Source organism: Oryctolagus cuniculus, chromosome 4 (assembly GCF_964237555.1).
Source record: "Oryctolagus cuniculus chromosome 4, mOryCun1.1, whole genome shotgun sequence".
Classification (NCBI taxonomy): domain Eukaryota; kingdom Metazoa; phylum Chordata; class Mammalia; order Lagomorpha; family Leporidae; genus Oryctolagus; species Oryctolagus cuniculus.
Window position 1 is genome coordinate 130472737 of NC_091435.1, and position 134332 is coordinate 130607068.

Below are 134332 nucleotides of genomic sequence, written 5' to 3' on the forward strand. Positions count from 1 at the left end.
GTTTATCTAGATGAGAGGCTACCGCTCAGTTCTGTGTGAGGAAGCATCTGGAAGTAAAAGTGGGCAGGATGGGGCTGGCACTGTGGTGCAGCGGGTTACAGGCCTGGCCTGAAACGCCGGCATCCCATATGGTCGCCGGTTCTAGTCCCGGCTGCTCCTCTTCCAATCCAGCTCTCTGCTATGGCCTGGGATAGCAGTAGAAGATGGCCCAAGTCCTTGGGCCCCTGCATCCATGTGGGAGACCTGGAAGAAGCTCCTGGCTCCTGGCTTCAGACTGGTGCAGCTCCGGCGGTTGTGGCCATCTGGGGAGTGAACCAGCGGATGGAAGACCTCTATCTCTGTCTCTACCTTTCACTGTAACTCTGTCTTTCAAATAAATAAAATAAATCTTAAAAAAAAAAGTGGGCAGGGAACCTCAAGGGTCCGGGTCCTCTGTCCCCAAGGCCAGGTCTGCCCTTTCCCCCACGGCAGTCTCACTTGGCCTCTTTCTCTCCTTCTAACACCAGACTTTCTTCCTGGGAAAACACATCTCTGGTTATGCTCTGTTCAGTTAAGATGGAAAACTCAGAGCAGCCACTGGGAACCTGAGGACCCAGGAGGCAGAACAACAATATTGCCCGGGTGGGAGATGGCAGCGTGGCTAGTGCAGACACCCAGAGGGTCCCTCCACGCGGCTTGTCCCATGGAAGGGAGAAAGACCCTGAGGGTACTCCTGACAGTGCCCCACACTCGGCTCCCTCCCTGTCCTCCCAGGTCCAGTCACTTGGACCTGCAGGGGGCAACCTGACGTCCCTCTATGGGTGGCAGCCGGCACTAGGGGCCTCCTCCTGGCTCTAGGTCGACAGACACTGTGCCTCAATTGCACACTCTGCCTTTCAAATATATAAATCTTAAAAAAAACAGAAACAAGAAACCCATTGCTCTAACAGGCCGCCATAGACAGGCTGCTTCAAGACAAGTCCCAAGCTACCTGCTCTGTTTTTCAACCTTCTGGCCACCCCTGGTCACTTTTATTTAGATATCCTGGGGCCTGTGCTATTTCAGTGCTCAGTGTTTGATCCACTGATGCCCCCAACCTCAACCCCCTTCTGCGTTGCACTGGCTCACAGCTCAGGGCTGGTGCTGGATGAACCATCTCTGCCAAACGACAAGGGACAGAGGGACAGATCAAAGATTGCATAGGCCTGGAGCTAGTTCCTGGCTCAAAGACCCCTTGAAGAAGCACTCTTGCTTACAAAACACAGATGTAAACTGAACAGAATCATGATGTAAGTTACAGACTTGGTGACTGTTCCTCCCTTAGGTGTCATAGTCTTGGGCTGGGATTTGTAGCTCAACTGGAAAGCCTGAAGACCCAGGTCCTTGGTCTTGCAGGTCTCCCCCGCTGGTCCTCTTGGTCAGCACCAGACACTGGCTGCAGGGAGCGTGGGGTGGGGCGGGGGAAGCATTGTGCTTGGAAACCACCCACAGGGAAAGGCAAGGGCCCAGGTACACTGTGTTCTGTGGCAGTCTTGGTCCAAGAGATTCTGATGCCCTCTGAAAACAGAGACAGATGAGTTGCGAGGAGGGGGTGTCACTCACTCAGCAGACATCGGAACCCAGCAATGGAGGAGGGTAAGACTCCCAACAGCCTTTGCCCCTCCTGTGTGGGTCCAGTTTGTAGGAGGGTGCACGCAGGAGAAGACTGGGAGGAGCCCTCCGGCATCAAGCCAGTGCCCCACCAGCATCCTGCAGCCTCAGTGCACACAGCAGCTCCCCCTGTCCATGCAGTGTGGTCAGGTGCCAGTTCATCGTGGACTTCACCTATGCAAAAAAGTATGCTGTCTGTAATTCAGAGACGCAGCTGCCCGGATGTCCCAGCTGATCAATTTACACATCAGCTTGCCCATTGCGTTCAGCCAAGGGTACCGCAAAGAGTGCAGTGTGCCTTACCATCTACGGTCCAGCCCAAGCCAGAGGCCCCAGGGGAACTCGAGTATGGACCTGACCTTGCTGCTTGCAGCTGCTCCCCATGTCCTGCTCCTCTGCCATCGCCCTTTCCCCATCGGACACTCTGGCCCACACACTGGGATGTGTTCTCCACCAAGTCTCCTCTTCTCTGGCTCAAAGCTAAACTCCACTTCCCTGCCTCCTTGGGAGTTGGGGCCACAGGAGCAAGGCTACAGCAACAGGATGTAGATCGAAATAGCAGAGACCACTTTGGAGGCCTGGCCCTGAGAAAATCCCATGCAACCCTCCACCCCCCCCCCCAACCCCAGCCTGTGCTGCTACAGCTTAGAAAGCTATGAAACCCACATGGCACTTTCTCTGTTCAGCCCCTGAGTTTTGGAGGTTCTTACTCTAACTTCACCTAGCTGAGCCAGCCAAAGGGCCCTATCCTCCTGCAGGGCTCTCTGGCTTGATGCCAGTGAGACACTGCTCTCGGACGCTCCAGGAAGAATCTGAAGCCAGGTGCACCTGCTACTACTCCCACGCAGCTGTGTCTGTGCCCACTGTCCTTGCTGGTCCTTGGGCCACATTACCCACCACCCCCAGAAATGAAGACCAGAGATCAGGTCTCCTGCAAAAACATTTCAAGAACAAATAAATACTTTTGCTGCTGCTCATATCCTTTGAGATTCTTCCACAGTGCATTAATAAACCCCTTTGCATCATTCAAAACCTTTATCTTGCATCCACTACTATGTGTGAGGCACTGAATTTTGGGGAGATGCTACTGCAAAAGAGTCAGAAAATTCTTTCTTGATCTTTAGCTGAGAATGGAGAAAGTCCTTCAAGACCTTATTTGCTTTCTAAAGCTCCAACTTGTTATTGGAAGGTTTTCAAGTCTGCCAATAACTAAATGAAATTCCTTAACTACACAAATCATTCTCACAAATCAACAGTCATCCTAGGGTTCCAATTTTCACAAAATGCTGTGGGAATTGTGCTATTTAAATAAACCATACTAAGGAGGTATTTACAAAATGGATGCAACTGGCAAACATACTTAGTGAAATAAGCCAGTCCCCAAAGGACAAATACTGTATGTTCTCCTTGATCTCTGGTAACTAATAGAGCACCTAAAATGTAATCTACAGAAGTGAAATTGATGCTTTGAGATGTGATGACTTTAAACAGCCTGTATCTCGAATGTTGAGGAAGTTTTTTTTTTTTTCATACTATTTGTTGAACTCTGTACTTAGTATAGGGTTAACCTTATGTGAATAAAGTTAACTGAGGGGCTGGAGTAGTGGGTAAAGCTGCTGCCTGAAGTGCTGGCATCTCATATGGGCACTGGTTCGAATCCTGGTTGCTCCACTTCCAATCTAACTCTCTGTTATGGTCTGGGAAAGCAGAGGACAAAGGCCCAAGTCTTTGGGCCCCTGCACCCATATGGGAGATCTGGAAGAAGTTCCTGGCTCCTGGCTTTGGATTTGCTCAGCTGCAGCCATTGAGGCCATTTGGGGAGTGAACCAGCGGATATAAGACCTCTCTCTCTGCCTCTCTAACTCTGCCTTTCAAATAAATAAATCTTTTAAAAAAATAAAGTTAATTGAAAATAGATCTTACTAAAAAAAAAAATAAGAATGGGGAAAGGAGAGGGCGGAGGAAGAAGGGTGGGAGTTTGGGCAGGAGAGAAGGCGGGAAGGGTGGGAAGAAGCACCATGTTCCTAAATTTGTTTTATGAAATGCATGAAGTTTGTATACCTTAAATAGAAGGTTTCTGGGAAAACAAAATAAAACAAAACCTGTATCTAAAAGAGATGCTGAGAGGCCAGGGGAGGGCTGGCCCCCACTGTCCAGAACCGGGGGTTTTGCTTGGTCCCTGCTAGGAGGGAGGGCACTGGGACAGGAGATTGTTCTGAGTCAGACCATGTCCTGGCACACAGAGAAGCGCCCTCTACAGGCTGGTGCCTGAAGGAGCTGCACGCTGTGGCCACTTCCTCTTTCCTGGACAGCAGTGGGAAGGAACTGGGCACTCACTGCGCTCCTCCAGCGCTCTCTAGACAGCTCTTGGCCCACAGAGATTCCAGGTTTGTTCCAGGAGGGCTTCCTGTTCCCTCCTGCTCACGCCCAGGCCTTGGGATTCTCTAGTTTGGAGGTGAAAATGAGCTCACTCTCCAAGAACATCAGTGATTTTGTTTTCCACCTAAGCCAGCGACTACTGAACTTGGAAAACCACACTGGTTGTCTGGCCCTGCAGTTACTCCAGACTGGGCAGACGCTCCTGCGGCGCAGTGAAGTGAAAAGAGCATGGGGGTGGGGGGAGCCGAGCGACCCGTGCGACGGAGCCAGGGGAGCTGCACCTTCCGCACAGCAGCTCTGCCTGCAAACCTTCCTTCCCTTTTACCATTTTTTTTTTTTTGACAGGCAGAGTGGACAGTGAGAGAGAGAGACAGAGAGAAAGGTCTTCCTTTGCCGTTGGTTCACCCTCCAATGGCCGCCGCGGCCAGCGCGCTGTGGCCAGCGCACCGCGCTGATCCGATGGCAGGAGCCAGGAGCCAGGTGCTTTTCCTGGTCTCCCATGGGGTGCAGGGCCCAGACACTTGGGCCATCCTCCACTGCACTCCCTGGTCACAGCAGAGAGCTGGCCTGGAAGAGGGGCAACCGGGACAGAATCCGGCGCCCCAACCGGGACTAGAACCCGGTTCATCCGTGCCCTCCAAGAAATAATGACGGCCATTTCCTTTCTGTAACCTGTAAATATGAAGGATATGTGTGTGTATATACATACATACATATATATATATATATATATAGAGAGAGAGAGAGAGAGAGAGAGAGATAGAGATAGAGATAGAGATAATGGATATGCTGGCCTTATCTGTTACCTCACTCTCCTGTGCATCAAAGGAAAGAACACCTTCCAGCACAGGGAGGCTTCCTGGGAGAAACAAAAGCCCACTTCAACTCCCCTAAGTGAAGAGACAGTGAGAGTCACAGACCCAGTGGTCGGACACGGTGGCCTCTCCATGGCACAGGGGGCTAGTGCAGCCAGTGAGTGCATCCAGACTCCGTGAAGGCATGGCCCCGCGACTTGCAAAGCCAGTAGGAGCAAAGGTTCCCTTCCCTTCAGCTTCTCCGCTGACTATAATGCCACAGTACAGTGTGTGTGTGTGTGTGTGTGTGTGTGTGTCTAAGGCCACGCACCTCTGGTCTCTGAATAATTCCCATCTCTCTCTTTGCATACCAGCCTTCTTTGTTTTTCCAAAGCATTAGGGAAAAAGCCTCTCCAGCGTAGGATCTACATTATCCCCTAGCTCGGCACCAGCCACGAATGCCTCAATCCTTTCTCTGCTGCCTATGTTCGAATTCCAGAGGGAGACAGAGAGAGCATCAGAATGGTGCATTCCAGCTTCTGGATCTGTTTCCCTTGGTCAGATGTCCATCCTTGCCCCACACAGCCAAAGGAAGAGAGGGACTTGACACAGCCAGGTTCGTGAGAGTGCGTGCACGTGTGTGTGTGTGTGTGTGTGTGTGTGTGTGTGTGTAGGAAGAAATTCTCAGACAAAAGAATGTAGGTTGGGCAGAGACCTCAAAACTGCCCATCATGGTTGGTTAAAAATGTGATTCTGCATCCTATACATAAAAACCCATTTATTAAAAAAATCCAATTTTAGGGGTCTTTTGGTCCAATTTCTCACCTTATAATGGCCAACCAAATTGTCTTCATTTTTAAACTATTTTATTGTTCTCTAAAATCAGAGAAAGGCATTGAAAAGCTTAACTTTTCTCTATGTATCTCATTCACAAATATCTAAGTTGCCTATATAAAAAAAAACACTCCAGGTGATTTCTACACAGTAGGTAAAGCAGTTTTTGTTGTTGTTGTTTGTTTTATGAGTGGACAGTGAGAGAGAGAGAGAGAGACGGAGAGAAAGGTCTTCCTTTGCCGTTGGTTCACCCTCCAATGGCCGCTGCGGCCGGTGCACTGCGGCCGGCGCACCGCGCTGATTCGAAGGCAGGAGCCAGGTGCTTCTCCTGGTCTCCCATGGGGTGCAGGGCCCAAGCACTTGGGCCATCCTCCACTGCACTCCCGGGCCATAGCAGAGAGCTGGCCTGGAAGAGGGGCAACCGGGACAGAATCCGGCTCCCCGACCGGGACTAGAACCCAGTGTGCGGGCGCTGCTAGGTGGAGGATTAGCCTATTGAGCCGCGGCGCCGGCCCGGCAAAGCAATTTTATTTCCAGTTGCATTCATTCGATTCCAATGTTGCAGAAAGTGGCCGTCCTCTCCTGGTTTTCCCTCATCCCCACCCCAGCACACCTACGGCTAAATCCCCACATATATAAAAGAATGTGGTGTGAACCAATGGGCCTGAGCTGAGACTGTTCCAATCAAGTTTACAAACACATTTCTCTGCCAGACACTACATCAAAGCTTCTTATCTCCCTCCTGCCTTGCATCCAGCTGTGCTGTGAATCATATTAAAGTTCTTTATCTCAATGGTCCCACCTTTCCCTGTGTTTAATGCATTTGCACGTGAAGTTACAGGGACTCACTTACCATGGGCACATGTGCCCCGGGACCCTGCATCAGCTCACAGAGTCTGAGCCCTGAGGTTCAAGGTGACAGCCAGAGCCCTGGAGCACATCAAGAGACATCTCCTTTGGTCTTTGTGTCCAAATTCATTTTATTCCAAAGACCTGTTTCTGGTTTTGTTGGTCCCTTACTGCTTTACTGCGGTTTAGTTACCAGGAAGCCTGGAGCCACGCCTGTGGCTCACTTTCTATAGTGTCTACCAATTTACTGGGATGCTTGGCTTGGCTTGGGTTTCTGATTCTTTTTACTTTTTAATAACATAGTTGTCTATCTTATTTCTGATTTATAATCTTTTCACAAATTTCACACATCACAAATCACACATCATAAGTTGCTTTAAATGTTTTAGAACAAGATGGGAAATACATGTTACAAATCCGAGCCTTGAGTCCTACCCAGGAATAAGGGGAAACCTACCAGGGCTATCCTCAGCCCTTCACGTCCATCCTGCTCTGACCACAGCTGGATTCGGGAACAGCGCCTGGCATGTGGTGAGCATTTGGCAGCTATTTCTTGATGGCCATGGGCCAGTTTCAGCTCTCCTATTCTGCCGCAGAGACCTGCCTGCTTCCAACCCGGCTGAAGTCCCCAGCCTCTGTCACCGTCCTTCCATCTCTCACAGGCCATGTTCCTCCATCCCCATCCAACTCCGAATGTGACAAGGTCTCCCCTCCTTCACTGTGCAGGAGGTAACTATTTTAGGAATCAGACCCAGCACACAGCCATAGCCTCCCAGTTCTGTGTCAGTAATTTCCCCTAATGCTGGAGAGAAGACACCGGTGCTGGTTCTAATGAATGAACCCAGTGACTCATAAGGTATTGCTTATGCTTCAACCATGTGCCCTGCAGGAAAGAGATGTATAGGGCATGGCTCCTGCTCTTAGAACTTCAATCAGTTTCCAAAAGGGACAAAGACCATGCTGCCACCAAGATCACTTTCTTAGTGGTGAATTCAGGTCAGTCAAACCAGCCTCATGAAATGGGAAAGGGGCTGCTTGTGGCCACTCTTCCTGTCATCAGTTTTTTTTTTAATAAAAGATTTCCTAACTTATTTGAAAGGCAGAGTTACAGAGAGAAAAGGAGAGACAGAGAGCGAAAGATCTTCCATCTTCTGGTTCACTCCTCCAAATGGCCACAACAGCTGGAGCTGGGCCAGGCTGAAACCAGGAGCTTCATCCGGGCCTCCTATGTGGGTGCGATGTCCCCAAGCACTTGGGCCATATTCTACTGCTTTCCCAGGCACATTAGCAGCGAACTGAGTTGGAAGAGAAGCACCTGGTCCTAGAACCAGGGTTTACATGGGATGCCAGCATCCCAGGCAGCTGCTTAACTAACAGTGCCACGATGCCAGCCCCTGCCTCTCACCTTTTCTATGATATTGGGGGTATCCTCCAGCTTTTCCTGAGCTGCATTTACTTATATGAAACTAATGTAAACGTCTCTAGGCTTCCCCCAAATGTGAACATAAATAACAATCATACTATGCTGGCCTTAACTTCCAAATCTCAACGACTATTAATAGCCCCTCCAAACAGAACCAGGGCTTCGCTCTCCATTCCTGTCCCCTCCCGCAAGTCCCCTGCATTTCTTTCTGGGAGGTTCTAGGTCCTCCTGGGTCACCAGGAACAAATTTGTCATCCCAGCTTCCTCACACTCCTCTTGCCTGGCCCAGGCACAGGAAATGTTCCCAAGGGATGTGCCACAACCCGGAGGCTCTCGACTGCACTGAGGCCTATGACAGAGGGGGTGGGGTGAACAAGAGCCCCTCCCCAAATCTGTAGCACTTTCTCGCTCACTCCCTAGAGCCCTAACCAGCCTTGTTTGTGTGTGGGATGGCCCACGTCTGCCTGCATCCTCTTTAAAGATTTGTTTATTTATTTGAAAGTCAGAGTTACAGAGAGAAAAAACAGAGAGACAAATCTTCCATCATCTCCTGGTTCACTCCCCAAACGGCCATGTTGGTTTGTGGATTGTCCCTCTAGAACTCAACCACTACTAAGAATCTGTCAGGGTTGGTTCCTGATGGACACAGGGTTATGGTGCTACTTGCCACATCACTATCCCACACTGGAGTACTGGTTTGAGTCCTGGCTATTCCAATTCTGATTCAGCTTTCTGCTATTATTTCTGGAAAGGCAGAAGATGGTCCAAGTATTTGGGCCCCTGCCAACCATATGGGAGACCTGAATGGAGCCCTGAGCTATTCCATTTGTCCTGGCCTGGCCCTGGCCATTGTGTCTAGGGACTGAACCGGCAGATGGAAGATCTGCCTCTCAAATAAAATCAATCTTTTTTTAAAAAAGAAGAATCTGTCACTATCATATGATCCTTGGGTCAAAAGGCCATATTCCCAAAATAAACAATCAAGCCTGTTTGGGGCCAGACTCCACGCATGAACCAATCGGCTGTGGCTGGGGCGGGGTCCTGTGCAGAAACTGGGTTCTCGGGGAGTCCGTGGGAGAGAATGGCAGCTTGCTCAGATTAGGGCACGTCCAGGGCCCACCATGAGCACTTCACCCCTCATATAGCCCAAGCACCTGTGCACCTCTCTCCCCGGATCCTCACAATGGTGCTGCTCTGTGGGGACTTTTCCTGTGATGCAATGACGCCTTCTTCCAGAGGAGCACGGTGAGTTAGTCCCCATCCCCATGGTCCCAGAGAGCCTAAGCGAGGGAGGTAGGACTTACACTCACACCCCCTGAATGGGCAGGAACGCATGAGCAATAGATGAGTGGGTGTCCTAGGACTGAGCAAATGTGGTCACCTGGGCCCCAAACCAAGCTTTGGATGAGAAGGCAGGGAGAAGGAGAGGGAAAGGCAAGAACTAGGCTCAGATAAAGGGGGAGGTTCCTGGAGTCCATGCATTAGCATAGCTACAAGGTGCCTGCAAAGAGGCTGCTGCTCAACAGCTCGTCTGGACTCTCCCCTGGCCATGTCATAATGACACGCTTAGAGGAATGGGTGACTGTCCAGCTAAGGTGACATTTCCAGCCTCTCTCATTGTTCTGGCCTACAGGAAGTGAGAAGTGACATGTGTCAATCTGCATCATGCTCTGCCTTTCCCCTTCCAGTACGTAGGAATGCAGGGTTCCCGGCAGGAGGCGAGAGTCGTATCTGACCAAGAAATGCAAGCTAGGCGTGAGGATGGCAGAGCCACGAACTGGAAGGAGCCTGGGTGCCTGATGAGGAGAGGAGAAGCCGTCATACTGACTACTGCCAGCCCAGACTCATTTCCAAGCCCAAGAAGTAATTTTATAACAGTCATAGTGATCAAATAAGGAAACACTATGGTTCATGAACAGTATCAGAACAAGCACCCTACAAAGGCCAAATGTGGAGGCTGGTGCTGTAGCACAGTGGGCTAAAGCCTTCACCCGTGGCACCAGCATCCCATATAGGCGCCGGTTCGAGTCCCAGCTGCTCCTCTTCTGATCCAGCTCTCTGCTATGGCTTGAGAAAGCAGCGTAAGTTGGCCTGAGTGCTTGGGCTCCTGCATCTATGTGGGAGATCCAGAAGAAGTTCCTGGCTCCTAGCTTCTGATAGGGTCATCTCGGGCCATTGAGGTCATTTGGGGAGTGAACCGGTGGATGGAAGACTTCTTTCTCTCTGTGTGTAACTCTCCTCTCTGTGTGTAACTCTCCTCCTCTCCTCCCAGTAGTGACATTCTCAGACCAGATTCATGGGAGCCTTGGTTTGCAGAGCAAGCTCATGGCTCCTCACCCTGGCTCCCAGGCCTGGGCTGACCCAGAGCAAGAACAGGGCCAGAAATCAGCATCCAGGCCCTTTTCTGGGCCAGACATTTCCCAGCCCTCTCCAGGACTCAGCAGTCATACCCGATTCTCTCTAGGAACAGCCCAGGACTGCTTCATCTGGAATTCCTGCGCCAGGTTGAGAAGGAGCTGAGAAGCAAACTTTGTAAAACAGAGTTACAGGGACCTGTGGGATGATCTAGCTTAGGGGTCGGCGAGTGTTCTTTGTAAAGGGCCAGAGAGTAAATATTTGAAACATGGGGGCCCACTGACTGTCACAATGATTCTACTGCGCTGTGGAGTGCAAAAGCAGTCAGACACAACATGTAAGCAAATAAGTCTGATTGTCTTCCCATAAGATGTCATTTCTGGACATAAATTTAAATTTCACATAGTCTTCATGAAATAGCAGAATATATTGGGACATAGCACAAAATTATATAGTGTTACGTTACCCTATGAAATAGTATAATAATGGTTAACAATTATTCTTCTGATTTGCTTTCAAAAGCATAAAAACCATTCTTAACTTGCAGGCCACGCCTAACCAGAGGGCAGAACAAACCTGGCCTCGTTTGCCAATCCTTGATGCAATCCCACCTTCTTATCTCTCTGATTGAAGACTGAACTGCGTACCAGAGAGGTGAACTGATTCACTCGAAGTCACACAGCAAGTGAATGACAGGCCAAATTTAGAACCCAAGCCTCCACGCCCAAGAATACAGGAAAAGCACTACTGCACCGTGCAAGAGCACACTTGTGAACCCCTGGGAAGGCCAAAGGCAGAGCAGCAGAGCTCTCCCGCCATCTGGATGCAGAATGACAGCCGGGCGCCTCCCTGCAAGGCCCGTTTCCTAGTAACCACAGCGTCTCTGATGGAAGCTCACTCTGACTTGTTATTTATAACTTATGTCCCAACAGGGAGAGTGAGTGATTTGATTATATTTAGTTACAAGAGCCAGGGAAATCCTGATCTACCGTCTCAGGACAGACACAAACCCGACAGCCACCGTGGCAGGAGCTGGGGGAAAACAGAGCGAGCTGCATCCGGCAGGGCTGTCCCTGTGACCGGCAACAAGGGTCATAGCGAGCAATCACCGGGTGCCCGGCACCGGTAGCAGATGGCGCGAGGGGAGCTGGGGAGCAGAGGGCTGGATGCCTGCTGTACCCTGCGGAGCCAGTCATGATGACAAACCTGTCCGCACCTTGTTCATTAGTCACAGCATCTGCTAATGCTGCCTCCTTTCTCGATTTTGTCAGCGTTCCTTCACTTCTGGCTCCTGGAGTTACGTTCCTGGAATGAGTTCTGATGCCTCTGAAGGGGTTTTCTCGGTTCCCTGGAAAAATTAAATGACTTGATATCCAGGGACTGCTTGCAAAGCAAAAGTACAAACTGCCTGTAAGGAGGAGAGGCCTTGTGGGTCTGAGTCGGGAGACTGCACGTGGAGCTAGGAGGCCTTGGGAACATGGGCCAAAACCAGACGTGGTAAGCCGTGAAGGTTACCTGCTGTCACCCAGCCCCACGCTGTGCTTCCTCTGGCCCCGAGAGGGCAGGCCACTTTCAGAAGATCACACCGCACCTCCGGCAAACCCAGGGCCTTCCACTTGCTGCCTCCTAACCTTTCTGCCACCTGAGCAGTCTCAAAAACAAGACAGAAAATATCTCGAAGCCAGCAGGTGGACAGACGTGACACCCAACACAGTGAGTCAATGCCGAGTCCTCACTCCCTTCTGTCCACACATGCTATTTACAATTATTATTGACAGTTACGTATCATTGCAGAATGATGAGAAAGTAGGAAAAGAAGGGCCAGCACTGTGGCACAGTGGGTTGAAGCCCTGGCCTGAAGCGCCGGCATCCCCTATGGGCACTGGTTCTAGTACCAGCTGCTCCTTGTCCGATCCAACTCTCTGCTATGGCCTGGGAAAGCAGTAGAAGATGGCCCAAGTCCTTGGGCCCCTGCACCCACATGGAAGACCCAGAGGAAGCTCTTGGATCCTAGCTTTGGATCGGCACAGCTCTGGCCATTGCGGTCATCTGGGGAGTGAACGAGTGGATGGAAGACCTCTCTCTCTGTAACTCTTTCAAATAAATAATAATAAAAAAAAAAAAAAAAAGGAGAAGAGGCGGCACTCACTCAAAAGGTAAGAAACAAAGAGACCAGAGGGGCTCTCGGGGCTGCATCTCAAATCCATCGCTTGTGGAAAGCAGTTCTGAGGTTTAGCTGCTCAGCTGGGGTTCCAGGAAGGCACTTGTTATCTGCTCTCTGGACAAAAGAAACATACAGTCCCCCAGAAACCTTGTATAGTTTTGTTGTTGTTGTTGTTGTTGTTTTTTTTTTTTTTTTTTTTTTTTTGTCTTTCTTTTGTAAGCCGTAGCTGTCTTTATCCCTTGTCATTCATTCAGGAACAATGCGGTGGGGCTGTATTTTTGTTTTGCAAGTGAGCAGCCACTTATTGATGATAATGCGACAAGTTATTATGATAGGATCAATAGTATGCTACCCTTTCAGTTCCCCACCAAACCCATGGCAGGCAAGATAGGTAACCAGCGCCAAAAGATACTGCGGAATCACAGGCGCAGATGTGCAAATGCAGGGGAACTCAGAGAAGAAAGAGCAGGGGGAGACAAAGCTGCTGACGGTCTCCCAGTGGTCCAAAGCTGACCACCTGCCAGAGACGTGGGGCCCAGAGGGTGGCTCCACGGCTCCAGGGTCCCTGCAGCAGTGGCAGTCTCCGAATCACGTGTATCTTCAGAAGCAGTTCCCACACTGCGAGGGCAGGCCTGGTCTAGTCTGTCGTGCGTCGTAGGAGGACAGTGAGCCTTCTGCACAAGCAAACACCTGTTCCCCATTCTAATGCCAGAGACCCGTGCCTCCTCCCTCACCCTCAGTGCTCGTGGTGCAGGGGTCTCCCGTGATCCTCCAGCCTGGTCAATTGGTACTTCCCGTTGCCCTGGCCACAGAGACTGGGCAAACGATACCATGAGAATCAGTCCTGGAATTTTGCTGCAGCTACAGGAAATAGGAGTATTCTTGCTGGAGTGGCTTAACTGCTACAAGTCAGCCTGGAGCTGTCATTGTACTCATAGGAGAACCTTCCTGAAAGCCAACCCCACATGGACAAAAGCAAGCCCAGCGGTGGAGACAGGCCAGATCCTAACAGGGTGATGGGAACACACGCATTCACTCATATGCACACCGCATTTCACCCGTGACAGTAAACGGGTCACTAAATTCTCTTTCCACTTAAGCAGACTAAACTGAGTTTCTGCTGCTTGCTGTCAAGAGTCCTGGTTAAGCCCGAAAGACAAATGAAATGGAGGCTAAGTCCTCAGATAGCAGTCTACCCTGTGTGTGGCCTTTTCAGCTTGTAGAGACTTTCTCGTCCCCAGAATTTTGTGACCGCTCTAAGAAGTTACCTGGCAGGAAATGTCCCCACTTCAAAGAAAACAGAGAAAAATCATTGCACCCTCACTGTTTGCCACTGTTCTAAATGCTTGTTTGGTGTGCATTTAAGAATCTTCATAGGGGCCGGTGCTGTGGCATAGCAGGTAAACTGCCTCCTGCAGTGCTGGCATCCCATGTGGGCACCGGTTCAAGTCCTGGCTGTACCACTTCCTATCCAGCTCCCCGCTAATGTGCCTGGGAAAGCAGCAGATTACCAAAGTCCTTGAGCCCCTGAACCTAGGTGGGAGACCTGGAAGAAGCTCCTGGCTCCTAGCTTTGGCCTGATCCAACCCGGCCATTGTGGCCATTTGGAGTGTGAACCAATGGATGGAAGACCTCTCTCTCTGTCTTTCAAATAAATAAATCTTTTTTTTTTAAAGGGATCCTGATAATGACCCAATTAAGTAGCTAATATTATCATAACTATGTTACAAGAGTAGAAACACAGGTACACAGAGGTGAAATGATGGGCCCCAGGTCATTTCCAGGAGGTAGACGTAGTGGACACACCCTAGGGTGACCCCCATGAACAAGGTCATGCTTCTGTGCCATCCCCTTTCTTGGGCAGGGCCTATAACTTTCTTCTGATGCCAGAATACGGCAAAGGTGAAATGATGTCACTGCCACAATACCTTACACAGCCAAAGTTAAGGGGTTCTGCAGATGTAAAAGGCCCCACTTCAGATTGTCTTTGAGTTCATCAAAAGGAAGATTACCCTGAGTGGGCCTTCCCAACCGAGTTTGTCCTTTGTGGGGGGTAGGCACTGGGGGTTGAGCCGCTGCTTGGGACAACCACATGTCATAGGTGCCACCAGTTCAAGTCCTGCCTACTCTGCTTCTGATCCGGATTCTTGCTAACACACCTAGGAAGCAGAAGGTGCTAGCCCAAGTGCTTGAGTTCTGTCAGGTCCAGGTCCAGATGGGGTTCCTGGTCCCTGGCTTTAGCCTGGTCCCAGCTGTTGCGTACATTCAGGAAGTGAATTAGTGGATTGGAAGATTGATTCTCTCTCTCTCTCTGCCTTTTTTTTTTTTAAGATTTATTTATTTATTTGAAATTCAGAGTTACACAGAGAGAGGAGAGGCAGAGAGAGAGAGAGAGGTCTTCCATCTGATGGTTCACTCCCCAAATGGCCACAATGGCTGAGCTGATCTGAAGCCAGGATCCAGGAGCTCCTTCTGGGTCTCCTGTGTGGGTGTAGGGGCCCAAGCACTTGGGCCATCTTCTGCTGCTTTCCCAGGCCATAGCAGTCTCTCTGCCTTTCAATATGAGTAAGTCTTTAACAGACAAAAGCTTGCCCTTTATGAACATATAAGCTTTCCCCAGGATCCCAGGCATCAAACAGCAGGCACCCTCTTTCCTGCTGGTCACGAAGAATCAAAATCTATCATCACAAGAGAATGAGTTTCAGCAGCAACCATGTGAGCTTAGAAGAGGATCTGATGTCTAGATGAGAGCTGCAGACTGGCCAACAGCTTGATTGTAGTCTCGTGGGTCCCAAACAGAGGACCCAGCCAAGCTGTGCCCTGACTCGTCACACCCACTGAAACAGGGAGGTAACAAATGAGTGACGTTTCACCTGAAAACAAACACAAAAGAGGAGCAAAGATTCCCACACAGTCTGTCTCCAGGACATGGGCTTTAAATGCTGGTTGTTGGGTTCTCCCTGATACCAAGGCAGTTTTCCCACCACACCGAACAGTTCTCCAATTCCTCAGCACCAAGTACGTTCCTACTGTTCAGTTAGCTTCGGGCACTAAGTATTCAGAGAGAGTGTTGGACTCCACAGGTTCAAGGGCTCAGTGTAACAAGACATTCTTTTTTTTTTTTTAAACAGGCAGAGTGGATAGTGAGAGAGAGAGAGAGACAGAGAGAAAGGTCTTCCTTTTGCTGTTGGTTCACCCTCCAATAGCTGCCGCGGCTGGTGCGCTGCGGCCGGCGCACTGCGCTGATCCGAAGGCAGGAGCCAGGTGCTTCTCCTGGTCTCCCATGGGGTGCAGGGCCCAAGCACTTGGGCCATCCTCCACTGCACTCCCTGGCCACAGCAGAGAGCTGGCCTGGAAGAGGGGCAACCGGGAAAGAATCCGGCGCCCCGACCGGGTCTAGAACCCGGTGTGCCGGTGCCGCTAGGTGGAGGATTAGCCTATTGAGCTGCGGCGCTGGCCAAGACATTCTAACATTCATTCCAGACACCAGTCACAAGTATCACATCACCCACACTTCTGACCCACTGGCTCTTCATCAGGGGTTGTCAGAATAACCTGATCATTTGTCAGAATGGCTCACAGAACTCGGAACATACTTGGCTCATTTTCACCAGTTTAGTTTAAAGGATGCAAATAAACAGCCAGATAGGAAGACAGAGCAAGGTCTGGCAGGGTCCCAAGGGTAGCTGCCTCTGTCACCCGTTGGGACAGGGTATGGGGTACGCCGTTCTCCTGGCACATGGAAGCCAAGTTAGGTGCTCCCTCAATCAGGTTGTTAGGAGGTTTCCATGGAGGTCTTATTATACAGGTATTATTGGTTAAGTCATTGGCCATTGATAGTTAACTGAATCTCCAATCTCCCTTCCACAGGGTCAGGGAGTGAGGCTGAAAGTGCCAAACCTCTGATCACACTTGGCCATTCTGATGACCAGCCCCTATACTGAAGTTGCCTAATACCACCGAGAGTCAACCCAGTAGAATTTCTGATGCTCCTATAACCCTTCTCTCTCGGGCACTTGCAAAGGAGCAAAGGTCACTACAGCGTGCCAGTCTTTAAGGCCCTTCAGATGATGACTGTGACCCACTGCAGTGACTAAGTGACCAGACAGAGGCCAGTGACTGAGAGACTGAGTGAGGACCGAGGCCCATGTCCCCTCACCTCAGGACTTCCAGTTCTAGCTCTGTCCCTGACCCATGCTGCCACCCCCAGAATACATAGAGACAGTTTTTAAAACCTTTCAGGAAGAATCTTCACATATGAGAGGAAAGTAAGCGTTGCTTAAAGGATGGGGGTGTTCACATAAATCGCGATCATTGCAGCAGGGAAGTGCAAGGAGGTGTGGGCAGCGAAGCTCCAAAGACCCAACCACGGCTGTAAGGTTCCAGACTCACGGGAGCGGCTAGGATGTGACCGTGGACCTGACCCTGTCTCGCTCCTCTCACCTGCCAAGGGGCGGAGGAGGACACATCGGCCCTCTTCTGGTTTCCAGTGGACTGGCAGAATTCTTTCAGGAAGGAATGTAATCAGGAAATTTCCATCTCCACAGACAGCAGAACTAAAGCAAATGAATGATAATTAAGTCATAAAGGATTTAACTTAATCTTGAGGAAAAACATTCCAGGGGTAAGGTTAATTAAACACTAACGAGATTTCCTTAAAAAGGAAAAAAAAATCAAAAGCCTCTGAAATTCTGCTTCCGGATTTCTGTTTAGGAAGCATCACAAGAAAACAGCAAGAAGAAAGGCTGTGGATACTCTGGCAAGCTAGTCAACATGTTTGTGAGCCCAGGGTTTTCAACCGGGACACCATGGCAAAATGCAGTAAAAGATTACAAAGATCAGCCACAGCTTCCAGGGAGACTAGAGCCAGCGTCGACACCAGGAAATCTCTACGTACCAGCTCCTAGCTTTGGAACACATCCGTGCTTTCCTCGTGAGACCATTGGTGCGACCTTTTTGGGAATAATCAGCAAATAAAGCAAGCAATCAGGCTCAGGCACAGTTTTCTGCACTTGTGTAGTGCAATGCCTGTCAGGTGAATAATCCTGGCCCCACCCATGCCCCAGGCCTTCCCCTCTGTCCTTGCTCTTCCCTTCTGCAGCTGCCTGGGACCCTGTATGCAGCCCCAGCTCTCTGCTTCATCAAGGGCAGTCTCTGGAAAGGATCTGCTGGTGACTGTCCTGTGGGGTTGGCGCAACGGCATAACAGTGTAGAAGAGGACAATTCCAGACTTCACATTTGCCTGTCATCTGCTGCCCCCTCTCTCCAGACCTGGCCCAGGACCCCACAATCTCACCTGCCCTTTTGACCCCAGCGTTTGTATCCAGGTCCAAAAGAGACCACGGCTGAGTCACATCCCGAGTCACCGCGTACCCTGGAGACCAGTCTTTTCCATTTGTAGAGCCCTGGGAAGGGGAGAGAAATGTGGGAACTGAACACAGCACTTTCCTTCCTGAAAAGAGTGGACCATGAATTCCAACCTGCGGATAAAAGTAACCAGAGCAGCTTGGCGAGGGATGACCTTGAACAATGCTGAAACTTGCCAATATGCATCAAAAGGCTTTAGAATGATTTTATCGTCTGAATCATACACTCTACCTCTGCAATTAAATCTAAATAAACAATGAAATGATTAAGAAGATCTGAACAAATGGAAGTGTCAAAGCGACCAAGAGATGAAGTTGTCCCCACTTAATAGAGGAGGCAATTGAGGCACAACATGTTCACATGTTCACGGACATACAGCTTGTCAGGGGTGCAGAACACCAGCACGATGAGCCCAGAGGCGATGCTGGTAGCCACTCCTCTTTCCTGCCCATCCCCTGCACGGTCCCTGTTCCTATCAACAATTCCCATTTGCACCACCGTCCCTGAGCCGCGGTTCTCACAGCACTCTTCTCTCTCTGCGTGTCTCTTGCTTCTGCTAGCAAGAGCAGGAAGAGCAGTGTTCTACAGCACAGTCAGGTAACTGCTATGTAGTAGGCAACTAGGATGTATCTCAAAACACCGCCAGGAGTCCAAAAGTTTGCAACTTTCAGGTAAATACATGGAAATGCCAGTTACCTGGATTTTATCATTACATATTGCATACAGGGATCAAATTATCACACCACACCCCCATAAACACGTCCATACAGTATGTGTCAAATGTTAAGAGTAGGAGTGGCATCTTATCCACCTGGGCGTCTGCAAGTGCGTGGCATTGTAGAGAATGCTCAAAATACTCAGTAAACCTATGTTTACCAACCTAACAGAATAGTTCACTGGTCAGTTGTCTACTTAATGGGTTTGTGCTTCTACATTTACAGAGTTCTCTGTAAATTAGGACACGGACGTAGCCAAAAAATACACAGATTGAATGATTCTTTGAAAAACATAATTTTCTTAGCTGTCTGTTTTGAGCATGTTAAATAATTTAAATGGTGGATACAGAAATTATTTTTTAATATGACTTTCTAAATAGGAAGTTCCAGAACACTTCTCATCATTATGTTATTTGAGAGCAAGTATCGTGTAATTGCTTACTTTTTTTTTTACACTAGGCATGCCCAATAAATTTTAAATACTGATGAAAAATATAAAGGGCCAGTGCTGTGGCATAGAAAGTCAAGATTCTGCCTCTAATGTCGGCATCCCATATGGCCGTCAGTTCAAGTCCACATATATCACTTTCGATCCAGCTCTCTGTTAATCCACCTGGGAAAGTAGCGGAAGACAACCTAAGCACTAGGACCCCTACATCCACCTGGGAGACGCAGAGGAAGCTCCCGGCTCCGGGCTTCAGCCTGACCCAGCCCTGGTCACTGCAGCCATTTGGGGAGTAAATAAATGGATAGAAGATTCTCTCTCTCTCTCTCTCTTTCTCTCTCTCTCTCTGTATCTTATATATATAAAAAAAAGGCAATGCCTTTAAAAAAAAAAAAGAAAAAAGGAGGATTTATGGCTGGAGAATGTAAATAAGGATTCATTTATTCTTACGTTTACAACAAAAATAGTATATCTGATCAATATTTATGATACCTTTGAATATGAAATAAACAACCACTAAAATTAGTTTAAGAAACGAGTAGGAGAGCAGTTCCAGGCAAGACTGTGGCTACCTAAATCTGCCTCAGATTTACTTAGTGTCTTACTATGTTTCAAGGCCTTTGCATTATTGCAAATAACCAGTTCCCTCGGTCCTGACCATTCAAGTCAAAACAAATCCAAACGGCCCCTCTGCTGTAACCTCTTAACAGCCCTAGGACTTTATGTAACTCATGATAGAAATGTTTATCAAGAATAATGGCCTCTCGCTGAAGAGGTTCAAATTTGACGTGCATGCAAATCAGAAAAGGCAAGGAAACTAACTGGCAACTAGTACTTGTTTTTGATAAACATCATATTAGCCAGGGTGCTCCAGAGAAACAGAGCCAAAACCAGGGAGAGTGAGAGACCAGCGGGCTGGAGTCCCAGGAAAAACCTGATGCTGTAGGCTCCAGTCCAAAGGCCATCTGGGAGCAGAATTCCTTCCTCCACTGAGGGTATTTGGCTTTTTTTTTTTTTTTTTTTTTTTGACAGGCAGAGTGGACAGTGAGAGAGAGAGACAGAGAGAAAGGTCTTCCTTCTCCGTTGGTTCACCCTCCAATGGCCTCCGCGGCTGGCGCACCGCGCTGATCCGAAGCAGGAGCCAGGTGCTTCTCCCGGTCTCCCATGTGGGTGCAGGGCCCAAGCACTTGGGCCGTCCTCCACTGCACTCCCGGGCCACAGCAGAGAACTGGACTGGAAGAGGGGCAACGGGACAGAATCTGGAGCCCCAGCCAGGACTAGAACCCGGGGTGCCGGCGCCGCAGGCGGGAGGATTAGCCTATTGAGCTGCAGCGCCAGCCGTGGCTTTTCTTCAACTGATTGGATGCGGCCACCTACATTGTGTAGGATGATCTACTTTACTCAGTCTACTGATTTAAATCAGAATCTCATCTGAAAAAAGAGGTTGGCATCCGGTTGGTGCCATGTAGGTGCCATGGCCTAGCTAAATTCACGTGTAAAATTAACCTTTTCCACCACCAATCATCTTTAATATGCCATTCATCACAGCTACAATTCATGCAACCAACAGGGAGAGAGAGGATGTTGAGGTTTCTCCCTGCAATAAATCAGACCAGTCCTCCAACTGTGCAAGATATTGATGTACTAAACTGGACATCAAACACCTGTTGGCTAGTGTCTCCCTCCTTGTTTATTACCCATCCAGCAGCGGTTGAGAGAGTTTTTCAAGTCACAGGATGGCTTTTACCCGCTTCGCTATGAATTTCTGTTCCGCAAACTCTTCCAAGGAAGCATTACAGCACAAGGCACCATCACCTTCCGCCAGCATGATAGCTCCCATCAACTAAATAGTCTCAGTCACTTGGATGCAGATAAGTAATCGCAATCCCTTTGTTTTTAAGTCTGTGTTGTGGATTAAACATTCATGGCACCTCTATGGTGAACAGAAACACACAAAGGGTTTCACTTCTAATGAAAGTTTAATCATGAGCTGATAGCAGGGCCCTGTATGGTGTGGGCCCCTTGCTGGTCCTAAGTGACAGTGCCCCAGCTCACCCAGCCATCCGTGCCAGCCTTCTCTCCTCTCCACAACCAGGCTTCTCGATCCCATCCTAACAATCTCCTTCTTCCAATTTCTCACATTCTCCAAATGGACAGGGAGGTCTCCGGCCAGAAGTCAAGCTCCCCGGAGCTGGATTTAGAGGAAATAACCAGGAAAATTTTATTTCTGGACAAATGGAGAGGCATCTTCAGTTATCACAGGTAAGAGTTTCTCATGTTCTTGTTGCTCCGGAAACAAAGGGCTGTGGAGGTGTTTAAGAAATCAACTTTTATGCTTGCCAGATGAGCCGTTTCCGTTAGAGATCCACGGTTAACATGCGTCGGTGTCAGTACCTGCAGCCAGCGCTGCCCCAGCCAGGCTGCGACATGGGAGGTTTGTGAATGTGAGGTTTGAATAGAGCGAGGCATTTACTTGATGTTTTCTCTTTCATTTATAGGTTGGGAACCAATAACACAACTCCTCAGGTAATTACTTTTCTCAAAGGCAAGGTGTTTTCCTCTAGTTGCTTCTTCAAACAATCCCATTAACAGCATAATCCGAATGTATTCTGTACACATAATGTCACTCAGACAATGGCATTTTATGTGGAAACATGAAACTGGGAAGCCTGTTGAGTTTTTTCTTGTTCTTTCTTTTTCCATAAATTTCTCTTCCTACTTTTAAGAGCTACTTTTCGTCATTAAGGGTACCATATGGTTATTCTTTTAGAAAGGAGTAATATTAGAATCTAGAGTCCCTACGCTTATAAAATAACATTGGATTCTGACAACCAAGTGCTTCAGTGTCCTTGAAGAAAAGTCATTTTGAAAATAGTTATCTCTCCATACAGCTTCCAAATTAGTGTTTCCTGTCACCCATTTTCAAATAAAGGAAAGATGATTGAATTCTGGTCTTTAAAAGGGTATTTTTAAGCTGTTATACAATATTGAAATATATTTGTACCTCATGTAACTTGTAAAGGTTACAAGGTAATGGAAGTTGCATTCTGGGTATTATTTCAATCACTGAACAAAGACTGTACAAAATATTAATGTAATTGTCGTGGTCTAAATGATCAAGCAATTGACTAATATTTTAACTTTAATGCTAAAGCCTCTTGCTCCAAGTAACCTGTTATCAAAAACCTTATTTGTGCAAAAAATTCTCCTAATCATAGTCTAAATTAGAATCAGAGAGATAAATGCTCCCATTTGAGTCCTGACAGTATTAAATGGAGATAGCTACCATTTGGGGCAATAGAACAGTCAAAAGATAAAACAATCTTTGGGAGGAAAAATAAATAAATGTCAAGTTACGCTTTACACAAGGTGGGGAAAGGCATTGGCACAAATGTGAAGATTCCCCATTTGATTTACGAAATGCATCTTATCCCATCAGTCGGCTGTGACTTGAGCGCTGTGTTTCTGAGATAAGAGAGCATCTTTGCCTGCAGGAACACAGAGAAAGCAAGAAGGCAGTTTCCCTCATGCTTCAGCTGCCTATAGGGCAGGCCTATTTTATGACATTAGGGTAGAAGGTAAGTAAATAGGAAGACGGGTTGATGTTAACTTGCGCTGAAATGCCGTAAGAATCAGCAAAGAAAAGTAAAAAAGGGGATTTTTTTTTAAGGAAGACTATTATTCTATTCACTTACTGAAGAATGGAAATCCAGAAGAATTAAAAGGGGAAGTAACCTGATTCATTGACTGACTGCCTAACGCCAGAGAAATACCTTGCACAGACCAGAAAGACTCGTTCAATGTTTATAAAATGTTATTTTCTCAAAACAAGAGACAGTGACATTTACATTCTTCTCTACACATAATTTCAACTCAAGGTCTTGATAGCGTTAATTACGTTTCCATGGTTACATGTCACCTCTTTAAGGCGTGGAAAACTTGCAAGAAACCCCTCTGACACTAACATGGTTTTTCTTTTTTTCCTGCTTCTTTTCTTGCTATTTTTCATGATTTTCAGACATCTTCAAAAGTGAGTCAACATTCTCTGAACACTGGTATCTCAGAGAGAGGGACAGAGAAATTTGCAAACAAGCTCATCCCCGGCTCTGTCTGTTTTGTTTTTCGGGGGTGCTGGCATTTTATGCAGCAGCACGAAGGTGACCGTGTATCTGCGGATGGAGCTGAAAACGGCTCAGGACCACTGCAGCCCAAAAGACGAGCACGTTGGCCATCCAGGAGCCTTTGTTCTGTTCCCAAGCCCTCTATCACCTCTCCAAAATGGAGCGGCCCACCTGTCTCCCTCGCGATGGCCACGGTAAGTAGAGCCTGTCAATTAGACATGAAGCAGAACATGATCCGCCCAAGCATCACGGTTGGGCGTAGAATCTGGGTTAGGTGAGAGTATTACTGTAGATGTGACCACAGCCGGTTGCCATTGGTGAAGAGAGTATATAATTACAATGAATTATTTATGGCATTGTTCAAGGACACTGGAGATAGTACTAACTGAGAGGCGCTCTGAACTTGCTTCCTCAGTCTCATGGTGCAGCTTGCGGGAGTTCGCTTCGAATAATTCACTGTCTAGGCCAGGACGCGACAGAACGTCTGAGTGGCAGACCATGTAGACAGGGAAGTAAGGACTATGGCTGCTGTGTGAGCAGCAGCGAGAGAGGAGGGGGGCCCGCCAGGCCTGATCCTGGGGTAAGGATCCCAGGAAGGAAACATGCAGGTCTGAAAAAAGAACCTGAGATGGGAGACTCCGGGAGGACCTGGGAGCTGCTGGTCCCAGCAACCACCTGTGAAATTCAAGATTCACGCCAGACGGAGCCAGGGGCCAGGGCTGAGGCTGATACTCAGCTGGGAAACAAAACCGGACACATCATTGGGTCACAGAGGCCAGAGCCAGAAGCAAGGCTGTGGCAAACGTCCAAAGGGCCAAGGTCAAAACCGTGTGGCTGCAGAAGATGAGGAAGAGGGTAAGGGGAGGCTCTAGTAGCAGCTAGGGTGAGAGACCCCACTGATTAAATTGCCCTGCAATGCGGTCCTTTAACTCAGAATAAAACCCAGGGCTTTCCCAGGTAATTTCCACAAGCACCCCTCCCCCCCAGGCTGCACACTGCATTCTAGAACCTCAGGCTGAGCCCTCTACTCGGGCCCTAAAACAAGATGTGGAAGAGGTGCTTCCTTCCTGAGGACATGCCCTCTCCCCCTGGGCAGGTTCTCAGAGACAATCCTGCACCAGCTCAGACATTTGAGCAAAGACCCAGTGACATCTGTCCTGCACCCAGGACAGTTGCTCAGCTTGCACACGGCACACAAGGTGCCAGGACTAAAACTCCTCCTGGGGAAGCCACAAAGCCTCCCTCTGCTTTTTGAGCAGAAAGACTGGGTGACCCTGGCTGCTACAACCCTTCCTGGAGCCCTCAGACTGCACACACAAGCAGATGTGAGGAAGCGAGGCCCCCACATCCCACTTTAGCAACTCCCTCCTCTGTGTGTTTGCAGTACAGATGGACTGGGAGGCGTCACTTGCTCTTTCTCGTTGTAAAAACCTATCCACCTCCATCCATCTTCCTTCCCGCTTGATGTCATGGGGAGACAGACAGGTCAGCAGAGAGCTCACAGGACTGCACTAGAGGGAAGGTTACCTGTTACCTGTCTTAGAATGCTTAACAAGGCACAGAAGACACAAGTTAGCTGTATGCAGTCTTGTGTCAGCCCCAAGGCCACAGACAGAAGTTAGAGCGGCTGCAAGTTGAGCATCTCTAACCCAAAGACTTGAACTCAAAAATGCTCCAAAATCCAAAATTTTCCAAGTGCTGATGGCGTGCCACAGGAGAAAAGTCTATACCTGACTTCATGTCACTTCCCAACATTCACGGAAAATGTTTGTAATGAAAAATCACTACTCATGCATCTCAGAATTTTTGTACTGCAATGACTTTGTTTTCTAACACCGTTTTTCAATGAACTTTTGTAAATACCCTCGTAGTAAAATCAGTCTTGTATTTAGACTCAAATCTCATTCCCAAGATAATCTCAAAGGCAAATCCGAGTGTTGCAAAGTCTGAAAAAAATTCAAAATCTGAAAAACCTTTGGTCCTGAGCATTTTACACAGGGGACACTCAACCTGTATCAGCAGTTTACTTGTCAGTAGAATGTTTCTCATGGAAGATCTTTCATAAAAATGTATTGAAGTACAGACGTGTTCATCTGTAATGAGTGTCCGCGGAGAGTATCACTTTACAGGTTACACGTCTCGGGGCCAGGGCTGGGACCTAGAGGCTAAGAAACCAGTTAAGACCCTCTGGTCTCACTTGGGTTGCAGACCTGCTCTGTCTCCTGACTCCAGCTTCTTGCTAATGAAGACGCTGGGAGGCAAAGGTGATGGCTCAAGTATCTGGGTCCCCTTCACCCACGTGGGAAACCTAGATGGAGTTCCCAGCTCTTGGCTGTGGCCCTAGCCCAGCCTTAGCCATTGCAGGCATTGGGGAATGAACTAGCAGAGGGAAGCAGGCTCGCTCACTCTCTCTTGCTCGCCCCCCACACCAGTGCCTAATGAAAATTTTTTAATGATTAAAATATACATATACCTGAAAATCGGTTATCTTGTATGTGAAGAAGAGAAAACTGTAATTCTGTATTGGTGTTTACCTCCAACTAGAGAACCAATTCCAGAAAGCTTCGTACGATGCACCGGTGGGGCGTGAGTGCGTGCAGGGAAGACAGAGAGGGGAAGGCATTTTTGCTTCGTGTGCCTCTGGCACTCACTGAATTTTGAACCATGTGAATGTGCCATTTGGTTTAAATACATAAATTTTACAAACCGAAAACCATTCCCAGACATTTTCAAAGTGCTTCCCTCTCTCTGGGGGAGGCAGGAGTATCTGGGTGTGGATGTCCCCATTTATCTACAAACACCAGCGCGATCCAACTAGAGGGCTCCCCAGTGACTTTTCAAAGGTGATGCTCTCCCCTTGGAAAAGGCCAAGAGACAAAAGACTCAGGCTACTGCAGCCCAAAGCAGAGGCGATGGAGTGTTAAGGAAGTCCCACAAGTGGAGATAATTGATTTTTCTTCAAAAAGAAATGAAGCTGGATTTATTCCCATTATGTGGGCCAGATGAGATGTGTCCTTTAAATAGCAGTAGCATTAATTAAACACACCCTGGGATTCGAAATGACGAGACCTGAGATCTGAATCCAGTTGTTCTGGGGAGGCGGTTTGGAGGCTTGACCAGTTCCAACCTACGATTCAGCCGTGCAGCCTCCTGGCAAATGATGAGGGCCAGCAAGTCCTGAGCCTCGCTCGACAATGCCTTTTGTTGTGGTTCCGCCACTCTTTAAGAATTATTTGAAAGGCAGAGTTACAGAGGCAGAGAGGGAGAGAAGGGTGGGGGAGAAAGAGATCCTCCATCCACTGGTTCACTCCCCAGATGGCCACAATAGCTGGTGCTGCACTGATCCGAAGCCAGGAGCCTCCTCCAGGTCTCCCAAGGACTTGGGTCATCTTCTACTGCTTTCCCAGGCCATAGCAGAGAGCTGGATAGGAAGTGGAGCAGCCGGGACTCGAACCAGCACCCATATGAGATGCCAGCACCACAGGTGGCAGCATTACCAGTTCCGCCACAGTGCCGGCCCCAATCTGCCGCTCTTTTCCTCCTCTCAGAGCATCCCGACGTGTGGTATCCCCTGCCCTAGGCACACGCTGGCTCTTTATGGGAATCTGCTCAGAAAGTGCGGGCTGGGCAAAGCACCTGTGTGGCTTCTCTGGCCGTATTTCTCCCATCTCTCATTGCTTCTTGTCCTCTTTCCACTGCTATGTCTGTTTTCTGTCCCCCAACCTGACATGTTGCAGTGTGTGTGGCAGCATGCCCTCTGGCTGAAGCTGGCCCAGGGGGGATGGTGGAGAAGGCAGGCATTACCTCTGGGGCTCTTTCTCCAGCCCCTCCAGTGGCCATCTACACCTCCACTCCCAGGCTCTGCTCCAGGACCCAGCCTGGGACACGTGCCTGTAGCTTCCCTTACCAGCAGCCAATAAAACAACCCCTGGTGGAGCTGTTTCACCACCGCCCAGCAATATCATCATGAAAACGTAATTCCGAGAGATTCAAAGGAATGAAACCCTAATAGTGGAATAACGGGCAAGGGAGGCTTTGGGGGAGCAGGAGGCACAGCCTGGTGCCTCCGGTCCAAGGTCTAAGCCCAGAGACAGACCTCAATAGAGTGGATTAATCGATGAATTCCCTGCCTGCAGACAGCTAGCAGCGTCTCGGGTTGGGAGAATGGGTTCCAGCCGCGTGCCCTTCCTGAAACACTCTCTCTGCTCTGGCCTGTTCTGGGCCAGGGCACTGGCCTGTAGGGCCTCCACCAGCAGGCTGCTGGTTGACTTCAGCCAACAGGGAGCCCTGACAGGAGACTGGGGGTAGCCAGGGAAGAACATGAGGTCACCCACGGCAGGCTGAGCCCCCTCCTTGCACAGCGGTCCTCGCCCCAGGTCTCTCTCCATCCCAGTTCAAGTTCACCACTCCTTCTCCTGGCCCCTTCGGGTCTAGAGGTCACATGATCACATGACTGCCCACTGTTGCTACCCCTAGGTTACTGCATTAGCCTACATCTTTGTAAACAGATCCTGAATTAAACATTCCTCAAACTAATTATCCAGACTTGAGGGTGCCATCTGTTTCCTGTTGAGACCCTGGCTGGCACAAGTTGAAAGGCTCGCATTTGGGTCCTGGCACTGCAGGAACTTGAACTCTACTACATATGTGACCTTGGTCACGCCATGTAAGTGCTCGGGGCCGTGCGTCCTTTAACTATAAGGTTGAAGGGCTGAATTAATTTTTCTTCTACTGCACAAATACTCCCTGGGAGCCTCGTATGTACCAGGTACTACGCCAGATGCCAAGGAATCAGTTGTGAATATGGGAGAGCTAACAGTCTGTCACTCTGTTAGGTCTTCTTAGGAATCACTGATGCTAGAAGCGCCAATCCCGCGATGGTCCAGGAATTCATGAGGCAAGAGAAATTTAGTAAAGAAACTCCAAAGACAATTATTCTGTCTCATGTTAGGGTACTTGGGAGGGAGAAGGTTGGATGTGGACAGGTGGTCAGAGGGAAATTCTCACTCCAAGGGAAAGGCCAAGGCAATCGGGGTAAGAAAAGTAAGCCTGTTTAATAAGAATGACCCAGGGTCTCTATCTTTGAGTGTGTATGTGTGTGTGTGACCTGTGTACAAGGGTGAACTGTATACAAATGTGAACTGTGTGTGAGACCCATATGAGTCTAAACTATACATATGTAACATGTGCATGAATGTGAACAGTGAGTATGTGACCTATGAGTGTGAACTGTGTACATATAACCTGTGAGTGTGCACTGTGGGTGTGTGACCTGTGTATGAGTGTGCACTGTATGTGTGACCTGTATGTGAATGTGAACTGTGTATATATAACCTGTGAGTGTGCACTGTGGGTGTGTGACTTGTGTATGAGTGTGCACTGTATGTGTGACCTGTGAGTGTGAACTGTGTACATATAACCTGTGAGTATGCACTGTGGGTGTGTGACCTGTGTATGAGTGTGCACTGTGTATATATAACCTGAGTGTGCACTGTATGTGTGACCCATATGTGAGTGTAACTGTGTACATATAACCTGTGAGTGTACACTGTGGGTGTGTGACCTGTGTATGAGTGTGAACTGTGAGTGACCTATGTATGAGTGTGAACCGTGTATTGTGACTTGAGTGTGAACTATGTGTGACCCGTGTATGAGTGTGAATTGTGTTTGTGACCCATGTATGACTGTGAACTGTGGGTGTGTGACCTGTGTATGAGTGTGAACTGTGAATGTCTGAGGGTGAATGATTGTCGCTCCCCCTCTTCGCGGAGGAACGACACAGGACCCTGAGCTGTTCTTTTGTCTGCTCTGCCCTTCCCGGGTTGGCTGCTGGTTCTTCCCAGGTTGGCTGCCGATCCTTCCACCTCCGTGGAAGGGCGGCTCCCCCTGCCACTTTCCCCGCTTCCGCGGGGGAGCGGCACACCGCCGGCCGGCTTTCTCGGGGGCTGCTCAGATGTTATCTGGATGTTCCTTTTAGATGTTCCCCTTAGATGTTCCTGGTGCATGTTGTCTCTCTCCTCCTTTATAGTCCTCTTCCACCAATCCCAACTCTGCTACCCACACGCCGAGTACGCTGTTCTCCTCCAATCAGGAGCAGGATCAGCTCCTGCAGGTTATTGGTCGAACTGGAGGCAGCTGTGTAGAAGTTGTTTACTCCTCTCCCAGTGCCATATTGTGGGAGAGCAGACGCATAGAATAAGTCTTAATTCCAGTAACTTAGTCTAGTCCGAGTTGCTCCCCACAAATGATGGTCATCGTCACTAGAATAATCAAATGGAACCCAATGCCAGGAAAGAGGAATTTGTTACAAATAGTGAAGAACATCATTGTGAAAAGAGAAAAACTAAGCCATACTCAATTGTATAAAGTAATCTTTTCTGCCATTCACTGGGACCATCAGCCTTCTACGTCCAGTTACCAGGCAGCTCAACAACATATGCATATCACTAAAAGATGTGTCAGCTTGCCCTTGGTAAGAACTGTATTTGATGTGAAGGTAAATACAGGTAAGATGAGTCATCTTGGTTTGTCACCCTGGCCCATGGGTGCTTCCGTCCCCAGGCCTCTCCAGGGGCACAGCTAGAGGGTGAAGCTCTTTCATTCTGAAGAGGTGCCTGGCAGCGGAAACAGGGGTTTGGTTTGGCAGGCAGAATTTTTTTCGCTGAACTTGAACTCTAAGCATTCTTCCTCTCGACCATCTCAGTTGTACACATTTGTGTGTGACTTTTCCTCCCGTCTTCCTGCCAGTCTCTGGCCTCTTTCCATCTGTGTTAGGACTTCCTGCCACACAGCACGGGATGTTCCCTGGTTGACTGGCTGTGTTCGCGCTACACGCTTTAGCACATATGGTCCCCAAACCCAGTAGTAGCCAGGGTGAGGAGCAGGCAGGGTGATGCCCATTTCTGGACAAGCGAGTCCACGTGGCGAGTCAGGAGCAGGGCAGGGACTGTCAGCCCCCGCATCAGGAGGCATCAGTCTTTCCTTCGTGCTGGGCCGCCTTGATGTCAGGGGGACAAAACTCTCCTTTCGTTTGTAGGGCGTCTCCTGGAGATGCTCTGGGCTGGAAGCCCTCTCTGGCTGAGCACTCGCTGAGTCGTTTCTCAAGAGCAGCTGTCCTGAGACCCGGTACAGATAGTCTCTCTTCAAGTGCATTACTGGGCCCTTGTTCATGCTGAAATGCACCTGCCACTATTTCTCTGTAAAGACAACCTTTTCTTTTAAGGGCAGGAGCAGAGATGACCAGGAAATTAACTCTAACCTTGAAACCAGACCGCGAGCTGACACGGGGAAGAACATTCTAGATGCATGCTTCTCCTGCCTCTTCCTTTTTTTAGAAATCATCAGGGCCTATTCTGTGCATTGCAGGGCAAAGGTACCACAGCTCTTACCAACAGAGCTCCATGCTCCATTGGTTCACAGTCTCCAGCTGGCTCCAGATGCCTGCATATGATACCCAAAGCCCTCCAGGGTCAAGGTCAAGGTCCTCTCCGGTCTGAGTTTCCACACCACTTCATGCCCTTTGGCCCCCAAGCACACACATTCAACATTCGCACAGCTCCAGTCACAGTGAATATTTACCCCCCAGAACAGGTCACCATGCGCACTGCCGTGTGCGTCTGCAGATCTTCGGCCTCACCACTGTCACTGCTGGAGCTGGAATGGCCTGTCCCAGGGTGAGCGCTGTGCCCCTGCTGGAACATAGCACATTTAGGGCATGGCGGGATGTGACCCCTCCATGTGTCAGAGTGTCACTCGGTGAGAAGCTATCCCGCCGTGCACCAGACAGACTCACTGAAGGCCGGCACCTGTCCGCCCCGCCCTAACACTCACTGCCCGCCCCCTCTTTCCATCATGAAGCCTCTGGGGCTCAGTCACACCCTGCACAGCAAAAGTTCATAGCTGCAACCCATGCAATGCTCTATCTTCATTACAGATGCATTCTGTATTATCATCTACGGCAAGTGATTCTCTTTAAGAAAGCAATTTAAAATTAACGTCCGCTCAGTTGTACGAAGTTGCCCGAGTTAATGAAAAATATCAGCTCAACAATGGTTGGCACACAAACATGAGGGAAATCCTAAGGATGGCACATACGGAACCGTAGTGGGGGACACTTCAGGTGAATACGTGCAAATGGCAGTTGTTTCTACTAGCTGGGTGACATAAGGCAAACACCTTAACCTCTCTGTGCTGTAGTTGCCTTATCTGGATAATAGAAGAATTACTGCTTAGAATTAACTTAATGGAATGAAGGCCAAGTGCTTAGCCCCACACCTGGTGTTCAGGAAAGCACAGTAACTAACTAGTAGCGGCCATTTACCAGGCTGGTTCAAACGCCGCCTCTTCTAGGAAGCTGTCCCGCGTACTTAAATCAGAAGTTCCCTCTCCTGCCTCTGTGTTCTCATGGGACTTTGTCCTGGTCTTGTGAAACTTCCCACAGTGTGTCTTGTACACAGCTGTGGGGTAGCTGCCTTTTTTACATCTCCTGTCTCACACAGGACCTGGCACATCCTAAATGATGACTGAGTCCTTTATCATGCATGGATTCCATTTGTAATGTGTTTGCTTTATAGAGACTTGTTCCATTTTCCTGGGAAACTGTAAAAGCCCTCTGCAGTCTCAATGTGCTGTGGAGTATCCAAACTAACTACCAAGAATCTTCTTTAATATCCCTTTAAATCCCTACAACACCTGGGCTGGAAACACAGCTTCCTGTCTGAGCCTTTTTTTTTCTGGAGCGAGGAAGAATATTCAAAAGCTGTGAGAGGCAGGGCTTACAGAGCCCTAGAGACAGAAGCACCAGGGCAGCAGTCCATGGCAGATTCCCAGGCAGACGGCTGGCCATGGAAGGTGGAAAATTAGGGGCAAAAATCGGGTGTGAGCTTAACACATTCAGCCTTCCAGACAAAATATCTCAAGGAAACCTGCTGTGAATCTTTTGCCCAGGATTTTCTATATTTAAAATTGGGGGGAGGAGAGGCACTGTTCTGGCACAGCAAGTTCAGCTGCCACCTGCAGCATCCTGTATGCGCACCGGTTCGAGTCCCAGCTGCTCCACTTCCGATCCAGCTCCCTGCTAATGCGTCTAGGAAAGCAGCGGAAGATGACGCGAGTGCTTGGACCCCTGCACCTGCATGGGAAACCGGATGGAGTTCCTGGCTCCTGATTTTGGCCTGGTCCAGTCCTATCTATCGCAACCATTTGGGGAGTGAACCAATGAACTGCAGATCTCTTTCTCTCTCTACCTTTCAAATAAATAAAAGAATGAAAATCTTTGTTATAAAAACTGGAGACTCGAGGCATAAGTAAGCTAGAATATGGAAGGGGACGAGAGCCCCTCCTGGCTTCCTTCCACTCTGACGATGACCTAGAAGCATTCTTTGGTTTCCCCTCTTTCAGAAGCTGCAGCAGAGCCTCTTCGGAAGTACGGCCCATGTCTTCAGCGCGGACTGGAGAAAGGCCCGCTTCAGCTTCCGGGATCCTTTTTCCAACCTGGCGTTTGCTTTGGAAGTGGGAAAGGTAACAGCCACTTTGTAATTTAAAAATCCTAACCCATGTTCTTTACCCGAGTTTGCACCCTGACTACATCTATAGCAATGTATATTTTCCTACACATTTATGCTTTCAGATCTAACCTTAAATGACATCACTGTTTTGACAACATAATGCTATCTGGATGGTAACAAAGTCCCAGGGGCCTGCACTGTGGCTCAATGGGTTAAGCCTCTAATTGCAACACCAGCATGCCATATCAGAGCACTGGCTCAAATCCTGGCTACTTCGGCTTAGCATCCAGCTCCCTGCTAATGTGCCTAGGAAGATAGCAGAAGGTGGCCCAAGGGCTAAGGCCCCTTCAACCCACACAGGAGACCAGGATGGAGTTCCTGGCTCCTGGCTTCAGCCTGGCTCAGCTCTGGCCACTGTGGCCATTTGGGGAGTGAATCAGAGGATGGAAGATCTCTCTCTGGCTCTCTGCCAGTCTGCCTTTCAAATAAGTAAATCTTAAAAATAAAAAAAAGTCCCAGACCCCCTTTTCTCCCCACCTGCCTCTGAATGCTGGTTTTCCCTGCCTCTTCTCTCCAAGTCCTGAGAGTCCCTGAGGATTGAGAAGGCAGGAGGAGAGCTAGGGACTTCTTTCCAGCTTGTTTGAAATACTCAGACTTCATGTCACCATCACAGTCCCTCCTAAATTTCAAGGCCCAGTCAACTAGTTCCTCAGCTCCCCCCACCCTAACAAGTCTGGCTGCAGCCTGCAGGGGCTCCGTGCAGGTGGGACCACAGAGGACTTTCTCCTCACATGCCAGCCTACAGGCCTCCACAAAGGAACTGGTCACTGCAGGTTCTAGGCCAGGGACAGTCCCCAGCCCCTAGGGAGAGTGGCTTGTGTATACACACAGCACCTCTTCCTGAGGCCCTGGGATACCAGCAGGGAGAGGGCTGCCAAGGGGAACAGATCCTGGCCTCCATTTCCCAGCATTCCCTGCTGTCACGTTGGCCCACACGCACCCACCATGGTAGGGAAAGCCAGCTCCAGCCCTCACGCCTCACTCCTCCTCCTCCCCGTTTCAGGGTGGAGCCCGGAGCATCCAGATGGCTGTGCAAGCGGCCATCATCAAACACTTGTTGTTTCCCACAGAGGGAAAGGAGGGTCCCTGTGACAGGTAAGAGGACTGCGGGGAGGGCTTGGCAGAGGGGCTGTCTTAGTCTGTCTTCTGTTAGTCCAACACCTGAGGCTGGGCACTTTATAAAGAGAAGCTTCAGTGACTGACAGTGGTGGGAGTTTTAATAGTGTGGCACCAGCCTGGCTCAGCTGTGGTGAGGGTCTCAGGGAAGGGGGGTATCACAGCAGCAAGGGTCCAGGACAACACAGGGAGCCCAGTGGCCAGGGAGGGGCCTCTCCTGCTCTTTTCACACCAACCCACTCTCGTGGGAACTCACCGGGGTCCTGGGATGACTACCTTAGTCCCTTCTGAGCGTGCTGCCCCTGGGACCTGTTCACTTCCCACCTCTCAACACCACGACACTGGGGACCAAGCTTCCCACAGCCTGAACCTCTGGGGGACAAGCAGAGCCAAAGCATGGCTGTGAGACCCACCTCACCAGAACCTTCCTGTGCCAAGCAGTCTCGGCTGAAAACCGCAGGCTGCCTCCTGAGCCAGACACGGCTGTGTCTCCCAGGAGGGCTGGATGTGGGTGCAGCGGAGAGCTCTCCTGGGGTCGCTCTCAGCATTCAGTGGCAGGAGTAATGTTGACAAGCGTTATGCTCAGCTCCAGACCACTCTGTCAGGTAGAGTTGAACACTGGGTCTCTGGTGGGCTCAGCCATCCTTATCTAGATGGGAAGCCCTGGCCTAACAATTCCAGGCAGGAACCAAGGCCTGGTACATGAAGGATCCATCCTCCTTATATAGCCAGATTGACAAGGGCCAATGTTTGGTTGTGGCCTATTTTTAGACTTCGGCTCAAATCTATTCAAACTTGTTTTATTCTTAGACACAGCCAACCCTTGCCATGTGGCAAGCTACATATTAGAGGACATATAACTGAGCAAGAGGTACCCAGCTATGCTTGTACAGGAACTAAGTGCATAACACAGTGCAGGGGCATGCATGGCCACACTGCCTGGAAGCAGAGCCCACAGAGGAAGCTCCTTCTGTGGATGTTATATGACAAGTCATTGGGAGGAGGCAGCGGCAGGGCAGGGAGGGGCAGCAGCTCAGGAAGGGTGTGGGTCCCAGCCATGCCAGCCTGAGGCCCAGCATCATCCCAGAAGGATGCAGGGCTTCCGCACCTCCCACCTGCTAGCCAGCCACTGGCCGCGGGCCATCCTTAGGGAGACGGGCATAACTGCCAGCCCTTGTGGTAAGGTGGCTCCAACCTTCAGGAGGAAGCTGAGAGGCAGGAGACACACACAGAGCAGCTGGAGGTCATGCTTACTGCCTGAGTAAAGGGATCCCAGTGACTCCCAGTGGAGCACACACATTTGCTGTAGAAATGGAAAGCACTGAGCACGTGGCTGGCCTCTGGCAAATGCTACACGCGTGTGACGGAGTCTGCGCTCTTACGGGCCCCTTCCAGGGAGCCTTCCTGAACGCAGCCAGGGGTTCCCGCTCCTTCATCTCGCTGCTCGTTATCTTGTTCTCATTCTACCTCATTGCTGAGTTCATTAATAAGCCTCCATCATGTATTTCTTTATAAAGACCACAGGTGCCAATGCTAAACATTTAGAAGACAAGCAGAGTAAAGGCCACTGTGTAAAGACTGGCTCTTATTTCCTGGGGAAGTTTTTTTTTATTTATTTTTAATTTTTTTTTTATTTTTTGACAGGCAGAGTGGACAGTGAGAGAGAGAGACAGAGAGAAAGGTCTTCCTTTTGCCGTTGGTTCACCCTCCAATGGCCGCCGCGGCTGGCACGCTGCGGCCGGTGCACCGCACCGATCCGATGGCAGGAGCCAGGCACTTCTCCTGGTCTCCCATGGGGTGCAGGGCCCAAGTACTTGGGCCATCCTCCACTGCACTCCCTGGCCACAGCAGAGAGCTGGCCTGGAAGAGGGGCAACAGGGACAGAATCCGGCGCCCCGACCGGGACTAGAGCCCGGTGTGCCAGCGCCGCAAGGCGGATGATTAGCCTAGTGAGCCGCGGCGCCAGTCACCTGGGGAAGTTTGAAGGCACTGAGGGTACTCAGGGCAGGGTGATGGTTAAGAGCAGGAACTTGGGCACCTCATGGCCCAAATTCACATCACTGCCCTCTTTCAAGACGAATTACAGATGGGCAAGTTTCTTAATCTTCCTGCGTCTACTTTCTTCACTCTCAAATGGAGATCATCATAGGATCTGCCTTCCTGGGTTGTCACGGCAGTTAAATGAGCTAATACGTGAAGCAGTGAGGACTGGGTGAGTGTAACTGCAGATCAGCAAGGAAGCCTGCACAGGGTGTGATTAGGCAGAAAGGCCACACGTGGACCCTAAAGGCATGCACGCACGCGCGTGCACACACACACACACAAACACACACACACACACGAGAAAAGCCATGGATGTGATCTGTGGGAAGGTTTACTAAATGGGTATCTAGAAGATAAAATGCAAAGAGTGTGTGGGTGTGAAAAGGCCTGTTTTATCGGGTGATAGCATTGCTATTGATCTGCTGGGCTTCAGGACAGAGGACAGCGTGCCCCGGTGAGGGTTCCGGTGGCGGTGGCAGTCACAAGACCCTCCAGGGACACATTCCCACCTTGTGCGTTGATGAAGGAACACAAAAGATGCCCCTATATACAAAGAGAACATAAAATCGGAGGCTCCAGCCCGTGGCTCGGTGACTGTTCCTTCCAGTGTTTTCCTTTCTCCCTGCCTCCCATGTTACAGTTTATGTGACCTGAGCAAGCAGAAGCAGGAGCAAGCCCTGGCCGCAGCCCTGGCTGGCATCCTGTGGGCCGCAGGTGCAGCTCAGAAAGCCACCGTCTGTCTTGTTACTGAGGACACCTATGTTGCCTCCACTCCTGACCGCCTGGGGGATGATTTCACTGAGCAGGTGAGTGCATCTTATGTGTTCTGCCAGAAAGAGGGCCAATGAAACCTGAGCTTGCACTTGACTTACTATGGAAACCCAAGGTGGGGTGGGGAGTGCCTGATGCGGCCCACAGCACTTCCAAAGAGGCAAGTGATCCAGGCAGCCAACACGACCAGTCCTGATGGGAATTCCTCCTTCCAGAACTCACCGTGGCCAAGAATATTCCACACATGAAGTCAGCAGATTGCATTTGCATATCCACAATCTTAAGGATAGCTACATCCTACCTATGCAGGGGGAACCTGTTTGTGGTTTTAATGCTCAAGATACCACACTGATTTAAAGCTGAGGTCTGTGCAAGTGGTACCAGTGGGCACCCACTTCACCATGTCTGTGTTCCATGGCCTTGTGGAAGCTATGTCAGTTTTTAGCAATGCGATTTTGCCTGGAAACCAAAAGCTCCCTGAAGGTAATAACAGTGAGTTGACATGTCTTGGCTATAACTTTCATCTTCCTGTTCATTTTCATCTTCTGTTCCTGATTTACAGCTCCAGCTGTTTGAATTTTCAGAGAAAGAAGCCACTGAGAAATTCATCTATGATCGTGTACAATGTGTGAGTGTTGAGATAATTCCTTTATGGGGAATACATCTTACAGGGATCTTCTTTCTTTTGTAAAGTGTGTTTCTAATGATGCTTGTTAAGAAAGCCAGGTCATTTTGATGGCTAAGGAAGGGAGGAACAAGAGAAAGAGAAGCCCGTTTCTTCCTCCCTCACAACCTACAGAGAAGCCAGATCACACAGAGGCCCAGTCGCAAATGGCTTTTTCTCCTTGACTGATCAAACTCAGGGAATAATACTTCAGAGGGCTTATGCCAGGGTTTCCTTTATGGAAAGAGGAAATGCTAAAGTGATCTGGCCTCGTGGAAAGGATAAGAAACAAAAATGGTAGAAAGGGAAGGCCTTCATCCAAGCCAAGATGCCATTCACATTGACCTCCAGAAATGACTTCTGGCCAGAGAAGGGTGTCCCCATGCCACCTCTGCTGTCAGCACCTTCCATGCAGGGCTGTCCAGGGCAGAGATCCTTCTCCACCCCAGGGTGAGGCACAGACAAAGCAGGGCCAGTAACAGTGCAAAATGGAACGTTCTTTTCGGAGATTCTGCAGCATGGAATGGAATGCAAGTGGATTTTTTGGAAAAATCAGAAACCTAGGATGTGAAAGAAAAGGACAGTCAGTGGGATAACCCTGAAACCACACAGCTGCAGCACAGACAGCAGGGACATGGGTTGGAAGAAACTCACCACTCCACTTCTTTAAGGCCCTGGGGTGGAGCACTGGGCGTGAGTTTTCAGCCACACACCATCTATACTATCTGGGTCACATCAGTTCCCCGGGAAGGGACCTACCTCTCTGCCTTCTCACAGGGTTGTTGGTAGCCTGTGTGACAGGTAGAATAGTCCCCAACAGGTGTCCATACGCTACCTCCAGAGCCTGTGTGTCTCCTGGGTCACATGGTAAGGGCGAAGTAAGGCTGCTCATCAGCTGATGTTAGAGTATTGTGGAGGACCTGGTGGGGTAGTCCTCTCCTGGATGGAGCCCAATCAAATGTCTCCTGCCCACAGCAGGGTCCCTAACCAGGCTTCTAGCTTTGACATTTATTATTTAAAATCTATCAAGCAGGTTTTCTTAGTTTTGCACAGCTGTGGTAACAAGTGACATTAAATCTAATAACCTACTCACCTAGACAATCAAATTCATTATCTTACAGCTCTGGGGGGCAGGAGCCCAAAGCAGTTCTTGCGGATGCAAATCGAGACATCAGCGGTGCCGCGTCCCTGCCAGACCTCTAGCAGAGACTTGGTTGCCTGTCCTCGTGTCCTCTATAGGCCCTGCCCATGGTGCTTGGCCCACGGCCCCCCTCTATCTTCCAGGCCAACAGTGACCGGCTGCCGTCCTGTGACACCATTCACCTCTCTGCCACTCTTTCAAATAAATCTTTTTTTAAAAAAGATTTTATTTGAGACGTAGAGTTACAGTGAGAGGCAGAGGCAGAGAGAGGGGTCTTCTATCTGCTGGTTCACTCCCCAGATGGCCACAACAGCCTGAGCTATGTCAATCTGAAGCCAGGAGCCAGGAGCCAGGAGCCAGGAGCTTCTTCCAGGTCTCCCACATGGGTGCAGGGGCCCAAGGACTTGGGCCATCTTGTACTGCTTTCCCAGGCCATAGCCGAGAGCTGGATCAGAAGAGGAATAGCTGGGACTAGAGCCAGTGCCCATATGGGATGCTGGTGCCACAGGTGGAGGATTAACCTACTGTGCCCCAGTGCCAGCCCCAAATAAATCTTCTTAAGATTTCTTTATTTATGTATTTATTTATTTGAAAGGTAGAGTTACAGAGAGAGGGAAAGACAGAGGAAAAGGTCTTCCATCTGCTGGTTCACTCCCCAAGTGACAGCAACAGCCAGAGCTGAGCCAATTTGAAGGAGCTTCCTCTGGGTCTCCCATGTGGGTGCAGGGGCCCAACCACTTTGACCATCCTCCACTGCTTTCCCAGGCCACAAGCAGAGAGTTGGATTGGAAGTGGAGCAGCCGGGACTTGAACTGGCACCTGTACAGGATGCTGGCACCACAGGCGGAGGCTTGGCCTACCATGCCAGCCCCTCAAATAAATCCTTAAAAAGATGAGGTCATAATGGACTGGGTTGGAAGGGGTGGCTATTCCAGTAACTGGTAAGAGGGAAAATTTGGATACAGACTCAGACACAGGGGAGACCACCACGTGATAACCAAGGAGACATTAAATGGGATATCGAGAAGCCAAGGATTGCCGGCAACCACCAGTAGCTAGGGAGGTGCAATGAAGGCTGGTGCCTGAGGGCCTTCCCAGAGAGCGGGCCCTGCACAGCTCCCTGCACGGCACACTTGCTCCAGAGCTCTGAGGGAATGGATTCGGGTGACTTCTTCCGGCAGCTCTAGGAAATACACACAACTGTCACACATGATGTGCAGGGTTAGCCCACATAGTGTTGCTGTTCATTTGGTTAGTTTTTTCCTTTGTAAGTGTGAATCCATAAACGTCAAAAGCAATCAGGAATTTCACCACCAACCATCCTCCAGGCAAAAAAAATGCTCGATGTTTGGTTTTTCTCAAAAATACAGAAAATCTGGCCACCAGAAAACTGTATTCTTGCATGTTCTCAAGAGGGTGAGAGAGGAGGCAGTTACTCCAGCTAGACAAGTTGCGACACGCTGGAGGAGGTCTACAACTTAAGCTAGGAAGGCTGCAAATGTGTGCGTGAGCTGGTGGGAGGGACTTTGCAGGTGTGATTGCTGAAGATACTGAGGTGGGGAGATAATCCTGGGCTCAGTTAATCTTGGGTGACTTGGTGAGGGAGAGAGACAGACAGAGGAGTAAAAGAAAAGTATGGGGTGAGAGAAGCAGGGAGGAGAGGTCATGTGATATGGGACCAGGAACCAAGGAATGTAGTCAGCTTCTAGAATGCAGGAACATTCTAGAATGTCCTAGGGCTTCCGAGGGAGTGAAGACTTGGTGGCAACCACGGAGACCCGTGGTGGACGTCTAAGCCCTGGAACGAGACCAACAACGAATGTGTGGTGCTTTAAGCCTCCAAACTTGGGGTACTACATTATGGAGGCAACAGGAACTGCAGCTTTGCAGTTTGCCGCAGGCCCCACTCTGCCCATTTCTCTCCCATTTGCTCAGGACACTCGTTTGAGCTCCTGTCTGATTCCTATGGCATGGGAATTAGTTCCCCTGCCTGGGAGAAACTCAAAGAAGCAAATACATAGGAGAAGGTAGAACTGGCTTTGACCTGGGTCTGTAGTAGTTCCACGGCTTATCTGTCCAGCCACTCTGCTTCCCCTGAGTTGGATGGGGCCACTGCACAGAGACACACAGAGTGAGGAGAGGAAGGACGGGTCTAGGAAAGACAAACTGCATTTAGCCGTGATTTGGATAGAATCACGTGGGGGAAGTGCAGGGGCAACAGGGAAGTGGAAGACCAACAGGACAGTGCCAAAACAGGCGTGCAGGAAGGGGCGTGCACTTGAGACAGAAGAGAACTCAGAGACCACAGAGCTCCACCCTCCCCCAGCTTGGAGGAGAAAACCCCAGGCGTTGAATCCTGCAAGTCACTCCCAGGGATGGACGCATCTGCCTTGCTTTCAGACAAACGTGCTTCTCCTCTGCTTTCCAAACAGTTCCAAGGAGAAGGAAGCCCCGGCGTCATCCTGTTTCTCTACAGCCTCATCTTTTCCAGGACATTCGAAAGGTAAATACTATCAATAGTTGCACCGGTATTTCCTATAGGATTCGGATCCCAGAGAGGATGTGCTCTTGGGTTGGAAAATGCTATTATCCCCGTCCTGGAAATGAGTGCAGGGTTTTTTTCCTGGTGGGTACGCCGCCATCGACATGACCTTCTCTGTCATTGATCCAGCCATAGGAATGGGCAAGCAGATGTCACCGACCAAGTCTGCACCTGCTCTTCCAGTGTCACAGCACACTTCTTATGGTTGTGACTATTGGCAGACCTACCAAAGCGTACTTGTGCAAATATTATTAAGATATTTTATGTAGATTCACAATAACATTCACATGTTTATTTTTAAAAAAGTTACGTATTTGTTTGGAAGGCCGAGTTATATAGCGAGTGATAAACAGAGAGAGAACGAGATCTTCCATCCACTGGTTCATTCCCCAAATCACCCCAACGGGCACGTCTGAGCCACACAGGAGCCAGGAGTTCCATCTGGGTCTCCCATGTGGGCGGCAGGGGCCCAAGCACTTAGGCCATCCTCTGCTGTTGTCTCAGGAACATTAGCAGGGAGCTGGATCAGAAGTGGAGCAGCCAGGGCTCAATAAGGCACTCATATGGGATGCCAGCATTGCAGGTGGCAGCTTAACCTGTGGCACCGCAAATATTTGCAATCCCTCAAATGTTTCTCTCTGTGATATGCAAGGCCCTATCTTTGGTACTGTGGGAGAAGTGAGGTCATGGTCCTGCCCTCTTGTTGATTCCAGTCTACAGAAGATGAGTGGCAGACACAGAGGCACCAGGCAAACCCCAGGGAGTAGCAAAATGCCAAATGAGGTACAAAGACCAGGAGTCCCAGAAAGCTCCAGAAAAGGAAAGATTCCTGGCAGATAAGGCAGTCAGGGAGGGCTTCCTGGAAGAACTGGACTTTCTTCTGGACTCTGACAGAAAGGCAAAGCTTTGAGTGTCAGAGAAAAAGATAGAAGGCTCCCAGGAGGGAAGAATCACACACCCTGAAGCAGCACTTGCTTTTTACAAACCATCACATGTTTACGGTCTGTTTTATTATTAGCTTAACAATTTTAAGTCAACGCATTTGGAAAATCAACTTTTCTTGAACATTAATATCCTTTATAGTCATGTGCTGTGCTAAAGATAAAATGTATTCAAATAAACACATCACTACTGAAATAGTCAAAGCTCATGTCTACACCGGATAAAATCATGCCATACACGGGGAAACACTGCCCTGAGTTACATCTGATGCCATGGAGGTGCTTACCATGCCCAGCCCAGGTCTTTCGGCCTTATTTGCAGAAGGGCGTGGCATCTGGGCCCACGATCTCATCCAGCTCACACACCAGTACTTAGGATGGAGTCAAGGGTGGGACCCCCAGCTCTGGGCCCTGCCCTTCTGCAGGCAAGAAATGAGGCTCAACAGCCATGGTGGTGCTTTCCATGTGAGCAGTCTGTCTTGGGCCAGCGCTCTCTGGTGTCACCAGCCTAAGCCAAGCATCCTGTCACACAGAGCCCAGCTCCTCCAGTGCTCTCAGCATCCACCCACCCGGAGCACACACGCAGGGACCCTAAGGCATGAGAGGCCCATTTCTCCTCCCTCATCACTCATTCACCCGATTCACGCAGAGGTTCCCTGATCACCACCGCCGCCCCAGTCCCGCAGGCTTCCCCGTGAGAGATGGAAACGTGTGTGCCGCATGTGAGGGACGGAGACGAGGCGAGCCCGTGTTACTGCTGTTTTGTACCAGGGGTGGGTGGAGGGAGGAGCAGGTGCAGGCTCCCAGCACAGCCGTGGCCTCTGAGCAGATTCTGCTGGCCTCTCCCATCCTGCAGGCTGCAGAACGACCTGGACGTCACCACGACGCATCTGTTACAACCAAATGCTGGCGGCTTCCTGTGCAGGCAGGTGGGTCAGAAGACTTTCCTTTCTCTCGTAGAATCTGCCTTAGGCTCGCTTCTGCATTAAACATACTCCTCCCAGCAGCCAGGAGTGACCACGTTGTCTCTGAACGACTGCAAAGATATCCAAATCCCCCCTTCCAATTTCCACTACAGCCCTCCCTAGTTTACTTCTGAGCTCACATCCAATGCCCTGAGCTTCCAGAATCAAGAGGAAATGCCTTGACTACCTTGACAAGGCCCATCGGGAACCCCTAATAACTGAAACGAAAGTGCTATAAACACACCTTAGTTCTGTGCTTTTTAAATCTCGAGCATGGTGACCAACATTTAACCAGGGAGAAAATGGGGAAGATCCAGGTGGGCACAGGTGGAGCTCTGGGGTTGGGGGTTGGGGGAGTCAAGAGAAAACTCAATCAGTGCTGCCAGCTGGGCCAAATGTTCAGGACACACATGCTTCCAGAATAAGCCATGGTGTGATTTCATTCTTTTCAGGGAAGATGGACATTTTTAATGAAAAGAAAAGTATTCCAGCCTGTGTCATTGCTTCCTAAAGTGTAAATATGTGTGCCCTCTGCCACCCAGGCGGTTCTGAACCTGATTTTAACCGGAAGAGCGAGTCCCAATGTCTTCAATGGCTGTGAGGAAGGGAAGCCCCAGGAAGTGCTCAAGGGAGTCCTGACCCGCAGTGACATCGGCTATCTGCAGTGGGGTAAAGATGTCTCTGAGGATGACAGACTCTCCCAGGTGAGCGTGTTCAGGTTCTCAGTGGTCAATGGTCTGACATTGTTAAAGTCTCTGTAACAAGGCAATGCACATCAAAGCCTTCTTTCTTTCCCCTGCATGCCTCCCAGGCACCACACACACATACATTCTTAGAACTATCCAAGTCTACTCGCTCTGTATTTTAGTTTATATTTTTACATATAGAGTATAGGTGACACAAATAATACATGAGTATTTTCAAAGTAATATTTGTGGGGCAGTCCTTTGGCACAGGTGTTAAGGCTCTGCTTGAGATACCTGCCTCCCACATCAGTGTTTGCGTTCAGATCCTGGCTCCACTCCCAAGTCCAGCTTCCTGCTAATGTGCACCCTGGGCGCGGGGGTGGGGTGGGGGGGGAGGAGGTGACGGCACAAGTAGTTGAGTCCCTGACACCCACAAGGGAGACTTAGATCGAGTCCCCGGCTCCCAGGCATTTGGGGAGTGAACTAGTGGATGCGAGCTCTCTTTCACACTCACTCGCTCTCCCCCGACTCCAAAATTAAAAACAGCAAGTAAAGTCCATATCATCCCCATGCAGAAGTAAACACCGTCGAATGTCAATGAATGTGAATATTCTCTGTATTACATAAATAAAGAAATAAATACATAGCTTTAAAAGTATAGAGAAAAATGGGGTTCTCACTCTGCAACTCCTGACAAAAAGCTTCCACCCCGGGAGATTGACAACCAGAAAGCAAAATGTGCTGTTGGGAAGTACAACCAGAGAATTCAGCAAGCTGCGATTCTGCAAAAACAGACAGAGGGGAGAAGAGACAGCAAACATATCCATCTCAAACCACCAATCCACACCACGTCTGTGGGATTTTCAAAAGCGTGTTCATCCTAAAACCTAGGGAAGGCAAGGAGGAGTCTGCTAAAGGCAGGACTTCCCTGGAGAGCCTGGAGCCCAGCTGGGATGTGATTCAATATGGCGATCACCAAATGACCAGGCGTCATCGCCCAGCCTCTCCCAACCACCAGCAGCACATGGCACTGATCTGTCCTGCAGCTCTGCTGGTACCAACCCCAAAACACATTTCCTGTGCCCCGGGCTGCACAGGCACATTTATTTCCATTGCCTTCATCTTCCCTCCTCCTGTGAAAGCCAGGTATTACTCGTGAGTCATGAAATCAGTATCTTGCAACACAAACTCCTGTGTCTGACTGCAGCATGACTTGGTACATTTTTGTGTACACATGCATCTTCATATTGTTCTCAATGTCCTTGGAGTTTATAATCTAGGTCCATTGTGGAAAAATGAGAATTGACAAACTAACAGAAATGAACCCAATCCCATCTCCCACTGTTTGATCCTTTTAGAAATACTTTCTAGGGAATTTATAGATTACATTTGTGCCCATGGTCTAGCATTTGGCATCCCATGAATATGAATGCAATTCAGAAAGTGTGTAGAAAAGAGAATTAAAAATTAAATCTACCTGGGTGCAAAATAGTTGAAATCCCTACATGCGAGAGGTCTTCAGAAAGTTCACCGAATAAATGGGCTTTATGAGAAAAACTATGCACAGATTCCAAAAATTTTACAGTAAAATAAACTTACCTTTTACGTCCAGTTTCCGTTAACATTTTCAACTCAGAGGAAAATGGGGGGAATGCAATGGGAGCAAGCATCAAAGGGTAGGGGCACCAAAATGACAGTAATAAGTTTAGTGCTTTGTCTGTTACCCCAAAGCTCCTTCTCAATACGGCTTCTCCAGATCCTCACTATGCACTAGCAAGACGTAACCGTGTTTCTCCTATTTCAGTTCTTTGAACAGGTGATTCACAAGCTTCGCCGTGTCTCTGCAGTACCTCTGCTAGTATTTGCTTAATGTTTTTCTTTAATTCAACTCACTTGTAAAGTATGGATCTCACCTTTTCTGTTGCAGTAACAAGCCACATGCCTAATGTGCTTTTTCCCCCTAATACATATTTAAAAAGATAAACATGTCTTTAAAGTTCATCTTTCCTCCCACCAGTTTTTTTTAATGATTTACTTTATTTATTTGAAAGAGTTACAGAGAGAGGTACAGACCAAGAGAGGTCTTCCATCTGCTGGTTCACTCCCCAATTGGCTGCAATGGCCGGAGCTGTGCCAATCTGAAGCCAAGAGCTTCTTCCAAGTCTCCCATGTGGGTGCAGGGGCCCGAGAACTTGGGTCATCTTCTACTGCCATCCCAGACCACAGCAGGGAGCTGGATTGGAAGAGGAGCAGCTGGAACTAGAACCGGCTCCCATATGGGATGCTGGCACTTCAGGCTAGGGCTCTAACCTGCTCCACCACAGTGTTGGTCCCTCTGCCACCAATATTCATGCCACATGCCACCAATGGAACAGACACCACGTTTATAAAACTTGTGTGAATGAGAGGAAGTTCCTGTGGCATGTAGACAATAATCCTGGCCTGCAAATCAGCAGAATTTTTGGACACCTTTCTCTGCCACTCTCAGGATAGTAACGTGGACTAGTCACTTACCTGCTCTCAGCCTGCCTCCTTATCTACAAACGAGGTACACCTCCATGCACCTGCCCTGCAACCATAGATGTGAAATGCATAGAAAATCATGCACATGAAAGCCTTTTTGGAAGGCCAGAATGCTCCAAACACATGTTAAGACTTTGGACTATGTGGCCACAAAAAAAAAAAAAAATTTAGTGCTTTGTTCAGTTATGTTTATTCAGCATCTACTAACTGTGACGCTCTGTGCCCAGATACAAAGATAAGTCACACATGGGAAGGACAGGCCACAAGCGCAGGGAACAGTGATGTTGACCCTGGCTGCACACTCCAGGGCCAACATCTGCAGGCTGCACCTGGAAAATCTAAAATGACCGATGTCCAGGCCACCCCTGCAAACAGGGTGAGCTCAGTGAGCATGAGACCTGTGTGGTCAGGCAGGGCCCCTTCTAGAAGGCTGCATCACTGCTTTCATGTTCTGTGTCATTGTCTTGAAATTGATAAACTCATTTATTAGCAAGGGTCCTCACGTTTCCATTGTGCACTGGGCCCTGCAAATTATGTAGCCAGTTCTTCCCAAAGACCCCATTTTATTTGGCCTGGACAGCATCAATGCACCTGAAGTTTTTAAAGCTCACAGGTGATCTAACAAGCAGCCAGGCTTAGACACCTCTGTTCCAAAGCAGGGCTTCCCAGCCTCCACACTGCTGACATTTCAGACTGGATCACTCCACGCTGGGCATGAGGGAGAGGCTGTCTGTGCCCTGTGCACTATTCAGCAGCATTCCTGGCCTCTGTCCACCCAATGCCCGTAGCACTGCCCGTAGCACCACCCTGCAAAGTGGCAACCAAAATCTATCTGTAGACATTTCCACAGATCCTTTGCAGCAAAATCACCCCTGACTGAGAATCACTGCTTTAGAGGAAGGGGGATAAAAACCTCTTCAGGCTTAGCTGATTAATCCATGGTGTGCACAAATGGGAAACCAGCGACTTCAATTGAACTTACAAGAAAGAGTCTATTTTCAAAAGGCATCACAAAGGTTGACAGCTTTCTGTTCCTTTTCACATTTGCAAGGCTTTGGGAACAAACTTTAGGCTTTATCTTAAATTAATATTAAACAGATGTTTGCAAAATAGCTAGCAGGTTTCTCTAAGAAGAGAGACTATACCAGAGAATATGCCACAAAAGAGTGCGCGCGTGCCAGTCAAGAATTCACAGGGATCCATGGCTTCTATTTTATTCTGGATCACATTTCTTTCTACACAAGCTTGGTTCAGACCGATAGAGCTACTAAATCATGCTCTAAAGAAAATTACCTGCAGAGCCTAAAATATCCTCCAATAATAAAGCAGATGTTGGCCGGGACCTTCAAGTCAATCAAGGAGCCATTGCACAAGGTGAAAATCTGAGAGCTTTTCTGTTGGGAAGAGGGCAAAATGTACCAGACAGCAGGACCTCTGTCCAAATGCTTGCCCGCAAATTACAAGTAGGACAAATGACAAACACTGCTCGTGTTAGCTTTCAAATCTATGCAGAAATCAAATCAACAGTGCTTCCAGCTTTTTGATAAGTGACGTGCGTGGCTTTTCATCCTTCTTCCTTGGACTCAATGTTCTCTGCCCAGGGAGACACCCATGAATCCTACCCTCAGTGAAAATTGCCTGGAACTGTACACTAAAGACTTGGGACCCTGAACTTGTTTATTATGTTGTCTGTTTAGTACTTGGAGCTTGGTTTCAGAAAACAATGTATTACAGAGCAAACATAGGCTAGCACTTAGATTTTTTTAGCTAGATTACCAAAATACATGACTATGCTAAACACATACATATAAAATTGATCTTACCTGAAGGCATGTTTTTATTCTTTCCATATCAGCTCATTATTTTGGGATAAAAGCAATCTGTAACTCATATTATTTAAATAATTTGATAGACACACTAGTTCATAATCCCCAACAGACGGTAATTAAAGGAAGTAAAAGAGAACACTTCTAGAAGTCCAAGGAAAAGCAGAATTAAAACACAAGTTTATTTTGGTGAACATTTTAAGAATCCAGTTGTTTCATAATATGCTTCTCCATGAACTTTTTCAAGACTCTGCCCATGCATGGATTTTTTTTTTTTTTTTTTTGACAGGCAGAGTGGACAGTGAGAGAGAGACAGAGAGAAAGGTCTTCCTTTGCCGTTGGTTCACCCTCCAATGGCCGCCGCGGCTGGCATGCTGCAGTCGGCGCACCGTGCTTATCCGAAGCCAGGAGCCAGGTGCTTCTCCAGGTCTCCCATGGGGTGCAGAGCCCAAGGACTTGGGCCATCCTCCACTGCACTCCCAGGCCACAGCAGAGAGCTGGCCTGGAAGAGGGGCAACCGGGACAGAATCCGGCGCCCTGACTGGGACTAGAACCTGGTGTGCTGGCGCTGCAGGCGGAGGATTAGCCTACTGAGCCACGGTGCAGGCCGCATGCATGGATTTCAAAATGTTTTTGTGCAATAATAAACCTATCTTTTAATTCCATCTTCCATAAATCTGTATATGAAATCATCTGTTCATTGGGACACTAATAGCCATGTGCATAGAGCACCTATTACGTGTGCTGGGCTTTTTCTCCACTTGCAATAGTATTTTATTTCCTTTCATCTTCACTTCCGCTAAAAGTTGTAATCAATCTTATGTTAAGTCCAGTGTCTGTTGCATGTTCACTTGAGAGAGGAGTACAGGTTGCCTAGTGCCAGCAATTACTCAGGTGTCAGAGGCAAGGCTATAAAACCAGTACCATCTCTGTCAAAGCTCACATTCTGGGTACTGTGCCATGCCACCTGTCACCGTCATCTTTACGTGTTTTCTAATAAAGTGATAAATATCTAAATGCCAGCTCTAGGAATTATACTGCATCACCAGTGCTTTTATAGTCTCTTACAGATATATGAGAGAGGTCTTCCAAAGGCTCACAGAAAATGCATATGATGAAAAAAAAATGCATAGATTTCAAAACTGTTTTGATGCCAAAATAACTTACCTTGTAATTCCATTTCCCAGACTTTTTGAAGTTGCCATATATAGATACAGATTTATATGATACAATCTAGAATATCCATTCTAGAACATTTAGTGCTGAAAAATCATGGTTAGGTTTTAGAATGCATAGCAGCTGTGCCCAACAAGCTAGACCTTTGTCCACTGACTTCTAGGCTGAATCAGTTGTGAGTCTGCATTGATTGTGAACTGCGTATGGCCCGGCAGACAGTATCGCCAAGTGCATGGATGCCTTCAGCCCTCAGTGGACAAGGTCAGTGGTGCTCAGGCACGTACTCACCAGCAGACCCATCCAACCTGGCTGCCTGGGCCCAGAAGTCCAACACTTCCACCACGGAACTGAAACCTGCAATGCAGAAGTGTAGTTCTAGAACCTCACTCCACATGCATTGGAGTCGGAGAACCCACAGCCACCATGCTGTCTTTTCTGTCCCAAGGCATCCTGACTCTGTACAGAACCCGGGACTATGTCACAGGACTATGCAAACACTTTATGGTATTCAGTGCCCCCTGCCTGGGGTGGGTGTAATACATCTGAATATTAGATGTATGTCCTGATGATTCAAAACCTAATGAAAGGAAGATTTCTGAAATCAAAAGAAGACCGACGCGCTGTCTGACCACTAGATTCTGCCTCCGAGGAGAAATGCATCCGGCAGGGCTGCCTATGTCTTCCGCTTCAATCTCTTCTTCCTCTGGGAGAAAATTGCAGAGATTGCAAAAACATATGTCCTTCAGACCCAGTGTCACAGCCTGGTGGGTGCGATTGAGAGAGAGAGAGAAAGAGAGAGAGGGAGGGAGGGACAGAGAGAGCTGGAGCCCTCATTAGATGATACAGCAAGGGCCCCGTGCCCACCAGACTGACGGTGCCTGCAGGACACAGCCAGCTACCCACAGGATGCGGCACTATTTTGAAGCTTCTCTGTTACTTTGCTATTTGGAGGTACAGGTTTGAGTGTGAGGTTCCAATACCTAAGTGAGAACATAAAGCAGTTTGAGTCTAACACCATCTGGAAAGCCTTAGGAGGTGCACATTAGCTTCACACCTGCCACTGGGAAGGAAATGCAACTCTGATTTTTAGAAGGGACTGAAACCTTTCAGGTCTTGCTGGAATTACTCCCAAGGCAGCCCTGGCAGAACACACAAACATCCCAGTGGTACCCTCTTCCCTTTAGAGAGCCTGAGAGGAAGAAACTTCCAAACCGAGAAAGTACCAAATGAAGCTCCACCCACTGTCCTCTGCCACCAAGTCACCGAGGGGGCACCTTGCACACATAACTCATTTGTCTTTACAACATACCTGCAAACTCGGTGACAGAAGTTACATCAGCTCTGTATTCCAGTTGGCAGAGACAAGAGCCAGACCATTAACAGGTAAACACAGGAATTGTCACCAGGAACTGGCACAGGAGGCACAACATTTTCAACACCTTTCTCTCCTTCCCATTACCAGCCTGGGGACTTGGGACTTGCAATAGCAAGTTCATTATGGAATGGCACGTTGGAAGCATCATTGTGCTATGCGCTCACAAAAAGAATCTTATAGACCCAATGCTTGTCCTCTGGCATGTAGGATGTGTCCGTCCATCTTCCTGTCCTTATATTTTTTTTACATTGGCTTTAGTGCCGCCTGCAATGCTGAAACTTCCGGGCTTATTACACAATGAGTGAACTTAAGGAGAAAGGTATTTTATTTATAGCACCGCTGTATCACAATTTAATTTCCTTTTTACCATGGCAACATGAAGCAACATGCACAAATTCAGCTTTAGTGGAATCTCACCAATAAAACATATTTAGAATCCTGCTTTTGGGGGGATTGCTGGTAAACTGTGTCTATCCAAAAGCAATACAAATGCTCAAAATGGAAAATTCCAGTCATATTGCTTATATGGTTGGCCAAGAAAGACGAGGATGTAACGGCTGGCGGGATCCATTTGGAAGGGGCTTGGTTTCAGGTTAGCGGAATTCACTTCAAACCAGGTGTGTTCCCAGCTGTCGTCTGAAGGCTCGCCTCCTAGAGCGAGTACCCGAGGTGCTGTGACAGTCGTGTGTGATGTTTCTCTTTTCGTCAAAATCTCTCAAAGCAACCTCTTTGCCTGCTCAGTGTGAGATCTCTTTAGCGACTCAGAGATGGTTACATTTTGACTACTTCATTTTCCTCCTACTGGAAGGAAATCTGAAAGAGCCCCAGTTCAGGAAAGAAAGCTGTTGCATAAGGTGACAATAGTGTGCTGTCAGCACCTAGCAGCATCTTCCTCTGAATGTCGTGTGAATTTCGCCCACATGACAAAGACTCTAGAAGCAATACCATATATGTGTATATTGCATTCCATCCCCCCAGCCATAACATACAATTGATCCGAATATCCACCTACAGCTCAAAGGGAATGACGCTTGATTACAAACAGCCCTCAATCTCAGTTTGTCCAGATTTTCCAAGCTTCATAATTCCATGCCTTGTGTATCGTATGTTGATTACATAGAATCTTAGTACAGAAGGACACCATTGTGAGAAGACCTAAGAAAGTGCTTCTTTTGGCCGGCGCCGCAGCTCAATAGGCTAATCCTCCGCCTGCGGTGCCAGCACCCCAGGTTCTAGTCCCGGTCAGGGCACTGGATTCTGTCCCGGTTGCTCCTCTTCCAGTCTAGCTCTCTGCTGTGGCCCCGGAGTGCAGTGGAGGATGGCCCAAGTGCTTGGGCCCTGCACCCGCATGGGAGACCAGGAGAAGCACCTGGCTCCTGGCTTCAGATCAGCGTGGTGCGCTGGCCGCAGCGGCCATTGAGGGGTGAACCAATGGAAAAGGAAGACCTTTCTCTCTGTCTCTCTCTCTCTGTGCACTCTGTCAAAAAAAAAAAAAAAAAAAATGCTTCTTTTACCACTAATGACTACAAAGCGACTTGGAACTTGGGGGTAGACATCTGAACTATAGGTCAGCCGCTTCGGTGGCACGTCCTCTCTGCTTTACTTTCTACACAGCCAGCAGGCAAGCGTGCTCCACGTTTGATATGTGGGATGCTCAATGACGCTCAGCCCAGAGGGACTCACTCTGCCGTGAGTGGGCCAGCTCCCCCTAGAAACATGACTTGTTTGGGGTGGGAGGTTTGCATTCCTTCTTAAGCTACCAACTAAACCTGAGATCATTTCTTTTAAGCATAGTAAATACTTTTTTTATGATAGCTGCAAGTGAAATACTCAAAGACAAAATTATCCTCGATTTCACCATATCAGGCTCCTCTGAAGAATTTAAACAAAAATGAAGGGATCTGAATAGGACTAGTGATAAATCAAAATGTCAGGTTACTAGCCTTTAATACTTGGGTTTACAAAGCACAAAATGATTTTTCGAAGCTGGGTTTCCCAGCAAACAGAATTTGTTCCTGAACAAACAGTACCACTCTGAGGACTGGGAAGAAAAGGAACACAATGGCAACACTGATCCCTCTTACGACAGGGAGAGATGCCAAGGTCAGGGTCCAACAACTCTACTTGACATCAAGTGGAAATGGTGCGTTTCTCCACATCGCTCAAGTTTATTTCTTGAAGTAGGAAAAAATTTGGTTTTATGAATTTTGATGAAAAATTTTTACAGTATCCTTTTCTACCTCTTTAAACAAAACAATGGCCATCATCTGTAGAAATGCATGATAATACCGAGCCCTCAGAGGCTATGGAAAATGACAGGATCACAATGCCTTTCACTGTGTGCACTCACCAGGGTGGTGGTCTTTTGAATCTAATTTGCTACCTATAGGAATTCAAGCTTGAATTGACAAGTACCTTAAAAAAAAATTACTCACAGGCTGGTTAAAACAGTAAATACTGAGCCAGGGCACTCTGCTCCGTATCTTCGCAATCTATCTCCATGTATCTGTAGACGTTTGTGTACCTGTGTGAGTGTGGGGGCCCCATGCCCCCAGAAACTTGATTCTGTGTTCTAAATGGCTGGTCTTGCCAGAAGTTCGACCAGCTGCCGAATGAACTATTGCTGTAACTCGGGAATAGGAGCAAATACACTAGCCAATGACAAGGAGAGAATTAGAATTCTCTTATTCCACCCCTACACTTACATTTCAGTTCATTTATTCCTCACCATACCTCAAAGTCTCCCTGAAGTTGTTCCACCTTTTCCATGAGGGCAGCAAGAAAATTTGTAAAAATAGAACCCATGAAGAGAGAAGCGGCAGCATCACCACTGTACCACGCCATTCATAAATGCAAACTCATTCATGACGAAGCCTCTGTTTCCAATCTTACTCCACGTGCAGTGCCCTGCACAGCTACAAGTGCAATAGGCAGCCTCAGGGCTGCCTTTTGATCGTGGTGATGTATCAGCATCTGTCGCCATGTGGCAAAATCTCTATATTCATCTGCGTCCCCCTCTCTCCTCCCAGGTGGGCAGTATGCTGAAGACTCCCAAATTACCTATTTGGCTGTGCAACATCAATGGAAATTATGGTGTCCTTTTTTGCACAAACAAGCAGCTCCTATCAGACTGGAAAATGGAGCGTCTCTTTGATCTGTACTTTTACAATGGCCAGCCCTCCCAGAACAAGCCCATGCATCTTACAATAGGTGAGCATTTCAGACTCCAAGTGTTGTAGCTTTAATGTGCTCAAAGAGACGCGGCTGCTGCTGCATAGCAGCTGTGTGGATATTCATGCTAGCTCCCCAGGAAAATGCTTAGGTTCCATTTCTGAAATGAAGCCTGTGCAGGAATCCCATGGGCCAAAACCCATATGTTGTGATACAGGGATTCTGAATCTGCTCTAAATAGGAACAGGAGGGACTGGCATTTTGGCACAGCGGGTAAAGCCACTGCCTGCTGTGTCCCATATGGGCACTGGTATGAGTCCTGCCTGCTCCACTTCTAATCCAGCTCTGTGCTAATGTACCTGGGAAAGCAGCAAAAGATGGCCCAAGTCCTTGGGCTGCTGCACCCATGTGGGAGACCCAGAAAAAGGTTCTGACTCCTGGCTTTGGCCATTTCAGCCATTTGGTGAGTGAAACAATGGATAGAAGACCTCTTTCTCCCCTTCTTTCTTTCTCTAACTCTGACTTTCAAATAAATAAATCTTAAAAAAAAAGTAAATAGGAACAGGGATTTAGAAATAACACCAAGGAACAAACAATTTTTAGGTAAGAGAAAAGCAGAAAGAGTCAGTTTTCCAAAACAGCCATCTCCCGGGCCTTTTATCTTTGGGTATGAGGTGTTTACTATCTGAGAAAAGAGCTGGGAGAACAAAGGATCCATAGTGGCCACGTCTACCCCCATAACCAAACACCAGGTGTCATCCAGTCTGATGGTGCATTTCTGGTCAAACTAGTTCAGGAAGCACTCTTGAGGACCTACTATGTGCAAGATATAGGCTGGATGCTAGGAAAACCATATGAAGAAGGCACAATTCCAAAAAGCTTTAGATTCCAAACCAGTGGGAGAAGCAAACAGGTCATTTCATTTCAATTACAACACTGCTTTTTGTAACTCATGAGGGAGGACGATGAACCTTGAGATGCCTGTAGCCATCGGCCCCTTGGAGCAGGTATGATAAGAGGACAGACTGGGCATTGTATCCAGCAGCCATGGAGCCTCGGCTCCACTTGGGCAGCCTTGCTGATGTCTTGGCCCTTCCGTTCAGTGCCACAGGCCTGGCATTCAGAAGCCTTTTGTCATCATCACTACATTTGCAAGAGGATCTTGGTGAATCTCACCTGTGTAGCTCACAATTCTTTAATTATGAGAAATATATATTAACCCATTTAATTGAGTGCTACATGCATAATCTGTTCCTTAAAATAGATGGGCATTTCTACTTCAACTTTCTCCTTTGAGGAGAGCATTTTTTTTTTTTTTCATTTGCTCACAAGCATCACACACATTCTTCCTGGGGCACGGTGTTGAAAGTCTGACATATATTAACCCATGAAATTCCTAAGTAGTCATATAAGATTGGTGCTGGAAGAGGCACTACACAGCTTAGCAACATTCATATCCCAGAATACTCAACAGCGCAGGTTACACTGATTGATTTTTATGGGACTCTTCAACATGCAATCTGCTGGAGTCCGCTCTGCTTAACCAGCTCTTAGAGCACAGTTTACTGAGGCCATCTCCCATCTATCCACCCTTCTCTCCTTTAACAAAAATTTATTTTGTGAGAGGCAAAGACAGAGCGAGCTCCCATCGACTAGTTGACTCCCCTAATGCCCATTAACAACCGGGGCCAAAGCCGGAACTGAACCCCCTGTGGGTGGCAGAGACACAAGGACTTGAGCCATCCCCTGCTGCTCCCCAGCGTGCACAACACAGGAAGCTGGAACCAGGGTGGAGCTGGACTCCAGCCCGAGTGCTCCTCAATGGGATGAGGGCGTCTCGAGAGGTGTCTTAAGCCCGAAGTGAAGCACCTGCCTCCTCTCTGGCCTCTTCACTCGTGTTACTCTGCAACACCATGCTAGGCTTGGTCTCAGAGCCTGTGTTCCTTCCCCAGACACTCACTCCCATCCCTGGGAAAGCGACCAATGTGAAGATCAACACAGAACAGGAAGACGGTTTTCTCCAGTGGAGATGGTGATCAGAACCAAATGGAGAGAGGCCACCGTCCACTGGAATGGGGCTGCTCCTTTTATCTAAAGAGAAAACGAAGCTGAGCAACGAAATGGGAGGTGGCAGTCCTGCAGGTACGCGAAAGCCTGGTGGGAGAATGGGGACCACTTCGTTTCCACGGTCCTCACGCATGAGCCCACCAGAAAACACTCTCCGTGGTTTTTCCACTTTCATTTCCCATCAAGCCCTCTGCAGGTGCTACCAGTGCTGTAGGAGAAATATTGGCCCGAATGCCCCAGACAGCATGGCCTCCTCTGTGGTCACCTGGACTGATGGCTTTGTGTAAATTCAGAAAGAAAAACAGATTCTCCTCCCTGTTATTTGCAAATTGTTCTTCTCTTGCTGTGATCCTCCACCAGGATTCCGGCAGCAGGCAGCAGGCAGCTGGCTCTGACTTGGCGATGACGTCGTGGGTCCTGCACCCTCAGATTTTAGTTAGGACAAGACTTACTGCTGCGGAAAGCATGCCTGCGCAAGAGCACCTCTCTCTTGCCCACGTGAGCAAGCTCACATCATTCAGATAGCAATCGGGCTTCCTCGGGCCCGAAGCAGGGGCTATTCCTGGCAGGCTGGCAGCCAGGACAGCGGATGTGTGGGATTGAGAGACAAGGCAAGTGGGCAGGGGACAGTCTTTCTAGCAGTGCTGTGTTTGTTTCTTCTCTTCATTAGCCAGCTATAAATACACAAGCAGACCAAAAAAGAAGTCCGAGTCCCACACAAAATAAAATTACATCTAAAAATGAAATCTCTTAGGTCACTGTTCAAAGGGGAAAACAATCGTTTTTAGAATATGATCTTTCCTGGGCCTGTGAAATGTCTGCATTTTTTTTTTTTTTTTTTTGGAAGAGACGCACAGAGCAGACACATATTCTTTCTAAAATAAGCCCATGGGATCCATCAAGGCATTTTTCCCACCCATCCCACTGGGCTGCCGGCTCACAGCCTGAGGTCTCTCTATATTTGCAAACCAAGGCCAGCTTCCAAAGAACAACTTTTCTTCACTCGTTGTCCAAATTAATTTATTAAATGCATTTTCATTTGGCCCAAAGAGCAACATTTGAACTTCAGGAGCATGTAGAAAATGAAACTTCAAGGTGAATAATCAATTATGTCAAAAGAAAAAGCCAATTTGGCTTGGATTGCTGAATATGGTGTCTTTATCACTGGTGTTTTCATCTGGGATTTTAAATGCATCAGACAAACGAGTGGATCCCTATAGACCCTGGCCTTATTCTTAGTCATACGTGCTCTGTCTGAGGTGCCAGGCTGTTTTTGTTAGGTGAACCCTGAGTGGCTTCTTACTAAATGATTCTTTTAATGTTGACCACCGGAGAGCCTAGAGCCAAATTAGAAACCACACTAAATGCATCGATGAGCAAGCGCTCAGTGGCAACTCAGAGCTCCGGGAAAGTCTCAAGCGACAGGACTTTCCTTCCTGCTGGGAGGGCTTGCGAGGGGCCCAGGAGCAGTCTCAGCTCCTCTTGGAGGGCTGCGCACAGCACCCCTTGTTACTGGACCCAAAGCAGGGCTCTGGAGAGTGGAGGAGCTGGGTGACTATTAGGTAAACCTCCAGCAGCAAGTGCCTGGCACTGCATGGGTCTTTGCAAAAGGCATTAAAACATTCTTTTTGCTTATTTATTTGAGAGGCAGAGTAACAGAGAAAAAGGAAGAGACAGAGATCATCCACCTGCTGGTTTAATTCCCACATGGCCACAATGGCCAGGGCTGGGTCAAGCAGAAGCCAGGAGACTAGAACGCGGGTAGCAGGGACCCAGGCACGTGGGCCATCTTCTGCTGCTTTCCCAGGCTCATTCGCAGGAGGCTGTTCTGGAAGCAGAGGAGCCAGGACTCAAACCAGTGCCTGCATCGCAGGCAGCAGGTTTATCTGCTGTACTACAAATGTCAGCCCCAAAACGTATTTTTTAATTGGTCTTATTCCAATATTCATTTTCTGTCCTGAACTTTTTCTCCTTTGGAAGGTTAATCTTTTTAATAACTTATATTAGTTTGCGATACGTGTTTGTTATTGTCATCGGTGTTGTTTCTGGAACAAGTCTAGAAATAAATAAAATAACAAAGAAAAGATTCAGTACCTATGATTTACATGCAAATTTATAATTTTGATGTAGAAATGTATTCATCACTTTGTGTGTCAGTGTCAATGAAAACAGGTCTTTATTTTATCTTACAGCACCTAGTAATCCTTGAGTCTTTTTCTTAAGATTGAGTCATGAGATTTAAAACTAGCTAGAAATTTCCTGGGGCTCTCAGTTCACCTTTGACCTTCCTGTGTTTTATGAAAAAGCGACTGTAATAGTCCTTTCAGCTTCTCAGACATAAAGACCCGGCCATCTGCTGGAAGATCGGGACGTTCATTTTTAAGAAGAGCTTCCCACATTTTACCAAGACAGGGCCTCTGAGAGGCTGGTGAAGAATGTCCTCCTGTACTATCAGCTTGGATCGGTGTGTCCCCCCCCAACTGGTGTTCATTCTCAGGGAAGCCGCAGGGATTATGAGCTCAAGTATGGGCTCACTCCATTCAGGCCACCGGACCAGGAAGGGCGGGGCCAGGGGCAGGCGGACCTGGAGCTGCAGAAATAACTGAAGGGCAACGGGCTGGCATTGACTTGGCACCACGCAGAGCCTGTGCCACCCTCAGTCACACCTGGCCGTGAACTCACGCGTAAGCAAGTACACTAACTAAAGATACATACATACTGGTGGCCATTGTGACTGCCTGGCGAGAGCCTCAGAAACGGCGTCACTCACTCACCCACTCGATGTTTGTTAACATCCCCCATGTGCTCAGGGACGGTGCTGGGCAGTGGGCAAACTCGTCAGCAAAAGCACACCTCCCTCCCATCCCCCACGGGACCCAGTGCCTTCTGGGGAGACAGCATTCATCAAACATCTGCTTCAATCAATACAAGCTTGCAGGCTGAGATAGGTGTTTGGAGAGAAGGACTGGGAGGTGAGGCAAAGGGGTCTCCAGGGAAGGAGTTCAGACGAGGAGGACAGGGACACAGAGCAGGTGCCAAGCGCTGTGCTGAATGTGCGGGCAGAGCAGAGAGAGCAAGGCAGGAGTCATGGAGACAGGCTGGAGAGGAAGGGGATGGGCAGGGGACAGTGTGAATTTGAAAATCAAAATGCCTCAGAGTGGAAAACAGATTGGAGAGAGCCACAGTGCTTGCAGAGACTAGGGAGGTGTCTATGCCAGGGAGGTCAGTAAGTGATGCTCAGAACACAGTGGCAATTAAAGCAGATAGTAGAAGTGGCTCGCTGGAGGGCAACATTCAGCAGGCAAAACAGAGAAAGCGGAGACTGAGCACACAGGAAGGGAGAAGGAGGACTTCTAGGGTGATGGCCATGTGGCCTCGTGGTTAAGAGCTAGTTGAGACAGCCATGTCCCATGTCAGAGTGCCTGGGTTCAATACCCACCTCTACCTCCTGACCCAGCTTCCTGCCCTGGCAAGGCCGATTCTTGGAGGCAGCAGGGGTGGTTCAAGTAGCTGGGTTTCTGCCCCCCACATCAGAGACCTGAACAGAGTCCCTAGCTCCTGGCTCCAGCCCCCAGACATTGCCGGTATGTGGTGTGTGAAGCAGTGGATGGAATTTATCTCTCTCTCTTTCTACCTCTTGAATCAGTAACTAAAAACTTTGTATGAAGAATGGCTTCTGGCCTGGTAACCAGATGAAAGGCTGTGCCTTTGTGGAATCTGGAAACACCAGAAGGACACCAGGTTTAGAGAGGAAGAAATCACAGGTTTGGCTTTGGACTTGAAGCATTCAAGTGGAGCAGTAGAGGAGGGGGTGAGGAATTAGGAGAGAGGTTTGGGCCAGATCAACAAATACATCTGGGAGTCACTGACGACAGTCTGCGAGAAAACTGCTGAGGGTACTAAGGTGTGAGTAGGAGCTCCCACGTCAGGGTCCAGAGGAGTCCATTGAGCTTGGAAGGAAGGCAGAGAGGGAGTGACTGGGAATCCAGGCGAGTCTGAAGACCATGTGCCCAGTGTGAGAGCAGGCCGTTCCCCAGCAGTCATCCTGGGGGTGAGAGAAGGTGGCGCCCCAGGAGAGGGAGGCAAAGCTTCCCCGGCCTCACCTCGCCTGCCTGGGCTAGACCAGTGCCTGGGAAACTCGGGCAAGTGGCAGAGAACTGCAAGTTGTCAGAGTCTGCAGGAATTCCCACAGCACAGACGTGGCTGCAAGGGAAATTTTAGGTTTTCCTGCCTTCTGACTCCAGGATGCTGAAATTAAGTTGTTAAGCCTGATATTCTCTGCACTTTGGGGAATTAAGAAAGGAATCCGTCTCACATGGAAAGAGACCTTCCAACACCTGCAGAAGCCAGACTTGCAGTTGGCAGGGGTCTCCTGTGAGAAGCAGAGCAATAGAACAGGATAGCGTGACTAGCTAAAGGACACAGTGAGGGACAATCAGGTGACATCAGCACACACAAAAGAGCAAGAGAAAATGCAAGTCAGACTCCAGATGAGGGCAGAAAAGTCCCATTCCAGAGGATGCAATCCTAGGTAAACGCAGAACTTAAGTAAAGAAATAAGAGAAATTCATCTCAATCAGGCTTGATAGCTATTCAAAAATGCCAACCCTGGGCACCGGCATCATCACACTTGGCACATCTGCATCCCACGTCAGTGGAACGCCTGGGATTGAATGACCTCTGCTTTCAATCCGGCTCCCTGCCGATGCACCCAGGAAGGCTGCAGATGATGGCCTCAGTACGTGGGTCCCTGCCACGCATGTGGGAGACCCGCATGGGGTCTGTGACTCCGGGCTTCAGCCTGGCCCAGCCCCAGTCTCAGCTCCAGCTGTTGCAGCTGTTTGGGGAAGAGAACCAGCAAATGAAACATCTGTCTCTTCTTCTCTCTCCGTAATTCTGCCTTTCAAATAATTTGGTAAAACTTTAAAAAGTTCACCCTGATCTCCTGAAAATAAATGTACAGAAGAAGCATATTTATGTAAAAACAAAAAAATATTATTAGTGACCATCAGGGATTATCTACATAAAAGATATTTTAGCCCAGGATTAAGTCTCTTCATGTTAAAATAAACATCTTTACGGTAAAATCAACCTCTTTTCACTACTGTCCACAAGGTGGTGCCATGAGAGTGATTTTTTTTTTTCAATTCATTACCAAATATAATTATCACAGTAAATGTGGGCGATTCACTCTCACTCACACACAAAACCTACCCTATTTATAAAATTGATGCAGAAGATATTAATCCTTGTGATACTTGGGACTGTGTTACTAAGCATGGGAGCAGGAAGCCACCCCCATCTCACCACTGTGCACCATCCAAGCCAGGCTTATCCGTCCCCACGCACCTGCTGTTCCCACTGCCGCAAAGGATGCTGACCCCATCGCCTTCCTCAGATCATGACTTTTTTAAAACTTTTATTTAATAAATATAAATTTCTGAAGTACAGCTTTTGGATTATAGCGCCTTTTCCCCCCATAACCTTCCTCCCACCCACAACCATCCCATCTCCCACTCCCTCTCCCATCCCATTCTTCATCAAGATTCATTTTCAATTATCTTTATATACAGAAGATCAATTTAGTATACACTAAGTAAAGATTTCAACAGTTTGTACCCACACATATACACAAAGTATAAAATACTGCTTGAGTAGTAGTTTTACTGTTAATTCTCGTAGTACAACACATTAAGGATGGAGGTCCTACATGGGGAGCAAGTGCACAGTGACTCCTCTTGTTGATTTAACAATTAACACTCTTATTTATGACGTCAGTAATCACCTGAGGCTCTTGTCATCAGCTGCCAAGGCTATGGAAGCCTCTTGAGTTCACAAACTCTGACTTTATTTAGACAAGGCCATAATCAAAGTGGAAGTTATCTCCTCCCTTCAGAGAAAGGTACCTCCTTCTTTGATGGCCCGTCTTTCCACTGGGATCTCACTCACAGAGATCTTTCATTTAGTTAGTCATATTTTTTTTGCCACAGTGTCTTGGCTTTGCGTGCCTGAGAAACTCTCGTGGGTTTTTTAGCCGGATCCGAATGCCTTAAGGGCTGATCCTCAGACTGTGACTTAAAACCATCTCTTCAGTGAAGCCATTTCTGACACCATCCTCCAACTAAATGAGGCCTCGAGGTCCCCACCTTGCTCACATGATTTAGAATTCTTTAATCCATTGTGTGCTTCTCTGTTATATACCCAACTACCGACATACCATCAGTTCTCAAACTTTAAGATTTATTTTATTTATTTAAAAGGCACAGTTAGATAGAGAAACAGAGTAGGGGCCGATGCTGTGGTGCAGCAGGTTAAAGCCTTGGCCTGAAGCGCCAGCATCCCATATAGGCACCAGTTCAAGTCCCAGCTGTTCCTCTTCCGATCCAGCTCTCTGCTTATGGCCTGGGAAAGCAGTACAAAATGGCCCAAGTCTTTGGGCCTCTGCACGCACGTGGGAGACCCAGAAGAAGCTCCTGGCTCCTGGCTTCAGATCAGCACAGTTCCGCGTTGCAGCCACCTGGGGAGTGAACCAGTAGATGGAAGACCAACCTCTCTGTCTCTGCCTCTCTCTGTCTTTCAAATAAATAAATCTTGATAGATGGAAGAAAGGAAGAAAGGAAGAAAGGAAGAAAGGAAGAAAGGAAGGAAGGAAGGAAGGAAGGAAGGAAGGAAGGAAGGAAGGAAGAAAAAGAAAGAAAGAAAGAAAGAAAGAAAGAAAGAAAGAAAGAAAGAAAGAAAGAAAGAAAGAAAGAAAGAAAGAAAGAGTAATCTTCCATCTGCTGGTTCACCCCCTAAATGGCTGCAATGGCCAGGGCTAGGCTAGGCTGAAGCCAAGAGCTTCTTCTAGGCCTCCCACATGGGTGCAGGGGTCCAAACACTTGGTCTGTCATCTGCTGCTTTCCCAGGCCATAAGCAGGGAGACGGATTAGAAGTGGAGCTGCGGGGACTCGAACAAGCCTATATGAGATGCTGGCATCACAGGAGGTGGCTTTACCTGCTACGCCACAACACTGGCCCTGTTCTCAAACTTTTTCATCTCAAGAACTTTTTATGGGGGCCAATGCTTTGGCATAGTAGGCTAAGCCTCCACTTGTGGTGCCAGCATCCTATATGGGTACTGGTTTGTGTTCTGGCTGCTCCACTTCTGACCCAGCTCACTGCTATGGTCTGGGAAAGCAGTGGAAAATGGCCCAAGTGTTTGGACCCCTGAACGCACATGGGAGACCCAGAAGAAGCTCCTGGTTCCTGGCTTCAGATTGGCTCAGTTCTGGCCACTACAGCTATTTAGGAAGTGAACAGATGGAAAACCTCTATCTCACTGTCTCTGTCTGTAACTCTAACTCCCAAATAAATTAATAATTTTTTTTAAAAAAGGAACTTTTCATATTATTCAAAAGTTTCAAAGGTTCCCAAGAAATTTTGCTTATATAATGAGTAGTATCTATTAATATTTATTCTACTAGAAATTAAAATTGGGGGTCAGCACTGTGATGCAATGGGTTAACACCCTGGCCTGAAGCACCAGCATCCCATATGGGCATCAGTTTGAGTCCTGGCTGCTCCACTTCTTATCCAGCTCCCTGCTAATGTGCCTGGAAAAGTAACAGAGGACGTCTCAAGTCCTTGGACTCCTGCACCAGGAGACCTGGAAGAAGCTCCTGGCTTCAGATCAGCACAGCTCTGGCTATTGTGGCCAATTGGGGAGTTAATCAGCAGATGGAAGACCTCTCTCTCTCTGTCTCTCCTCTCTCTGTGTAACTCTGACTTTCAAATAAATAAATAAATCTTTAAAAAAAGATTAAAATTGAAGTTATTTAAATATGTATTAATTATTTAAAGTAACAAAACAAATTGGATAGTAACATAAGGTATCATTTTATGAAAAACAACTATATTTTCCAAGGAATGTAAAGAGTGGCATTATTTTACATTTCTGTAAAACTATTTAATAGCCAGTTTAATATGAAACAGCAGTATGCTCACATCTGACTCTGCATTTCATCTGTTGTGATGTTTTTTAGGCTGAAATATATCAAGAAACAATAGACCTCAGAGATATTTGGTTGGAAAGTGAGGAGGAATTTACTAAATTGTGGCGTTCTTGATGCTGTTACCAAAACTCAACAAGTGGTCATTATTCCCTAAGAGTTACTTGCTGGGGCCGGCGCTGTGCTGTAGTGGGTAAATCTGTAGCCTGCAGTGCCGGCATCCCATATGGGTGCTGGTTTGAGTCCTGGCTGCTCCACTTCTGATCCAGCTCTCTGCTATGGCCTGGGAAAGCAGTAGAAGATGGCCCCTGCACCCACATGGAAGACCTGGAGGAAGCTCCAGATTGGCCCAGCTCTAGCCATTGCAGCCATCTGGGGAGTCAACCGGCAGATGGAAGATCTTTATCTCTGCCTCTGCCTTTCTGTAACTCTGCCTTTCAACTAAATAAATGAATCTTTTTAAAAATATGTTAGTTGCAATGTGGAAAATGAAACCCTATCAACGTCACACTAAAATGCCCTGGTGTATCTTGAACTTTATTTTTTTTTTTAAGTTTTAAACTTTTTTTTTTTTGACAGATAGAACAAGTGAGAGAGAGAGACAGAGAAAAAAGTCTTCCTTTTTCCGTTAGTTCACCCCCAAAATGGCTGCTACAGCCAGAGCTATGCCGATCCAAAGCCAGGAGCCAGGTGTCTTCTCCTGGTCTCCCACGCGGTTGCAGGCACCCAAGCACCTGGCCCATCCTCCACTGCCCTCCCAGGCCATAGCAGAGAGCTGGCCTGGAAGAGGAGCAACCGGGACTAGAACCCGGTGCCCATATGGGATGCTGGCGCCGCAGGCAGAGGATTAGCCAAGTGAGCCATGGCGCCGGCCCAATCTTGAACTTTAAATGGGTCTTTCCCATGAATTTGTCATTTGTAAAATACTGGTTCACTGAGTTATGAAAGTCACTAAATATGGTCAATGTTTTACAATATATCAAATCAAAATTAGTTACCCTCACTACCAGCCTCATCAGAAAAGTACTTAACATATTAAATGCCATTAAAGTATATTACAGGGCAGGTAAATTAGACAAACATCATTCTAGGAAAAATCACATTCTGGTATTTCTCCCTATTGTTCGCACTCCTCAATTATTTCACGCAGTGTTTTGCAAATTTTGTAGGAGGAAATCTGGTTTTCACTTGACAGCTTACATGGAATCCCAACATGCAAAACACGAACGCAAAGCTGCCGTTGGAGCTCATGGTTCTTCCCACACTTTCTCCTCTCCATCTTATGCTGTTATCTCCGGCACCCTCCTTGATCTTAAAGTCCTGCAAGAAACCATCTGAAAACCACTAATATGGGGTCGGCATTGTGGCAGGTAGAGCAGCTGCCTGTGAAGCCAGCATCTCATACGGTGCTGGCTCAAGTCCCAGCTGCTCCATGTCTCATCCAGCTCTCTGCTATGGCCTGGGAAAGCAGTAGAACATGGCCCAGGTCCTTGGGTCCCTGCACCCATGTGGGAGACCCTGAAGAAGCTCCTGACTCATGGCTTTGGACCAGCCCAGCTCTGGTCATTGCAGCCATTTGTGGGGTAAACCAGCAGATGGAAGATCTGTCTCTCTCTCTCCTTGTGTGTGTGTGTGTGTGTGTGTGTGTGTCTGTCTGTCTGTCTGTCTCTCCCTCTCACAGTAAACTCTGCCTTTCAAATCTTAAAAAAAAAAGAAGAAGAAGAAAACCACCAATACAAGTCAATCCCTGCCTGTAGAATCAGTTACATTTATTTTAGTAACAGAAACCCAACCCCAAAATGGCCTAAACAAGTAGGAAACTTGGCAGTCCTAGCTTTCAGTGCAGATGGACAAAGGAATTCCAACACTGCCCTTGAGACTTGGTCTCTCTGCTCTGCAAATCTGTCTCTAGGGCAAGCACCCCCTCCTACTAACAAGGTGGGCACCAACCCCCCCAAGCTCTCTTTCTCACTTCTTAGCATTCTCTCCAGAAAATGCAATTCTCCCCAGCTACATTGCAGAAGCTCCCACTGAGCCAGTGCCCATGGTGGCACTACTTCGGAGGCCAGGGAGATGAAATGCTCTATTTGTCCAGGGTCCTGTCGCCACAGCACCCTGAACTGGAAGAAGATTTAGCTCTGTCCAAATCCTATCGACTGACAGAGCAGAACAGACAATCCTCAAGGACAATCGGTACACGAAGGGTGACACAGGCCAGCAAGCACCCCCTTCGCCTGCGTGACCCCTGTGCCCACCCTCCCACCCCAGCAGGTGTTTCACCGTGGGCCTCACCTTCACTTCCTGCGCCCAGGACTTGGGGGTCGCCCACAGCTGATGACGATGACGATGCTGCAGGAAGGAGCTGAGGCTAAGGAAAGGCCCAGAGCAGGCAGCAGGCGAGTGAGAGCCTCGCTGCAGGAGCCAAGACCCACATCCCAGACCAGGAACGGGCTGGCAGAATCACATGGGTGCACACAGACAGAGGGCTAGAAGCGAGCCCGGTGGGAGCCGTGGGGATGTCCGAAGCCACGCACAGAAGTCTAGGCTTGGGCCAACTGGCTTGCACACCTCCCTGCTTTAAGGCTGCTTGCCCTTCCTGTGGAAAATAAGGCCACTGCCTGGGGATGTCACTTAAGACTTCATCATTTTCTGAGACATGTTACAGAGCAGGAAAAGGGAATGCTCACCAGTCGCTAGGTGACCAGATCAGCCCAGTTCCTTAGCCCATCAAAATCTTACCCCCGGGGGGTGGATATTTAGCTTGGATACTGCTGGGTTCAGTGCCTGGCTCTGGCTGCGGACTCCAGCTTCCTGCCAGCACAGACCCCAGGAGACAGCAGTCAGAGCTCATGTACTTGGATCCTTGCCACCCACATGGGAACCTTGGATTGAGTTACTGGCTCCTCGCTGCAACCTGGCCCATCCTCAGCTATTGCAGGCGTTTAGGGACCGAACCAGCTGATGGAGCTCTGTCTGTTTTCATTCTCTTTCTATTTTTTAACTTTTATTTAATAAATATAAATTTCCAAAGTACAGCTTATGGATTATAGTGGCTTTTTTCCCCCTATAACTTCCCTCCCACCCACAACCCTCCCATTTCCTGCTCCCTGTCCCACTCCATTCACATCAAGATTCATCTTCAATTATCTTTATATACAGAAGATCAATTTAGTATATATTAAGTAAAGATTTCAACAGTTTGCACTCACACAGAAACACAAAGTGTAAAGTACTGTTTGAATACTAGTTATAGCATTAATTCACATTGTACAACACATTAAGGACAGAGATCCTACATGGGGAGTAAGTGCACAGTGACTCCTGTTGTTGACTTAACAACTGACACTCTTGTTTATGGCATCAGTAATTACCCTAGGCTCTTGTTATGAGTTGCCAAGGCTATGGAAGCCTTTTGAGTTTGGCAACTCTGATCTTATTTAGACAATAATCATTCTCTTTCAAAAATATTTTCTGGGCTGGCGCTGTGGTGCAGAGGGTAAAGCCACTGCCTGCAGTGCTGGCATCCCACATGGGCACCGGTTAAGAGTCCCAGCTGCTCCACTTCCAATCCAACTCTCTGCTATGGCCTGGGAAAGCAGTAGAAGATGGCCCAAGTCCTTGGGCCCCTGCACCAGCGTGGGAGACCCGGAAGAAGCTCCTGGCTTCAGATCAGCACAGCTCCGGCCATTGAGGCCAACTGGGGAGTCAACCAGCGAATGGAAGACCACCCCACCCCTGCCTCTCCTCTCTCTCCATAACTCTGACTTTCAAATAAATAAATCTTCTAAAAATATTTTCTAAATGGGTACAATTTTAGACTGGAATACAACACTTTGATATTTGTATTGAAACTCTTGGTGGGGATGGAGTGTTCTGTAATCCTGAGATCCTACATTAGCAAACTTTAAAAGACTCATCAGACCTATTTAAATTACCTGACAGAGCACATGAGGGTTTCTAGTTGTTCTACATCTTGGCAGTGTTGTCACCCTTCAGGTATATATATGGTATCACATTGTGACTTTAATCTGCATTTATCTAACGACTAAGCCAGAGTTGAGCATCATTTCACTTGTTTGGCGGCCTTGCTTCTTTAGGAAAATATGAGTTTAGGTCACGTGCCCCGTCTTGTGATTGGACCATCTCATCTTTTTTATTTCATTTGTAACAGTTCTTTGCTTATTCTGATAAAAATACATGTACTGGAATATCTTCTGGCATTCTGTGGACTTTTGATCCTGCTAATGGCATCTTTTGATAAGTAGATATTTTTATTTCAGTGTAAATTTGTGTAATCGCTCCAAAAAACTGTTGAGGAACAGCATTTTTTCCTTCGTACTATTTGTTGAATTCTTTATTTAGAGAAGGGTTAATCTTATGAGTATAAAGTCAACTGAAAATAGATCTTCGTAAAAATTGAGAGTGGGAATAGGAGAGGGAGGAGGAAGAAGGGCGGGAGAGTGGGTAGTAGGGAGGGGAGGGGGGGAAACATCACTATGCTCCTAAATCTGTACATAGGAATTACATGAAACTGGTATACCGGAAATACAATTTTTTAAAAAGGAAAAACTATCCGACAGCGTCTTCCAAAGCAGAACGTATATGTATTCTGTGACTCAGCATTTGTACTCCTGGGTACGTGGGTGCACCTGGCTGAAACACACATCTGTGCCCATTAGAAGTTTAAGTCTGTGTATGGTAGCACAACTCTCAAGAGCCAGAAACAACCCAAAGGACCAGCAACAACAGCATGGACGAGCAAAAACTAGAATTTCACATAATAGAGTACTAAAATGCAGTAAGAATGAATGAATTGCATAGACGAATCTCACAAACACAATATTGAGTGAAAGGAGCCACTCAGGGAATAACACATGCTATAGGTTCCATTTACAGGTAATTCAAAAAAAGGCACTTAGGAAAGAGGTTATCTTTTGTGAGAGTGACAAGGAAGGTTGTAAGGGATGTTGTGGGATACTAACAATAGCATATTTATATGTCTGGGTGCTGGCTACACAGTGGTGTTTGCAAAAATCCATCAAAATTATAAAGTTCATGCTCTTTTATATATGCATATCATAGCTAATAAAAAGATTTTTCTGAAATAGAGCATTTGAGGATGGACAAGTGGATTGAGAGAATAAATTAAGGACCTAGAAATAAACCTTAAAATTTATGGTCCATATGTTGTTGAGAAAAGGCCAAGTCAATTTGATGGGGGAAAGAACCATCTGTTACAAATCATGATGGGACAACTGGATGGTCACAGACAAAAGAATGAATGTGGGTCCTACACACAATCACTTCCACCCAATACTGGAAGTGGATGAAAGGCTTACTAGTAAAAACTGAAACTATAAAATCCTTAGAAGTAAACACAAGAGTAAATATTTGGGGCTGACGCTATGGCGCAGCAGGTTAAAGCCGCAGCCTGCAGCACCAGCATCCCATATGGTCGCCAGTTCTAGTCCTGGCTGCTCCACTTCCAATCCAGCTCCCTGCTAATGTGCCTGAGAAAGCAGTGGAGGATGTCTCAAGTCCTCAGGTCCCTGCACCTGCATGGGAGACCCTGAGGAAGCTCCTGGCTCCTGGCTTTGGACTGGCCCAGCTCCAGCCGTTGTGGCCATCTGGGGAATGAACCAGAGGATGGAAGATCTCTCTGCCGCTCCCTCTCTGTAACTCTTTCAAATAAATAAAATAAATCTTAAAAAAAGAGTAAATCTTTGCAATTTGGGGTTAGGCAATCATCTCAGACACAATACCAAAGGCCCAAGTGAAAAGAACAACAAGCTGGACCACATTAAACTTAAAAACTTTTGTGGTTCAAGAAATACCAACAAGATGACAATTCACTGACTCAGAAAATACTTACAAATCATGTATCTGATAAGAGATTTGTTCCAGAATACACAAAGGAGTCATAACTCAATAATAAAAAGAAAACTCGGTTTTAAAACATGCAAGTGATTTGAATAGACATTTTTCCAAAGGAACTATTCAACTGGCTAAATAAGCACATAAAGAAATTTTCAACATCATCAGTCGTCAAACAGATACACCCATCACCAATCCCACGGGAGGATTCCCACTGACGGAAGGTGGCAAAGAAGATGCTCACTGTGCCAAACACTGGGCATAGCAGTCGAAGCACTTCTGCCCCCCACATCCTGGGCTGCAGAGTGTTACTACTTGCTCAAGGCCCATAAAACAGAACGCACTAAAGACAGGAAGCAGATATAGTTTTTACAGATAGGCAGAAAGGGACAAAAGGTGGCTGCCATTTCGAGTGCTGAACTCTAAGACTCAGTAAGGCTGCTGTGGGTAGGCAGACTCCTGACCATGCGTGCCCAGCTTGCACAGCTGCTGAGAGACCCTGAAGGCAGCCCACCCTGGGGTATGTCTGTCTCCCAGGAGAACCTGCACTGCTGAACTGAAGTGTTGAAGGAAATCAAGTGTCTAGGGGGAGAGGAGCAGAGCCTGAGCTGTCCCAGGCAGTTCCTCAGCACCCCAAGATATTGGCATCTTCTAGGAGGCAAATGAAGTCTAGGCTAGTTCTAGTACCTCCTGTATATCTCAGGATGTTGCATTCCCAGCACATGCTACAGTTATTCTGAGAACTACAAGTGAGAAGGGGTGACTGCTGGATGGGACAAGTCTATCTGGGGACCATCCATGAAGGAGCAGCAAATCCAAGCCCTATGAGCTACCACTGCACACCTGCCTGGGTGGCCATAAGCAACAAGATAAGTGTCCGTGAGGATGGGAAGAAACAGGGAGCTCCATCCACTGCTGATGGAAACACAAAGTGCTGCAGCCACTTTGGAAGGCAGTTTCACAGTTCCTCAAATTGTTACTATTATGTTATCCAGAAATTCCAGCCCTATATGTGTACCTGTCAGGCAGAAAGTTAGGCACGAGTGGCTGGGGGAAGAGCCAAAAGACCCTCCTATGGGGGAGGTACCAGAGACCCTGCTCTCCACCACGGGGACCCACCCAAGACCACCCACTTTGCCTGTTCACTTGTGGTAAAGGTGTTCTCATAAGATGGGAACTCAGTCAAACCAGGAAAGTCTAGTTTACGGTATATGAGCAATGAGACCCATGTTGACATTGGAATGACCCTGCTTCATTATGCAACCATGATAAGATAATTGACATTGTGGTTCTGCTCCCTCCCACCCACCACAGGCAATCCTAGCAGACAATGTGAAGCTGCATGTGCAGAGTCCAAAGATACGCAACTCCCAGATGTCAACCAAGAATGTTAACCATGAGCACCACAGCCACATCATCAGCCAACGTCCCTCATGCTGATGGATAAAAGCCCCAAACCAGGAAGAAAAGGGGCTGCCATCTTCTCTCATCTGGCCCAATTCACTCTTGGAATGTGTTTTAATAAACTTTGCTTTACTGACCCTACTTTCACCTCACTGAACTGTAATTCAGTAATCTCTCAGTGAAAAGAATTGTGGCAAATAAGCCACTGCCAAAGATGTACCTAAGAGAAACAAAAGCACATCCTTACAAAAGTTTTCACATGGGGCTGGCATCCTGGCACAGAGATCTCTCTCTCTGTCTCTAACTCTTTCAAAGAAATAAATAAATGTGTTTTTAAAATTTATAAAATCATTTTCCCATAAATATTTATTTGGCATTATTTATGATAGCCTAAAGTAGAAACAACTCAAATACCCCATCAACTGAGAAGTGGATAAACAAAAGGTGGTATATCTATACAGCGGACTGTTATTCAGCAATAAAAGGAATGACATACATGTACCAATCAACTGGAATTGACTACAACATAGAGGAACTATAGGAAATCATGCTAGGTGAAAAAAAAAAAATAATAACCAGCCAGATATTGTATAACCAGTTATATAAAATGACCAGGATAGGCCAATCTATACAGGCAGAAAGTAGAGCAGTGACTCTGTAGGGCTGGAGGAAGGAGAGAGTAGGTGGGGATGAGAGTAGGAGTGGCTGATAGTGGATACAGAGTTTCCTTGGGGGATAATGAAAATGTTCCAAAATTAGATTATGGTGATAGTTGCATAACTCATAAATATACTAAAAAATATCAAATGTACATTTTAAACAGGTGAATTTTGTGGAATGTAAATTGTATCTCAGAAGGCTTTTATAAATTAAAGAAACTCAAAGTTTGTAAAGATAGGCAACTTGTAGGGAGTACTGGCCCTCATTTGGAAGGAGCCATAGTAAATAATAAAGAGCCTACAGACTGGCTGAGATAAAAATCCTCCCTCTCTTCAACATGTTTTGCAATCATAACTGCACCTGTCATGAGGATGAGAAAGGGCAGTGAAAGTCTCACCACCACCACCCTACCCAACACAATCTACACAGTTCCCCAAACTGGCCTGTGTCCTGATGCACAGCCCGAAGTCAGGCCCTATACTGGACCAAGGCCCTGACCTCTTATTAGCTCTGGTTTTTGCATGTGGTTGGTACTCCACAGGAGGAATTCAACCGGCCCCTTCCTCTCCCAGAGGAGGTCCAAGTTCAGTGCACTCTTTCCCCTCCTTCCCGCCTCGACGCCTGGAACGGCTGATCATCACGGGCCTGAGCCGTGTGCTGCAGGAAGCACGCAGTTAGCCCCCAGCAGCACCCAAGATGTCAGCATTGTTCAAGAACTAAGCACACTAGACCAGGCAGAAAGACAGGGGAGCCCTGACGGCAAAACGAAAGAGGCACGGGAGCAACCTGCTTGACAGCTCCTTACAAGCAAGACAGATTCACTCACTAAGCAATTTAAGACCCCAGGGAGCGCCTGGCGGCGCCGGCACACCGGGTTCTAGTCCCGGTCGGGGCGCCGGATTCTGTCCCGGTTGCCCCTCTTCCAGGCCAGCCCTCTACCGTGGCCAGGGAGTGCAGTGGAGGATGGCCCATGTGCTTGGGCCCTGCACCCCATGGGAGACCAGGATAAGCACCTGGCTCCTGGCTCCTGCCATCGGATCAGCGCGGTGCGCCAGCCGCGGCGGCCATTGGAGGGTGAACCAACGGCAAAGGAAGACCTTTCTCTCTGTCTCTCTCTCTCTCACTGTCCACTCTGCCTGTAAAAAAAAAAAAAAAAAAAAAAAAAAAAGACCCCAGGGAGGAAAGAAGGGGCACCCGTGAGCTGGCTAAGTGCGCTCAACCATCGCTGTCGAAAATGAAACAGCCCCTCCCACAGGTGGTACCCAGGAGAGTCTCCAAATGCAAGCAGAGCCAGACCTCTAGCGAGTTGAGTTCAAGCATCTTCATGATGAGACTTTTTTGAATGGTCAATCTAGCTGCGGATAACATCAGATATGTTGCACCTCAGATTCTGAATTTCCAGGGTAATAAAAAGATACAAAGTGTCTCATGCTCATGGCGGCAATCCCAGGCGGAAGCTGTTCATAGCCATCCCAGCTACCTGCAGGTAAAATTAAAAGCGGATTTGGAATCTCTTCCATAGAGCGAAAACTTCCATCTCCAAGAAGAAAGGGTATGCCGTGGAAATGTTTTGCTCCGTGCAGCGACCCAGATCACTCTGTCCTGCACACTGAGACAGAGGCTGCAAAAAGCCCAAGGGAAAGGAAGAAAGAATTTAATAGACCGAAAAAGTGAGGCAGGATGTACCTCCGTGCTCTGCCCTCCGGGTGCTACCCCTTCCCAGGAACCAGCAGGCACACAGCCATCATTCCAGCCTGTGGACCACGTCTGGGCTACTTTCTCCCCCAGCTCTTTTCCCTGGAAATCCTGGAGCTCTTTGACAGCTATGTTTACGTGGAGTCCACTAATACATCAGCAACTCACACAACTATCCAGTCCCTTCTAATTTTCTCTGCTCTTCCTTTTCACAAACTTCCTTGGGACTCATGCTTCAGCCTAAGGAATAACGTTCATCAGATCTTTGCCTGATAGACAGGCATTATTTGGTGACCTAAGCAACTGCTCTTTTTCATGAAAAGAATAGGGAATAAAACAGGAATGAGGCTGATGGGTGGAGAGAGAGAGAGAGACAGACAGACAGACACACACACACCTCCAGAGTGTCTCAGGACACTCAGGACACAGGTGGAGAATGAGCTGCCAAAGGTGACTGGAGAGGAACAGGGCCAGCCTAGTAATTGTACACATTTCAGAAAAAGCTGACTTCTTATGCTAAGTCTGGCCCAAAAAATCGCTTTGCATGAGAAGAAAATAAACACGTCTCTCTCAGCTTCACATTTCTCATTTTGAAATAACTACAGCCCCCAATCTATTTCCAAAAACATTTAGTGTACTATCTCAATACTTTAAGCACTTTCGGCTCCTTCAAACAATAGTGAAATAATCATTAAGGAATGAAAAAATGATCCAAACTTTAGTTGAAGCTTGAGAGTTAACATTTGGCAAATGTTTCTAAACATACTAGGTCCACACACTTTAAAGACATGATATTAAAGAGTAGAGATAACGTTTCCTAACATTGGTTTACACCAGTACTTTGCCAATCGCTGTCTCTCTCCTCCATACTCCTACCTCCCAGCTGTGAAGGTTTTTTAATTATCAAATTTCAAAAGTGTTCATTTCACACATGCAAATGCCTTGCCATAAATCTGATGACTTCAGATCGTTAATAAACATTCTGGGGCGGGGCGTGTGGTGAGGGGAGGCGTTTGGCCTAGCAATTAAGTCGCGAGTTAGGACCATGGCATCCACGGGTTAAATGCATGGCTCTGGCTCCTGACTCCAGCAGTGGTGACAGCTCACGTGATGGAATTCCTGCCTCCCAGCTTCTGCCCCAGCCTAGTCCTGGCCATTGTGGGCATTTGGGGAGTAAACCAGGAAATCAGAGCTCTCTCTCAAATATAAAGACAGCAATAAAACAAAGAAATGAAATTCAGAAAATAAGTTTGAAATAAAGTAAATAATAAAGTGAAATATTCTAAATATGACCCTCCCTGTGAAGTGATAGAATTGTGCTACCAGGCAAATAATCATCAAAAATTAAGTCTGGGAGCTGGCATTGGGTGTAACAGGTGAAGCCACCACCTGCGATGCCGGCATTCCATGTGGGCATTGGTTCAGGTCCTGCCTGCTCTACTTCCAATCCAGCTCCTGCTAATGGCCTAGGAAAAGCAGCAGAAGATGGCCCAAATGACTGGGCCCCCACCACCCAAGCAGGAGATTGGGAAGAGCCTCCTGGCTTCAACCCGGCCCAGCACTGGCTGTTGAGGCTATCTGGGGAGTGAACCAGCACATAGAAGATATCTTTCTTTCTCTTTCTCTCTCCCTCTCCCTCCCTCCCTCTGTGTGTGTGTGTGTATGTGTGTGTGTGAGTGTGTGAGTATGCGTGCACACACATGTGTGACTCTCTAACTCTGATTTCCAAATAAATAAGGTAAAAAATGAAGTTTGTCATCTAGTGCAAGGTGCACCTTGCATGTGCAGTTCAGAACCCCAGGAAACTGCTTTTCTTTCAAACGCTACAGGATGGAATTTAATGCAAGATGGCAGCGAGATTCAGACTTGTGAAAATGGCCACAGTGCCCATTGACTGAGGCCTTCTTCCTCCAGTGCTCCCGCAACTGAACCCTTCTCTCACCTGCTCATCCCACTGCAGCCTGAGCCCATGACACACCTCATCTCTTCCTTCCAACAGCAGCAACAGGGCAGCCCCCACCTTCAGACTGGGTCAAGTCCTGAGAGCCCTGCGCTACAAGAGAGGGGCTGAGAGAAGCCTCATGCTGCTGCAGTTGGGTATATTTGCATGCTAACTGGTGATGTGAATCCCCACTTGAAAAGAGCTTCGGTATCTAATGTCAAACCAGATAGACTGTTAACCTGGCCAGAGAGGCCATTGCAAAGCAAGCATAAGCCAACACACCTCCTTCACTGTACCTTTAGCTCAATGTCAAAACAATATGAAATAGATCCCATTGAATAGTACATTAGATTTGCAACACTTTTTCTCATGTACAGCCACTGCAAGCTTTACAAAAACTCCTGAGGATGGATTTAGATGCCTGTTTTCTAGGTGACAAAATAGATTCAGAGAAGGGAAGCACACAGCCTGATGTCTATAGTAAATCGCAAAGCCAGGCCTCGGGCTGGAGCTCTGGTTCCACTTGGTGCTCCTCCTATCTTTCCCTCTGCTGCCACCTGCGTAGTGGGTGGGACCACGGAGGAGAGCTGTGGCGAGGCCAGCCCACCTTTTCCAGGGACCCTCAGACAAGGTGACTGACAGCACTGCCAAACAGCTCAGGCTGAGTCTAAGAGGCCACAGAAAGGAGACTTCCAGCCAAACGCCACTTGGCCATCTCCCTGGACTCCAAACAACTGCCTTCAAGAGTCAGGGTCTGGGCCCAGAGCTGTGGTGCAGTGGACTAAGCCTCCCACATGGGCATCGGTTCGAGTCCCGGCTGCTCTTTTCAGATCCAGTTCTCTGCTATGGCCTGGGAAAGCAGTGGAAGCTGCACCCACATGGGAGACCCAGAGGAAACCCCCAGCTTCGGATAGGCCCAGCTCTAGCCATTGTGGCCATTTGGGGAGTGCACCACAGGATCTAAGACTTTTTTCTCCATCTCTCCCTCTCCGTCTAGAACTCTACCTCTCAAATAAATTAACAAAATAAAATATTTTTTAAAAAAAGCCAAGGTCTAGATAACAAACTTTTGGAAGCTTTCTGAAAGATTCCAGGGTTTTCGTGTTGCCTTGAACAAAAACCTAGTGCTGCCCCAGCAGAAGGCTGGCCCTCATTTCCAAAGGACTCTCACTCATTTGTTCATTCATTCATTCATTCATTCTCCGTGTGCACTCCCCACCCCACCCCAACTCAGATGTAAACGCCAGGAGGGCAGGCATTTTTTCTGGTTTGTTCACTGACAAGTCTCGGCACTTAATAGTGTCTGCTGCGTTGTAGGCACTAAAACTATGTTGAACCGGTGCTCAGATCCTATAAGCTTCCTCTATTTGACTAAATCGCACCTTATTACCACATGCTCACAAGGCCATGGGCAAAACTGCAGCAGACAGCCAAAACTGGGGTGTCAGGGTGACACGCAGAGGGGGTTCTGACACCTGGGGAGACTGGAGCCCACTGCCAGCAATCCCCTTTCCAATCTCCCTGAGCGGGGAAGAGGTGGTGAAATTGTATACTTCAGTACTTCTTTGTTTAAAGAAAAAAAATATCCCTGGAGGTTCTTTTGAAACACAATGTCAGTGTTTATAGTAAAGCAAATGTGCATCATTTATAACTGAGATGCCTGAAGGAAATTGATGCTACCAGGTATTGATTATAATCCCTGGCCTAAATACTTTGTAAATAATCAGCAGTTCTCCAATGAAATGCTGCACAGATTTCAACCACAAACAAAAGCCAAAGCTTGAGGGTCTGGATATGGAGTCCAGTGATTCCTGCACAGTGCACTTTACCTCTCAATGTCTCGGTTTCCCCAGCAAAGCAAAGAGGGAGGGGATGGGGACAGGGACAGGAGCAGGAGGCGAGAGGAGGGGAGGCAAGCAGGGCTAATGCGGTTGGTTCGGAAGGAAATGTTTACCTGACAGGCACAGGTTTTCTTTAACTCGATAACTGAACACACAAAACAACCAAAGCAGGTCCTTGGCAGAGCAGTTAGGATGCCAACTGGGATGCCTCTGCCTGAAGTCCGAGTACCAGGGTTCAAGTTCCAGTTCCGCTTTCCATCCCAGCTTCCTTGCTGTGTGCTCTAGGAGGTAGCAGGTGATGGCCCTGGTAACTTGAGTCCCTGCCAACAATGTGGGCGACCTGGATTGAGTTGCAGGTTCTGGGTGTCAGCCTGGCCCTGCCTCAACTATGATGAGCATTTAGAAAGTAAATCAGCAGTTGGACAATTTCTATCCACCCCCACACCTCCTTTTCAAAGAAAATTAAAAAATTTTTAAAATCAACTTAGTTCTCTAAGATGTCTGGTAAGTGTATCAAACTGAATTTCAGAATCTTTATTTCAGCCTTGATTAGAGAATATAATGCTCCATATGACCCAGTTTGTAAGAATATAGTGTGATGTGATGTATTGACTGAGAAAATGCCTCCAGCAGTTTCATGACAAAGACAAAAGCCCCCCCCCCCCCCAGCAGATCTCCCCCTGCTGGCCCCTTGAGGCAGTCATGTCCCAGGGTGGGCTTAACCTGCAAAGCCCTGTGCTGTCTGTGTCTCCACTCAACTTGGCAGCTTGGAAATGGCATACACATCACAGAAATCGGAAAACTTTGCAAATCAGAGCTGCTGCTGCTGGTTTTTTTTTTTTTTTTTCCTTTTTTTTTTTTTTTTTTTTGGAGGGGGGGAAATCTGTTTGTTAAACATTTTCCAACACAATTCTACTTGAGATACTTTGATAGAAATGTAGGATGGAGACCAAGCTCACCCTGGAGATAGATAGCAATGTAATGGGTCTCTGTCTTCTGCGGAGTTCAGCAAAAGCTCCCTCTGCCCCTGTTAAGTAGGACTGGCGCACTGTGGGAATGAGCAGGCCTATGAGGTGCCCAGCCTCAATCTGGACAAGAAGTCTGTGGCACCCCATTGCTGCTTACTGAAATTCAAGTGAGGGAAAGCTGTTAGGAGACTCACAGTGTGATCCCAAGCAAGACCCAGCCTCAGCAAAGGGCAGTGAGCTCATGACATTGCCCTGAGAAAAAGCAGTCATCTAGATCTGGCCCCAAGGCCTGGGGGATCTCGGAGGGGCTTGTAGCTGCCTTGGCCATGCCACATCTCAATCACTGCACACTTCATAAAACTATGAATTTTTTGTTTGTTTGCTTTCTCTTCATACTATTGAACTCTTTTACTTAGGGTAATGTTAACTATATGATCATTAAGTGTACTTAAAAAAACCATTGTAAAAATTAAGAATGAGTGGGGCCGGCACTGTGGGATAGCAGGTAAAGCCACCACCTGCGGTGCCAGCATCCCATATAGGCGGCAGTACGAGTCCTGGCTGCTCCTCTTCCGATCCAGCTCTTTGCTGTGGCCTGGGAAAGCAGAATATGGCCCAAGTCCTTGGGTCCCTGCCCATGTGGGAGACCCAGAAGAAGTTCCTGGCTCCTGGCTGCAGATTGGCACAGCTCTGGCCACTGTGGCCAATTGGGGTGTGAACCAGCGGATGGAAGACCTCTCTCTCTCTCTCTCTCTCTCTCTCTGCCTCTTCTGTGTGTATAACTCTTTCAAATAAATAAATAAATCTTTAAAAAAAGAATTAAGAGTGGGAATCCGAGAAGGAGGGGGAGGAAGAGTTGGAGGATAGGTGAGAAATGCCACTGTGTTCCTATAATGGTATAAAGGAAATGTATGAGACTTGTATAATTTAAATATATAATAAAAATAATAAAAAGAAAATTGTGACCGTGACCTTGAAGCTGAAGTGTGATGTACTTCTGTCATACTCCAGAGGGTGTCAAAGTGTCCCAGAGCACAGAGCTGATCTGCCAGGAAACTACACACAACAGAAGCCATGGTTGGCAGACAAAGGACTAGAATTTCTTGTGCTACTCCTGCCAGGCATTTGAAAACAGGGCCAAACCTTTCCAGATCAAGGAAGTCCATGGAGTTTTTCCAACATATAAGGCAGTAGAGGGATATCTTACAGGACAGAATTCAAGAGGAAAATACTGGACTTCTTCTAACACTATGGCTACTCAGGCAGTTACGTGATACACAGAGGAATATGTTATATGAACATATATTCCAGGACTAAGAAGATTAGCACAGATGATATGATTGCAGATGATCTTCTTCCTTAGGCTTCACCTTTACCATTTTTTATTTTATATATTTTATAGGCAGAGACAGAAAGAGAAATCTTCACTTGCTGATTTACTTCCCAAATGATGCCTGCAACAGCCAGGGCTAGACCAGGCCAAAGCCAGATGCATGGAACTCAATCCAGGTCCAGGTCTGACACCCAGGCACTCCGATGCGGATGCAGGCATCCCAAGTGTTAACTGAACCAAACATCTGTCTCTACAGTTACTTAAGGAACGTAATGCCCAAGCCCACAAGTCTTGCTATCATCCCAAACAAATTCAAGTTCCCACAAATGGCAGAGAGTTGCTGCCATGCCCAGAGGTCTCCCTGAAGGTCTAAGAAACCATAGCATCCAATAGCCTGTGCTCCAGGGTGTGCCTTGTTCAAGGTACAGTGGACATCAGCAGCACCAAGGCTCAGCTCTGCATACATCCTGGGGTTAGGGAAGGAGATTGATTGAACACTACCAGCCTCAGTAGGACAGGGAAGAGAAACAGAAGTCCAGACAAGACCTCCGTGGTCCAGGTTGCAGGCAACATCATGGAGGGCACCAACCCCAGCTGCTCCCTTCAACTGCATTAGTTCAGTATTTCTCATTCTTTGCTCAAATGCTTTCCACTTTGTGTTTTTATCTGAGTTTCAAAGTAAGGGCTCTCCAATGCAGGTGACGTGTATCTGTTTTCTTCACTGAATCCTTGAAGAGGAATTTTTGGTAGGAATGAAGTGGGAGAGGGGGACTTTTCCCCTGCGGTTACCATGACTATAGGGAGTTGTGTCTCCAACTCCTACAAGCCTTGAGGATGCCTGTGGCCCAGCCTTGCTGTCTGGGTACCCCCAGCCATGACAAGCTCCTCTGTGACAGGCAGAGGCCAGAGCAGAAACCATTCAACCATGGACTTTAATAACCTTCTCTATATATGCTAACATGGGATCAATGAGATCTAAATTGAAATGCGTGGTTGAATGGCTTTCTAAGAATTTTCTTTGCTTCTAAGTGTTTGCTGAAGTTCAAGCCTGAGCAGAACCCACCTGCACAATCACCTTGGAGGTAGTCCTGGCAACACGATGAATCCACAGGAAGAAGAGCTGCCCAGGGACCTCACTGCTGGTTGCTTTGATTCAGAGAATGAATTTACATTATATTCCTCCATACCTCCAGAGCACAGATGTGGCAGTGTGGTACCAGCTTTAGAAACAAATCACTGTTGGAATCCAAACTGCCCTGGGAGACAGAAGCCCCTATATATCCCTATTCTGGGGACCCCCAGTCTACCACACTAACAAAAAAGACTGTAGCCTCGCGAATCTAACTGGATGGAGCAGAACAGCTATGACCCCGGCATCCTAGCCCACAAAGCAGTCTGTACTCCAAGTGAAAAGGAGTGCAGAGCGACAGGGGGATAATGCCCACCTTGGACCAGGGCCTATAACCCTCACTTCATCTCCTTCCCCATTCCCAAAAGGACATCCCTCACTGCTGCTGGGACCCATGCACACCAGGACACCTGGTCAGGGCTCCTGTGACTCCATCCTGGTCTTCCCAGTGCTGCTCAGGAACATGCATACGTTCAGGTCTGTGTTCAGAACTTTGCAAGCACCTGGCTTGCTAACAGTGCCAGCACAGTCCTGAGGCTTTGACCCCTTGTGCGGACAGTGGTTGAAAGACTGCATGACAGGAATCCAAACAACTCCAATGAGCCCTAGGAGTGCCATAAACCCCAGCCTCTGCTATCATCTACTATAGCAAAAGAAGGTACAGGAAGACAATACAATGTCCAACCGGAACTAAAGCCGAAGTAGCCAAACCAATACCAAGAAAAACCTTCAATCCACAAATGCCACTCTTTAAAAGTAATAGAAATAATGGAGCTGCCAGGTGTGAAAATATCAAAAGAATACAAGAAGCACAAAAAAGCAAGGCAATATGACCACCTAAAAGGAACACAAAAGCTCTTTAGTAGTAGACCACAAAGAAAGGAAGGTAGACAAAATGCTTAATAAAGAATTCAAAAGAATGACATAAGGATATTCAAAAAAACACAAGAGGACACAGGCAGTTAAATGAAATTAGGAAATTAAGGCATACTATGAATGAGAAATTCAGCGAAGAGATAGATATCAAAAAAGAATCAAGGGGCCGGTATTGTGGTGCAGTGGGTTATGCCACGGCTTGCAACACTGGCATCCCATATGGGTGCCAGTTCATATCCTGGCTTCTCCATTTCCAGTCCAGCTCCCTGCTAATGCACTTGGCAAAGCAGTGGAAGATGACCCAAGTACTTGTGCTCCTGCACCCACATGGGAAACCCTGAAGAGACTCCTGGCTTCAGTCTGGCCCAGCCCTGGACATTGAAGCCATCTGGGAGGTGAACCAGCAAATGGAAGCTTCTCTCTCTCATATATATCTTTCTGTCTGGAACTCTGCCTTTCAAATAAGTAAAATTCAAAAGATCTTTATAAAAAAAAAGGGATCAAACAAAAATTTTAGAGATAAAAACCAACAATACAAACAAAAAATAGTCAGAAGCCTCTGAGATTCTTAGGATATCATTAACTGCATAGTCACATAATGGGAATTTCTGGAGGAGAAAAGAATAAAAGTGCAGAAAACCTTCAGTGAAGTAATAGCTGGAAATCCCCCCAAACTGGAGAAAGATATAGACCTCCAAGTACAGGAGGCCCACAGGACAAAATAGATATGACCAAAAAAAGTCCCTACTGGGACACATCACAATCAAACTCTCAAAAGTACAACACAAAGAGAGAATTCTAAAATTTGCAAGAGAAAAGCACCAGGTTACTTATAGGGGAACTCTCACTAGATTAACAGCAGATTTTTCAATAGAAAACTTATAGGCCAGGTGGAAGTGGGACGATATATTGTAAGTTATGAAAGAAAAGAACTGCCAACCAAGAATATTGTACCCAGCTAAACTATCTTTCATGGATGAAGGAAAGAAAGAAAGACCTTCCATGACAAGTAAATACTGAAGGAATTTGTCACCATCATACCAACCTTACAAAAGATGCTTAAGGATTCCCTACATATAGAAACAGAAAGACAACTATCATCATGAAAATATGTGAAAAATAAAACAGCCTGCAAAAATAACAAAGAATATTCAAAACAGGAGAAATTTCAAAGAAAAATATGACAGGACTATGATATTGTTTATCATTAATAGCTTTGAATATAAATGAACAAATTCCCCAATTCAAAGATCCAGAAAGGGCTGATTGGTTTAAAAAAAAGAAAAAAAAAAAAACAGAACCATCAGTATACTGCTTACAGGAAACTCACTTTACCAGTAAAGACACAAACATACTGAAAGTGAAAAGATAGAAAAAAGTACTCCATGCAAATGGAAACCAAATGTGAACAGGAGTACTTATAATTTTTGTCATAGTCTTTATTGTCTGATAACAAGAGATAAAGACAGTTCCTACATAATGAGCAAGAGATCAACTCAACAGAAGATACAAGAATTGCAAATATATATGCACCTACAGTAAGAGCATCCCATTTTATAAAACAATTATTGGATCTAAAGGAAGAGCTAAGCTCCAACACAATAATAGTAGGGAACTTCAACACCCTACTTTCATCGATAGATAAGTCATCTAGACAAAAGTCACCAAGGAAGCACCAGGGTTAAACCACACTATAGGCTGGCGCCACAGCTCACTAGGCTAATCCTCTGCCTGTGGCCGGCACCCCGGGTTCTAGTCCCAGTCAGGGCGCCAGATTCTGTCCCGGTTGCTCCTCTTCCAGGCCAGCTCTCTGCTGTGGCCCAAGAGTGCAGTGGAGGATGGCCCAAGTGCTTGGGCCCTGCACCCCATGGGAGACCAGCAGGAATCACCTGGCTCCTGGCTTCGGATCAGCACGGTGTGCCAGCTGCAGCGCACCAGCCACAGTGGCCATTGGAGGGTGAACCAATGGAAAAGGAAGACCTTTCTCTCTGTCTCTTTCACTGTCCACTCTGCCTGTCAAAAAAAAAAGAAAGAAAGAAAGAAAGAAAGAAAAAGAAAAAAGAACACAATACAGAGGCTAGTATTGTGGCCTAGTGGGTTAAGATGCTGCCTGTGACACCAGCATCTCATTTGGGCACCAGCTCATGTCCCAGCTGCTTCACTTCCAACCCAGTTCTCTGCTAATGGCTTGGGGAAAACAGCAGAAGATAGCCCAAGTACTTGAGGCCCTGCCACCCATGGGAGACCAGGGAAAAAGAACCATGCTTCTAGCTTAATCCTGTCCCAGCCCTGGCCATTGTGGTCATCTGAGGAGTCAACCAGCAGATAGAAGCTCTAACTCCTTCAAATAAATAAATCATTAAAAAATAAAAAGATTACTGAAGTGAAGAGTTAGTTTATTGAAGATAAACACAGTTTAGAAAGCTTTAGTTACACAAGAAAAAAAGACTCAAATGAGAGATGAAAGAGGTTATATCACAACTGACACCACAGAAATAAAAATGATCATTAAGGACAATTACAACTACATGCCAACACATAGGAAAGGCTAGAGTACATGTACAAACTTCTGGATACATATAAATTATCATGATTGCACCAAGAGGACACAAAAAATCTGAACACACCAATAACCAGTGATGAGACTGAGTAATAACAGTCTCTCAACAAAGAGAAATCTAGGGCTGAATGGCTTCACCACTGCCGAGTCAAACAATTCCAAAAACTGAAGGAGGAACCCTTCAAAACATTCTACAAGGCCAGTGTTTCCTTGATTCCAAACCAAACAAGCACACAACAAAGGAAATCATAGACCAATATCCTTGACTTTTTTTAAAAAAAGATTTATTCTATTCATTTGAAAGACAGAGTTACAGAGAGAAAGGAAGAGAAAGAGATAAAGAGGCCAGGCTGAAGCCAGGAGCTTCTTCCAGGTTTCCCACATGGGTGCAGGGGCCCAAGCACTTGGGCCATCCTCCACTGCTTCCCCAGGTACATTAGCAGGGAGCTAGATTAGAAGTGGAGTAGCCGGGGACACAAACCAGCACTCATATGGGGTGTCAGCGCTGCAGGTGGCAGCTTAACCTGCTACACCACAGCACCAGCCTCGAGACCAATATCCTTGAAATATTTGATAAAATTCTCAATAAAGTCTAACAAATTGAGTCCAATCACACAACAGAAAGATCATTCACCCTGACAACAGGAAACTTATCTGAGGGAAGCAGGGATGATTCAACATACAAAAATCAATAAATGTAATATATCACATCAACAGAATGAAGAATAAAAAATCACATGACCATCTTAACTGACACAGAAAAGGCATTTGATAAAATTCAATATCCATTCATGATTAAAAAAAGTCTTAAGTTGGGTAAACAAGGAACATATACGAAGATAATATAGGCTATATATAATAAATCTGCAAGCAATATCATATTGAACGAGGAAAATATGAAAGAATTTCCTCTCAAGATCTGGAACCAGATCTTATTCTTTATAATACTGAATTTTTTTTAACTTTTATTTAATAAATATAAATTTCTAAAGTACAGCTTTTGGATTATAGCGGCTTTTTCCCCCCATAATCACCCTCCTACCCACAACCATCCCATCTCCCACTCCTTCTCCCATCCCATTCTTCATCAAGATTGATTTTCAATTATCTTTATATACAGAAGATCCATTTAGTATATACTAAGTAAAAATTCAACAGTTTGCACCCACACAGAAACACAAAGTATAAAGTACTGTTTGAGTACTAGTGATACCGTTAATTCACATAGTACAACACATTAAGGACAGAGGTCCCACATGGGGAGTAGGTGCACAGTGACTCCTGTTGTTGATTTAACAATTGACACTTTTATTGATGACGTCAGTAATCACCTGAGGCTCTTGTCATCAGCTGCCAAGGCTATGGAAGCCTCTTGAGTTCACCAACTCCATCTTATTTAGACAAGGCCATAGTCAAAGTGGAAGTTCTCTCCTCCCTTCAGAGAAAGGTACCTCCTTCTTTGATGGCCCATCTTTCCACTGGGATCTTACTCACAGAGATCTTTCATTTAGGTCTTTTTTTTTTTTTTTTTTTTTTTTTTTTGGCCAATGTCTTGGCTTTCCATGCCTGAGAAAGTCTCATGGGCTTTTTAGCCAGATCTGAATGCCTTAAGGGCTGATTCTGAGGCCAGAGTGCTGTTTAGGACATCTGCCATTCTATGAGTCTGCTTTGTATCCTGCTTCCCATGTTGGATTGTTCTCATCTTTTTAATTCTGTCAGTTATAATACTGAAAATTTTAACAGGATCCACTACACAAAATGAAGTATTAAAAGACATACGATTAGGAAAATAAGTCAAACTATCCCTCTTTGCAGATAATGATTCTCTACACGAAGAAATCTATAGATTATACCAAAAACCTGCTAAACACTGATAAATTAACTCTGTAAAGTTGCAGGATACAAAATAAACATAAAAATCAGCAATGTTTTTATACACCAATAATAAACTTGCAGAGATTATAAAAGCAATCTCATTCACAATAACAACAACAAAGAAGATACTCTGGAAAAAATTTAACCAAGAAGATGAACGACCTCTACAGAAAATTACAAAATACTTATCAAAGTAACTAAATAAGGCACACACAGGTACACACACACACGACCTCCCATCCCCATGGACTGAAAAATTAATATTAAAATGCCTATACAGCAGAAAGGAATTTATAGATTCAATGTAATCCCAATCAAAATATCAATGACATTTTTTCACAGAACTATACAAATCATCTTTAAATTCTTATAGAAACACCAAAAACCCAAAACCCAAAACAGCAACAAAAATCTTGAACAAGAAGAAAGCTGAAAGTAATACAATATCAGATTTCAAGACATACAACAAGGCTATTATAACCAAAACAATATGGTAGGGGTGTAAAAACAGACACATAGGCCAATGGAAATGGAAATGTAAGACAAGGGATTACTAGAAGAAAACACGGGGGAAACACTTCAAGACATTGGCACAGGTGACGTTTTTTGGATAAGACCCCAAAAACATAGGCAACAAAGCAAAAATAGCCAAATGATATTATGTACAGCTAAGAAGCTTCTGCACACCAGTGGGAAGAGCCAACTGACAGAATGAGAGAAAAGATCTGAAAGCTATTTCTCTTACAAAGATATATAGGAGTATATAAGGAACTCTGTAAAAAGTCAACAGCAAGAACAAATGACTGAATAAATGGGAAAAGGATCCAAATAGACAGTTCTCCAAAGAAATACAAATGGCCAACAAATAGATGAAAAGATGCTCAATATCCTAAGCCATCAGGAAAATACAAATCGAGACTACAGTGAGCTTTTACCTTACCCCAGCATATGAACAAGATGCCTGCACTTCCATGTTCATTGCAGCACGCCACTCACAATAGCCAAGACATGGGATCAATCAGGGTGTCCAACAATGGATGGATGATTAAGGAAAATGGAGTGTACACACCCAATGGAATATCATTCAGCCATTAAAAAGAATGAAATTCTGATGTTTGTGCAAAATATTAAGTGAAATAAGCTAACCACAAATACTGCGTATTGTCTCCCATTTGTAGAAGTTCAAAAATAATTTCACATATAAATTTCATTTGAATTTAAAATAGTAATGATTAGAGGCTGGGAAGCAGCAGGGGGTGGGAATGGGACGGAGGGAGGTTGGATAATGAGCACTAGATTGGGTAAGGGGTCCTGGTGTTTGCAGCACACTGGGTGACTACAGCTCACAACAACGTACCATACTCTGTATAAAGAACTGAAGCAGAGGAGCTGGCAGGCGCCAAACAGAGAAAACATAAGGAAACAGAGATCCGCTCAGTTTATGCCATGCATGTGTTGAAATATTACACTGTACCCTTTATGAATGTACAAGCATTACATGTTAATCCAAAATTTAGAATTAAAAAACACACCCATATTGAGAAAGTTCAAGGATAAACCCAGCCAAAATGTGCTTATCTAGAATTCATGATCTTACCGGCTGCATTCATTTTGAAATGCAGCGTAAAGCACTAGTGCTCAGCCTCCAAGGCAAATCTAACCCTCAGCAGGTGTGTGAATGACCCTGCCTTTCCCAAATCTACCAGCCCTGCACTTTTCCAATCAGATTTATCTGGGGTTTGAATGATGGGCATTACAGTGGCAGGGAAAGTCAGAGACAAAGGAATGAGAAGCTGTGGTTCTTGACCTCAGGAAATTTACCACTGTCCAGCTGCTGAGATCAGAAGTTACACACAAAACACCATAGACACATGAAACAACATCAAATAGATGTCAATTAATGTATCAGGAGAGGACAGAAAAAAAAAATCATAGTGCATCTGTTTAACCTAGGAAGATTTCTTGAGGAAGCTGCTTCGAGCAACATTCATTTAAAAGGAAGAGAACATGATTTCATGGGAAAAGACAGTGGCATGCTATCACTCGCAAACTCACCCACAGTTTGAGGGCCAAGCAATGGTGGACATGTGTGGTAGAGACAAAAAAATCCTACAACGAAATAATATGTGAGGCTTTCCTGAGCTTTTTGTTTGTTTTTCTTTTTGCTTAAACAATTCAGTCGTGGGAAACTCAGAAATACAAACAAGGGAAAAGGAAAACCAGCGATGTAGAAAAGACAGAAGAAAACAAACAGGAAGACAGAAACTTCTACAATCCCAGAACCCGAAAATCAGTAATATTTTGTTCAATAAGCCTTCCTAGATCCACACACATATTCTAGAAGTCTTAAAAAAAATCACAGAAATGTGAACTTTGGAAAAATATGTATGGATTTCTAACTTTTTTGCACCCACATCAGCTTATATTTTAATTCCATTTTTCCATGAACCTTTGGAACCACCCATATGCGCACACACATAAGTGTGTGTGTGTGGTCAGCTTTCTTTACTAGAGAATAAACTGTGAGCATGCAGTGGTTTTCTCCTGGGGCTGGAAGGCACGTGGAGTTGCTGTATTCAACACCACCAGAGAGGCTGGCGTTGTGGCACGGCAGATAAACTTGCTGCTTGGGACATCTGCATTCCACACCCAAGTCCCAGTCACTCGACTTCTGATCCAGCTTCCTACTGATGCATGAGGCACATGGCAGGGTGTGGGTAGGAGGGTGAGGGAGGAGGGGGGCAGATGATGGTTCAAGTGCTTGGGCCCCTGCCACCCATGTAGGAGACCAGGATAGAATTTGGCCTTGTCTGGCACTGGCTGTTATGGGCACTTGAAGAGTGAACCAGTGGATGGAAGCACTCACTCATGCTCTCTGCCTTTCATGTATATGAAAATAAACATTTTTTAAAAACCGACTGAAACTACACAGATACCTCACAGGGATGCAAAAGCTTGCCCCAGGCAGGCCCCTCCACAGCTCCTAGTCTGAGCCCACAGGAGCCACATTACTGGGAAGAGCTCCACAATCCTTGCATGTGCCATGGAAAGAAGATCAAGAACAATTCTTCAGGTGTAATCTTACTGAAAACCATACTGTGAACTTAACACCATGAAAATAAGGAGCCAATGTTCGCTACAAATGCTCAAAAGATGGTTTTCTAATTAGCCTTGGTGTCCAGCCCTAGATTGTGGATAAAATCCCCCAACTTCACCTCTTTGAACTCTCTGGAAAGAGAGGTTAGAATTCACAAGAGAGTTTAAAACTACAGGGATTCCTCAGACTCTGCACCCTGCAGATGCTCCAAGATAAGAGATTCCAACCAAATTCATTGTGTTACAAGTGAAAAATACTTACAAGTAAATATAGTGAAACATTCTGACCTTTGACCCCGGGGGTAGACCTGCTCATTGAAGAGCCTTTTAAGAGTGGACAATCCTATTTTCTGATCTATGTGAGATTCTTCTTCCTTGGTCTGCTCCATTGAATTCCTTTCCTCATCAGTTGTAAAATGTCTTTCCACAGACGAGAACTTGAAAGAACTTAATTTTAGATTAACTTCATTGTAAATAGTTGGACTATTTTTAAAGTTACTTATTTTGATTTAAAAATAAACTTCCATAGTACTAGGTCATTTGTACCTATAGAAGAATCTCGAAATTCAAATTAAGAATTCAGCACAAATTGTGAACAGATTTCCCTAGTGTCACAGATCAGGCGACTATCAGAAAAATGGCTGCAAAGCAAACTCCTCCTTTCTCATCAATATTCATCATAAAATAGGAGCTGAATCTCTGGAGGGGAAAAGCTTTGGCTTCGTGAAATCAAGATGGCGTCCAGACCCAGGGCACGCTGGGTACTGCAGGCTGTGCGAGGGTCACGCTACATGGAGTCGCACTGCCCATCTACTTCCGGTTGCCCTACCGAACACTCGGGAATCATCTTGACACCAGGGTTCTGCCCTACGTCCTCTCAGCCCCTTATTCTCCCACCACACGGGACTTTCCCCACAGCAGCAGAACCTCTGCCTCTGAAACTCTGCCCCTTTCCTTCCCCTCCAGTTGAGGAAATTCAAACACTCAGCAGGCGTTTGGCCTAGTGGTTAAGACGCCAACTAAAGCAGCGGACACCCAGGTCAGAGTGCCCGGGTTTGATTCCCGACTCCAGCTTCCTGCCAATGCAGATCCTGGGCAGCAGTGGTGATGGCTCTAGGAATTGGGTTCCTGCCTCTGACCCTGAGTCAGAGACCTGTACTGAGTTCAACTCAGGGGGTTTGCCTTTCAAATAAAAACAAATAGGTGAAAATTCTGGAAATGCTCCTGACACACCTTTGTTCATCTTTGCCAGCTAACTCCTACACATCCTTCAAAACTCAGACGACGCCTCTTCCAGAAAGCCTTCTCTGACAAAATTACACTCCCCAGCTGTTCCACCAAATAGACTCACTCAGCAATGCAAATACCCACAGATTGTTACAGCCAGATAATTCTCAATGTGGAGACACTGGATTCTGTAAAATAAATTCTATTTCAATAACTAAATACCCATCACTCCACAAGTTGGTTTTACTCAACACAGGACAAATGAGAGTGTTTCAAAAAGTTCATGAAGAAACCTTAGGAGAGGCCTTTAAAAAGTTTGTGGAAAATATGCATTATGAAAAATTCATGCATGAATTTCACAATTTTTGCACCAAAATGAACTCATTAACTCCATTTTCCAGGAACTCTTTGAAGTACCCTGTATGCATCCCAGATAGACTCCCCAGTGAACAGATGTCTCAGGAATGGATTAATGCCCTACAAAAGGGCACAAGGGAAACACTCAGGCCCCATGCTCTTCTAGCCCTCGGCTAGGTGAGGGCACCTCTCCAAGAGTGGGCCTGACGTCCAACTTGCCAAGGCCTTGTTCTTTGATTTCCTAGGCTCCAGAACTGTGAGAGATGGGTTTCTATTGTTTGTAAATTACCGAGTTAGGTGCTTTGTTACAGAAGCATGAGCAGACACAGACATGCAGTAATATTTATAGTTTCTCTCTGCACACACGGCCTTCCAGAATACAGTTCCCAACCATCTCCCGGGCAGCCAGGCACAGCTACGTGACTTAGTTCTGCCTAACAGTGTGTGAGCAGAGGCGAGTAGCGTAAATGCGACATTGGATCCTTAGGGGACAAGGGTGAGGGAGTGCTCCCCTTCTGTTTTCTCCCTTCCCACTGGCTTAGATTCAAGTGGACATTGTGGGGGGTCCATCCAGAACCGTGAGGACAAGCCAACCCCATCAGGATGCTGGAAAAGAGAGAAAAAGAATCCTGGTAAGGGAAGAGAGAACAGGGTACCCTCAGGAGGGAAGGCAGTGGAGCCGAGTGGTAGGAGCATTAGCAGTGTGGTCAAACTACAGAGGTATTGCTTGGGGCCAGCGCTGTGGCTTATAGGTTAAGCCTCTGCCTGAAGTGCTGGCATCCCACATGGTGCCGGTTCAAGTCCCAGTTGCTCCACTTCAGATCCAGCTCTCTGCTGATGGCCTGGGAAAGCAGTGGAATATGGCCCAATTGCTTGAGCTCCTGCACCCATGTGGGAGACCCAGAAGAAATTCCTGGTCCTGGCTTTGGCCTGGCCCAGCTCTGGCCATCACAGCCATTTGAGAAGTGAACCAGCAGATGGAAGACTGCTCTTTGTATCACTCTGCCTCTCAAATAAATCTTAAAAAAAAAAAAAAAAAAAAAAAAAAAAAAAAAAAAAAAAGGTTACCACTTCTTAACTATATGATCTTAAGTGAACTCACTATTAAGGAACTACCCCATTTCTCTGTCTTTGTTCTATGTGAGCTTAGGTGAGTTACGTCACTTCTCTGCCTCTGTTCTAGGGTCATCACTGAGACCAAGTAAGGGAACACAGAATTCTCAGCAAAATGTTTAATGAGTGGGTACAGAACACACTGAATAAATGTTAGCTTTCAAAAGAAAGCCGAAAGTCCTAAGTGTGACTGGAACGCAGAGGGCACAGTCAGAGTCCCCTGAGGCGAGGCTAGAAGGAGTAGTCTGACCAGATCATCAGGAAGCTGGGACACCATCCTGGAGCTGGAGGGGGACTCCTAAGCCAGGGGCTGTGTGCTCAGAGATCTCTGCCTTAGAGCTCAGCTGCTGGCCGAGCAACGCACGCACCACAAGGGTGGTCAGGCCTCCCTTACCAAATGAATACCACTAACTGTGCACGCAGAAGATTCTGGGGCTGGAATTGTGGCATAGCAGGTAGAGCCGCTGCCTGCAACACTGACATCCCACATGGGCCCCAGTTTGTGTCCCCACTGCTCCACTTCCAATCTAGCTCCCTGCTAGTGTACCTTAGAAAGCAGTGGATGATGGCCCAAGTGCTTTGCGCCTGCACCCACGTGAGAGACCATGATGGAGTTTCTGGCTTCATCCTGGCCCAACCCTGACCATTGCCACCACCTGGGGAGGGAACCAGCATATGGAAGTTGTCTCTCTCCCTCTCTGTCTCTCCTCTCTGACTTTGAAAACAGCTAAATCTTTGAAAGAATAAGAAAAACATGCCACACTGTACCCCTATATTTTTGTGAATTCTAGATGGTAAACATGGGCTGGGCCAAGTCATATAAATGGATTACCTCCCTGGTAGTGACCATTCACAACTTTATCTGGTAGGGGCACACTACTTGGTCTGACCAGAAACCAAGCTTATTGCTTTTGCCATTATTATTCTACAACAGCCTAAATTCCAACTTCTTGTCATGCTCAGAAAAAAAAAAATTCCTTGGTCACAAGACCAAGAGCATCATTGTTAAGCTAGTACAGAAGGGTCCCTACTGAGCAGGTGTAAATTCTCTGACTTCATTTTAGTCTGCTTTTCCAAGTGAGCACATGAGGAAAATCCTCAGGACTCTACCCCTCTGTTGATATCTTTCGGCAGACTCCAGTATGTGGCACAGAGCTCCGGTTACAGAGCATGGCCGTTGGGTGGGGGAGAGGGAGGGAGAATCCTCTGGAAAATCCCCACCTGGAGCTGGACCGCTTGTCCCCTGCCACGATTTTCCTTGTTTCAGGAATTGGGGTTTCCGGTACAATGGCGACCCCTTTCCTTAAATGAAGAGGGGCAAGTAAGGTCTGTACCAAGGAGAAATAAATGCAAATCCTTGCTGGTAGGTGGGGGAGGGTCTGCCTTACCAAATAAGGTCAAATGAAATTGCCATGGACCGAGTGTGATGGGATTGTCCCATGAGCAGTGAGTACAAACACAATCCCCAGAATTCTGAAAACTCTCCCAGGAGAGACAACCGAAAGCTTGACAACACCAGCTCCTCCTTTTTGGAAGGCTGACCAGTCAGCTCTCTAGAGTCCCAACCACAAAAGCCATAGGTGGCCCCTAGGTCTTCACTGCCCCCAATCACCAAGGGAGAAAAGCCAGTCTAAGGCCTTCTCCCTTCGATAACTGAAGTCTCACGTTCAAGCGGAGACTGGAAAAGGCATAGTTATATCTAAACATTCTTGAGACATCACATTTGCTATGTGAAATCCTTTGGCCTGTCTCTTGGTGTCAAAAATTATGTCTTCTGTGATTAAAATTAGATCATGGGTAGCTACGGCCCCTGGAGGGGTGGGGCCGTGTGGGGCCTGCTCTTCCGGCTACTCCCCACATCCTGGCTTTGGGGACTGACACCAAGCTGAATCTGGAAACTCCCTACTGAGGTCACCAGCTCCTGAGAGAGTTCTTGGCCAAAGGGGCAAGAGCCCTCACCCCCAGGGCGAGACACGGAACCTGGCAGCATCTGTTTGCTTCAGAGGATGAAATGAAGCAGAAGAGGATTGGGCACAGAAACAGCTGGATTAGAACGTCAGACACAAATGATCTGAATACTAGATTATGACAGCTGTGGCGACTTGAGAAAGGTGAGCATGTAATTGGATTTTGTGAGGTCATGAACAGGCCTCAGAGAGACCGCCTGCACAGCAGGTGGGTCTGTAGGTACACAAAGACCCTTCCTTGCCTGTCTCACGGCAGCCTGGGCCTAGTTACTTCTCAGGATCTGGCTTCACTGGTTGGAAGAGTGGAAGCAGAGGTCTCACCCACTTACAGTCTAACTCCCTGGGTGGACGCCAAAGGAGAAGAGCCTTAGTGCTCAACCTAGTAAATGGATGGTGTCACCTACCAAGAAAAGTAGAGCCACTACAACATAGGAATGACCAGAAGGCATCTTACTATTGGAGCATTTGATAAAAATGTCCCCACCTGCCCCAAATCCTCTTTGGCCCATATGTTTTAAAAATAATGATGCCCAACGGCGCCGAGGCTCAATAGGCTAATCCTCCACCTGTGGCACTGGCACACCAGGTTCTAGTCCCGGTCGGGGCACCAGATTCTGTCCCGGTTGCCCCTCTTCCAGGCCAGCTCTCTGCTGTGGCCAGGGAGTGCAGTGGAGGATGGCCCAAGTCCTTGGGCCCTGCACCCCATGGGAGACCTGGAGAAGCTCCTGGCTCCTGGCTTGAGATCAGCTCGGTGTGCCGGCCGCAGCACGCCGGCCGCGGCGGCCATTGGAGGGTAAACCAACGGCAAAAGGAAGACCTTTCTCTCTGTCTCTCTCTCTCACTGTCCACTCTGCCTGTCAAAAAATAATAATAATAATAATAATGCCCAGGCACTGAAGACCAGTATACGAAACACACCGGGAGAGACACACATCCTGAGCACACTCTGCCTCTGACTCAGGGACATTCATTCTGTTGCAGGTTCACCTCCCATCTCCCAGAGCCCTCCTGTGTGAAAGCCTCACTTCTCACGTGGGAAGTCAGTCAAGTCTCTGAAATACTAGAGACAGGGTCTCGTCTCCTCATTAGCAGGGGCAATTGCCCACTGTCACATGCATGGCTAACGTCCCATTACGGCTCTCCATTACTTAGCTCTAATTATTCTAAATTAGTGTTTTCCCACTGCACGCCAAGCGGGGAGGAGCAAAGCCTCTTCTTTCCCTTTGAGCATCTCCTCTATTCCCCACCCTCAAAACATGCCAGACACAGGTGGCTTGCCTACCAGGGACTCTAATTGCCTCCGACAAAATGGAGCGTTGGCAGCGCTACCTTGCAGGGGTGGGGAACAATGAAAAGGACACAGGTCCGTGTGGTTCCAGCATCCCTTTGTCCTGGGCTTACCAAGCCTTCCAATGATCTCTGCATCTGAGAAGCGGACGCTGTTCACTCCCAGATGCTGGGGTTTGGGAGCCTGGAGATTGTGCTGGTTCTGCAGTGTCAGCCACTAGACCAGGCAAACGCCCAGAATATGCATATGAGGATTCAGCCCAGCTCAAAGCTCCCTCTGAGGAATTCATGATTTATTATGCACTGCCACCGATTTGAAGTTAATTATGTACACATATTATTTCTTGCACGAGATTGGAAAGTCTGAGAAGGCAGAGGCAACATCTATCACCTCTTTGGGGAAGAAGCTGGAAAATACAATCATGTATATGGGTGTGCACACACACAGGGACGCACACACACACACTCTGTGTGACCAAAACCTAGCCTATTCCCTTTCCTATTATTGTAACTTTAAATGAATGGCACTCGTCAACTCTTAAGGACAAAAAAGTTTTGAAAGTTTAAGGACAAAAGCAAGCTGTCAATCTGTCATCACCATGTGCCCAATCTTGCTAATATGGCTCCATAGATTGCTATGCGTGAAAAGGAGGGCAGCAGAACACATGAAAGCCTGAATGAACCATTCTTATTCTAAGTGGTAGAATTCATTATATTCCCAAGGTATTATGTTTTTTAAATGACAAACATGTATTATTTTTACAGTCAGGAAAATATTTTAAAACTATTTCTAGGGGCTGGCGCTATGGCCTAGTGGAGAAAGTCACCACCCATGGTGCCAGCATCCCCTATGGGTGCCAGTCCAAGTCCTGGCTGCTCCACTTTCGATCCAGCTCTCTGCTAATGTGCCTGGGAAAGCAATGCAATATGGCCCAAGACTTAGGCCCCTGTACCTACATGGGAGACCCAGAAGAAGCTCCTGGCTCCTGCCTTCAGACCAGCCCAACTCCATTCAGGGAGTGAACCAGCAGAGAGAAAATCTTTCTAACTCTGCCTTGCAAATAAATCAATCTTTTTTTAAAAAATGTCTAGGGGTCCAGTGTTGTGCCACAGTGGGTTAAGCTGCCACTTGCAACACGAGCGTGTCACATCAGAGTGCTAGTTGGAGTTCAGATTGCTCTGTTTCTGATCCAGTTTCCTGCTAATGCACCCGGGAAAGCAGTAGAAAATATCCCAAATTCTTGGGCCCCTGCCATCCACATGGAAGACGCTAATGGAGTTCCAGGCACCTGGCTTCAGCCAGGATGGCTGTTACAGCAAACTGGGTGGTGAACCTGCAGGTAGACATGTTCAAAGAATCCCTCTGTGTGTGTGTGTTCACTCTCAAAGAAATCATTTTTTAACAAACCTATTTTTATGACAAGGTTGTCTATCTACATTGTTAAATGTTAAATGTAATTTCTAAGATGCTGCACTTTGCAAGTGAAGGCTTAAAAGTTTAAAGAGGGGAAGGGAGACTAGGATGGAATAACCAACACTCCATTCCGTGTTTCCCCAAGATCCTAAGACGTGCTGCCTTCTGCCCGTGACCAGCAGACCATGGGACAAAGGCCCCCAACCCACTGCCCCGGTTCACAGCCTGGGGCTCAGCTGGCACCTGATTCTATCACAGAGGCCCAGAGCCTGACATGGGGAAGGGGAGGGACTGGAAGCAGCATGTTTGGCATGGAGCCCGGGGCCAGGGCCTCTACACAAATCCAGAAACCTCCCCAGTACATGAGTGACACAAAGGTCCCTTCCTTTCCAGGCTCTGTGAGCTTGGGACTGGGTTTCCTTTCTCCTGCGACATTCTGGGGCCTTTGTAGAGGGCACACACTGCCATCCCTGCTCCCAGCTGGCTGGTCAATAGTCGAACCTGCGTGTAATGTTAAGTCTTTGGCCACCTCCTCCATAGGGCTGGGACCATCTTCCAAGCCCACCATCATGTCAACCAAGCCATCAAACTTTTGAATTTTTACCAGTTTAGACACCTCGGCAGTGATTTGTATTCATTTTTCCCCCCTTGGGTCTTATTTTTAGCTGTTTTTGAGGAGCAGCTGCTTTGTCTCCGATGTCACTGGTAGCAGAGTAGGTGTCCACTTTCTCTGTCACTGTGGCCTTGGGCCTGTGGTCGCTCCTTGGGTCTCGGCCACCTCCGCATCTCTCTCTGGCCTTCTCTGTGAGGTCAGCTTCCCCCACTGTCAAGTTTGCCTTTGTTTCTTATTCTGAGTGATACTGGCCATCTTCTTTATGACTGTAAACCCTCCGAGATTTTTTCTGTGAACCTTTTGTTCATGGCTCTTGTCCATTTTTTCATTAGCCTGTTTATTTCCAAAGGATGAATCATCCAAGGGAGAATTTCATAAGAGCAAAGCAAAGGGAGTGCCAATTAGAGAATCGAAATGCTAAAAATACCTGTTTTCATGTATTTAAGCCCAAGAAAATATTTTCTGCTGTTCCCAATACTCACGCCTAGAGCTTGCCGTTAGCTGGAAAGAAAAGCAACCTTGAGCAACTATAGCATTAGAAGCCAGTAAAGCTGATTCATTTGAATATGACAACAATATTTTCTAGACCAACCACCCAGAGTTTCAAGACTTGTTGGAATTACCAATGGATAACATCTGCTCATTTTCAGCATTTACTGTGAATACTCAAGTTAAAACATATCATCGATCACAGGCCATTTGTCTTAGAGCAAAATCTTTATTATATAAAACATTTAATATTTTCTTTCTCTTCATAAAAAAACTAAATGCTAGATGTTGGACCAATACATTTTTTAGCAATACTTAATTTTTCTTGCATTAAATAAGTTGGAAAAGCTTCATTTTCATGTCTTAAAAACAAATTTCTGATTATGCTAAATCCTCATGTCTTTATTTTCTAAGAACACCAGGGTTCCTATACACTCCCACATTAAATCATAGGAGGAATATCATGCCTTTCCCAAACAACTACTCCCACAGTAAAGTAACTTAGCTACAGATTGCGCTATCATATATATATATATATATATATATATATAATATTTTTAAAGAATCAATTGATTTTAATCTCTTTATAACTTTGTATGTTAGGGCTCCATCAAGAAGAACCACTAGGATGGTTTACAGAAATAGGCCTCATGCAGTTGTGGGAAATGGCCAAGCATCTCTCCCGTTTTTCAGTCTGATGCTGGACAAGCTATGGAAAAGGAAAGGTGGTTGTGAAATAGAAGAACCTGCTGGAATCCACACAGGCCAGCCGAAAGCATGAGCAGTTCTGGTTACCTCTGCCATTGAAGGTGTGTGTCCTGTAGATGCCAGCCCCTTCTGCTAGGAACTGGGAACCCAGAGAGCGCTACAGGGGGATCCAGGGGAAGGCACAGGGATTGCAGCTCCAGCTGTGCAGAGAGATGCCGGCCCGTCCTCACTGAGCTATAAAGTGGCAGCTGCTTCTTCTCTTACGGGGTAGGGCATCTTCATCTTCATTGCAGATAGCTGACCCCCACCCCCAGAGATAAGAATTCAAAGCAGAGACATCCATGGATCCTGCACAAGCGAGCAGGACTTATTCAGAAGGGAGATAATGAACAGTTAGGCATGAGCGTGGGCCAACTCACACGGAGAGACACCCATCCTGAGTGGGCCAGCAAGTTGCTTAGGAGGGGCAGGAAGGGGAGGAGGCCCAAGAAGGATCCCCAAGCATGGTCAAGAACAAAAGAAGGCCTCTCTCCCACTACCACTCTCTTTTATGAGGTAAAGGGTGGTGCCTTAATTGAATACGCAAACAGGGCTGGGTCTTAGCATGTGTCAAGCTTTGAGATTTTTATAGCATCTCCATGTAGAGTTTGACTTCCATGTGGCCATCATGGTGTCTTCTCCTTCCTGACCCAGTGAGACACAGGTGCATCCTGGGAAGATGGGCAGTCTAAGCAATGGACGTCAGCCTCGCCTGTTTGATATCTTTCAAAGCCACAGCAATCCGTCCCTCATCAACTTGACACTATACGCATGTGCCCACATAATACATTTCCAAATCAAGACAAAAGCACTGTCGTAGGGGTTGAGAGAAGGAAGGCACAGACCAGATTCTTTTGAAACTCATACAATGAATTGGTTGAGGCTCAGACAAGCAACAAGTGTAGCAGCAACAGTTTATTACAGGAAAGAAAGTACACTCCTTAAGATCTAGGAGAGGGCAAGCAGGTCCGAGCCCTGAGGGCCCTGTGCCATCGGTGCTGCATCTTTTTACAGGGGTGGTCAGGTATTGGGTGCGGCACTTTTGATAACTGTCCGAGGCACAGGCCATCTGGTCATTATCATATCTAGATGTACAGCTGCTAACTGAAGGCTTTTTATCAGCTTCCTCAAGTAGCCCTTTTCCTGCCTTAGGGCCAAGTTTAAGGACAGGGAGTCAGAGGCAGATGGAGTTCCTGGCACCTGTCTTCTGTGTAGCCCAGCCCTGGCTGGTGTGGTGATTTGGGGAGTGAACTAGTGGACAGAGCTTCTATCTTCCTCTCTCTGCTTCAGCCTCTCTCTCAGCAATTCTGCCTTTCAAAATATATAAACTTTTTAAAAAAAAGTTTATTTCTGGGCTGGCGCTGTGGCGCAGCGGGTAAAGCTGCTATCTGCAGTGCTGGCATCCTATATGGGTGCCAGTTCGAGTCCCAACTGCTCCACTTCCAATCCAGCTCCCTGCTAATGTGCCTGGGAAAGCAGCAGCAGACGGCCCAAGTGTTTGTGCCCCTGCGCTCACATGGGAGACCCGGAAGAAGCTCCTGGCTTTGGATCGGCTCAGCTCCGGCCATTGTGGCCATTTGGGGAGTGAACCAGCAGATGAAAGACCTCCTCTCTCTCTCTCTCTCTCTCTCTCTCTCTCTCCCTCCCTCCCTCCCTCTGTAACTCTGCCTCTCAAATAAATAAATCTTAAAAAAAAATTCCAGGGGCCGGCACTGTAGCACAGCGGGTTAAGGCCCTGGCCTGAAGCACCAGCATCCCATATGGGCGCCAGTTTGAGTCCCAGCTGCTCCTCTTCCCATCCAGCTCTCTGCTATGGCCTGGGATAGCAGTAGAAAATGGCGCAAGTCCTTAGGCCCCTGCACCCATGTGGGAGACCCAAAAGAAGCTCCTGGCTTTGAATTGGTGTAGCTCTGGCTGTTGTGGCCTTCTGGGGAGTAAACCAGCGGATGGAAGACCTCTCTGTCTCTACCTCTCTCTGTAATTCTGTCTTTCAAATAAATAAAATAAGTCTTGAAAAAAAATTCTAAAAACGGAATCTGATTTTTAAAAATTTACTGCTACCCTAAAAATATGTATAATTATTATGTGTCAAGAATTTTATTTCCAATACAAGTTTATTTTTAGTATGTTTATGAAAATTCATAGTAAACTAAACTTCTCTTCACACACATATTTCTTGCAGAAAATACAATAGGACAAACAATAAATGTCTTTCAAGCATAAAAAATGTGTTATGTTGGAAGATTCTGTGGGTTGATGGCAATAAAATACAATTTCAAGGAGGAAAATAAAAAAAATGAAATGTTCTACTTAAAATATTACAGCTATTACATTAAAGAAAAGCTTGTACGTGTGCCTTTAATATAAGTAGCAGGCACCAAATCACTGTGGTACTTTTTAAGTTCTATTGAGTATATTTAAGACTAATATATCCATTTTAATTTAAAATGTTAGTAGCTACTGCATGCCAGAAAATACATTTTTGTTACTATATAAATCTAATGAAAAGCATTAGATGCCAATCAGAGGATATTAAATGTGTACACAACTCTAAAAAAATTTTGCTTTTCAAGCCTATACAAACAAAAACCTAACAACACCAACTCAGCAGCATCAACTCGGAGCCCCTACTATTTACCACTGCCAAAGCTTCCCCCGCAATTTAATACTCGGGCGACAACCAGAGTCGGTGGGGTGGGTGCTCTACAGAACAGGAAACTAGGGTATAAAAGACAGCCTGCCATCTGTGTTTTAAATATTTCACCACAGTTTGCTATAAACATGCATATAAGTTGGTTTGGGCGACACCTTTGTGAGCATCATTGTCCTTATCAGGAATATACACTCGAGGGTGGCTCCCTGGCATTTAATCAAAAGGGCCTGCTCCACAGGAGGTGCCAGGAGCTCTGTCACTATTTTTATCTCTAACCAGCCCTTGAAGGTTGTTCCTTAGCACAGTGAATGTTCAAATGAGTTTTCATTGATAAGATTAATGGTTTGTTCAGCACCTACGGATGACTAAAATAATTTAAAGAATCTACTTCCATGAATGGAATATAAGAAATTTTACCCTTATCACTGACACCCCAGCTTGGTTTGTAAAAGGTCCTGCTTCCACCTGCTGATTCCACAACGGGTCTGGGTGCTCAAGTTCAACAGAAACGGTTCACGGAATCGTGCTACTAGAATATCATTTGTCCCAAATCTAACTTGAATGCAAGGAGCATGATGAGGATTCATGAGCTGGGGTTCCATCAAGCTAACTAAACAGGAAATATGCGGGTTATGTACCTGCTAGCTTGTAGACATCTGTGTGTAGCAAGATTTGGCGCAACACGTCTTTTCCTTGAAATTCAGTAGGGAAATTAAAAATTCTTGTAACTTGATCTCTACTACCCCAAAGAACAGAGTGTCCGGTGCCTTCCAAGACCAGTGTGTGCTCTGCCAATCTGGCTTTGGTTCATTGGCAGGAAAGGTCGAGAAACCTGCTCAGGGCCATGTACTCAGTAGTGATAAAGCTCGGATTGGAACCTCAGCGTGTCTGCCCCAAAACCTGCCTCCTCACTGTCCTCCCATAGAAGATCATGGATGCCATAGTTCAGGCATGGAATAAGAGATCAGGGAGCAAGCTGCATGATAGATGACTCACTCTCTAACACTGTCTTTCAGATAGATAGATAGATAGATAGATAGATAGATAGATAGATAGATAGGAAGGAAGGAGGGAGGGAGGGAGGGAGGGAGGGAGGGAGGGAGGGAGGGAGGGAGGGAGGGAGGGAGGGAGGGAAGGAAAAGCCCATGTGGTTTGTATCTCCCCACCAGTGTTTCATACAGAGAGCACCTCCCTTCCAAATCCAGCCAGGCTATGACTGCAGGGCTGACATGGTCTATTCTCTCCTATTCCCACTGAGTGTTCCCTAACTTGGGAGATCTGGTTCCTGGCCTTTCCTTACCCAACCCCTAGCTCCCCTGTCCGTAGCCTCTTGCTTCTGGGTCCCCCTCACCCAGTGAGCAGCTCCCTGGCCCCCAGGAGCTCTCTCGTCCTTTTCTTTGCAGTTGGTGGTGGTGTCTGCCCCTCTGCTCACCATCTCTCACCAATCCTCTTATGCCCCGCTCAGATGGGAGGAGGGGGGGCAATTCAACAAGTCCCCATCGAGTCAAGTAAGTAGGACAAAGATGGCTGAATAACATCCCTCTCCTCCAAGATGCTCATGTGCCAAAACCCCAGAACCTCCAGTTTGTGCCCTGGCTGCCCCACTTCTGATCCATCTCCCTGCTAATGTGCCTTGGGAGGCAGTGGAAGAGGATGACCCAGGTACTTGGGACCCTGCACCCACATGAGAGACCTGAAGGAGGCTCCTGCCTCCTGGCTTCAGCCCTGCCCAACCCCGACCATTGCAACCATTTGGGGAGTAAACCAGCAGATGGAAGATCTGTCTCTCCCTCTCTAACTCTGCCTATCAAACAAATACTTAAATATATATATGTGGCCGGCGCCGCGGCTCACTAGGCTAATCCTCCACCTTGCGGCGCCGGCACACCGGGTTCCACTCCCGGTTGGGGCGCCGGATTCTGTCCCGGTTGCCCCTCTTCCAGGCCAGCTCTCTGCTGTGGCCAGGGAGTGCAGTGGAGGATGGCCCAAGTGCTTGGGCCCTGCACCCGCATGGGAGACCAGGAGAAGCTCCTGGCTCCTGGCTTTGGATCAGCGCGGTGCGCCGGCTGCAGCGCGCCAGCTGTGGTGGCCATTGGAGGGTGAACCCACGGCAAAGGAAGACCTTTCTCTCAGTCTCTCTCTCTCACTGTCCACTCTGCCTGTCAAATATATATATATATATATATATATATATTTATCTTATGGGTAGTATGAAAATAATAGCCCAAGGACTTGAGCTATCACCTGCCGCTTCTCAGAGTGTGCAACAGCAGGAAGTTGGACTTGGGAGCGGAGCCGGGGTTCAATCTCAGGCACTCCGATATGGGAGGCCGGTGTCCCAAGGGCATCTTAACCACTGCACCATTTCTCCAGGGTCTCATTGACAAAGCCCCAGATTTTTACAAAGAAAAGAAGACTCCACAGCTGCAGGTGTATCGGTTCTTGACAGCTGCCTGGAACAACTTTCCCTTCCGGGCTTTGCTGTCCTGCCAGATGCCACCCTCCCTCTGGCTCCCCAAACTCTGCAGGAGGTATTGATTCAGAAGGCTGGAGCGCCTGCAGCAGGAAGTGACTGCCCACCTGCCCTTTGGGTTAGAAGCACTTAACACAGGCTGCCCCCAGCAGCAGCGCTCACACGCTGCCCTCCTGCAGAAGGATCATGCGAATGAAAACCTGGGTTGCAGGTCAACAAAAATACAAGACCTTACCACGGGGGACTGTGTTGCCCAGCCCTGGTTCCTGGGAACCGGCAGCCTCTGAGTCCCATCACAACAGTGCAGGAGGAATTGCTGGGAGGTTCTTGAGGGGAAGCCTGTCACATAGCCCGCCTGAGGCGAGCCAGCTCCTGCCTGCTTGTGGGCAGCCCCACATTCATGTCCACAAGTCATCTGCCTTTGCCCAGAGACTGTGCAGAGTGCTAGTCTGAGAGACTGCCCAGAAGGCTGGCTATGGAAAGAGTACCAGCATCCAGGCAGTTGGAACCGAAAGTGAAAAGAGAATTTGCTTCCCAGACACCTTGTATTCAGGCCTATTTCTTTAGCCCTAACACTTGAAACAATCACCTAGTCTTAATTCAGTATCATTTTCCCCAAAGTGGATTTGGTAAGATTGTATTTTGCTCTTCAAGAATGGGAGGGGGCAAGCACTGTGGCATAGTAGGTAAAGTCGCTACCTGCAAATCTGGCATCACATGTTGGTATTGGTCCATGTCCCAGCTGCTCCACTTCCAGTCCAGCTCCTTGCTGATGTGCTTGGGAAAGCAGCAGAGGATGGCCCAGGTCATTGGGCCCCTGCACCTGCATGGGAGACCCTGAAGAAGCTCCTGGCTTTGGATCAGCCCAGCTCCAGCTATTGTGGCCATCTGGGGAATGAACCAGTAGATGGAATACCTCTCTCTCTCTCCGCCTCTGCCTCTCTTTCAAATAAATAGATGAATCTTTTTAAAAAATACATAAATAACTTAGTTTTGTATAATAATGTGATGATCTACAGCTACTCATTGAGCATTTGCTGGTTATTTTGTATACCTGATCTCCATTCTTCATATCAATTATATAACATTTTTATTCCTAATGCCTGGAAGAAAAAGCTGAAAGGAGTTCAGTCATTTGCCCAAGACTACTCCACCATGGTAGTCCATCAGATCTAAGATGCCACCATTATTTCACATAGCATGAACAAAGAAATGCTATCATTCAAACTGTGTGGGGGATGGGCATCGGGTCTAGCGGTTCAGACTGCCCAAGATGCATCCAGTGTCACAGTACCTGGGTTCCACACCCAGCTCTAGCTTCTCATTCTAGTTCCTGGCTAACGAGGACCCCGGGAGGCAGAGGTGATGGCTGACATGATTGAGTTCCTGCCACCCATGTGGGAGACCTGGCCCTCGGCTTCTACCCTAACTGGGGGCTATATGGGCATTTGAGGAGTCAATTAGCAAATGGGAGCTTTTCTCTCTCCCTCCCGCATGCTCTCATAAGCAAATAACAATCAATATGTTAAACTGTGATGCACCCTCCATTGCAAGGCACCTCCCAAGTCAGAGATGTGAAATGTGAGTAGACAGAGGTCTCAGATCCTAAAAGGATATAGTGGGTGGTAGAACTACTCTGCAGTTCTCTGGTGTATACAAGGCATTTCCACAGTCATTGTCAAACTTGTCCCTCTAAGCAACCTCATAAGATACAAAGCGCGCATAATCATCTCCATTATCAGGTAAAGAAATAGGCTCAGAGTGGGTTGGCAATCTGCTTGAGGTCACACAGTTCATGGACACTGTACTCAAACACGGAGCTCTGGGCTTGTAGATAGCGTTTCCCATATCATGTAGCGTCTGCTCGCCTCAAGAAATGCCTTAGCAACTAGTGCCTATGAATGGAATGACCTGAGCAAGGCGAGAGGTCAGGCAGAGAGCAGCGCTTACTGCAACCCTGATGACATAGTCTGCTGACCTCTTTGGTTGTCAGTGAAACGCTGCGCCTTATGCAATCTAAATCATGTACACTGAGCATATGCTATGAGTCAACAGACAGTGTGCCAAAGCAGGGCACGGTTCTCTTAGTTCATAAGGTTGACCAGGAAGACGTGCAAACTACAGGAAAATGGAAAGACTAATACAGTGAACCCTCCTGTACCTCTGTGTTCATTGCACAATGATTCTTTTGCTGTATTTACTCTCAAAGGTATTTTTGAAAATTATGTGAGCATAAGCAGCAGATACCTTAACACCTCACCTCACATGTGTCAACACATGTCTTCTAAGAACAAATGCTCTTCTGCATAGCTACAATACCAGCACGCCTGCAAATGTCAGCTTTATGTGGCACTTAGCTCAGCTAAGCTCCCAAATTACTGGGTCAAACACTACTACAGGTGCTGCAGTGAAGGTGATTTGTAGATGAAAGTCCACAGTCCAGGAGCAGAGGTTTAGTCCAGTGATGCAGGTGCCAGTGTCCCACATCAGAAAACCTGGGTTCAACTCCTGACTCCGGCTTTCTGCTAATACAGACCCCGGGAGGCAGCAGTGTTGGCTCAAGTAATCGGATCCCTGCCACCCACGTGGCACCTAGATTGTGCTCCCAGCCCTTGGCTTTAGTCCCAGCCCAGTCCCTACCAACGTGGGCATTTGGGGAGTGAGGCAGATGGTTGCTCACTTGAAGAAGGAGGGGAAGAGGAGGGGAGGGAGAGAGGGAGGAGAAAGGGGGGGAGGGGAAGAGAGGGACGGGGAGGGGGAGGAGGAGGACCCACAGCCTGAGCGAATCGGGACCTCTGGGCTCCCATCTGAGGGTCACAGCATGAAACTGTACCCACAGGAAAGCTTGACTGCCTCTGGATGGATGAAGGCACACACAGAGGTCTTGGCAGAGGGCCTCGACGGAGGCGGGCGAAGGGAGCTGCAGGGGGAGGCACAGCAGGGCCCGTTCTCTGCAGCTATCTTTCCAGGTGTCATGCCAGGAAGCAGTGTCAGGAACCTCACCCGTGTCCCGCTCCGCGTGATGCCCTCAACACCTTGATGCTCTCCCTACTTCCCCTCCCCCAGGGGACACCGTCACACCCTGCACCCTCCACAGGCCAGACAGCCTGACACATGACAGTCTTCCACCAGGGCCCGTCATAGAGCCTCTGTCTGATGCCTGTTCTCCGAGGAACTAATACCCCCTCAATCTGGAGGCCTAGTGCGTTATACTCCCTTTGTAGGATGGAAATGACACTACAAAAACAGAAGAACCTAAGAGGCTAGCAGTAGAGAAATTACTCCATCAGGGTATATTAAAGTAAAAGGGCAGAGCAGTGGAGGGTCAAGTTTTCACACTAACAGTCTGGGCCCTGCACCCCTCCCTGGTAAGCTACAGGTTCTGCCCAGCTCAGATTCTGACGTCATCATCCCAAAACACACCGACAAGGCAAACCACTTACAAAAGAAAAAACACGGCATCTACTTGCGCTAATATGGCAAACAGGGTTCATCACCTGTGCCAGGCCCATCGCTCAGCCGCAGCTGCCTGGAGTGCCGTGCTGAGCATCGCGAGGCCGTGAGGACCAGGATCAGTTAGCAATGCCAGCCACGGGTGTAGGAGCGGGGAGGACCTCTGGGCATGCAGCAAGTGCATCGCTGGCCCTGGGCCTGGGAGCTGGCTCTCAGGGGAAGAAAGCTGTGTCTTACCAGATACTGTCAAGACCAGAAATTCACAAGCTGGAAGGCCTGCAGAAGCCAAGGTGGCTCTGTGGAGAACAAAGCAGACAGCAGGGGCTGTGTCTCTCTGTGTGTGAAGAACACAATGGCTGATAGAGTATTATTGGCATTGAGTAATAGAAAAACCCAGCTCCAGTGGCCTGAGGGAGCTGGAGCTGCATCATCTTACCCGACACATCTGGGAAAAGCAGAGCGAGTCAGGGTGTGACCGTGTAGGTTCCAGCTCAAGTTCCCACTCTCCTCCTGGCTTCCCCTTCCTCTGTGTGGTGACCCATCACGGCCATGTGCAGCCCTGCCCGTAGCTGGCTTAGGAACCCAGACTTCCATCACCAGGAGCTGGTGTTCTCACGGCTGGTCCAGGCATGGGCACCCGATCCCATCCCACCTAATCAGACGTCATGGAATGACTTACTCCTGGTGGAAGGAGAGGTTTTGTTCTCTTTCCTGGGGATCATCCTGAAAGCATGCGTGGAGGTTGGCTTGAGGATGCTTCCACAAAGTGGTGGGGGGAGCCAAGAGAGGAAAACTAGGCTGGCCCCATCACCATAACCTACCTGGCCCACTCTGGCCTGGGACGTCCAACCTGGGTCTCCCAGTGCTGTGATCTGTGTGTACCGAGGCCGTCTCCCTTTGGGATGCACTAGATGCAAACTCGTTTCCTTCTCTTCCAGCTTCAAAAGCCCCCCGCCTTCCTCGGCTCACAGCCCCTTCCTCCACCTGCAAACCCAGAAGTGCTGCGTCTCAGACCATGTTTCCTCAGTCCCAGCCCCTTCTGACTACAACGGGGCCAGGGCTCCTGCTTTGAAGACCCGCGCAACTAGACTGGCCCACCCCAGCCACAGAGAACTGGGCTGGACCCAGCCACAGAGAACCATCCTGACTCAAAGCCATGAGCGAAGGCATACCCACAAAGAGCCTTTGTCCAGGTTACCTAGGTATCCGTGGGTTTCAGGGATCGGGGCGACTCGGGAGGGTTTCATTCTGCCTGTCACACTCCGTCGGGCCCAGATGCACACCTTGGAGTCGTGTATTTCCAAATGTAGACAGAGGTCAAGAAACTCAGAGGGAAAAAGTGTTTTCTTCTCATTCCGGCGGAGGACACAAGCAGATTCAGCACTGTGTTCCATTTGATGGGTAAGCATCCCTCCGTGGATTAAATGATGAACTATTCAAAAGGCTCCCCAAGCAAGCTGAACAAAGCCCGAATTAAACCGCGCCCGTCCACCGGGCCTTCTGAGAGCTCGCAGTACCAAAGGAAGGTCACAGGTGAGATTACATTTCTTATAACCCCAAGGACACAATAACTTTTATGTCAAACTGCAAATGAAATAAAACGCTGGCTTCTGAAAAATTGTCAGATCAAGGAGAATGTCTCGACTGGACAATGAGAAATATATAACTCTTCCGTCACCTCCTCAATCCTTTAACGCGGGGGATTGCCATTCAATAGCTAACCCAGTCATGGAAATGAACTTATCCAGTCAAAAGGAAAGCACCTGCCCGTGGATGAACATGCAGGATCTGGCTACAATTAAAAGCTCTCGATCACTCAGCTCGGTTACTCAATAAAGAAGAAACGGGAGGGCTGAAAACAAACAGGAGAAGCAGTGACAAGCCTTAGCAGCTACATTTATTTTTTAACTAGCCAGCAGTGCAGGGGGGTGACATTAGGAGTCAGGGCTCATTCATCAGCTGTTAAAACTTGGATCAAAGGTCTTCACATCTGCAGGACCTCATGTCCTCATCCACTTTTTTATTTTTAATTCTATTATTAATTTATTATTTATTTTTAATTCTATTATTATTAATTCTATTGACATGCATTTTATTTTTAAAATGCATTAAAGAAAAATTCATAATACTCCCACACCAAGCACACATGCACACACTCACACTCGTCCTCTAATCCCACCCCTAAGAGGGAAAAGCCTAGCAAGTATCCCTCTGATACTTTTTGTCATACCCACGTACAAGCAGATATCCCTACGTAACAATCTGAAGCTTTTGCTCCTGCAAACACTGAACCATTATGTTCAAAATTCCACATTTTCCATTATTTTAAAGACTTATTTATTTGGAAAGCAGAGAGAGAGAGAGAAGGGGTGAGGGAGTAGGAGTGAGGGAGAAGCAGAAAGAATCTTCCATCTGCTGGTTCACTCCCCAAATAGCCACAATAGTCAGGGTTGGGCCAGGATGAAGCCAGGAGCCAAGATCCAGAAATTTTATCAGGGGCTCCCACATGAGTGTAGGAGCCCAAGCACTTGGGCCATCCTCTGCTGCTTTCCCAGACACATGAGCAGGGAGCTGGATCAGAAGTGGAGCAGCCAGCACATGAACCAGTGCCCGTACAGGATGCCAACACCACACGCAGCCAGCTTTACCTGCTGCACCACAGCACCAGCCCCACAATTTCCCTTTTTCATTCAACTGACCTTCTGGAATAATTCATACCACTCTAAGTCATCCATATATACTCAATTAAATTGAAATTTGGACTCTAGCCAATTATACCAAAATGTACTATACTGAGGGACATTTCACATTGCATTTCAACTTGTTTTACCACTAAAATATTTGCAAGAAACACACCCTTGAGTTTATATTTTTTATGCTTTACATCTTTTAAAAATCAGAAATAAACTCCATAAAATGGGATTTGGGGCAAAAATATGGACTTTTCAGTTTTACTAGATGTTGCTATTCTATCTCCCCAAAGACAGTAAGAATGTGCAGGGTTAGGGGCAATTTAGGAGGCGGCCTGTTTCCATTCATTACCAGCACTCCATGTCATTAGTCTCCTTAATTTTTGTCACTCGATGAGGAAACAAATGGCATCTCGTGTTGCTGCATTCGCATTTCTGATGCTGGTAAGGTTCCCACCTCACTCCTCAGTGCACGATCAGCGGTAGCTTAGGCTTTCATTCTGGACAGACTGGAGAGACCCTCCACTCTTGAGAACAATGCTGGAGGAGCCGGCGTTGTGGCGTAGTGGGTAAAGCCACCGCCTGCAGTGCCCACACTCCATATGGGTGCTGGTTCCAGTCCTGGCTGCTCCACTTCTGATGTAGCTCTCTGCTGGTACATCTGGGAAAGCAGTGGAAAATGGCCCAAGTACTTGGGACCCTACACCCATGTGAGAGACCTGAAGGAAGCTCTGGCTCCTAACTTCAGCTTGGCCCAGCTCCAGCCATTGCAGCCATCTGGGGAGTGAACCAGAGGATGGAAACTAACACTCTCTCTCTCTCTCTGTAAATCTGCCTTTCAAATAAATAAATGCACTGAGAGAGAGAGAACAATGGGGCAGCTGGACTAACTCCCTAGCAAAATCATGTGGCACGGTTCTCTGGCACATCATCTGAGCCACAAACCAATCAGTACCTGAAGGTACCTCAACCACCTTCTCAGAAAGACCCTCAAAACATGTCTGGAGAGGTCTGAACAGCAAACAACGGGCAGAGCCACCGAGGCAGGAGAGGTGAATGTGAACTTCAATATCAACTTGTATTTGACATCCAAGGAATGGTGGCAGATCTGACAGGGACTGCCTGATGCCCTAGATTCTGAAGCTGATTGGGCTCAGATGGCCTAGGAGTGTGTGCCCTGAGCCCAAGTATATAGAGGAGCGATGGCCCAGAAGGGAACCCTGATATCGTCCCACACTGGCACCTGGAGCTCAACAGGACCCGGAGCTCTTGGATCTGGGTGGAGGACCAGCAAAAAATCCTCACCCTGCTTTCTCCTCAGCCCTCCCTCCCCCTCTTTGATTCTCTCCTTTGGTCCTGCATGCACCTTAATAAAATGTTAGGGGAAACAGGGACAATTCCACCAGGAACAGCCAGACAAGGCTGGTACCGGAGAAACGAAATGCCATTCAGAAACCTGCAGGGAAGAGAAATCACAGGCAAGTTGACAGATCTCTGGCTCTCTTCATAGAATTCATATTCAAGCCAGAAAAAGCAAAACACACACCTAACGCCTCTTCAGGGCCAAGGTTACAACGCCTGCGTTCCAGCCCCATCGAGGAGCCGGTGCGTCTGCGAGCTGCCCCGCCCCCTCTCCGCGGGCCTCTATCAGGACAGCGCCTGCCCCCTAGCGGCGGCACCAGCCTTCATCCGAGTTCCCCCGGGGGCAGCCCCGGGAGCCTTTGAAAAGCTAAAAGCGCTACGGGAGAGAATGCGTTGGCGACTTCCCGATGGCCTTCAAAACGAAGTAAACCTCAGGGACGCGAACAAAGACGCAAAGCACAAGGAACACAAGGAACCCCGTCTGGCGAGGCAGTGCAGCGTGGCCCTCTTTCTGAGGGGCTTTTTCTCGTGATCCTAAGCTCTGTCTTCAAAGCCTTGAGGTTTGCGTTGAAAAAGGCGTACAGAACCGCATCCCAGATCAGGAGGCGTCCACAGAGCCATCCACACCACTTCGATCGAGGCTTCGTGAAACAGCAGTCTCGAAACCACAAACAGGCACAGTCCCGTGAAGCTCTTGTGATTGATGTCACGGAAATTTGTTCCAAATAGATGAAAAAGACGCAGTTGTGAAATATGTCCTTTCCTGGTCTGCTCCATGAAGCATTGGGCAAAGGGGTGGAACGAAGCTGAAAACTGGGGCAAATGGCTCTGACTGAGCCACACCCCGCAACAGCAGTCTGCCTGCACCCCCACCCTGCCCTGGGCAGAGCTGACTCACCCATGGGTGGGCTGCGCCTCCAGGGAAGGTCTCAGAAGCCGCCTTGGAGGAATGTAGGGCTGGCAAAATCTCCCAGCTCCCCTCCCATCACACAGCCCCAAAACTGGCTTCCAGTCCCAGGCTGCTCTTCAAAGCAGGGTAGTACACAACTTTCAAAAAGGCAAAAGATCTGAACAGGCACTTCACTAAGGAAAACAGTCGGCGAGTAGGTCCGATCCAGCTCTCTGCTCAGGAAGTGGGAGAGAAGAAGACAGCCCAAGTCCGTGGGCCCCTGTACCCACCTGCGAGACCTGGAAGAAGCTTCTGGCTCCTAGCTTCAGCCTGGCCCAGCCCTGGCTGTTGTGGCCATTTAGGGAAGGAACCAGTGGATGAAAGATCTCCATCTATCCCTCTTTCTGTATGTAACTCTGACTTTCAAATAAATAAACCTTTTTTTAGAGAAAAATAAAGATGGCGGCTATGGGTATATGAAGAAGTTGTTCCATATCATTTATCATTAGGGAAGTGCAACGCGATAAATAAACTCCAAGAATGACATAAACATCTCCAAGTGCAGACTGACATAAATGACTGGATAAGTACAGTGGGAAGAACAGGCAAACCTCCCCCACAAAACTCTGGGAAGGTGACTGTGCAGGTGCTGCCTCCCCTCAGTCCCCTGTAGGGTGTGGGGCCCGGCTCCCTCTCCATCAGTGAGGCTGTGCATCGGGACTTCCCCCCAGAGAGCACGGAACGGAGAGAACCCTGACAAACGCCACCTGAGCCAGGCGAATAAGGTCGGTGTCACCAGTCATAAATCAACAACTTGACGCTTGATATGCTTGCCACAAGGACACTTCACTTCTGTGGTCTTCCACCCCCAAACCCATAATTACCCCAGTTGCAATCATGGGAAGCAATACCAGACAGATCCCAACTGAGGGACGGACATTCTACAGAATCCCTGACCAGCACTACTCCTAAGTCTCAAGGTCATCCGAAACAAAGCCCGAGGTTTGGTCTCAGCCAAGCAGCCAAGTCCAAGGAACAGAGTGACTAAGGGTGATGTGGTATCCTGGATGAGATCCTAGAACTCAAACAGGGCATCAGACCAAAACTACGGAAATCTAAGGCAGGCATGGAACTCAGTAAACCAACACCAACATGTTAATATTAATTGTGACAAAACGTGGGGCCAGTGCTGTGGCGTAGTGAGTAAAGCCGCTGCCTGCAGCACCAACATCCCATATGGGAACAGGTTCAAGTCCCAGCTGCTCCACTTCTGATCCATCGCTCCCTGCTATGGCCTGGGAGAGCAGCAGAGGATGGTCCAAGTGCTTGGGCCCCTGCACCCACATGGGAGACACAAATCAAACTCCAGGCTCCTGGCCTAGCCCTGGTTGTTGTGGCCATTTGAGGAGTGAACCAATGGATCGAAGACCTCTCTCTCTGTCTCTGTGTCTCTCTCTCTGCCTTTCCCTCTCTGTAACTCTTTCAAATTAAGTAAATCTTTAAAAAAAAAAAACTTATGACAAAATGTACCAGATTAACATAAGATATTAACAGAAGAAACTAGGCATGGAGTATGTAGGAACTCTATTCTGTTTTCATAACTTTTCTACAAATTCAAAATTATACTACAGTAAAAAGTTTGTGAAAAAGGGATGAGGGACTCATCCTGGGTTTCCCAAGACATCTGGATTTTAGAGTTCAGAATCTGGCAGCCAAGGAAACCCCTTATAAGGGCAAGACAGGATGGCCAGTCACCTCCCCCCAGCCCACCCCTCCTTGCAGCCTACAGGATTCCTGGGAAGCACTAAGAAAGCACTAGCAAGCTATCTTAGTGCTCACTTCTGAGGTTCTGGTTACCTGTTACCTAGTTTATTTTAAGCTTAGATGACTTGCTACTTCCCATAACTGACCTAAAAACAGCGCGGCACAGACAGTGGGGATTTTACTTCAGTGAAAATATCCATGGTGAGAAAAGGAAACTTTCTCAGCCATCATGAATCAAGATAGCACCTCAACAGTTCCCAGCTAATCATCCCAAGGGGTGACAAGTCCTGAGTAATTCACAGACACATGGGCTTGGCAGCTCGGATGCATCTTTATGGCCTGAGACACCACAGGATTGCAGCAATGAGTCACCTGCACCCACAAGGCAGACCAGGTCTATTATTTGACAGCCTATAGGGAACTGAGGTGCCATATGGCCAGAGCCGACTTGGGGACCATTCACCTGGACAACTGCCCAGGACAAGCTCTCTAGTGCTAAACTGTCACAGAGGCACCAACATGTCCTCAGACGGGAGGGGGTGGGGCCCGAGATGCCTGCATCTTGTATCACACAACCTGGGTTTCCTATTCCAGCTTCTTGCTATAGCAGACACTGGGACAGGGCAGAGGGAGCTGGCAATGGGGAGGACTCAAGTGGCTGGGTCCCTGCCACTCATGGGGGACACCTGGAATGAGTTGTCACATCCCGGCTTTGACTTGGCCCAGCCCAGACTGTTGTAGACATTTGGGGAGTAACCTAGTGACTGAGTGCCCATTCCCTCTCCTTCCCTCCCTCTCCCACATCTGTCAACTATTTTAATGTTAATGAAAACAATGAAGTAGGCAAAAGAAAGAGTCTTCCAGAAATTCTCCTAAGGAGGTCACTGTCCACAGTGAGAACAGACACAAACCGTACTTACCTCAGATCTTTCCTCAACACAAGCAAAGCTACCCATCACAGGAAAATCATCCCACTGATGGTGCAGTGGCGACTTGTCTAATGAAACTCTAGCTGAACTTACACACACACACACACACACACACACACATATTCAAGAGCTACCTTCCAAACTGAACCATTAACAAACAGGGAGGCATCTGCCATTGGATTAGCCACCAGGTGGGGAGGGAGTAGCAGCCAGTCCCAGGCTGAGCAGGTCCAGCCCTGCCTTCCCAGGAGGGTTGACTCCAGTTAACCTGACGCCTTGGCAGTACTGCATGATCTCATGCTTGGAACTATGGGGTCCTTCTAGTCCGCCCCATCTGCATACTGCACTCAACTGCCCCTCCAAATAAGCCCAGAGTAAATTTCAAACCCGTGTGGGCTCCAAGGATAGATAACTTAGGGGCCCAGCCAAATCACCCATTAGTTTGATCCAGGCCAGGCCAGGCCAGGCCAGCATTTTTGGGATTGTGTGCTTCAGTCCTCCTGGATACAAGTCATGCAACTTTGGGGAGAGTCTTGACCTCAGGGGCCACAGATTACCCACCGGTGAAAGCCAGGGTGGCCTCTATCAGGTTCTTTTCCACCCTACCTATGGACCAGCTGCAAGGCACGGGATCACAGTAGGGTGTGCATTCCCTGCACAGCGTGCATGACTGGATGAGACTGGCTGCCTGCTCCTGCAATCTGGGACAGGAACCACCCCCACACACACACACACACCCCCACACCCACACACCAGCATCCCCACTCTGCTGATGCCCTCTCTTCACTCTTAAGGAGAAGGGAAGTGACCAGAAAGCCACTACCCTGGCCTCCCTGCATCTCCACCTGTCCTCTTCCTGGCCAAGGCCCGTCTCCTGGCTGTTGCTGTGGGGCCTCACCCTGACCTCCACAGGGACCAGGCTCCCCGACCACCGCTCCCGGCACTGGAGCAGTGAGCTGCCTGTGGCTGCACAGCTTTTTGGCTTGCTCCGGGCTCTTGTTTTCAGCCGGGCTCCGCTTTGAGCGTCAGTTTGCCCACGCCACCGAACTTCTCACGAGTTCCGGCTATTGCTCCATCGCCAGGTGCCCGCCTCTCACTCCTCTACCGGGGCCACCAGCTTCCATCCCACCACTCCCAGCAAAGGGCTCTGCAGGATTAGCAGCCATCTTGGTTCAGCTGCCTCAACAGAGTACCACTGACAGGGTAGCTTCAACAACACACTTGGGTTCTGGCAGTTGGGAGACTGGAAAGTCCCAGATCCAGGCGCTGGCCGAACTCAGGGTCTGGGATGAAGGCCCTCTGCCTGGCTTGCAGGCAGCAGCTAGCTCTCCGTCTGCTCACGTGGTACAGAGAGTGAGCTCTGGCCGCTCCTCCTCTTCTTACAGGGACCGTACCACCATCATGGAGAACCCACCGTCATGGCCTCATCTAAACGTCATCACCTCCCAAAGGCCCCGCCCCCAAACGCCATCCTATCGGGGGTGCACGCTTCAGCTGGGGAATTTGCCGAGCTGCCAGTCCACAGCGCTGGCCTTGCTTACCTGGGCCTTCCGGCCTCCAACCGCCCTTCCCTGAGCTCCCCTGGCCCAGGGAACCCAGACTGACCCCCACCTCTCTCGTCCCGTCTCGGGATCCAGTCCTAAACCCTCCTGTCTTCTCCGTCCAGGCTCTGTGGGCGACCCCCTTTTTCTCAGGGCTTCAATCAACACGCTGAGGACTTCGAAGCTTGCGCCCCACCCCCCTCCCCTGCAGACCCCTGTAGCCAGCTGTCTCTGGACTTCTCGACTCCAGGAGGGTGAGAAAGACAAATTATTAACTTATCCCAGGGCACTTTATTTGTTTGCTAGAACTCTCCTAACAAAATACCAGGGACCAGCCAACCTATGTAACAGAAACTGATTTCCTCCCATCCCTGTGAGCCCGAAATCCAAGCCCCGGGTGGTGGCTGGGTCGGTTTCTCTGAGGCCACTCTCCTCGGCTTACAGATGTCTGATTTCTCACCTCATCCTCAGTGGTCTTGCTTTTGTGCACACATCATCCCCGACATGGCTGCCTGTATCCAAGTCTCTTCTTCTAGAGACATCAGATCAGATTAGTGCCCACCTGAACAGTCTTTGTTTTATCACCTCTTTAAAGGCCCCATCTCTAGATACAGAAACTTTGAGGTGATAGGGATTATCAATTCTGGGGGAACACAGCCCGCCCAAGGCTTCCACTTCACATGCCAGCTGAAGTCAGTCACATGCCCAAAGGTGCACACCTGTGCACAGCCACCTGTACCCCCACCCTCAGCCTCGGCCTCTGGCCCATCCCCAGGGCTGCCATGCACTTGGCTCCCCACTCTCCACGGTCCGTCCATCACAGTACACCTCTCAAACCCATTCACTTCTCTCATCCCGTTTGCTACGAGCGGGCTCCAAGCCGCCATCCCCTCACTTCTGGGGTACCCTCTTCCCAGGCCTGGACCACTTCCAACCCCTTCTGCCTCAGCAGAGTGAGCCTTCCAAATCGCAATTCTGATGTTAAAACAAACCCTACTTAAACCTTCCGACAGCTCCCCATCGCCCTTAGAACGAAGTCCAGACTCTTCAGCGAGGCTTCCATCTAGGGTCGTGCCTAACGACCCCAGTCAGAATTTCTGCCAGTTCCCTAAACGTGCCACAGTCTTCTGTGTGCACCTTTGTGTGTGCTCTTTGCTGTTCCTGTGACACGTTTCACTTTCCTGCTCGTCACTTTTACTTTCAGTTCTTTTAAACCCGACTTCTTCCAGGAAGCTCGCCCCATCTCCACACCAAGGGGCCTGGGTCCCTCACTTGGTATGGCACAGCATATTGAATGAGGGGCCTGCTCCTGTGTAGATGATAAAAACAAGAAACACATCAGTGTTGCCCTTCCCCCAGTGCCTAGCAATGTGTGTAAATTAGAGCATTCAATAAATATCGAAGAATGAGACAGGCATAGATTATACGAGAATAATGGACTCCCTGAGCAAAGACCTAGCTCCTAGTGCCCCTAACCAGCTCCATCACAGTGTCCGTAGGCCAAGCTGAAAATGAGATTGAGCTAGAAGCTCATCCCTCAAAGTCTCTGTTGATTCTAAAAGACTGTAATTCTTCATCTCTGATCCTGACAGAATGCACCGTGCCTGCACGTCCAGGGAAGACACCTCTGCCTGCTATTGATGGAGACAGAATGCCGATAGCCTGATGGAAATATAAGAGGCCCAGGCAAGACCAGCAGAAGACAGAAGTAATAAAGAAGACTGCTGGCTGACACTAAATGTCTTCTAAATTAAGATGATTAAATCCATCTTTCTTGACAACAACCCAAAGAGAAAACAGAGACACGGAAGCCAATGCCTTTTGGCCTCCCTCCTCCTCTGGGTTTCTCTGGCTTCCTCTCGGGGCTCCCCACCCACACATGGAGACCCTCATTCCTAATTAGGTGTGTGTCATGTCAGGTGGGGTCAGGGGGTCTCTTAAATTAAGACGATGAGGTCCCCAGAGTTCCTCTTCCATGGAGGAGATTATCCAAAACACAATTTATTTTGAATAATAAAAGCTCCTCCTTGGCTTTCAAGAACCAAAATGAGGGAGAGGCTGGCAAAGAAATTTAATCTAGAAGTCACATCTAGAAGGCTATCTAAACCATGGAAAACAGGAGGCCCACACCTGAAGAGAACCCGGCAGCCCATCTTTCTCTTGCTTTATGCCTACTCCGTTTGGCACTTTCTTTTCTATGCTTGGTGGTGTCTGCATACCACAGAATAAACAAGCCTAGTGCAGAAATATAGGTTCATAGGTGAAGCGACTTCACTGGGCTGTTGATGCATTCTCTTTACAGGGAAAGAGTTTAGCAACAGATTTGCAAAAGTTATGTAGAAACAAAGTGAAGACAACATAGAGGCTGTCCACTCAACCTGAGCGCCGCCATGCTGTGGTTAGCCAGTGCTGCGCCTACAAAGGTAATGAACTAGTCTTGTCCTGAAGGAAATCAGTCTAGTGCAAGGGCTCTCAACCTTGGCTGCCCCTGGAGTCACTAAGGCACTTAAAAAAAAAAAAAATGGATGTACTGTTGATGGGAATATGCAGAATAGTACAACCACCAAGGAAAACAGCACAATGGTTCTCAATAAATAAAAATAGGATGACCTCAAAATTTTGCAATTCCATTTCTGTATAAATACCCAAAAGAAATGAAAACAAGGTCTCAAAGAGATATTTGTACAGCCATGTGTTTAGCAGCCAAAAGGTGAATGTGACCCAGGTTTCCATCAAGGGATGAATGGATAGGCAGTGTGGGATATACATGCGATGGCACATGATTCACATGGTATAACACAGGTGAACCGTGAGGACATTGTGCTAAACCAAACACAGCAGCCACAAAAAGACACATACTGTATGACTCCTCTTGCACGAGGTACTTCGAGTAGTCAAATTCACAGATGCAGAGAGTAGAAAAGTGTCTATCAGGCACAAGGATAAAGGGAAATGGGGAGTTATTTAATGCGTGGAAAATGAGAAAAGTTCCAGAGATGGATGGTGGTCAGGGTAGCACAGCATCAATGTACTTCATGCCACTGAGCTGGATTCAGAAGTAAATTGTATATGATACACACACACATTGTGTATAAGCACGATTTAATGATACAATTTAAAAATAAATTACACCGATACCTGGGTCCTACTCTCAGAATGTTTGTTTTAGTTTTTCTGATTGCAGCCTGGACACAGGATTATTTAAAACCCTCCAAGAAATTCTGATGTGCAGCCTAATTTAAGAAGCACTGCTGTGGACTGCAAAAACCACTTGTCCACAGAGCACGAACTAAATCTGGAGTTAGAAGACCCGCGTTTGTCATCATTTAAAGCTAGGTGAGTGCTTCAAGCTTTGCTGAATCTGTTTACCCCTTTATGTATAAATTTATGTGCCTACCACATGGAGCTGTTGTAAGGTCATTTAAGTTAGTTGATGTGAAAGGATTTTAACATGCTAACAATCATAAGGCATAATGAGGTGGAAGAAAATAACACAGATTTCATTTGCTTTTCTCAGTGCCACAAAGATGCAAGGTGACATTAGTCCCCCTAAGTAAAATGAATCCCTCCCCCTTCCCTCAAAAGTACAATAGATCTTTGCTAGGATTTTTTTAAACATTTATTTGAAAGTCAGTTACAGAGAGGCAGAGACAGAGGCAGAGAGGGAGGGAGGTCTTCCATTAAGTGGTTCACTCCCCAGATGGCTGCAACAGCCAGAGCTAGGCAGATCCAAAGCCAGGTGCTTCTTCCAGGTATCCCACATGGGTGCAGGGGCCCAAGGACTTGAACCATCTTCTACTGCTTTCCCAGGCCATAGCAGAGTGCTGCATCGGAAGTGGAGCAGGCAGGATTCAAACTGGCTCCCATATGGGATGCTGGCATTGCAGACCTGGGCTTTAACCTACTGTGCCACAGTGCTGCCCCTCTAGCATCTTTTTTTTTTTTTTTTGACAGGTAGAGGTATAGACAGTGAGAGAGAGAGACAGAGAGAAAGGTCTTCCTTCTGTTGGTTCACTCCCCAAATGACTGCCACAGCTGGCACTGCACCGAACCCTAGCCAGGAGCTTCTTCCTGGTCTCCCATGTGGGTGCAGGGGCCCAAGCACTTGGTCCATCCTCCACTGCCCTCCCGGGCCCCAGCAGAGAGCTGGACTGGAAGAGGAGCAACCGGGACTAGAACCCAGAGCCCATATGGGATGCCGGCGCCGCAGGCGGAGAATTAACCAAGTGAGCCACGGTGCCAGCCCCCCACACCACCCCAGCATCTTTGTTATACCAGCCCCACTTCAATGGAATCGCACAGACCTACAACACCCCCAGACCTCAGCGCCACCAAGGCAGGCCAGGGCTGATTCACTGCCCAGCCCCTCACTGTGCCCAGCACACAGTAGGCACACGATGCACACTTGCTAAATTCAGTTACATTGCATTGGTTAACAGCACATAAACCTAATGTGTCCAGTGAGCTTCAAACAACATGCCCCCTGACACTAGCAGTCTTACTGTCCCACAGACAAGCTTTATTTCCATAAATAGTAAGACGTATATGCACAGAGCAAGAATGGTGGCCCAGGAGACAAAGAGGGGCTGTGATACACACAGGGGATCACAGTGCCTACAAAGACCCTGCTGTTCCTGACACCCAAGCCACTCAGCGACACTCGTCTGCTTCGGTTCAGACTGCTGTGGTTACAATAAACCTAACGGGTTGGCCGGTACAAACCTAAAGTAGCAGCATTCTTCTATGATATAAAGTTTGAGTCTTTAAAAAATATTTAGGCCGGCACCGCGGCTCACTAGGCTAATCCTCTGCCTTGCGGCTCTGGCACACCGGGTTCTAGTCCCGGTAGGGGTGCCAGATTCTTTCCCGGTTGCCCCTCTTCCAGGCCAGCTCTCTGCTGTGGCCCAGGAAGGCAGTGGAGGATGGCCCAAGTGCTTGGGCCCTGCACCCCATGGGAGACCAGGAGAAGCACCTGGCTCCTGGCTTTGGATCAGCGCGGTGCGCCGGCTGCAGCGCGCCAGCTGTGGTGGCCATTGGAGGGTGAACCATCGGCAAAAGGAAGACCTTTCACTCTCTCTCTCTCACTATCCACTCTGCCTGTCAAAAAAAAAAAAAAATATATATATATATATTTAAATGAGCTGGGCAACCCTCCCAACACACAACATCTTTCAGTGTTGAAATACAAGGATGGAGAGACCCAAATCCCTGCTCCTCCCATCATCCCGTCATCACTCTCTTAAGATCATTGACTCAGATACAAACAGCACAGAAAGAGCCAACTCAGTTGTATAAAATACGCAGGTACCATTTCTGGCTCTCACTTGGCTGTCTACAAACTCCAGATGGGAAAATTAATCTGAGAAGAGATGAGTGGAAAGAAATCGCCAATTTTTTGAGTGCCTGCCATGTGCGGGGCCCTTTATTATCTCATTACATTCTCACAACAACTGTATCAGACAGAAGTGTGCTCAGCTGCAAGTAACGGAAACACTGACTTACAATGATTTGCACAACTAGCAGTTTGTCTTCTCACCTGTAAGAAAAGTCTGCAAGTAAGAGCTTCCTGCACTGGCTTAGGGATTGTTCTGGTCATTCACCTGTATCTATTGCCTCAGTCATAAGACAGACACCCGAGCTCGAGATGTCAAAGCCATGTCCCAGGAAAGAAGTGGGAAAGGACATGCCGTGGCATAAGGTGCCCCTTCCTAGTTTTAATCAAGAAAGCAAATGTTTCCCTAGTAAAGAGCTCCCGCTGACTCCTGCTTAGGTCTGTCTTAGGCTGGGTTCTCCAGAGGCTAACAAGAATTCTGCAAGAAATTGTGGAACGTTCCAAGGGAATAAAGGAAACAGTATAGGGCAGAGGACAGAAACAAGGCAAAGATATGGTTTCAGCTGAAATTTCCCACGACATCCATTGTCTATGAAGGCACGGGGTCTGGCTTTCAACTCCCCATGCCAGCAGTTGCTGGCCACAGGCTGTCTAGGGTGTGTGGCATCCTCTCTTGGCGAGGGGGCTCCTGTGGGCCGAGAGTCTTTCTCAGTAGCTGGAAGATGCAGGCATCACCCGAGTAAAGGAGACCCGACAGCACGGTCTACAATCTCACCGTGCGAAACTACGTCTCACGGCTGCCTCTGGATTCGAAGACATAAAGAAAGGGACTGCTTGGCTTTTCAATCCCTGGAAGGGTATGCGAGTGACTCAGTGGCCACTCGACAGTAGATCCACAACACCGCCTGAAGTAGGCTTGCTGTTAGTTACAGGAGGAAAATCTCTGTCTTCTAATTGTAACTATTTCCCTACGTGTGAAAGAAATTCCAATAGAACAGCTCTCTATCTTGGTGACTTCAGAACCCTTTAAACTCTTAGTTACTGAGGATCCCCAAATATTTGTATATCTGGATACATCAATTCATGTTAACATAAGAGTGGGCATTCAGCGCAGCAGTTTAGACACTCACATCCCATATTGAAGCGCTTGGTTTCAGACCCGGGTCTGCTCCAATTCCAGCTTCCTGCTACTGCACACCCTGGGAAGCAGCAGAAGATAGCTCAAGTAATGGGTCCCTGCTACCCACACGCGAGACTTGGATTGGATTGCTGGTTCCTGGCTTCCACCTCGCCCAGCCCTGGTTGTCGCAGGCACTTGGAGAAATCTCTAAGTAGATGAAAATATTTTTTAAAAGCTGCTATTTATAATAAAAATTTTACAAAGGAAAATAAAACCACTAGATATTAACAGAAGTTATACACTTTTATTAAAATAACCAAGTCTTCAAAGTTCACAGAAAATGCATGTTATGAAAAAAGTACACAGGTTTCTAAATTTTTAAACCAAAATATACTATTCTTTCAATTTCATTTTCTACCAACTTTTTGAAGTACTCTTTATTTCCTGCCTTTTTTAGAATTTGAAAGTCAGAGAGAGAGATACCAGACAGAAGGGCAAAGACCCCATCCTCTGGTCTTTTTCCCAGATGACTGCAAAAGCCAAGGCTGGGCCAGACCTATGACAGGGGTTGGGAACATGGTCCAAGTCTCCCAGGTAGGCAGCAGGAACCTAATAACCTAAGCCATCACCGCTGCCTCCCAAGGTCTACATTAGCAAGAAAATGGAATCAGGAGCCAGAGGCAGTATCCAATCCAGGTACTCAGATATGCAAACAGATATCTTAGCTAAACACTCAGTCCTGTGTGCCCCACTCCTTTGTTTTTGTTTTTTAAGAGTATAGGTTGCTTTGCATTTTTACAATCTTAATATCTGATTTAATCAAAGATAGTTGGATTCCCATAGCTGCTCCTGCATAGTTTGCTATGTAGTTTGTTGTTTGGTTGTTCATGAAGAAAATCAGGCCTAACACAGATATACAGTTGGAAAAGCCTTTTAGTTATTTTCAGGTAATTGTGGATATTCTATTTGGATATTATAGCTTCTTAAATGTTACTTACAACATGATACGTAAAACCATCAATGAACTTTTTTTTAAAGATTTATTTATTTGAAAGTCAAAGTTACACAGAGAGAGGAGAGGCAGAGAGAGAGAGAGGTCTTCCATCTGATGGTTCACTCCCCAGTTGGCCACAATGGCTGATCCGAAGCCAGGAGCCTCCTCCAGGTCTCCCACGTGGGTGCAGGGGCCCAAGGCCTTGGGCCATCTTCTACCGTGCTCCCAGGCCACAGCAGAGAGCTGGACAGGAAGTAGAGCAGCCAGGTCTAGAACCAGCGCCCATATGAGATACCAGCGCCTCAGGCCAGAGCGTTAACCCACTGCGCCACAGCGCCAGCCCCTCAATGAGCTTTTTAAACTTTGCTGTGTTAAAATCTTCTTTGTGTCTTTCAGCTTGTAGGGACTGAATGCATTGAGTATTTGCTAAGTTTTGGTTCAGTGAGTTAAGCGTATCTTCCGAATGTCACCACATTCCACAGTACGGTATCCAAACATCACCCTCATTAATGTCACCAGCAGTGTTATGAGGAACGTTTATAAAAGAATTGGAAAGCTGCCAAGCCTATGCTGTTGGGTACAAGTTTTCTAAATTTTTTTTTCTTCTAAGAACAAATTGTATCATGAACAAACACCGTGCATGTTTACCTTGAAGCGACAGTCACTTCCTTTGAGCAAGACGTCTGAGAAGGCCCAAGTCTGAAGAACCCTCACTTGCTTGCCAATTGTGCTTTCCAGTGAAACCATCTTCTAGCACAAAAACTCACCCAGCTCATGACTGAAACAATAGCACAAGTGCTTTCTCTACCCGGGAACAACCACTGGTGCTCAGGATGCAACACACGTGCTCTCAACAGTAGGCAGAGTAAAATGAACAGTGCACAAGGATATCCTGAAATGGGACGCTTTTGTTTTGTGATTTTTCCCCCTATGTGGCAGTGATGAATACAGTAACTATAGTGCCTCCGCCTTGGTTCATGGTGAGGTGGAGCAGCTTCACCCAGCTTTGTTGGAGCACCAGAAATACAAGTGTCAACGCAGTGCAAAAGGTAAACAACATCTTAACACTGTTCCAAGCATGCCTTTGATCTCGCTGACCCCAGGAAGGCTCTCAGGGCCCCACAGTGGTTTGAGAACTATACTTGAAGACCCTCTGCCAGATTGACTGCTACTCCCTGCTTCTCAACTGCCTAAGGGCAAAGAGAGGCGCACCCAGAGCTGTTCGGCTCTTTCTCCATCTCGACGGAGTTCTCTTTTCCTCCCCTGGAGAAGTGGGCATTAGGGTTCCTGCCAGAACCAAAAACCTTCAGTTGATTACCGTTGACAAAACCTTAAATAGCTCTGTTTACCGCTTTGCTTAACCAGGTGCTTAAGGCAGTGACCCTGGACCAGGAGAAGAACCTGACCCAGCTGCAGGCATCAGATGTTCTTCCCTGACATCTGTCCCCCAGGTAGGCACTAACCTTAGGGTTGCTTAGCCAATAGATCTGAGGATATGTGTCCCTTCTGGGCACCGGGCCCCGACTTCTGGAACCAGCATCAGAATGGGATCTGACTGCCACACTGTGCATTAGGTAGAGCTGTCGATCAACACGCACTTCCTCCCAGATGTGAGGGAGAGAGAGAGACCCAGACATTCTCCCCAGGATCCAGACCTTGAGCTGAGTGACTTGGAGGCTGAAATGAGTGACCATCCACTTGGAAAGCAGCCCAAAGAGTCCAGTAATCCTGCCACCTGATCCCTAGTTCTGTCAGAGACCTTGGGTCATCCACTTTTATTCCTGTTCATTCCCATATCCTGCCAATAAAATCTTTTGCTAAAATCAGCCAAAGTAGGTTTCTGTTGCTTGCATCAAACGGCTCTAATTGATATAGCCCCAATGACAAACTGCATGTTCTACCATGGAAAGCATAAACTGCCTACAGCTCCCCAGATGGCAATTTTCCAGGCATGAAAATGTTAAGATCCACCAGGTACCCATTATATCTCTTTGAGGCCCAGGATCTGGGATTTGTGCATATGCTCTTGGCTGCTGCATTCATTTCCATACCGCCTATAGTCAAACCACAGTGGGAAGTCTTTCTACAGTCATTTCCTGGGGAAGCCATGGTATTTCCAAGCCCCAAGACATAACCTTTTAATTATTATTTGATAGAGGAAACATTGTTTGCTGGATTTTCATTTCTTGCCTTTAGCACAAAGCATGCTGGAAAAGTGAGAATTTATGCATTGCCACCAATAGAAGACTGAGGTTGTATAAACCCAGTAGGTTATTTCATTATCATGGAAAGCACAAGCCAGAAAAGCCGGAGACCCGACATTCCTGCTGAACTTAGTGTTATCTTGATTGCATGGGCCAGGCTCGGCGGATCTGCTGATGCCTCCATCGATTCTTGGCAGTCAGCCTCATCATGGTTCTTATCATGAAATAGAGTTTGATGGAGCAGGGATTGTAAAAGACACCATAAGGTATTCAGGGTCAAGTGAACATCTTGGTTGCTGGGGTCATAGCTCAGATGGCTAAGGGATCAGGCATACAGCAAATGTGAAAGAGGCAGGCTGCTAGGGACAGTACCCTCCTGAGGAGCTCGGGCCTTGTTTCAAGGAAGAAGGCTGACACCCATTCCATTGGCGTCTGCCAGTAAGAAGGGACTTGGGGCCGAAGTGAACCTGTGGGCACCCAATCCATAACCACTGATCCAAAGGGTGTCTGAGAGAACAAACAGGAATAAAGCATGTATTGAAGTAGCTGCAAGTGTATTTGAATGCTTTGTCAATTCTTTCTCTCATTTAATGCTCACAATAACCCTACCAAATAGGTAAAAATGTCCTCACGATTCATTTATAAGAAAAATAAGAGGCCAGCACAGTGGCATAGCAGGTAAAGGGTAAAGCTGCCACCTGCACTGCCTGCATCCCATACGGGTGCTGGTTCAAGCCCTGGCTGCCCCACTTCCAATCCAGCTCTCTGCTATGGTCTGGGAAAGCAGTAGAAGATGGCCCAAGTCTTTGGGCCCTTGTACCCACCAGGAGACTCAGAAGAAGCTCCTGGCTTCAGATTGGCCCAGCTTCACCCATTGTAGCCACTTGACGAGTGAATCAGCGGATGGAAAAATCTGTCTCTCCCTTTGTAACTCTACCTCTCAAATAAATAAATCTTAAGGGGGGGGGGTATCTTAAATACCTGCCCTGTGTTATGTAACAAATAAGAGGTTTTGCTGGATGTTGTTTTCATGTGTGTCTAAAGCCCTTGTTTTTTCCATAAACCAATGCTCTAAATGCCTACATTGTACAGGTTGATGCTTTGGGTTATTTTTATTTATTCGAGAAGCAGAAAAAAAGCTCCTATCAGCTGGTTCACTCCCAAATGCCTGCAAGGGCTGGGGCTGAGCCGAAACCAAAGCTGGAGACGGTAAATTAATCCAGGTTGCCCACATGGGTGGCAGGAACCCAATTACTTGGGCCATCACTGCTGCCTGTCAGGGTCTGTATTAACAGGAAGCTACAGTCAGGAGCTGTGGCAGACTGGGGCCAAACCATCGCTCCCAGGTCCAAGTTTTATTTGGCCTACAAAGCTTTTAAAAACGTTTGAATTCATTATAAACATCATGTAAGTATCTGATTTCCAACTTTAGAAGACAAAACACTGGGTTTGCTGGCAACTCCGGAAATGCTAGAATGTCTGACAACCTTGGATGTACAGGTCTCACGCTCACCGACCACAGAGGCTGCTGGCTAGCTTTCCCCCTTTGGTGAGGCCAGATTTGTTGGGTCGTGTCCTGCTCACTCCTGTCAGCTGGCTTCATCTGCTGACTTGACTTGCAAAACTCTTGTAGGGGTTTGCCCCACACCCTCCCTCTGTCCAGCGGGCACTTCCATCCTTGGGAAAGGAAGCTGCTGCATTCTCTTCTAGCATCCCTGTGTGGCAAGTCTGGGAACTAAGAAGCACTTATGCCAAAGGACAGATGTGCCCATGGGGCTCATTTGAATTGCATGCTTGCAGCAGTGTTTAGGATCTGAATGCTGCTTTAATCAAGGTATTTGACGTCAGTATGTCCTTCCCTTTGCTTTTTGAATACAAGGAAATATGCATCTTTATTCCAGACTTTAATCTGTAGGTAGCCATTTTATTACAAGTCTAGCCAGAAGAGGCGCAAAGTGGAGTAAGAAGGCATGTAACTTATTTGTACTTGAAGCCAACAGTCTGTCAGCATAGCTCCTACAAGAATACTTGAGAAAGTTCATGGAAAACACGTATCATGGAAAAAAAAATATCAGACACGGATTTCAAGAGAAATTTTGCACCTAACATCTTCTAATTCCCTTTATCCATGAACTTTCCGAAATACTCTTATATCCACCTAAAGCAAACAAAAACCAACACCCTGCCTCCTTACACATTCCAAAAGCTAACAAGGTCATCTTATATATAATATGTCCGAAGATGGAATCTTAAAGTACCAGAAACATTTTGATCTAAGCAGAACAATGGCTTATAGGTAAATACACACATACACACATACACACACGTTGACAAGTGAAGCAATTCACTGACGACTGGTTTAGTGTCCCCTCCCCAGAAGTCTTCTTGAATAATCCAATCTCATTTTTGTACCACTACTTCTGAGCAGTCATGAAATCTGTCTACATTACATGGTTTTATACATGTGAATACGTTGCCTCTTAGATTTGAATTGTAGCATTCAAGTGTTGAAAGAAACTTAAAGGATAATTTAATCCAAGTCTTTCATTTCATAAACGAAGAAACTGGAACCCAAAAAAATCTAAACAGTACCCCAAAGTCACAAAGACAGCTGATGAAAGGCACGTTTGGTTCCCATTCTGCATGGTCCCAGGTACACTCAGAAATGGTTTGGCCCGTGTATGATTTCTCTAATTTACTTTTAAACACTTTAGCTCAGAAAGCATGACATAAATAGGTATGTTTGTTAGCCTTAATCTGCACTCTAGGGACAGTCGGTTGCCCTAATCAAGAATTCACAGCTAACAGTTAATCAGAAGGCCACACACCAGAGAGGATTATCAGAAGGCTTCAGCTACCTTCAATCAACACCACAGGCTCTGCTAGTTATAACAAGTGTTATTAATCGGTTTACATTGGTCAAATTAGTGACTGGTTAATTAGCATGGTGGATACTATAAATGGACTCCTATTGGTGCTATTCAGTATAAAATTCTGAGATACTCCCCACCTTTTCACAACCAGGGGGAACTCTTGATTTGGAGGAAAGTTCAAGAAAACGGGGCTTTGTTCTTAATTGGATTCTGAGGTGATGCTATTGTTGGATATTTTAGTAATTCTGATCTAAAAGGTAGAAGGAACAAAAGAACTAAAGCTCTCATTGGTAAAGTGGCAAAGCCGTTCATATTAGCGCAGCGGCTGTCCGGCTTCAGGCATGGCTGGAGCAAAGAGCGCTCCTGATGCACCCGTGCCTCTCAGCCCTTTACTCCTCTGCACTGGCATTGCTCACTTTCATGTGGCGTCATCATCTGCCATTGGCCTGGCCGGGCCACTTCTGCTTCCCTAGCCTGTGGCCAGTGGGTAGACTGATCCAGCTGGCCAGAGTCGGAGCTGCTTTGTGCAGTTGGGCAGGTCGTGTGGTGCACTGGACGCCGCGTGTAAAGAGGCAGCGTTCACATCACACAGGTTACAGGTCCGCAGCCATGTCCAACCTAGGGAAGTGAAGCCACCGCGGAAGGTGCTGGGTGGGGGTGCTGGCCAGGGTCAAGCGTCTTTTCTCATGCTATAAAATACACTCACTCCTACCTAAACCACACAGTGGGTCCCCAAACTGACACTGACAAGTGAAAATGGATGTAGCAGAGAGCAACACTAAGGCCAGTCCTGTTATTACCATTTTCTAGGTAAAGATAGTAAGATATTGCAATTCTAGAACTTACTCAGGTCACAAAAACCACAGGCAGGGGCAGGCTCAAGCCCAAGCCTCTAGGACTCCATTTTAACTCCGTTTCCATTTTGACCATCCTAATTTCCCATCATTCATCAATGGGCCAGGTCTAAACTTACTTAGTTTCAAATCCTTCCGGTGGAAGGTTCATACTTGCCAATTAATCTCAAGTCTCAGCAATCGAAATTGAATGTACTCTGAGAAAAACACTCATTCCTTGTAGAAACCTAAACCCTTCTAATCTCATGTGAAATAACCATTCTCTCCAAAACTGAAAAACATTTGCTTTGTTAATGTTCAATTATTTCCATCAACAACTTCCAACTCTTTCCACAAAAATCAAAGATTTTTACATTCATTTCAAGTAACTCCAACTCAATTTCCTCAATAGGGTTTAAGAACTGATAAGTCGGAGGTCATGTCTTTCCTTAGAACACGTCACAGACAACTTTTGGAGCATCTGGACAGCTCTGAACTCCCTTCCCACCCATACAAAACAATTCTGTATGTGTAGAGTGGGCCGACCTGCTTGACCTTCCTTGACTGGACAAGGAGTGGTTACATGACCTAAGCTGGCCAATTAGATCTTTCTCTCCAAGACCTCAGGAAAAGGAGCTGCAGAGTACATCAGAATCTGCAGGCTGCTTGCATTTGATGCTGTGCTCTGGAGAGCACCGAGAGCCAGGGGGAAGGAAGGGGAGGAACTGAACAGGCTACGCGAGAAAGAACCGGAGAACACCAGTTATTTCACGCTTCCTGGAGCTTCCCAGGCCTTATGCTAGGGTGCTCAGGCCGCCTGGCACTGACTTGCCTTCTTCCCACGCAAGACCCCTGGATTAGTCTGAACTTATTCCTATATGCTATGTGACCAAAAGAACACACAACGTACTTAACCCAAGGCCAGGCACACAGTACACACTTCCGACACTTGAGGAATGCAACAATAAGGTAAATGGCTTGCGACTTATGAGCTGGTGCTGTAGCACTCATTACACAGTGTTGCCCTAAAAAACAAGGTCTCCACAGGTTCTGAGCCTATACATTCAACCAAGCACAGGTGGAAATTTTTATCACAAATGCATTAAACAGATTTTGTTCTTAGCAGTATTAACAATACAACAACTATTTTTTTAACTTTTATTTAATAAATATAAATTTCCAAAGTATAGCTTATGAATTACAGTGGCTTTTCTCCCCCATAATTTCCCTCCCACCCACACCCTCCCATCTCCCACTCCCTCTCCCATTCCATTCACATCAAGATTCATTTTCAATTATCTTTATATACAGAAGATCAATTTAGTATATATTAAGATCTCAAGAGTTTGCACCCACACAGAAACACAAGGTGTAAAGTACTGTTTGAGTACTAGTTATAGCATTAATTCACATTGTACAATACATTTAGGACAGAGATCCTACATGAGGAGTAAGGGCACAGTGACTCCTGTTGTTAACAAATTGACACTCTTGTTTATGGCGTCAGTAATCACCCTAGGCTCTTGTCATGAATTGCCAAGGCTATGGAAGCCTTTTGTGTTTGCCAACTCCAATCTTATTTAGACAAGGTCATAGTCAAAGTGGAAGTTCTCTCCTCCCTTCAGGGAAAGGCACCTCCTTCTTTGATGGCCCGTTCTTTCCACTGGGATCTCACTCGCAGAGATCTTTCATTTAGGTCCTCTTTTTTAATTTTTATTTTTTTGCCAGAGTGTCTTGGCTTTCCATGCCTGAAATACTCTCATGGGCTCTTCAGCCAGATCCGAATTCCTTAAGGGCTGATTCTGAGGCCAGAGTGCCGTTTAGGAATCTAAACATGCTCATCCTATGAGTCTGCTGTGTATCCTGCTTCCCATGTTGGATCGTTCTCTCCTTTTTAATTCTATCAGTTAGTATTAGCAGACACTCGTCTTGTTTATGTGATCCCTTTGACTCTTAGTCCTATCAGTATGATCAATTGTGAACTGAAACTGATCACTTTGACTAGTGAGAAGGCATTGGTACATGCCACCTTGATGGGATTGAATTGGAATCCCCTGGCACGTTTCTAACTCTACCATTTGGGACAAATGTGATTGAGCATGTGGTGAATTGTACATCTCCTCCCTCTCTTATTCCCACTCTTATATTTAACAGGGATCACTTTTCAGTTAAATTTAAACACCTAAGAATAATTGTGTGTTACAACTAACCGAGCACCAAAAAGGAAACCTGTTGAAGTGAAATGGACACTAGGAGAAACAGTGACTTGATCAGCCCTTGTCCTGACTGTAGATGAACAACTTAATACGTTATCCCTTTTAGTATTTTGTTTTGTTCTACTTAATACTATTGGTTGAACTCTTTAACATAACAATTTACATAACATTTACAGTCTAGAGAGGATCTGAAATATATGGGCAGAAGTACACAGGTTATATGCAAGCACTGTACCACTTCATATAACCAACTTGAGTATGTGCCGATTTGGGTCCTGGAACCAATCCCCCATGGATCCCAAAGGACAACTGACTGTGCCTGAGACTGGACGATTTCTACAGAACAAAGGTTTTTGGGGGGCTCACATTTCTGGAGGCAGGTGGCTCGGCCTTTTTTTTTTTTTTTTTTTTTTTTTTTTTGCAGGCGGCAAAGCAGAAAGCAAGCAGGTGTGTGGGAGAGGAAGAGCCACCTAGGCAAGGGCTGGCCCTCGCTACCTGGAGAAAGGCCTCAAGCCCTCTTCAATAACTCCTAACTGCCTCTGAAAGGCTCCACCCCCACGAGAACAGCCAGATTTCAACATGACCGGTGCAGCGGCCACACCGTAACCGGGATCACGGGGCGATACCAAAATTCAGGAGTTGCTTCTCACTGGAATCGAACGCGAGGTGGCACATTCCAACAGGGAAGTATTGTGCTTATTCTAACGAAATGATGCTTTTCCGCGGTTACAAAGCACTGGGTTGTTAGGCTTCAAGGCTACGTTGTCTGCCTCCCTTTTCACCCGCGCAGTGGGAACGCTTCCACGCTCATCTGGGCTTCTCTTCCGGGCAGCCGGAGCAGGGCCACCCAAAGCTAGGGTCCCTCTCACCACCTCGCAGGGACAGAGCCGCGATGCTGTGGCAAGCTCAGTTTCGGCCTTTATCAGACTTACCCGGAGGATGGGCCACTCCTCCCCTTTCTCCTGGAAAACCCCCTACTCAGCCGCTTCAAGATAACCCCCAGAGGGCCCTAAGCAGGACTCGGGATCCAGCTGCTCTTTGGCCAGAGGGCTGAGGCTTGTACTGTGGAGGCGGCACACGGGGCTGGAGGAGGGAGAGGCTGGCCAGCTGTGGGGGCAGGAGGCGGCGTCCCCAGCACTTGTACAGGCCACAGGAAAATCAGGGATGGCATGGGAGGGCTGGGGGTACGGAATGCTGGGGCGCTGGTCTGGGCTGAGCTGGAGGGAGCAGGGTGTGGGGCCAGCTCCCAGACTCCCACTAGGCAAAGATGAGCAGTTACAGAGCCACTCACCACGCCAGAGGAGAGAGCGCGAGGACGCCATCTCTGGGAAAGCTCCATGCTCAGGCGTTTCTACGTCTCCCGAGTGGCTGCAGCACAGGCAGCTGGAGGAACCAGGTTTAAAACTCACCTGCTCTCCGCTAGCGAGTCAGCGTCTCCCTTTGATTGCATCTATTTCCCTCCTGGGTATTTAATCTGATGCAGCTGATGCGGACGGAGAGGCATGTGGGGTTGGAGGCTGCAAGTTCTGTGCTGGTCTTCCTGCTGCACACTCCGGGCCGGGCCTGACTGACACGGGTGAGGCTCTGGAGAATCCCAGAGCAGGCCCAGGGGCGTGAGCTGGAACACAGGAAGAGTATTCAGGACTGGCTCCCCTGTGTCCCTCCTCACGGCCCTCTGGGGACCAAACGCCATTTGTCTGACTCAGGGACAGAGGTCCAAGAACAGACAGTCCTGGGAGCGGCTCTGCCTCAACAGCAGGTTCAGGAGGGGGAGGGGAGTGCGGATCTGATCCTGGGCGCCACACAGAGGACAGAGGAGGAAGACTCCTGAGCTCGGGAGCTCTACGCCTGGGGACACACTGCGCCCTTTCCCGGGCTGTCACTCCCTGCTCTTGCTTCGAGATCCTTTTTCTTGGTATCTTCCTCATACCTCTCCAGGAAGTGCTAGATTTCCCCTCCCCCTCACCCCAACACTGTGGGTGCCTATCACACAGCACTTGGTTTTCAAATGGATTTCTGGGCAAACAGCTGAACGGAGTTAAAACAGCCTGGATCCAATTTGTGATTCTCTCACTTGCCAGCTATCCAGGCCCTGACAAGGTGTTAAACCTCTAAGTTCCTTACTTCTTCCATCTACAAAAGGGGATAATGGAACATGCTTCATATGGTTCTTGCAAGGATTCAGCGGAATGTGCTTTAAAAGGTGCCTGATGTATAGCATTGTTAATATCACGCCCTCTCTGGGCTACCAACAGTCAAGCCAACAGCCACCAAGAAGGCAAGCCTGGGTATGATTTTGCCCTTGGCCAAGTGTGACACCATTGCCTGACTAAATCTTTGCACTTGGTCAGCGGACCAATAGCCATGAACTTGGCTCACCTTCCCCTCTGCCCTAGGACTGAATGTGTGCTTGACCGGAGGGGCATCCCTGGGAAAGCTAGACCCTCCAGCCTGTCTTGTCTTTCTCCTCAGGGTCTCCCAGTTCCACTCACACACTGTGTTTGATTAACCGTGATCAAAACACCAGCTGCAGCCAGTCACCTTCTGAAACCAAGCACCTGGCTACAGCTCCGAGTCCATTCCATGGCCGTATAAGGCCCACCTCTTCTGGTTCGCTGGCCTTTTGTGCCCTGTTCATTTTGGCACTAAGCCTAGAACCAAAAGAATCCTACACAAAAATAACCCCATGAAGGCAAAGGCAACTTTTGAATTATTTTTAAGTGGCAGAGAGATACAGAGAGCTCCTATCCACCAATTTACTTCCAAAATCCCTGTAACAGCCAGGGCTTGGAACACAAGGAACACATGGATGAGTTTTCATTGCAGAAAAAGAAAAAGAAGAAATGCCAGAATTCTAGAAAATAGAAAGCAAAAGTTCCTCTATAAACATTCATTCGTGTCC

The 134332-nt window shown here is 47.5% G+C and overlaps 1 protein-coding gene across 2 annotated transcripts; it reads left to right on the top strand.

Annotated features, from left to right (window-relative positions):
• Positions 1–21104: 21104 nt before the first annotated feature.
• MINDY4B (MINDY family member 4B) lies at positions 21105–71151 on the top strand. Of its 2 annotated transcripts, XM_051818719.2 has the most exons (13): positions 21105–21217; positions 21454–21481; positions 23103–23270; positions 32476–32595; positions 33646–33737; positions 36442–36607; positions 37135–37200; positions 40810–40880; positions 42717–42789; positions 43368–43529; positions 53441–53621; positions 55535–55724; positions 70826–71151. In XM_051818719.2, exons 1-12 carry the CDS (start codon positions 21105–21107, stop codon positions 55675–55677), a joined length of 1383 nt encoding a protein of 460 aa, XP_051674679.2. In that variant the 3' UTR covers positions 55678–55724; positions 70826–71151. The 2 variants fall into 2 exon arrangements, with proteins under 2 accessions (XP_051674679.2, XP_051674678.2); XM_051818718.2 differs by lacking the exon at positions 70826–71151 and having other exon boundaries at positions 55535–55953.
• Positions 71152–134332: the final 63181 nt, after the last annotated feature.

Bases quoted from the DNA above. Each gene is read 5' to 3' on its own strand.
- MINDY4B (XM_051818719.2), top strand. From the start codon at position 21,105: ATGGACAGGGAGGTCTCCGGCCAGAAGTCAAGCTCCCCGGAGCTGGAT. The intron at 40,881-42,716 runs GTAAATACTATC...CCCATCCTGCAG, and splicing joins TTTTCCAGGACATTCGAAAG to GCTGCAGAACGACCTGGACG. The intron at 53,622-55,534 runs GTGAGCATTTCA...TTCCTTCCCCAG, and splicing joins GCCCATGCATCTTACAATAG to ACACTCACTCCCATCCCTGG.